Genomic DNA, 144,179 nt, shown 5'->3' on the forward strand with positions numbered 1-144,179 from the left:
GTGAATATGTATGGAAGATAATTGGAGGGCTTTTTAAGGAGAAAGATTGTTGTCCCCACAGGATTTTTATATTCATACGAACATAAGTAATTATATAACACTATAATATAGCATTCATGACACTTGTAATTAATCCATGATGATAAATTACACAAAAAAAAATTAAATAAATAAATAAGCAAGGTTAAAAGAGCCAATCGCCTCATTTTTAATATTTGACAAAACAAAACAAAACAGCTGGAATAAACATACTGTAGATATTGTCACTAAAAGCGAATTAAATGTAGTTATTTGGTGTATTTTCATCGTCAAATTAAGGTAGATTCAGGTACATTTTAAATTTACAGTGTTATTTTGCTTGATTATGGCCATTATTATTATCACTAACTTGATTATTTATTAGTTTTTATACAAATTATCAATCAAAATTATACACAAGTAGACCGTTGTATGTTTTAATCCTACCTTTCCAAGCTTAGTTTTAATTTCCAAGACGGCTTTGCCGCTCACATTAAGTCGCATACCTTGACGTATGCGCCATAATCGTTTCTGCCTAACAAGTTATCCCCCTAAATTCCTCTTGGTGGCGCTACTGATTCCGCACAGCTTGTTTCAAAGCTTTTGTTCCACTCTGCAGCACTGACCCTCGAATCCTGCAGGGGGCGCTGCCCTCTAACAAACGCCTGGCAGCAACAGGGTGCCTTCATTGTGCAGAATCTGCCTTTTTCCTCAACTTTTCTCAACGCTCAGGCTGCTACTGTTATTAAAGACAAGGAGAAAGGAAGTAGCGGCAGGCTAGCTGGTTAGCCGAACTGTAACCACACCGTTTGCTATGATATAATAGACTTTTCGGTCCTGTTTTCTTCCTCACTGAGACGATATTGTGTTTTTATTCTGAAACGTCAAAAAGGAGGATGCGGATATGTCTTTTTCTCGGGCTGTTTCGTCCGTTCAAACCCCCGAAACTGACTGAACACTGAGCTTTGTCTGACTGGGAACCCACCGCTGCTGTTAGCCTGCTTGAATCAACTCTTGTTTCCTATCAGACGAGAAGAAAACAAAGAAACACAGCAGCGCCGTGTTTGTGAATTTAGACAAATACTCTGTTGAATCGCGGGGAATGCTGCTGTGAGGATTACACCAGGACAATGAGACAAACAGCAGGAAAAGGTACGTTAAATGAATGCTGTTAATCTTACTCGCGGCTCTGAAAGCAGTTTTTTCTTTTAAGTTTAAGCTCATCAAGTCGTTTAGAAATCTTTTTGAGTTCTGTTGTTAAATTATTTATCTAATAAAGAAGCTAAGTGCTTAAAGGAAGTTACTGTGTAGTCGCTTCTAACTATTGGTCCGTGTCTGTCATCATAAATTGAGGTTTTACAGCTTTTGTAACCCCCAAAAAGGACTGATTTTGGTGTGTAGTGTTAAGAACACGGCCTGGTATTTTACCGTGTGTCTAAAGGAGTTTGGAAAATGTAGCTCGACTTGTTCGAAAAGCATAATGTGATTTATCAGTCCAAATGACAGTGGGTTGTTTTGTTTGAGTGAGCAGGAGCCTTGTTGAAATCAATGGAGAGTCCATGGTTTTATAGCTGCCGCTGTCTCCCTGCAGTCCAGCCGGGGTTCTCCAGAAGAGAGGCTGCTGTAGCTTAACACAATCACCACTTCATGGTAACTGATGTTTTATGTGCTGCACGGGGCACAATTTATGGCTGAGTGCAGATGCGATTGCCTATGATTGGTAAAATTATACAAAACACCGGTGTGACGAGCTGTGTGAAGGTTTGTTGCTTTTGCTGAACTCTTGTATTTGTTGTCTAAATGCATTTTCTCACACATAACTGCTTTGTAACTTGTTATCGTTTCTAAATATATCCGACTTGATGAGTAATATTAGCAATGAGAGACAGACTGCTGAAACCTTTGCCACAGCGTCAAATGTGTCACCTCTTATGCTTAGCACTGAGGTGACATATTGGTGAGATTATTCACATGACATTTCTGAAACTTCATAGGCAGGCTTCCTTATGTCAGTCTGGCAACCATATGTTGATGCCCTGATCCTCAGACTTTACAGCGAGATATTTTAATTATAATACTTATACATTAGAGATGCACTTTTGAGGCTTATCCTGGGCAATGCTGATACCCTTTGAGATTTAACCTGCAAGATTTCACTAATGCTGATGTTTGATTCCAAGAAATATAACACATTTTGCTAAAGGTGGTCATTAGGAATCCAATTCGAAATTGGATTCCCAACAGTGATGGCAAGTTTATTACTATTTGTGTCCTTAGACTTTTATAAGTTTACAAAAAGTGCGCCAATATCTATTCTGATTGTTTATGTACTTATAGACAAATAAAGCTGGGAATTCTTAATTTTGATGCTTTAATTAATGGTTAAAATATTTAGACAATTATGTTTTTTTGCTCATCGATCAGAGCCGATCAAGAAAAAAAAAAGTCCAATCTTTGGCTGATTATTTGGTTTATCTGTTTTACTGATGGTCTAATAATGTCTTACTGAATTAAACCCATATTTGGTTATAGTGGGTAACAAATATGGGTGCTGGGTTTGGCATTTGCTCTGGGCGTCAAAATATAGTATCTAACGGATACAAGCATGAGCCAAACAGTTGTTGGCATAGTGTGTAGCACAGTGTTTTAAAATGCTAGATGTAAATTTCATGTCTCTAAGAAGTTACTTAGCTCAACAAAATGCACAAAAAAAGCTTAATTAGCATATTGGAGATTGAAAGAGAAAGACAGCTTAAGATTCTTAAATCCACCCAGATAATATGAAGAAAAAAATTATAAGAACACCACTAATGACAAAAATAATAATATGTCATACCAGATATAGTCAATATGTAATGCAAATTATAAATCTGGTGAGCAACAGAAATATACAATTTCCATATCTTCAGATCGTTGATGATGTTTGATGTACTAATAATAGTTGTAAGACCTCTAATTAATCAAATTTACTATTATTGAATTAGCGCTTCCCACATAGTATGAGCTTCTTTCGTCTATTTCACAGATTACACAAATGCTGTTGTTAGGATCAGAATCCATCAATACCTCTCAGTATGTTTATACCCCATTCCTCCTTAAAGTGCTTGAAAACGCTCAAGCGGCCTACAGAATGGCTCCCTGCCATCAATTGAAAGAAAGGGGCCATATGGCCCCCCGTTAATGGTTTCTACCCTGCTACAGATCTGACAGTGGTGGAGGATAAGACGGGGGGGATGGGAAGGAATACCAGCTAACCTTCAGTTTGGAGTTTAGCACATCTTGGTGGTTGTGTGAAACTGTGGAGAAGCAGATAAGTGGCACAAAGGAACTGGGTTCGTTATCTCTCATTAGTTTTGATGAGATCATGCTTGCCTATTATTAGACCTGAATCAGTATTATGTTGCTTAATAGTATTATCTTTCAAAATTAGTTTTATCCATTCTGTGTTTTTCAAATTACAGTGCGTTTGTTTTACCCTAACACATGTATGTTTTATTTACTCTAATAATCCAGGTTTCCTGTTAACCCTGTGGCTTTGAAGCTTGTTTTCCTCCTCAGCTTGAATCACATTAAAAACGGTTGTTTCCTTTTTGGTAATGCAACACTAATCAAAACTACTTGAGTCTGGTTAGATGTGCATTTTGGTTTTGCGTGATGACCTAAGAGGTGTGGGGAGCAAATTAGTACTACTGGAAAACTTGTCTCACGGTTAACTCTTACAAATTTTACTTTTACAGCTTGTGAATATGTAATGCTTAACCAAAATGTTGTCTGACCTCCTCATTAGACTTAATCTAAAACAAATTTGTAACCCGCTCTCCTGAGTCTGCTTTCAGGTTATTCGTGAGTTTTTGTGTCGAGTCTGAGGCAGAACGAGTGCAGAGGAACAGACTGAACTGAGCTGAACTGTGGCTGCAAGGAGATTTCTAATGAGTCCCTTTGCAGCATGCGTTGTCCCTGTGTGCAGCTGGTGCACCTGGTAATGAAGGCTACCTGAGATATGACGTCCACATCTGCAGTCCCATGACTTTAAAGGCGATCCTCACTAGATTGCTTCATTTAGCAGAATCATGAGTGCACTTTTTAACAGTTATCCATCTCTGAACTTGCGATTTCTAGTTTTACACTTATTTTCAGATTCTGAAGATCTTTAGAGAATATTTACTTCACTGCGTCAGGAATAATCTAGCAATTGAGTCTGAAGTAAGTGAAATTGATCTGAAACTTTGACACAGTTCAGTTTGATTGATCTTTAAGGCATTGGTCAATGTAGCTTTGGGAGAAAGAAGCATTAGGCATATGTTTTGTCTGAATAAACCTGCTTTATTTGAACTTTGGTTAGTTTTTTTGGTCTGATGTGGACCAAAAACGCGAACTCTGGTTTGCCTACAAACCTAGGTTTTGGCTTGATTGAGGTCAACTCAGGTGCGGCTCAAATGCATTTGTGAATGCCAAGCGAACTGGAGGCCACTCCAAAAGCAGGAAATGGGCTACAGCACAGGGCATTCTCAGTAATTACAACCAAACCAGACGCACGTGTTTAGCACCAGCAGGAGAAATGACTCGTGGTTGTTTCTGACAAAAGAGAAGTCCTACATCCGCTAAAATCTGATCCCACTCCATTTTTCTGTCCAAGTTGCGCTCATGTCTTCGTCAGAGGTTGGCATGTCATTTCTTACAGAAGTTCTTGATGCAACCCCACCACAGGTGAGGGAGTAAACAGGTTAATCAGTGTGAACCAAATGAACCAAGTGTTTGGTTCATGAGCAAACCATTAACTGGTATTACAACAAATTTTGGTCTCCAATCAAACCGAAGCTATCGACCTGTCAAGTGTGAATACAGTCAGTTAAAGTTACCACACACATGAGAATGAAAAGGTTATTGCTAAGGGCTTGGCAAGATATGTTAGACTTGTTGAGGCTTGCATTTCTATTTGTGTGCGCATGTATTAGGAAAATGCTTTTGTCATTCCACTGCTGTGAAATCTTAGGACTAGTTGGGTTAGTCTTTCAACTTTTTTCCCACCTTTTTCTTGCCGTAACTGTAACAGATTGTTTTTAAAATTAGACAATTCCCTACAGTGTTGCCCTGTGTCCTGATACTGAAGGGAAAGAACAAGGCCAGAAAGAAGAAGTGGGACAGCAGGATGCATATGGATGTGTTCATAAAGTGTGTCAGAGCTTAGTTTAGCTCCATCACCATAATGCTCCAGGGATTGCATTTCTTTGCCAAGAGATTTCAGGAAGAACGACTACAAGTTCTGCAGTGACTCTTGACCCAGCTTTGCTGCAAGGACGTAACGTGTTGTAGAAACTGAGCCAGGTGGGGAGAAAGTAAAGAAAAAGGGTTTTCAGGTCTTCATAAGTAGCGATGAAGAAAATGGAGTCTGAAAAAACAGTCCTGTTATTATTCCCTTTCTGTGGTCTACGCTGTCCCACCGTCCATCTATCGATTATGGATTCTAGTGGAGGAACTCTAAATAAACGACACGACTAATCTCAGTGAGCAAATCGAAAAGCTACAAAAAGGAGGGAAGTGAGATTGTTTTTGTTCTACAAACTTATGATTAACTCTCTCCTTGAATGCTCTTTCAGTGTGGTTAGGGGAATTTATGGCCTTTATAAATAGAGCCAGTCTTAATGAAAGAGGGAAAGACAGACTGACTGGTAAACGATGGTTTACTTGCAGTTAAATCGTTTGTTGTTCCTTGAACCTCACTCGGCTATCATCGCCGTGCCCAAACAAATCAAGTTGATAGGGAGCAAAGCATGATTATAATGATGACTATGTTAAAACTCCTTGTTTAAAGTCAGCTTAGAGACTGTTGTGAGTCAGAAGTTTCACAAAAATACCCAGTTTAAAACTCTTCCATAGCGACGTGAATAGTGGTCTACCAGCGTCATGGAAGACGCATTAGTCTAGTTTATAGCAGCTTGTCCGCAGGGATTTTATGTGGTTTTAAGATTTTATTTCAGCATGTTTTATCTTTATTTCTTGTTGGGATTTTTTTGGCTGGAGACCCTTAACCTTTTTTTTTTTTTTTTTTTTTTTTTTTTTTTTAACTCAGCCTTCACTTTTTCACTGTTCATCTAACCGTGAACTTAAACTCAGAGTCTGCAACGTGTCAGCTAGAAATATGGAGCAACCACATAATGGCACTGGATAAACACAGTACTCACAAAATCAGATCCACATTAGGTTCTGGTATTGTTGCATGACTTTTAAGTCTGTTTTTCACTGGATTACGATCAAGTTCAGATATTAATCCATGCTAACATATGTGTGGATAAAGACCGACTACTGCTAACTCCCTCTTTTGTCCTCTGTAGCCATTGATCATGTCCCTTGACTCTGGATCATGGGCAAACTGGGAGAGGGCACGCCCTGAGGCTCTGTTTGCTGTTGCTCAGCGCCATAGTGCAAAATGTAATTATGAGGCCCAGGCCACAGCTAATGAGCGCCAGTTACATCTGCTTTTCTTTGTGTGTCTATTGAGCGATTCTCATTTATATCAGTTTCTTTTTGCTTACCTGTGTGTTCCTGCTTGTCCTGCACGATGGCTTTAGTGCTGATAATAATAAAAATAAAAACTACCATAATTGCTTGATTGAACACAGGCCTCATTGGTTTGTCATAAACCCCGCATTTGCAGTATGAAACTGATGAAAGGTCTGAAGTCACTGTTATGAAGTTTGATCATGAGAGTGGCTGCAAAACGTTATAACTGTTTATTTTCTTTTAAAACACTAACTCACACCAAATGTAACTGTGCAGATAATATAAAATCTCCACATGTTCAGGAGGATAGTTACTGCAAATGACATGCAATCAGCCAAGCTTCTTAGGTAGAAAACTGCTACCAAATGCATCATCTTACTTTTTTGTACTGTGCAGATGTACAGAATCTCTGGATGATTTGATGTTTGATTAGCCCTGTTCAGAAACTTTTTTTTTTTTAACTTCAGTTAGTGAACTTAGCCATTGTGCTGATGTCAACACTCTTCTCTGTGGATGTTGTTACTGAAGGAAGTAGTAGGCCTGTTCTAAATTGTCCCAGTAATTATTGTGATAAACGATAATTTTGTTGTTTTGGTATCGTTTTCAAATAATGTATTGATAATGGCATCGTAATGCAAGTTTGCTCTGTCAACAGAAACCTTAAATAAAATGAATATGATGTATCTGTAAACAAAATATTAATAATCAGAATGGAAATTATCAAGCTTGTTTTGATTTATCATCCGTTTAATTAATTAATTACTTATTGCTATTGACTTAGGAAGAAGATCATGCTTAGAATGACGTTAGCGAAAGCTCAAAAGGTTTAAGGTTTCTAGAAAGGGAAGCTAGTTTCCTCAGAGGCGTCCCGGGGTTCAATCAGGAAGCCACAGCATGCAGTTACACCTCAGCAAATACAAAAAGCTGACACTATTTTAGAGTCCATCTCCATCTGTCGTTGAACAAGCTGGATTAAGAAATATTGGCTGTGTTTTTTTTAAGGAAAAAAAGCTCTACATTCTCTAGGGAATAGACAGAAAAACTGCTGTTTACTATCTCTGTTAACCATCCTAATCATTTGTTAAAGACAGGTTAAAACTCTAAAATCTTTTGTTTTTTTTAATATTAGTGAAACCCTGTTTTACTGCAGTGCTTTATCACTCTCTTTTGCAAACATATAAATGGTTTCACTGGTCCCAATATAAAAATTACAAGAGAAAGTTTGGTTAACTGAAAAGGAATGACATCAGACTTATATAGTGCTTTATTGGGACAGTCAAACACAGTGTACATGAAATCAGTCGTCTTCGTTCACACACACACACTGATGTTTCCAAGCTACTGCCCAGGGACAGATTAAGACTTGTTTGTGTTTTTAAGAAATAAATGATTTGACACAAAGCAAATTGAGCTTTTTTGATTTGAATATTAAATTGGATACTATTTATTTTCAGTGAATTTTGAAAAGAATCTGAATGTGGTGGGTTGTGGTGCAGTTCTATATTTTTAGATGTGCAAAAAGTATTTAAAATGTTGGAGAGCTGCAGCTCTGTATTTATTTTTTTGTTTTAATTAACATTTACTAACACATTACATGGAGATTTCTGCTGTATTTGTTGCTATTTAGTGATTCAGAGAGAGAACCTTTTATCTATTTACAAAGAAAACCCAACAACTTACTCTAAACTTTTAGACATAAACGAGAAAAATTTTGTTTTATATTTATTTTGTATTTATTTTGTTTTGCAAAATCAAAATCGCCTTAACACGTGGAATTAAGAGGCCACAAACTCTCTCAAATGCAGCATTACGATTGTAGTTAATTGTTATCTGAACTGCAATGTATATCATGTGAATAAGTTTAAAAAAATTGAATTTATGCCAAACTGGTCTCTCAAACTGGAAATGAGTGGAGCTGTTTAGTAAAGTTCACTGAGGTGATAATCTGTGTGAATTATATTTTCTTTGGAAGTATAAAATATGTAAAATGTTTTTACTTAACTGCACCAGAAATCCCCTCAGAGTTTTAATACATAAATTCAACTTTCTGGCATCTTTTTTGGAGGGTTTTGCTCAACTTTGAAGCAGATGGAGATCAAGGCTGTTCCTTACTCGTTTTAAAATGACGTGAGGGGCAGAAAAATGTAAACTTAGCCATGCTAGACTCTGCAGATGACAAACCATTCCCATTCGACGTGCCAAGGCAGGAGGAAGCCAGTGTATTACTTGAGGCAAAAAGGACTCACCAGCCCAAATTTCTCAACTCGCAAACACATTAAATGGTATAAAACGGTGATCTATGCTGTATTGAATATGTGGACATTGTTATAGCTTTTAAAACAGCATGTGGATCAAATTGAGGAAACATTATTTGTCACATTAACCATGTTATGGTGTTTTAAGTAACCCTTTCATGTAGATTTATCACACCTACCAGCTCGTGCGGGATGCATTTTGAATCAATTTGGTTGCTTATTTCCAGCACAAAGGTTTTTATCGGTTCCTCGTTGTGCTGACTGCAGCTGCATTTGACCACTGGATGCCTGAAAGGCTGTGAACAGTGACAGGAGAAGTGAAAGAGAAGGAGAAAAGTACCAGAAGAGGTCAGACAAGAGAGGCACAGAGGGGGAAGTCGATGGAAAGAAAGACACAAGCCCAATGTTGAAGGAGGAAGAAATGGAGCAGGAGCAGTAGACCTTGGCTACATGCTCGCTATTGGCTGAGCTCCCCTCTGTTCTGTTTGTTTTTGCTCTATTTTTACCATGTAGTCCGAGTCTGGTAACTGATGAATGGCTCCATATGCTGGATGGATTACATTCAACAATGATCGCTCAGCGTGACTGGGCCAGGTAGTTCAATGGGACGGAGACGTGATATGACCCATATGAAAAGAGGAGACGGTGATGGATTAGGAGATGGTTGGGGCTTTTGGAAAGCTGCTGTAAAGTTTATGTCGTTGGGGTTTGCTTTAATAACTGCATATTTCGCAAAATGCGATGTTTGATTCTTATTGCTCAATATAATGTTCAGCTTAACAAAAATCTTAATGCACGAGTCAGTATCGCACCAAGTCACTGCAAGGTTTTCTATACATTTGTTACTACAAACTCTTAAGACTTCTTTAGTAAGGTGGGTTTGGTCTTTTCATTTGCGATTTAAAGTAAAATCTTTAAATCTCTATGTTGTTTATGTCATTCTGCTACCAGTATTGAATGCTTCCAAAAATGCAAATTGTTGGGCTAAAGGAAAAGCTACACCCACCTGTCTGGACCTTTTCTTTGCAACAAAGAATAGTCTGCTGCCTACATACGAATGGGACAGATTATGTCTTGAATAACTATGTGCTCGATGTGATGCAATGACTCTTCTGGTCTTACAATAGAGTCATGTGTTTGTGAAATGTTTTTAGTCTTGGGCAGCCCACATGAGCATGTACAATAATTCTCTCTGTCTTCCGCCTTCTCATCGCTTCCTTCTCTCCTCTCTTCCTGATTTCTTTTTTCTCTTTTTTTTTTTTTTTTTTGTGCCTTGGCCTGCAGCTGCTCCGCGTCTCCAGATGACGCACTGTATGTTTCAGTGTTTGTGTCAGATGTGGTTTATTAAGCCAAATCAAGAGAGGAAGTACTTCCTGAAAAAGGAATCTAGATTGGGTTACTGCTTTTTGCCCTCCTTTCAAACGCACCTGGACCGAACAAACGCTCGTCTCATTAGGGCAGCATCTTTTATAAGACATGAACAAATTACATTTGCTCAATGCAGGTTTGATGTTAAAGTCTCACCAATACAAAATTTAACTGAACAAATTCCAGCTGATGGAAAAGGTTTTCTATGAATGTCAAAGCTGTCATAAAAACAAGAATAATCTCAATTCTGCCATAGCTTTTAAGACACAAAGTTGCAACCAGATGCTGCTGAGCTAATGTGCTTAGTCAACTGATCTTCAGCAGATCTGATCACCTTTTTGGAAGCAGGGTTTCAGGATGTGGCTGGAGCATACCGGTGTGTGTGATAAAACAATGACGGGGGGGGGAAGACATCATCAGTGACTTTAAAAGAGCAATTGTTGCTGCTAATCAATCTATTAAGGGTTTTCTGGCTGTTTCTAATAGTTTGAACTGCATCATTCTTAAGAGAGATTCTCCACAAAGATAAAATACCTAAGAATTCAAGCTTTTACTCTATGGACCTTAGCTAGGATGTTAAATAATAATAATTAAAAAAAAAAACACAGGACATCTGGAACAATGCATGGGTGACAAATTGGACCAAAAATTAGACCAAAAAAAAAAAAAAATGAAATGCACCAAGATGCTTGGCAAAAACCAAAGACATTGGCACCTCAAAGCAACGGCAGAGCATGGTGGAAGAGGTGTTATAATTTTGGCTTGTTATGCAGACACCTGGCAGCAATTGAACTGACCACAAACCAAAACCCCTCTGAATACCAAAGAATTGTAAAGTCAAATGTGAGACCATCTGTCTGACAGCTGAAACTTGGTTGAAATTTGATCATGGGCTGGATAACCCCCAAATAGCCCTTAGGTCCTGGACAGACTGCCTGATTTCTAAAATCCTATGGGACTTGAACACGCCTTAATGTCAGCATTAGATATGAAAGTATCTCCTGCCATCAGCGTGCATAATAAAATATTCCAGACTGCATGGCTTGTTGCTGCAGCAGTTATTGCTGAGCTTATTATTGGAGTCTGGTGAGGTTGGTAATTCCTCCTGAAAGATGTGAAAGTTGTCAAAAACAACAGGTTCAATCAGCTCAAGGGATTGAAATCAATCAGTTTCGGTTTACTTCTTCCTTTTTTTCTTGATAAATAGTTTTCGTTTATTTTAATCAGATAGCTGGATCGTGGTCATTAGGAACTTTTTGTCATGTTGTTTTTTGTTTTTTTTTTGTACCTGACTTTTTTGGGACATTTTTGGTACTACTGAACATGTATTGACTTATACTCATCTTTAGATTTATATCCACTATGAAAGCCATAATTATCTATAACCAACTCCTGGTTTACTGTAGAAAATTATACAAACATATAATGTTGGTTATTAATGACCATAAACAGAGTGTCAATCATATTTCAAATTAAATCATAATAAATAGAAATTAACTGGTTCAAGTGCTATGAAAATATTATTATGGTGTGAATTATTATTGTACTTTTTTATTCCTGTCTTTTACTGTCATGCTTAAGTAAAATAAGAATAATAAACTATGGATAAGTACGATCTATAGAATGGTTTGTTGGGGAGTACGGCATGGAAATATGCTGCCATGAAATGGCAAAGGAAGCACAACACTAGCCAATTTTTTGTGAGATTCTCTTACTTGAAGACTTAATGTTACATTATTCCACAATATTCATCAGTTGTTCAGGCAAGCATTGTTTATTACAATCTGAGATCTATGTAAACCTGCATGATCTAAGAAAATATGTGGATAAATTACTTGCAGCATATCGCAATATCCCACTGGTCTAAGTTTGGCCATCCAACTCAAGTCTATAGTGCAAGGAGCTTTTATGTTGGAGCATGTGTCTTTCCTTTGAACTGTTTTTGTCCAGTGCTGACCTAAACAAGTCTATTACTACAGCATGGCTGCGATGTCTGGTCCGGAAATCTCTCCGGAATCTCCTGTCACCACTAACCCGTATGGTATCCCAGGATGAGCCAATTTTGGAAGCAGAGGCTTCTGGTTTGCATTAAGTCAGACATGCCTCAGCCTCACTGCTCTGGTGTGTCCCACATGAACCCGCTTGCTTTGAATCTCAAATTTCAAGCTCATCACGCTGATTGAGGACGTCCATGCATCGTTTTCTTCATGCAGTATTTTCTGAATAAAATAACTTTGGGACTTCTGTCAATGTAGGGCGTACGTTCAAACCCTGGATTATATGTTGCCGGTTCTTTGCCTGCTTTTGCATCTCTGCTTTTCTCAGTGAAGCTTGAGCCTGCAGTATGACTGACTGAGCCGCAAAATAATGAAGAAGCATTACATTTAAATCTAAAACAGGACTTTGGGGGGGTATGGTAAGCTGCTTGCTGCATAGCAATGTGTCTTCTTGTCTCTCCTCTGCTCTGTAAAAAAGTTGGCATCTGGACTGCGTTAAAGCAACAGTCTCAAATGTTAATGGGGGGCTGAAAGAGGAAGAGTTGGGGGAGATCCTGTGATACGACAGGAGGTGGTGGGGTGGAGAAAGAAGCACTCCTGAGGAAGGAGTTAAGTACACAGCAGTAAGGCTGAGAAAAGGGAGGTTATAGTGTGAGGACGTAGCCACACTGTAAGATGAACAAGAAGTGAGAGTTAATAAACCAGGGGGGCCAGAAAAGTCTGCTGCAGCCAGCAGATTGAAACGAGGTCATCTCAGTGCTGTTTGGTTTGCCTAACTTGTGCGAGCTTATGGGGTCATGCATACTTTCGTGGGGTGGCAGAGGAACAGCAGCCCTCTTTAGTTTTGTCGATACACAACTCTGACACATGATATTGGGAGTGGTAGGTCGATGCAGAGCGGTCAAATCCCCATGTTGTAATTGATTAGCGTAGTCCACCACAGTGATGGTAATTTATTGGGTCGCACAGCTGGGCTGCTTGTGTTTGGCTGTATTTCTGAAAGCTAAGCAGCCGACTGTCAGCTACTTTTGTTCATCTTTCATACCTTGGCAGAAATGTAAGGCGTTTAGTATAGTAATGCATTTCCACGTTGCTTTGTTCCTTTTTATTAGCAGATTACTTGTTGCTGGGGGGATTGCTTTGACCATGAGCATGAATAGGCTAATGTCCACAAGTCAAAGGGAATCCCTGTGGCTTCTCTCGCCTTTATGCTTTCCTTTAGACGGAGACGGCAGATGCTGCTCAGCTCTGGTTTTATTGTTCGCGGCTGGTCAGGCTGGGAATTGACTTGAAGATGCTGGTGGGGGGAGGTGAGCTTTTACAGCCTCGTCTCACGTTGCCTCTCCCTATGGGTTAGTTGGTGTCTGTTGGGTGTTAATTGTATCAATTTTATAATTGCATATTTTAAAAGACCGGTGATCTGGGGGGAGGTTTCTAAACTATTCAGTCTTTTTTTTTTTTTTTTAGAGCTGCTCCTACTAGTGAAGCTCAGCCCTGAGGCTGATTTACCACCACACAGCAGCCTCACTCCATCTGGGCACGAATGCGTCTTTTAGAGAACATAAGCCAAAAAAGAAACACAGAGAGAACATACCCCGGTAGACTAAATCTGTTTTTTTTTTTTTTGTTTTTGTGTGGTCTGTCATTCAGCCAAGATTCAGACAATGTTGGCTCCTTTGGAAAAAAGCCAGCCCTCCTCATCTTCATTACGTCAGGCATAGAGAGTTGTTGTAGTGACAGATACTTCAGAGGCTCCAGCCCTGCTTTTCCCCTGGGAGAGAGAAGGAGGATGCATCAGGATGCACTAATGGGAAATTGAAAGATTAAAAATAAAAGAAGAAATTTGAAATTAAAGAAGGATATGCTGAAATTGAGTAGGAATTGATTTCAACATCTTCTTTTAACTGCAGATATTTCCTTTAGAAACACACCAATCAGACTTTTGCTCTATATTTCTAATTTCTGGTTTGGTTTGTGGTCTGACCTGGTCGGCAGACTGCAACACATAAAGGAAAACAAAAGTTTCAAGTTCTTTGACAGAACGAGTAGCTATGCATGTCAGATTAACACATTTTGCTGGACAATAAATTGTCCCAGTAATTATGGCAATAAACAATTATGTTGTTTTTAAATTATTTTCAAGTGATATATTGGTAATTACTCTCTCAAGGACCAATAAAGTTTAATTTTGTAAAGAACACTTAGCACCTAAATATTTTTATTATCCAAAACCAAACACAACCTCATTTTAATTTATTATGTGCTTAATTGCTTATAATGACAGACTTGGTAGTAGTTTTAAGTCCAGCAGAGAATAAAAGGTGACATTTATCTCCATTAATGCATCAAATAATTTCTTCCTTAACTTTCTCTGATTGTGTTAACCGAAGAGGTCCATGCCTTTGGCTGATGAGTTTATAGTCTGCAAATGGAAGAGCAGTGCTTCGTTTTGACGCATTTACTAAATTGGGAGAAGCTGAATTTCACCGGCCTGTTTATCACTGATAGATGCCGATTCAGTGAAAAGTGGCTGGTGGGTTGTTGTATCCATACACTCAGCAGATTTGTCAGAATTTTCATTCTCTTTATAGTAACTCCAAAATTATTTAGAGTTACACAACCTGCACACATAGAATAAAGATAGTTTAAGATTAAGAGACTAAAGGGTCTCCAAACAAACAATCCAGGTGGTCACAAGAGAAGCCAGAGCTGCATCTAAAGCACAGCTGGCCACACGTACCTCGGTTAAGGTCTGTGCTTGTGGTTCTACTAAAAGAAAGAGAGCGAACAAAAAATGGCGTCCAGGTCGGAAACAACTGCCGACCAAAAAGAACAGACATGCTCATCTCTTGTCCCCCCCCCCACCCACCCCGCCCCCTCAAAAAAAAAAAACATATTGATGATCCACTAGACTTTTAGAAAAAATATTCTGTCCACTGATTGTGAAAAATTGAGTTTTGCAAAGTGACTCTGCTTCAGGAACCAGATGACTTCAGGCATTGTGCTCTCTAAGGGAACGTGTCTGACCGGTTCTTGACATTGATCTAAAGCTAATTCAGGTTATTCAGCAGGACAGCGAAAAGTCCACTTCTCAGTTGCCTAAAGTTTTTCCAATTCAAATAAGATACTGGTTCCTGCTGAGAGACGCTCCAGTGTGGGTGAATTAATTCAATTCTGCAAAGAAGAGTGGGCCAGAATTCCTCCACAGCAGAACTCTGCAAGGGGCTAAAGTCATTGTCATTTATCAGTAGGTTTTCTGGGCATGTTCCACTGTATGGAGACCCCACGGAAGAGCAAAACTCACTTGGACGGATGATGCATTCCCATCTGGCCTGGGGATTCCCCAGAATGAGCTGGAGGACGTCACTGGGAAGAAAGATGAAAACTGATTTCTTTTTATTTACACAGTACAAAAGATAATTGTAAGGGGTACTTTATTTTCACAAAAATGTAAATGTTTAGCTTTAGCTTTAGAAAATCATGTGATGAATTTGCATGTTCTGTTTGAATTGTGATGATGCTAACATCAGGGAGTAAATAGATGGTGAAAGTTGGATATGCTGATTCACTGATCTATCAGTGATACTCCTTTGATGCCGTAATGGAGTCTGTGGAGTCACAACATTTTTTCCCCACATAAGACTGACTGTACCATTCTTCTGTTGGGATATTTGGTCCCTGACGTTGATTCGAACTGCGAGTTGTTGCGACGGGATGTGTGGGAACGAGAGTTAACAGTATCACCAATTTGAAGTCCTTTGACCTTGAGTGTCTGTCATTGGGTCACAGACTTCCTGCCTGGTATTTGAGTCAGCAGCTGGTATCTCCACAGTAACGGGCTGCTCCCTTATTTTAACAGCCTGTATGAGTATGAGCTTGTGTGTGTGTGTGTGTGTGTGTGTGTGTGTGTGCGTGTGTGTGTGTGTGTGTGTGTGTGTGTGTGTGCGTGTGTGTGTGTGTCAGCCTTGGGAGGTTCATTAGTAGGTAAATTTACTGCCTCCAGCACAGAGTGAGAGCATAACACTCAAACCTCTCATACATCTGTATGAAGCAACCTAAATCAACTGTCCAAAAAAGGCAAAGTGCTCCTTTTGCCTCTCCGTTGCTCGTCCCTCTGCACTCATGGCGCTGTTCTGCCTTCTCATGTATGAAGTATTTGGTGTTTGCTTGAAAAGGGGTGAGTAATGCTGGGCTGGTTTAGCTCACTTTTGCCACATATGTCATTTTTCCACTTGAATACTTGAATTTTGTATACAGATTTTTTTTTTCAGGAGTAGTTCATTATAATTGGTATGAGAGTTGAAGCCATTGCTGTTGGCACAAAATTGTTGGTTGCAAAAATAACACGGAATAAACTTAAATTAGCCAAAACACACTTTTTCCCCCCTTTTTTTTTGTACAGTGTTTTGTTTGGCGACATGAGATCTGAAAAACATATGAGATTGTTATTTGCTGTTTCATGTTTTGCAATATAAAAGCGCATATTGGTAATGTTTATTGAAATCACAGACAGCAGATAGTGAGCATATAATCAGCTCATGTTATTGCAGTCCGATAAATTCTTTGCAATATTAATTTTCCACACTAATAGTGCAAAGAAAACATATTTTAGAGATATTAATGCAGCCCTAGACCCTTACATAATAATTCATACATTTGGCTTTACTGGATTGCATTTGGAGGTGTCAGAGTAAAGAGGGCTTGATGCAAATGTGTGCCATACTATTTTATACTTTTATTTTTTGTAAGAAAGTAAAAACTATGAATAATTTTCTTGCTACTTTACTGTTTTGGAGTAGTTTGTGTGTTGGTCCAACAAACATAAGTTTTGTGGTTGCAACACAACAAAATGTGGAAAACTGAGTGCATTTATAAAATGCTGCATGCACATAAAAATGTCAAAAGCAATCTTATTAATTTCTCTTTTTTTTCCCTCCCGCTTCTTTTACCCCAAATGTTTGGACGGTAATAAATAAGCTGAGTAACATTCCTGCGTTCAGTGGAAGTAATTTACTCCAAGACAATTTCCTTGCCTGGATTATAAGGGGTTAGTTAGGCTGGGATGGGGTTGGCGGGTTCAGCGAGGATAAAGGCCAGGGCCTGCTTTTTAATAAGAAATGTCAGGCGTAAGGAGCTTGTTGGCTGCTGACTCCCCTTCTGTAAGCAGGTAGAGAGCCGCTGTCCTCTGCTGTCTCCCTGTCAGCCCCCGGTAAGCAGCTAAAGTGCCAGGCTAAGCCTGCGTAAAGCAGACAACCCCGAGTCTTATCTGTGGAATGCTGGGCACTGCCACAGAGGATCTCCTCTGCAGGGAGGAAGCTCTGTTATCTCAAAGCCCCCCGTCTCCTCTTACTGTCCCCCGACGCCCCTCCTGTAAATGTTTGCCTTTCTCTCTCCATCTATCCCCCCGCCCTATTTTGTATATGCCCTCTTAAAAGTAGTAGAGTGAGCAGTTCAGGCATTAAAGTGACAAATTCGCCCCCATGATGGGGGATAATGAAGATGCCGTCTTATGTGGTCTCTGCAGTTCTGCATGCCTTGGCATTTTATAATGTTTCACGCTTTTGGGACTGTGGTCAGCTCGCCTGGCAAGGCCGTAAACTCATCAGTCTCAAGTTGCACTATTTTTCCTTTTTTCCCCCCCTACAGCGATTGAAAACGTTCCAGAGTAATGTTTGGGTTTGGTTTGTTTCTGAGACCTTGCTTTCTTTTTACAACGTGCTACCAGAAGAATCCAAAGTAATGTGTGTTTGTCTTGGATTTAAAACACCTCATTGTTCCTAAGGATAAATGACGGCCATTTTTACATTTACTACATTAGTAGAAGTGGCGAGTTGTGTAACTGCACAGTGTGGCAAGGCTCTGTGAGATCTAACATGGTTGTTGTTCCCATGACTGACAGGAAGACACAAAATATTATCTTTGCCACCACTACGAAACCAGATATTCAAATGAGAGATCCTCCTTGCCTACATAAATATAACAATGCCGTACAATATATCACTCACTGCAAATTGTAATCAAACAGGTTTTTTCAGCTGTTTTAATTCAGAATTTGATTTCGTAACACACGCAGCTCTGAGAGGGCCGCTGCTCACGCAGAGCGCTTTTCCCTGCTGTATTTTCTGTTTGTCAGTCTGAGAAAATGAACACAGTGAAGTGATAAACTGCAGTCTCAGAGCTTTTAGGAGCTGATACAGGATCAGTTTACCTAAGCAGTGCACTCTACCCAGCCTACAGCGATTTCAGCCAGGTTCTTGTTTCCCTGAGGGGGACTCACAGTTTACATATCATGCATTGCTGGTTCAAGGACAAGCTACACAAACTGTTATTGGGACAAACCTTACCCAGCTGCTGTCTGTGAGTCACTCGGTGGTAGATCACTGCTTCTGACTGAACATGGAGCCTCAAACTAGGACATCCAAAGTGGTTTTGCTCTAATTTAGTCCATAAATCTTGCAGCGTTGTGCTCCTAGACTTGACTTAAAGTGAATCATTGATCATAACGATGGACATCTGCTCTGTGCTGATGACTGTAACGCTGTCATCGAGCCGCTCGGGCACAGTAACCACGGCAACTGACACATCAGTAATGTGAGCGTGGTTTGAAGTTGTACGAACATGAATGCTTGAGTGACGCAGCATTCAACTTGTGTAATCTCTGTTCTATGAAGGCTGCAGAGAGATATGATGATAGGAGGTTTCTGATGATGGCCTGGGTTTTTAAAATATTTCACTGATCAATTAAAGACAGTTGTGCTCTAAATTCAAACACAATTTACAGCATAGATGACAATTTGAAGGTGTTGTTTTGTAAAATCTACTCTTTTGAGTTTTCTATCATGTTCTAACATTATTCCCTCTTTAAAACCATACCTTGCTTTAATTCTTTCAAACATGTTTGGCGCTGGCTATTTGCACAAATCTCCTCCTTGGAGTTGCCCTGCCACGCGCCTTCCCCTATCAGCTCCAACAGACTAGCGGCAGCAGCATTTAGCAAACACCTGGTGGTACTGTGCGTCTGCTGAGCTCACTATACGAACAACTTCTCAATCGAAAGCTGCTAGGAATGGTTGTAAGCAGCACAATGAGTAACATTGTTGCTGAAAGTGGAGTGCTGGAGAGTGTAGGAGCTTCTTAAAGAGACAAGTGGCCCAATTCCAAGACATTAAATTGCAGACTACCAATCTTTAAAAAGCCCACTGTGCCGATACCGTTTTGTTTTTTTTTTATCTGAAATGTTCCTAAATAAGCAAGAAAGTCACTGAGTTGGTAGTAGTGTGATAACTACTGTTAACTGTAAATGTGTAGACATGACCTGGTTGGTGGGTCTGTCAATCAAACCAAACGAGCACAGGGATTGATTTTTAATAAGGTAGATAAAATCAATTGATAAGATCGGCTTCACATGTAAGTATGAAGCTGTAAAATACACCCCTGCCCCTTTAAAAAAAAGTAACAGCAGATATCAGAAGGTAACAGAAAGGTTGATTACATTCATAAACATTGCTGTTTTTTTTTTTCCTGCCTACTTTTCAACCTCAGTCTGTTTTTTGAGATGTCAGGTTTCTCTTCCAAATGCCTCCAGAGACCACAATTCCTTATACAAGATGCTAAACACAATTCAAAATGTTACTTCAAAATCAGTTTCTTTGTTCTAAACTAGCAAACACAGCTTCAATCTGCCCTGCTTCCATTTAAAGGGGAGTTCCTGCTCTTATGCTGCACCTTGTGCCACCACACTTATGTCATTTTGTTTTTTGGGCTAAGATTTTTTTTTTTTCTTGCAGAAAGAGACGTATAATAATTCTGAAAATTGCTTTATCATCAACGTATCTACTTGTGGTTGCTGTTTGTTTTTGTTTCTTAGAATGAAACTAGACTGGCTTTACTTATTCATACGTTTACCAGTTTCCTCTGAACATCTTTTCCAGTTACTGATTCTAATGTGCGCATGACTGAATAATTTGCTGTAGATTCTTGGTACAATTTTTCTTTATTGAACTTTTGATTATTTCATAAAAAAAATAAAATGATTTTACGTTTGAAACAGCATCAGATTTGTAAGAACACACATCTTTGGCTGGCGAAAAAAATGTAAGTAATTTTGTTATCTTTGATTGGAGATACGAGTTTTGTTGTGCAGAGCGACTGAGCCCTCTTTGTCTTGTCAACAAGTTCGACAGCCATACTTTCACAGGAGTGATGGTGTGCTGTCATTACAACATTTGTGGTTTAACCTAAGTGGTGTTGTCGTCATCCCGGAGCGGATGGGTTGAATTTCTGTGCACGGTCTGCAGCTGCAACCTCTGGTTGGGTTTCAGGAGCAGAACCATCTAGATCTGATCTGAACACAATACGGCCTAAACGCTCAGGCGTACTGCCTGCCTGCTCAGTGAAAGTAGAAATCTGTTTTCAATTTGTTAATGCTGACCCAATGACTGAATACAAATAACCTGAAAAGAGGCAACGTTTACTTTCTATGAAGATTGACGGTTTACCTAAATCGTTTTTCCGAAATCGTTAGAGATTGAATTGAAGGTGGCATTTACTATATTTTATTTTTAATACCTCATCTCAGAGCTTCCGTCATTTCTAAACTCTTAAATGTATATTTAATTTTTTCTGGTTAACACAGAGAACTCTGATGCCACGTCATGTCTGCTGAGAGGGAAATCTTATGACTCAAATACCACAGATGTGTTTTCCAGGCAGGCTAAGGTTTATTTTTTGAAAGTTTGTTATTCTGCTCAGAATAGGAATGAAACGCATAGTGTGAAAATTAGATAATAAGCGGTTGGATTATTGTGATGATTTCATGAAATAATTTACAACCATAAAAACAAACACTGCTCTAAAAACAACTTATCTATTGAATAAAAAGAGTGTTTTTTTTTGTTAGTTTTATTTGTTTAATAAATGAAGCAAATCCCATGGATTTGTTTAATGAACTGGTTTAAAGTAACAATCATTCTGGCTGTCCTTGTGGTTTGGAAATGTTGTCATTTAGTTTCCCATTATTTTCACAGGATGAGTAATTCTTAACACCTTTCTTTGCACAGTAATGACAAACAATATGACGATTACCCACCCACGGATCGGAGACGAAATTACGCACAACCAAACGTTTGGATAAATGATCCCATAAAAAAAAAAACACACATGATCTTGAGTGTGTGATTTTAAATGTAATTAAACTTTTCCTGTCAGGTCAGTTAAATTAGCAAAATATTTATATTCGGTAAATGTTTGATTTTTTTTGTTGTTGTTTGTTTTCTTCAAATCCTGGAGTTTTCATGAAACGTTTAGCGCTTGGTTTTCAGCTTCTGACAGATTTCTGCCCTGTTCCTCCTTACAGAACTGGTCTGACTGAGTCAGCTTTCCTGGCCACCTTGTCCAAATAAACATTTTCAGCTCTGCCCACAGATTGTCTATGGAACTGAGATCAGGGCTTTGTAATGGTAACTCTGTTGTCTTTTATCCACTTTGTAACCAAACTAGCAGCATGAGTTGGATTGTTGCTGATCCACATTGCCCTTTTTTCTCCCATTGTGATGATGCTCATTGGACAAACCCTTTGAATCAGAAATAAATTTGGCACATTCTGCAGATTTTTTTATGTAACCCCTTCAGATTATCTTTTGCAATTTTAAAAATACCTAAAAATGCAAATAAGCATGTAATTCAGTTCATTTTCTAAATAATAAAATACAAATGTCTTTGCCTAAAATGCAATAACATAGCGTTCCTTTAGCTTACTCTTGGTGCAAAGGACTCTTCTGAAGCTAAAAAAAAAATACTTCTAATATCAACATGTGAATAGCTTTAATTTGATTAAATTATTTGAGGTGGTTTCCTCAATGCAGTGTAGGGGTACTGTGTTGATTAGTTTTAGGATTGACTGATTAATAATTGAACAGGAAAAGTTGCGTAACAGAAGACTACAACTGTTCAATTGCAGAAATTTTGTGCTAAATGTTTTTTTAAAGGGGGTAGAACAATTTTACAGACAAAGTAACCATGTTCTACGGCGGTCTGTGTTTTCATCTTAAATGAAAAATGTATATATTCTTTGTACAGTTTTGGTTTAATTACTGCTCTGACGGTATTCTTTCAGCAAATGGCATTTTTTAGAATCTGTACACTCTAAAAAAGCAGTGAACAATTATTTTATTAAATTATTTGATGTTTATTTCAGCAATCGGTTCATCACGATTAACTCAAATTAATCATTTCAGCCTTAATATAGTCTTTGCAATATTCAAAATTAGTATTTTAGTGAGCCGTTTTCCTCCTTGTGCAGCCCAATGTTGAAGAAATGACTTTTGCACCTTCAGGCATTTGGAAATAGTATCCAAGGATGACGCCAGTGAAAATAAAAAGCTTATGTCTCTTTTTGTTTTTTACCTTGTATGTAAATAACTCCTTTCAAAGTATTAATTCAACCCATTTATCGTGCCAAGTTCTTCCTCTTAGTGTTAAGTTTCAAACAAGCCAAGAACTGTGTTGTCTCAAAGAGCTTCTGCTTCTCAAATGTTGCTCTATAGTTGGTGTGGATTTGTAATCGGTCCTCCTGTCATCTGTAGGTGCTGTGTGGTGAGACAGAGGCGGTGGACTTGCGGCATGCTGAGGCCACTCCCCCTGGCTCAGGATGAGTGTCAGAGATGGCGCTGCCACCATGGCAACAAACGCAGGTGGAGGTGGAGGAGGGGGAGTGGGCTGTAACGATCCAGACGACCGCATGTACCTGCTCCAGATCTACCCACGGCTCGCTTCCCAGGCGTCCACCTGCTGCAACCTCAGGTGGGTTCCCCGAGATTTGGTGGAGGTGTAACATTTGCATTTACTATACAAGAGTGACAATCCAATGAAACATAATAAAATTTAATTGGAAAACGGTTTTTGTGGCGTGTTTTTGTTGGCCTTCAGAGTGCAGAAGAATGCAACGACAGCCTCTGTAATCTCGGACGCTGCTGCGACGCTGGGGCTGGACCCCGGCGGTCTGTATGTGTTGGCAGAGGTGAAGGAAAGCGGCGGGGAGGAGTGGATCCTGGAGGCTGGAGACTTGCCCGTACAGAGGGTTCTGCTTTGGCCCCGAAAAGCTCAGGAGCAACACCCGCAGAGCGCTGGCTTTTACTTCTTGCTGCAGGTGAAACTAGCAACTCTGTCTTCAAGCTGTCAAATTCAGTCTAGCAAGAGAAGTGCTGCCACTGTTTGTTGCATGGTGCTTCCTTCTGCTTTCTTCCACTTTGTGGTGATAAGTCATCGAACTTAAGCAATAGATTACGCATTGATAATAGGAAATATGACAAACCAGAGTGCTACTTGGCCCCAGGCGTAGGTGTATTTTTACGAATTGTTTTTGTATCAAGTGAGAAAAAGCAGAAATCTGGCAATAAAATGTGTTTTTCTGCATTGTATCCAGGAGAGGAACTGCGATGGCTCCATCCATTACGTTCACCTCCCACCTTCGTCCAAGGAACAGGAAGTACAGCAGCTCGCTGCGAGGGGCTTCCTCCCCCCTCCCCAGGATGACTTTGCAGACCTCTGCAACCTCCCCGTCCTCAGTGAGGACAGCATATTGAACAATCTGCGCACACGCTTCTACAAGAAAAAGATCTACACCTATGCAGGCAGCATCCTCATCGCCATCAACCCGTTCAAGTTCCTGCCCATCTACAACCCCAAATATGTCAAGATGTACGAGAACCACCAGCTGGGCAAACTGGAACCTCATATTTTCGCCATTGCCGACGTGGCCTACTACGCTATGCTCAGGAAGAGGGTGAACCAGTGCATCGTCATCTCTGGGGAGAGCGGCTCTGGCAAGACCCAAAGCACCAACTTCCTAATCCACTGTCTGACCGCGCTCAGCCAGAAGGGCTACGCCAGCGGGGTGGAGAGGACCATCTTGGGAGCCGGACCCGTCCTGGAGGTAGGAAGGAAAAACGCGTTGCAGCAGAACAAGTCAAAGTATAGGGACATGATCGAGATGGAGGAAAGAATCCATGCAGTCGACTGGATTAATGTAACTCTTTTTACTCATAGGCCTGTCAGGATAGCTAATTTTGTTGGACAATAAATTGCCCCAGTTATTATTTTTGTTGTTTTGAGGCTATTTTCGATTAAGGTATTGTTCTTTAATTTAGTAAAGAACAATTAACACAGGAAGTAAAAATAAAACACAAGAACCAAAACAATAAATGAAATGAAAATAAACACCACACACAACAGACACCATAAATAAATTGGATTATGTTTCTGTAAACAAAATTCCCCTTCAAAACATATTAATCATTGGAATGGAAATCATCAAGACCATTTTAATTTATCATGCAATTAATTGACTAATTGCTTACTGCAACAGGCTTGATGAATCATAATCAGGTTCTTCATTTATAAATACAGGTGAATAATTGTGAAATATTGGGGAAATAAAAAAAAAAGTTTCTTTTTCCCTTCGACTTAAATAGTAAAATGTTTCATATCTTTGAAGTTTAGTTGCATAGCACATTTCATCAACAAGGCAGTTCAAAGTGGTTTAGATCATAAAAACACCATTATGTCACCAACTGTGAAACAAGATAAACATCACATTTTGTCAGTCTAAATCATCAATACACATATTGATTAAAGGCAACTTTCAATCTACAAAACCTGTCAAATCTGGCCACATTTACTACCCCCAATGAGGAACAGCATCCCCACAGCATCATGCTGCCACCACTGTGTCTTGAGTCAGGATGTGCTGTGTTGTCTTTCCAAAACACATGTGCAATTTTGTTTAGGCCTTATCTGACCAGACCTCCTCCTCCACATTTTCAGTGTGGCAGGAATCTGTAAACAGGATTTCTTTTTGCCTTCTTCTGACTCATTTTATACTGGCCAGATTTGTGCAGCCTACCAGTCTGTAGACTGATTATACCACCTGATCTGTTGATCTCTGTAGCTCCTCCAGAGTCGCCATGGGCCTCTTGGCACCTTCCATGTTTAGGTAGACTAGAGAGAAGAGCAATGATGTATTGGATTATGACATAAGATCCCATAAGTACAATAACATTTGTAGTTCTTGTGCAACAAATTATGAAAATGATCAAGAGGTCCAAATACCTCTGCAGTGCATTGTATGTGTTTGCTATAAGTCATGTTACTTCTTGTCAGGATGAAAACGTTTTGCCGTTTTGATGAAGTTATGTCCAGTAATTGGAGATCCTCCCTCAAAATTGATCGTCATGCTGTGTGCAACTAACTATATTTGGAGATGATTGATGAAAGTTATAAATAATGAAAGTGTAAAAGCTTAGACAAAGAGGCTGTAGTCTAAACTGAAAGAAGAAATGGAAAGAAAGAAGGAAGTGGCTTCATTAACCCCTTCATGTCTCCTTGAGCTGCTGGAAACGCTTGAAGCTCTTTATGTTTGTCTCACTTTGAGGCAACACTAAAATCTTTATCATATTTTCCATGCCAGCTCTAAACTTAGCTTAGAGGCAGTGACGTTTAATTGTTTTCGTCAGGTGACTGCTTCTCTTCCTGCTTCTTTTCCAGCAGAGTTTACGAGCTTATGCTGACTCGCTCAGTCTAATCGCTGACAGACACGAGTGAACACAAACGGAAACTTTAAACTTTTAAAGACGTTTATGTGTTATGCAAGAAAAACATAGAAAAGGCTAAAGGTTCTTTGAATCAAAGGTTCTTAAAATCAACCCGGTTGTAGTTGTAGCACAGAGTCGACTGTGATGGATTGTTTGTTTGAAACAGAAAAGTTAAGACTTTATGACCTCTGAGGGATTTTTCCTGACTCTATTTTTCCCAGAATGTAACCAAGCCACCTTGTTTTGGCCTCTTACCTCCTATCCATATTCCTGAATTTAAATATCTGACAATACCAGAGCCCTTTTATTAAAATATTTTAAATGGTGTTCATATTTTTATGCCTTGCAGAGTCGGTGGTTATTGTGTGTTGTTTCACAAGTTTCAGGTTCGCCCTCTACTTTTTGTGTTTAGGTTTTTATGACGCGTATGATTACAGAACAAGCAACAGAATGAAAACCTTTAAACATTCAAGTCTTGGTCGCATGCAGAGCTCCTCTGTGATCTGTGCCACAGACTGACATCATGATGACTGCAGCATAGAAGATGAATCAGACCCTCCCTCTAAATTTGGATCACTTCTCATATTGTGGTCATTGGTTCTGCAAAGCAGAGTGCAGAATTTTTTTTTTCCCCATCTACCAACAAATAAATGCTGGCAGAGAGAGTTCAGTTGCATGATTTAGTATTGATCGTGTGTGAGTATATGAAGAAGGTGCTATGTGATTTCCTTTAGCCTTCCAGTGAGTGGCCTTCTCCTCCTCCTCATCCTCATTATTGTCTTGGAAAAGGTGAAAATCCAGGTTTTCTTCTCCCTTCTTCATCATGACTACGTCCCTGTGGATATTTGCATTAAACTCATGTCAAGTCTTGCAGTTTTCAATTTGCTGTCCTGAAGGTTGTCCACGCATCCTTAAAAAGTTGCAAATTCATGATGTGAAATGAAGGCCTTAAAATGTCTTAAATTCATTAGAAAATTTAGAATGTGTTAATCACAGGTCTTAAATTTTGCTGTAGCAGTACAATTTAATCTCCTATATTCTATGTCCTATAGTTTATTTTTCTCGTGGGACTTTTCTGTCAGGCAAAAGTTTGAGTTGCACAGCGACATCCTCATTATGTTCTGTGAGTTGAGGCAATTGAGGCTACCGCTAACTAGCTGCTAATAAACTCTTGCTAACTAGCTAGCTTTTTTTGCATCTAGCTTTTTATGTAAATGTAAATTTATCATGAGTTGGCTGGGCAACGTTTGTCTCTGCCACTGGCTCACTTCTGTTGCCCATCTGTAAGATACTGTGAGTAAAAAAAAGCTTGGCTATAAAATTATATATCGTATGCTATTTTCTTTTGTACAACTCTGTCGTAGAGGTCCTAAATTTCCCCCAAAAAGTCTTACATTTTTGTTGGTGAAACCTGCAGAAACCGTGTCCTGAACATCTCTAAATTAAGAACGTGCTGAGCAGGCGGACGTCTCACTCGGTAGGAAGCAGACGGTTTGGCAAAGATAAATCCATGAGTATGTCTAACCTCCCACAGACAGTCCAGAGATCCTGGATGCTATGTGTGGAGGATGATTTAGATTTACTGGATCTGTTGAATATCTGATCTACATCCATATTTGAGCCTTTTGTGACTTTCAGACAGGAAGCAGCCAGTTTTGACCGCGCTGGTGTATAGATGATGATGCCGAGGAGGAGAAAGCAGAAGCCAGGCAAGGAGAAGCATCTGAGCAATGGCTGCTTCTTTGATTGCTTCACACTGAGTAGAGAGCGGTGTGACGGCCTGGTGGGGGGATTTTGAGGCGAGTCACGATGAAACCCCACTAATAAAGATATTAGTGCTCAAACAGGCAGACATTTTGGACTTTTTGTGTTGAAATCATTTTAAAGTAATCTGTTAAACTGTTAATAAACAAGGAAAGTGTAGCCATGGCAGGGGAAGTACAACAAGGACGGCCATGACAATAATTACGCCAATAGAAAGTGAATTTATTTTAACTTGTGTCCATGACGACTGCACTCTACGGGGGGGATCAGTCCAAAATCTGGTGTCTTTGGGTGAATTTTGCATGAATATTGTAAATTCTGACATGAATACCGATTAGCTCAGCCTGTCTGAACCTTTAGTATCTGGTTATACATTTTCTTAGATGTACACATGCAGTGGCTTTTAAATACTCTGTGTTAACTTGAGTTCATTTAGGAGTCTTTTTTGGGTCTAAGAAAGATAAGCTGTTAGTTTGTACGCTGTCTCTTGTATTAAAATAGGTCGACCATGTGAAAGACCTTCATGCTACCGTCTTTCATGAACAAATTTAGATGATGACTCTTAGCTTTTACTTTGTCCATGCAAATATTTGTGCTTCAGTGTTTCCCAAAAAGCTGAACCATTTTGGGAAAGTAAAAAATAAATTCAGGGTTTTTTTTTTTTTTTTTACTAATCTCTTGGAGCTGAAGATATATTAAATCACTGCTGTGGCAAAAACTTGCTTGGTAGATATTTTTTATGTGGTATTCATTCAAAGCACTGCATGCTAATAATAGACTTCTTTAGTTTAATAGGTTTTCTCTCTCAATTATACCCACAGTCAATCAACTAAGAAGCGAAAGTGGTAGCAACATTATGATGATGGAAAATACTAGTATTGTAGTATATGGTATTAAAATCTTGCTGCTCTTACCACCAACAATAATCAGATGCTCTTCCTGCTCCTGCCTTAGACAACAGTAATTTTTGTAACTTTATTCTCTCATTATTTTTGACCCTGTTGCATTCTCAAAACTGACGGTTTAATTCCCTCGCATGCAGCTATCAGTAATCTCTAGGCTTATCTGCTGCAATGTTTTATTCTTTTAGGCTGCTCTACGTTTGCTAACAGGATGAAAATATTTTGTATTTGCGATACTATCTGAGATATTTTTGTAGCTTCAATTTTTTTTTTTTCAACAAATAAAGACCCAAAATGATACAAAAATTGCATTTGGCCTAAAAGCTGAAATCCCTTTACTTGGGTTTAGTTTGATTGGCTCTGTAGCTTTGAGGGAATTAATACCTCAGTGCTGATCTGGAAGCAAATCTGCTCCACATACTTCTCAGTTTTATTTCACAATAATGTGACCAAAAATAGATCCTTAGTCAGAAAAGCCTGATGTGGAATGCAGCTCGCTCGACGTACAAGATATTGTGGAAAAGCAAAAACCAATGTTTTGTAAATGTGAGTTTATAGAAACTCAATATACTTGGGAAACTGCACAAAAGTTTACCACAAGCATCCAAGCAGTAAACTCCCACCAAGAATCTGGAGCAATCTGGAGCAGATAGAAGCCGTTGCTTTGTTGCCATCCATCACCTGTCAGGTTTTTGTCATCTCTTGCACACGCTGCAGCTTTCAGATGCATGTAAATGAGCGCAGCTTCAGTCCCCTGATGTGCTTCAGTCTCTTGTTCCGGATGTCTGATTCAGGGATGAGAGGGGGAGGCAGTGGAGTGGTGGTGGTGTTTTTTTTTTGTTTTTCCCCCTCCATCAGCAGAGTCGTGTCCCTTTGGCAGACTGGTTGCCACTCTGCTGCTCTATTTTTCTGTGTGTGTGTGCGCGCATGTGTGTGTGCGTGTGTGTCAGCCTGGGCCAAAGCTGCGGTTTCAGGGCCAGACATAGAGATGGGCTCAAATTTAGCTGGCCTGGGTACGAGAGGAAGTTGAAACTGAACTGCATCTGGAAACAGTCTTGCAGTTATAATGGGTATTGTGCAGCTTTGCATTTCCTGCGGCCCTAATCATGCTATCACACATTTCTTTTATCTCAGAAGGGTTAGCACTTTTATGGAGACTGTTTCAATATTTTCATCTTTTACCAAGCAAGGGGGACCTTTTGATTTCAAAAGTGGGTCACATGGACTAAGAAATTTGGGCATTTCTGCAGACAAAACGCAATATGAATGTATTAGAAGAGCAGAACCTGGACACATTAACACGATTCATTAGATGATTGGTGGGAAATCTAGGGAACATTCCTGTACGTTCTTATCAGTAACGGGTAGCTATTTATGTGCCAGCTTTTCAATAAATAAATTAAAACAATAGTGTTAGCTAAATGTTTACTGTCATCTAAATAATGACAGCCCAGCAAAAAAAACTGAAATGAATGATTACAAAAGAAGTCAAGGTTTGCTGTTGCAAAAGGTTTTCATTTGGTGCCTTTTTGTGCCGGGAGTCGATCAGATTACTTTAATCAAAACATTGCGAGTCCGCCTGCCGGTCTGTTAGTGTTTCTCCAGCTATACTGGAGGTCTTAAAGCCTGAGCAGCATTTTGACTAGATGAGATCACCAGTTGTAGAGCTGGATTCTGACTCCGCACTGAAGTTCTGGCAAGTTGCATGTCCTGAACCTCGGACGTGTTGGAAAAGTGGCCATCCAACTTTCTTTTTACCGCTCTATAAATCATTCAGGTTTGTCTTTAATTGAACATAGAGAATAGATTGTTTTTAACACCTTCTGTGGGCAGAAACGATGAAACGACTTCTGCCTGGTAACAGCCCAAAAGATCTCCGAGGTTTTCCCATAAACTGGTTCAGCTGGTTGAGCCGCTGTTACGTAATTACCTCTCGTATTATTTTACCCGTCTTAGAAGCTTTCTTATTCTCATCGTCAGCTAGAGCTGCCTCTGTTTGAGCATGCTAGCACATATGTGGGATGATGTCAGAAATGTGTCAGAGTAAAGGGGGTTTGGGTGTTTTTTTTTCTTTTTTTTTTTTTTCCAAAGTCATATCTGACAGCTGTGATTAGAAAAAGGTGAGGAGTGAGGGGAAATCTCAAACACCCTAAAAAGATCTGTGTCACCTAAGCTGCTTGTTCTGTGAGGAGATATCCATCATCTATAATGCTTATCCTTGCAGGGTCATTGGGGAGTTAGTGCTTATCTCTAGCGGTCATCACAGGAGTCTCTCACTGGACAAACAACCATGCATGCACAAACTAGTAGATGGTGACGATTTAGAGAGAATGCGCTTTTTATTTGTTTATTTAAACCATTTTATGTTGTGTTTAACACAATAAACTGAACCATAACAGTTTTTAGGGGAGGAAAAACAAATCTAAATCTATAAGGGCAGGTCAGACTTTACTGAATATCAACCATTAAAGGCAGATTGATGCATCTCTAATTTAATTTTTACAATTTACCCTACATGGCTTATATCTGTCTGAGATATTTTTTTTCTCACAAAAACAATTTCTGTTGTTTTTTTGTAGTTCTGATTTTCTGGTGTGATTTGTAACTCTTTTGCATTCTTGTTTCATTGGTTGTAGCTTTTGTGGAGCACTTTGTGTTGCTTTCGACTGTATCCGTTTCTATTAATAGGAACAGATTGATAAGTAGTCCTTCGAATGGATTTACAGTAACATTTGAAATGAGATTAAACTCTTATTGAGAATGAAACTAAATCATTTTAGCAATTCAGGTTTTTAAAGAGGAAGAAGCAGGCAAAGTAAAGCCAACATTACAGGTAATTAGTAAAACAGCTGAAGCGTGAATCATATTTCTGCTTTCTCTCAGGGGACCGCTCAGCGAGGGCCCCTACATTAGCCCTGTAACTTAAGTTTGTTGTCCCAGTAAAGCAAACATTCCTGTTCAAAGTCCCCGGCCGGCCTGCTCCATGCCGCTCCGTCTCACGGCTTCAGACAGGAAGTTCCTATCATCCGGAACCCTTCGACAGGAAGCGGCTACGACACAGGAAGCAAAGGCAGTGGTTCCCTCTGCTGTTAGCTCAGAGCCTTGAAGGGTGTGGACACACCAGAGCACCGTATTGTTGTTCAGGAAGTGCGGAGGAGAAGCCGGCCATTCTGCCTGCTGATCTATTGTTTATCTCTCCTGCATGAGTGGTTATTGAGAGGGGGTGGCATTGTGTACGAGTCTGGGAAAGGCTGGCATTACTGCGTTTAAGTCGCCTTGCCGTGCCCGTGATTCTTCGTCTAAACGCCCAAACAGACACTTATACGCAAACACCTTCCTGTAATCACACCATATAGGAACTCACTGAAGGCTAGAATATGCTTTTCTTTACAGGCTCTGTGCAGCGTACATGCTGCATCTGTCTGCAGGCCGTTTCAACAGCTATTCGTGGTGCTGTGGCCACACCACAAGCTGCAGTTTGATGTGGGACTCATCAGGGCATGGGTGGAGCAGCTTTATATGGTTCCAATCTGGCAAAACTCTGGACCGCAAGTTGGCATTCGACGCTCTGGCCCAGCTATTAAAGCTCTGCACCTTTAACGTGTCTGTGCATTAACTTGTCACTTTAAACCTTTATACTCCTGAGTGAATGATCACCTATAGGGCTGTTCAGGTGAAATAGAGATGTACTGGGAAAATGGCCAGAGATCAATTTCAGCCTTTTAAAGTTACTCTAATCCGGCAGTAGAGTGAGTTCTAGATTTACTCAGGCATTTACATGTTTACATTTTTATCTGGTCAAAAGTGAAAGGAAAAATAATCATTTTCAATTAATGCATGAAAACAAGGAGTCCTATATTTTTAAGTCTGTAAATGCATCATCCAAAAGCTATAAATGCTATCCCGACTTAAATAAAATCAAATAAACATTCATGCTTTGATGCATAATAGTACGTAGAGATTCAGTAAAAAAACAAAAACAAATGTTAATATAATTTTAATTTTAATTTTTGGAATACGATACAAGCAGAACAGTAATTTCCTGTTAAACGTTCAGACCTGAGCTAAATTACAAGCATGAGATTGTTCATCTATTAAGAACTGGAATAATATATTTTTCAAAATTATGTAAGTTAGAAGATAAAAATCGAATTAAACCTTTTGACTTGTGCTCATTTACACAATTAAAAATATAGCGAAAGCAGCACGTTCGAGGCTGAAAGTCCAGCGTTGTTTAAGATGTTGCCAAGCGTGCATCAAAAATTACTTAAATATTTTTTTGCGGGCTAAATGAGGAAGAGAAGCTGTCTGTTCCTGTTTCCCCCATGTTTGGATTATGATCTCTCTGTGACGGATGCATAGACGCCTCATAACTTGATTTGCTCCGTTTGCTGCAGCTTTTCCGGAGGACATATTTTAGCTCGTTTTCCCATCTGTGCGTGTTTCACTCATTTTAAATATGCAGCCAAAAATACTGTGCCCTTCTTGCAAATGTTTGTGGGTTTCTGTTGTTAATGTTTAAATAACTTCTCTCTGTAGTTGAAAAATGATGACTGTTGAGAAAAAAAAAAGGTTTATTTTCTTGAATCCTTTCTTGATCATTTGTTTTTCACTTACTACTAAGAATATGTTGAATTTCTAATGTCAGCCATTGCATCTTGAAGCAATTACATTCTTCTTTCTTCAGCCACCATTACCACTATTTTATTTTCATCATGCTGGCATTCAACACAGCCCATGGGAGCCGTTGGGTGTTAGTAAAACAATTTCCCTACCTAAAAACTCAATGTCCCTTGAAGAGAAACAAATGTGGGATCATAGGAAAAAAAGTCAGTTTTCAGACAGCTCCTAAAGTGAAGAGATTAGATTGTGAAGAATAGGTGTTTAAGTCTAAAATGATCAGCATCGTAATGCTTTATAATATTGGTTTTAGAGACTACTTTTTAAAAAATATAATTGTGAAAAACCCCAAACTGCCACAGATCTGCAGCTATTTTGTCTCGTGTCTAATCTGCAGCTAAAGGGTTTTTTTCTTTTTGCCACAAACTTCAAAAGGGAGGTTTGTTTGTTTATCTTTTTCCAACATACAAAAACACTCATTTGGTAGCGCTTAATCAGCTACCATACAATGCCAATACTAAAGCCACTGACTTTGCCTCTGCATAGCTGGTTTTGCTAGTTCAGCTGAGAGAAACTTCGAGGGTTCAGGCGTAAGCGGAGTCATAAACTGATGACCTGATGAGAAGCCGTGCGGAGGAGGAACTGTGTAGCGACGCGGTCGAGTTCAGTCTCTGCCAGCAACATGTGATCTCACCAAAGACTCATTCAGTCCGACAGCAAACACTGATTATTTTGTCACAGGGTATTGTGAGAGGTTAGCCCCGGTTACCAGAGTTTACATACTTGACCTCCCGACTTCCCCGTACGTCTGGTTTAACACGAAATTCACAGAACTTTTTCAAAATTGTGTCTCAAATCGCAACATTTTTTTGTTGCTTGGAGATCCTACAGTTAAAACCTCCCCGATGAAATGTTTGAATCGACTTTTGTTGTGCCCGTGCTGTAGTGAGGCGTCTGTGTCAGAGCCCGCTTGGCGTCTCCCTGTGGAAACATTTCGCTGAAGCCCTTTGGCTCGTTTTGAGGTTTGCTCCTCAAAGTTTCAGAGCTATCCAAAAGAGGTCTAGCAGCAGCACATTTTTTACTGATAATTGTTTTCTTGCGTTTTGGTTGGAATTATCCATAAATTGGTTTCATATGACATCAATCCAAATCCTTGAAAGTTGTCCTCCCTCCATGACCTTTTAAATCTGTCACAGATCTTATGACTGAATTAGTTTTTGCTTCATATTTTGGCGCATTCAAAGCTCGCTCTGTTTGTGTTGCTTGTTGGGGCAAACAACTTGATCTGTGCTGTTTGTGAGGCACGCCTCCTGCTGTGTTTGTTGAGAACAGTGTGTGTGTGTGTGTGTGTGTGTGTGTGTGTGTGTGTGTGTGTGTGTGTGTGTGTGTGTGTGCGCGCGCGCGCGCAAGTTTCTGTGCTAAATAGGGATGTGAGACTTCGTATTGGTGGGTCTGTCGGTACGAGTGGAAACGTACCAGGAACAGTGCTACCAGAAAAGCCAGCACACAGCACAGATAAATCAGTTGAAGCGGTGGCGTGCAGGGAGATTTGAGTCAACCGTGGCCGACAGCGCGCACACACTGCACAGTGCTGTGGCCCCGCGTGTCCCCTTCCCTCCTTCTCTCGTTCTCTCTTTCTTTATTTCCCTCCTTTTTCTTCTTAACCTCCTTGTGTGCAAACCCCCTGTTTCGTAAGGCCGTGTCTATTTTCCACAGTCACAGCTTGGCAAGCTCTCGGTCTCCTTCCTCATACCTACTGAGGGCTCCAGCCAATTGAGTTTAAAGATCGGATCACGCTCATGGGCATGTTTGAATACGAACGAGGCTGCGAGATGCTTGTAATTCCCTCCGTGGTGCAGCAGTGCGGGCCGTGCAGAGATTTCCCAGGGTTTTTGTGCTCCTGGTGTGCGGGGGGGGAGAGGGAGGGGATCCGGGGAGAAAACTGGGCACAGTGAGCAGCATTGAGCGCTGAGCTCAATTGTGCCACAGGATCAATACTCTGAGCACAGGAATTGAAGCATGAATAAGGGTTAGGGGTTAGTCTCCTGCAAAATTACTCAGAGTACTTGAACTGTTTCACCTTTTTTTTTTTTTTTTTTTTTTAAACTACATTGCAACCACAAACTAATGTATTTTATGTGCCAGACCAGAACTCGGCAACCTTTACAATCCAAAGAGAAATTTTGCCCCTCAGTCCCAGATGAATGAAATTAGTTTGAAGACACAAAAACATTAAGAAGAAATCCAATAAAGGAAATTTGTTTTCATTTTTCTATGGAAGAATTGTCATTTTAAATTAAAACAAAACTTCAAACTAAAGCTACTAAAAAAAAAAATATTCCTTTTATGTTGGGGCTGCACAATAGTAGGAAAACAATAATTGTGTTGAATATGGCAAAGACATTATTGTTTGTAATTATCCAGCATCTTCTCATGACTCTCCTCTTCACCACCATCATCTGAGCTTTAGCAGCTCAGGCTGACATCAGGTGTCATCATGAAAGCCAGTAAAAGTTCACGCCACTGAGCAAAGTTTTAATTAATGACCCTATAAACACTTTGACCTAGAATTGTATCCAAGCAATCCTTTGCGAGTCAGTTGTTGCATATTTTCAAAATGTAATTCGATATTTTTGTTCTCTTTTTTTGATATTTAAAATGGCTGCACAGTTTCTTAATGAGTCATGATTCAAAGTTGTCATGAACAGGAGTTGGAGAACCCCGTTAACTAATTGTGAAGCTGAGGGACAAAAGGTTTTCAAAATCTTCAGGCATTTGTGTGTATTTATGCCTTTTTAACTCTTCATATCTCCGCATAAAATCTGGCGCAACCTTCAGAAGGCATCTCGTTCGTAAATGGAGTTCAGCAGTGTGTAACTTTCGAGTTTTTCAGTTTAAGACATCTTGATGCTTTTGCAGGGCTTTGAGTTTGCAAATTAGTCTTAAAAAGCTCTGGTTTGACTCGAGGGAATCGGTGTCACGCTCCAGCCCACCTCTTTCATCACGCATGAACAAGAAACCATTACCTGACACGTCCCTCAAGGGTGAAAGTATTACAGAATAGAGTGACATCTCGCTTGAATGATTTCTCTGCACCCAAAGAAAAAAAATAAATAAAAAAAGTTTTGCACTAATTTAAAACAAGGAGGGATAAAAAAGAAGTGCAGTCAAGAAATCAACATATGTCCCCAATACTCTGATCTGCACCTGAGCGTTTATATCAAATTCACCCTGCATGTTGCATTGGAAAACACAATGTGGCTCCTATTTAGCATTCACTGAGTCAACTTCCCCTGCGGTGGCTTTTAGTTTTGTGTGTGTGTGTGTGTAACCATGTGAACATGCGCATCATGAAGAAAAAAGTACTGCTGCTCTGTCACCATACCAATGCGGCGTTCTGGGCCCCTCGGTGAAGCCTGGTAGCTTCTAGCTGGACTGGAAATCACTCCACCCCCCTAGATGGAAACAGTCTTTTCTGTTGCTTACAGTCTGCACATGCTGCGCCGGCCCCCACTCATTTATCATCGCTGACCTTCTGCGCTCTCCTACCTGCAGAGATGCACACAGATAAGGCCGAGTGAAAGGGGAAAACAGAAAGAGATGGATGAGTAACGTGCGAGAGGAGGGCAGATTAATCGACTCGCTCTGCTCTGCAGCCTCAGCCAGAACAGAGCGCGTTGGGCCGTCGGGTCGCGGGCCTCTTTGTTGTCAGGGAGGTGTTGTTGTTGTTGATGAAGTAAGTTTGCTGGCAGAGTTGCGTGCTTAAGTGGAAGTACACTCCACTTTAGATTCGGTTGCAGAACTTCCATATATGGTCTGAAAGTCAATACGGTTCAGAGATGAAGATCACTGATGAGCTGCAAGAGGCTTGAAACCTGCCGTGGGGACTAATGGAAAAGACGCAAAGTGGATCATTAACAGCAGCTCTCTCAGCTCAGTGAAAATGTCAGGTGTTTGTGCTGTAAAAATATCAAACCCTGATGGATTTTTTCCCCCATATAATAAAGTGTCCTGCACAGTCAAAAGAAAACTCATCAGATTTGTTGAGCGAATAAAAATGAATGAATTTTAGCTCTCGTTCTTGTTTGGTTAGGAGTGTTAGTGTCCTTCCGCTCTGCCTCGCCAAGGTGTTTAATCTTTCAGATTGCGACGATATCTACTGTCCACAGCTCCCTTCGACTGAGGCCACAGATTTTCTGCTTCTGAATAGGCCGTTTTAAAATTTAAAATTTACCTGCACAAGGTTTGTTTTGTTGTTGTTGTTGTTGATTGTGATGTATGTCGGTAACCCCTTTCATCTTTATAGTCAACAGCTAAAGGTTTTGAGTCAAACCTGACTGGTGTTTACACCTCCACATACTTTGATCCAACTTGAATAAAGCCTCTCTTCCATCTGAGAGAAGTGACCACCGATCATGGTGCTGCCACCACCGTGTTTCAGTGTATTTATCTGTCGTCTTTCATCGTCTGATAAATACACATTTTCTCACTGGGTTTAGGGAGACATTAACCAGACATAAATTTTCTCTTTGAAATTAAAATTCTTTTGTCTTATAACCTCACTTCTTAGTCCAGAGACATGGAGAATATAGGAGATGGATGTTATTTGTTTTTAAAGCTCTTAATATATTGCTTTGCCTTATTTATCAGAGTTACTAAGCTTCTCTCACTGTTCCACGTCAGACTGCTCACTTTTTTACTGTATTCAGGGAGGCTTTTAATATTTAAAAATATGACGACATTCTGCTTTTATCTACCTGTTTCTCACGTCCCTATTTTATGTTTTCTTTTGTATATTGATTTTCTGAAGTGCTTTGACCAGCAATATAGCGGACGTGTAAAGGACTACATAAATAAATGATTGCAAACAATTCCTGTGGCTCAATACGTGCTGCTCTTTGTTGCCTCTCTGAGAGCTTCATGAGAAACATCCATTTTTCGTTAACGTCTCTGTTGCTCTATGCTTTATGTTCCTTCTTCAACCTCTCTGCAAACTTCGGCTTTATCCAAGGGTGCAAATGTCAGTAAATGGAGGTGTGATAATGTTGGTTTGATAGTTTTACTCAATTATTTTTGACTTTCTGTCTTCTCTTCCCCAGGCCTTTGGGAACGCTAAGACAGCCCACAACAACAACTCCAGCCGCTTCGGTAAATTCATCCAGGTTAATTATCTGGAGAGCGGAGTAGTCCGAGGGTAAGTAATCGACATTTGTAAAATAGCTCCTCTGTGTTTTGCTTCCTGTTGCTCCCTCCCCTCACCCCCACCCCACATCTGGATCTTAAGCCAAACGTCTTCCTCTTTGCTTTTTTTTTTTTTTTTTTTTTTTAAATGGGCGGTCATGTGGTGCTCAGTGTGCATGTGGGATGAAACTTGGAGCCATTAGTGTGCTCTTCCTTTTTCTCTGCAGTCACATTCTGGTTAGAAGCTGCTTCAAAGTCTAGTCAGCGGGTGACTTCCTTATTCCCTCGTCAGGGCCGGGGAGAGCAGCCGCTAGAAACCAGCAGAGAGGTCAGAGTGGGATTTTCAGACTCGCATCAGCGCTGACAGCTGCTCAGAGCTAAAACAAGTGGGCATCCCCAGCCTCGGTTATCCCCCTGTGGCACCTGGTGCTCTTTTAGATTGTTTGCCCAAACAAATGTCTGCAGAATCTATTTTAATAGGCTGAGGCTTTTCTTAGCTTCAGACTGAATCTTCTGAGACGATGGTTAACAGCTGCTGTCTGAGCTTGTGTGGGTCTGTTAACTTTTCACAATAAAGAGACAGAACGCTATATTAGAACGAGCCACAGGGCGTCACAGCAGCTCTGCTCACTAAACTTTACGCAGCCTTGCCTGCCTGTGCGTCCAGCTCCGCTGTGGCAGCCACTCCACTAGTTAACAGAGAAGCTTTATAAAGGGAGGCTGCCGCTCTAGTTTCCTCTACCTACTTATAAGAAATCAGAGGATTTCACGGTGTCGTGCATTTTACACTCTACTGTTGCGATTCAAAAAGGAGCTTCTTGCCACGGGGTGTTTCGTGGCGACTATGTGTCAGTTTGAGCTCGTCTTTGGGACGTCTTGTACCAGCTTTGACTTTGCAAAAACCTTTGTTCTTCTTGAACTTTGTGACACTATGCAAAACCAAACCTCATTGTGTTTTGGGGGAGGAATTTACGTGATAAAGATCGGTGTCTGTGCTTGATTTTAGGTCACATTAAACAGGGAAACCAAATAACGTATCTGCTAGCTGTGCCTTGAGCAAGTTTCTGTGGTTATTTGTGTCATGGAAGCAGCTGCAAAGAGGAGAGCATATAGTGCTGGTAGAGAAAAACAGAGCAGTAACCATTGATACAGATGTTTTCTGTCCCTTCTCACGCCGACACCCCCAACATCTGTTGCAGCCAGTTGAAAAAGTCGCCTAATTAGTAGCAAGAATCCACTTTTTCTGCGAAAAGCACAGAGGTTTGTTAGAGAACGTTAATGAACAAACAGGATGGTAAATGCCTAGACAAGTCAGCGATAAAGTAGTCATTCTAACTCTGGAGGAGCTGCAGAGATCTACGCCTCAGGTGGGAGAGTCTTCCAGGCCTACATTCAAAACGATAAAAAATAAAAAAAAGACTACCAAACATGTAATTTCCACCTTGAATTACGGTGGTAGAAGCATCATGCTGTGGGACCTGAGTATAATGGCGCACAACAATATTTATTTCTGAAACATTTCGAAGACCTTTCCTACTACTTCACAATCGCGCACTGCTTTGTGTTAAAATCCAAAGTTTGTGTTGAAACGTAAAAAAAAAAAAAAAATGTCGAAACGTTTAAGCAGAAAGAAACCAGTCAGAGACCCGAATCCACCAAATCAACTCCAGGTGTTGGTGGTTAAAATGTTTCAGCTGCTTGCCATTTAAAAACAAGGTCATAGTCGTTTTCCTATTGTGCAACATAGGATGGCATTGTCGCACTAAGATACAAAACATTTCCAGCGGCATGAAGGTGAACACGAAAACGACCGACAGGTTCAGGTTTTTCCTCGTTCTGCATGTAGCCGATGTGTTTTTGGTTCCTCGTAATTTATTTGACATATACGATCTTGTATTTTACATCAGCATTTTTAATGCACCTGAACACTCTGACAGTGTCAGAAAGTACCAAGGAGTAATTCAAATGTTGTGTTATATTTATTTATTTGTTTTTTTTTTTTTTTTTTTAGTTGTTGCAGGTTTTAATGAGTTCGACTTGTCAGGTTTTGCTCTAATCGGCTTCAGAGGTATTTGTGAGTGCAGCCTAATCTGAATTCCTGTCGAGGAATGCTTTCTCAAAAAATGTCTAACATTTTATCTTTCTTCTAGATCTTGAACGTAGAACTTTTTTTTTCTCAACAGCTTGAGAATTACATTATTATTCCATTTGTGGCTTTGAAGCCAGGAAACGTCCAACACAGCACATCCCAACACAGCAGTAATTGAAAACTAGCAGTTAACAATGTTCAATGTGAAAACTTTGTCGTGTCGTCTGCATTTTTGGTGGATGGACACCACCGAGTTTCTCACAGCGGAGCTCTATTCTTGGTGCGTCATGAGGACTGGCGTCAGTGTTGTTTTTTTCTTGGATATAGAGAAAACAAGTTAGACATATAAAATCTGATTTAGAAGACTTTATGGCCTCGGGTTGGTCTGTTTGGTAAATACCACTGCTTTTAAATCTACAGGCCTCCTGACGGCATCTGTATGGCATTTTAATGTTTTGCTGGATGCTAGTTTATAGTTTGTAACGAGTTCCGACGTGTGCGTGTGTGTGTGACTGTGTCTTTCTTTGCTCACTGATTGTTCCAACCGTCTGTCCTCGTGTCCACTCGTGCTCCTCCCCTCACTTATTCTTACAAGCTGACTTTGACTCACACGCCTAGCTGAAATATCCAAATTGTTTAGTTACCTTTCCTCGTGTTTTCTATTCCCTCTTTCAGGGCTGTGGTTGAGAAGTACCTCCTGGAAAAGTCTCGCCTGGTCTCCAGAGAAAAGAACGAGAGGTATGGATCGACCCGGGGGCGGTTCTCACCCTCCACCCTCAGAGCGCTTCATCAGGCCGTCTGGTGGATAAACATGAGAAGTTTTTCCGCTCGGCAGACCCTGATGGTTAAAAATGAAGTTCACGTGGAGTCGTCAGATATTCATCTGCAGAAACACTTACACTCCCACTCGCACTTATCCTCGCTGGATGTGATTTCAGCACACTTATCGGCACACCTGGGAAAGATGTGTAAAAACCCTCGAAGTGAATCCTTCTTTTATTGCAGTAGCACAACTAAACCGGAGTCCTGAATGCTCTCTGTAAGCTTTAGCACCTCTGCGTTTAGGTAAAACCTCCTCCTGCCTGTAGGACGGGACCATTTCCTTTAAAGATTGAGAGAGATCTTTGGTCATTCCCCTTTTTGCACAATTTCCCAAAGCTGTGGTCTGGACCTCACTAACAGGAAGTGTAGACTTTTTACATCATCTTGAGAAATCAAACAAAATGATAAAGAGAAAGCAAATTTATGCAATACATGAATCCGTCTGACTTTATTTATATTGTACGTTTAACACAAACTGCAACCCAAACACAACAGAGACCAATGTAACACTTTTAAACACAATTAAGCTTTTTTTTTTTTATTGAACTATTGGAGCAAAGCTAGAGAGAAGAAAATACTAGTAAATAGTAATGTGGAAACACAGGAGAATAAAACAGAACGCACACATTTGTCACGTTAGGAAAAAAAAGAAAACTTTGAATCTAAAAAGAATAAGGTGCTCCAATTTGCAGCTATGAATCAATTACTCAACATTAGGAACAGGATGACATTTGTTTGGAGAGGAAAGACTTCTTAAATCAGACACAGGCAATTTAATGACAGGCAGTGCTGGTAGTGCTGTCATTATAAATTTATACGTTGATTTACTAATTATTCTGTGAGTCGGAAACTGTAAAGGCTGGAAGTAAGCACTGCTCTAGTTTTATCTATTTATGGTTTTGGATCGAAACAATAACCAGTTTTCAGTCCATCGGTGTATGAAACCAGATTTAGATTTAAACAAGTTTATGATGCTGAAGCAAACCCACAGAATGACAGATCCTTCACCGTGCTTCACAGTGACTATGAGCTGACTCATCTTCTCTTGAACGCCAAACCCACCTGAAGCATAAGTCGCTGTATTATCTCCGTCTTGACTCATCTTTTATTTGACATCTTGTCAACGTGTCAGTGGAGGTTCCAGGCCAAATTTACCAGGAAACGTACATTTCCTGGTAAATTTCCTGGTAAATTTACCTTTAAATTTACCTTTAAATAGTGGTTTAACGGATGAAAGCTGTGATCCTGTCCCAACATGACAGAAGCTAAAAGTGAAACATAAAAATATTTTTTAAAAAAACATCTCGGTTACATTTATTTTACAGAAATTGAACGTTTAGCCATGGCTATTATATTAACAAAAACAAATACTTCCAAATTAGTTTTTCTTTCTACCCTCTGGATAAATGTGGTAAAATTAAAAGTTATGTTTTTCAAATATTTTCAATGGAGGATAACACTACTGCAATTTAAAAAAAATTGAATGCAAGTGTTCTTGCTAGGTAGGCTGTATATCCACAGTAGATTATTAAATTTCACTCTTTGAAGGCAGCATGAACAGACAATAATAACATTATTTCATATTTCTAAAACAAATTATGTGGTTTTGTCAAATTTGTAGCTACTTAAATGTTGTGTTTCCTGTCTCTGTACAAAGACAAAACCATTGGGTGTTGACAGGATGGCATGTTGCTCTGCATACCATCTGATCCGCTGTTACTCACACCAGACTCTGTTGCTATTTGTGTGACTAATAAGCAGCTTCATTCTTCATTCATTGGTTGTTATTGGGAAACAGACGGATTGTTATTGGCTTCAGACACCTCAGACTTTTCAGGACCACTCCTGTGCTGTCTTGGAACAATATCTATAGGTTTCACATACCTATTGTTACGCCTCAAGAAGGTGCTTTGTGTCTGATTTGCCACGTCGCAACTTTGTTTTGGTATTTTCATTTTGGACTTAATTGACTTTACGCGCAAACTCAAAAGGGCTACTTCACCATTTTCTTTTTTTACTCTAGACAGTTTTAAACTTAAACCTTTTGTTTTTAAACTGTGTGGTAGAAGTAGGACTAAAAATAATATTTTTTGTTCCACAATGGCAAAGATATGCATTTAGTTTAGGCTACTCCAGTTCTTAATAACAAATGTATTGATTTTGAAAAGTGGCTGAATTGTTTTTGTCCAGATGGGGGGAAAAAGGCATGAAATGCCTCTAAATCATTTTGGAAACCAATTCTGGTATTGTTTATTAAGCCTACAGATAATAAGACACAATTGCCAAGGGAACGAGTAGCAAAAATGGACTAAAACGTAATAGCTCACACAATAGACTTCATAAAATTCACACATAATATATATATTATTATAATATAATAATATATAAATAAAAGTGCAGTGTGATTTGTGACTGTGGACAGTGTGAAGTAATTATGTTGCCTCAGATAGATAGAATGTTATAAAAACTACAGAAAAATAAATCTGGAAATTTGTTTCAGGTATTTTGAGAAAAACAAAAAAAAAAGTACCCTGAAATGAAGAAGGAAAATTGACAGAGTTTGACTGAATTGCATCTGTACCGAAAGCAAGACCACGCAAGCATTTGTCATTTCCTGTGACTTTCAGTCCGTTCCCAACTACAAAGTTTTGAATTTACACTGTAAGCCCAAGTTTCTCAGCTGTGTTTTGGGAATGCCTCATAGAAAACAGCAGCAGCTTCTTTTGAGTGGGCAGAGCATTACTCATTCATACGTTTCCTGTCTAGATTTCTTCCAGCTAGTTTTGGAAAACCTATCCGCCGCCCTCTGACAGGTCGCTCTACGTAACCCTCCGCCTACTCACAGTCTGCTCACAGTTCAGCTAATCTCCTGTCCTGTAGTTGCTGTCGACTGAATATCCTGCCTGTCTAGTCGGGGAGAGGGAGTCGGCTCTATGTTGTTGTTTTTTCGCGATAAGCATGGAAACTCATTAATCCGGCAGGCTTGTACAACAAAGCTCATGTCACCTGTTTACCTTTCAGCTGATTGCACAAGTGGAAAACTGATATGAACATCTCCGAGATGCAGATATCGCCTTCCATACATTGTTCGTTTTTTTACGACGCGTTTTTAATCTCTGCGTGTGACCGCAAACATCAGACTTCCGACCGATCAGATAGTGGCGACATAATTGAAAATCTCAAGAATTTATTAGTTCGCCATAATGTTTGGCAGCCAGATTTGTGTGTGGCTGTAACAACTTTCTAAATATAGCGCCCGGTGAAACAGCTGCCATGTTTTGTTTTTCCCAGGAACTACCACGTGTTTTACTACCTGCTGCTTGGTGCTTCAGAGGAGGAGAGAACAGAGTTTAAACTGCTGCCGCCTGAAGAGTACTTCTACCTCAAGCAGGTACAGAGCACTCTAAACTTCATTTAGTCTCCCTTCTGTTCCGTCCCACTTCTGTTCAATAAACTCCACCTTCAATGTTTTAATTAGCCACAAGCTGGAAAAATGAGTATTTTAGTCTCTGAAATGGACTTTGAAAGGATCTGCCGCTCATGAAAGCTGCCAGGCGTCTGAATAAGCTGTTGTGCACACTCTGAGCTCGCTCCACACATGTGCTTTGCATGTTAATGAGGCCGCCTTTGTTGCGTCTTTCTTTTCACAGCCCTCTGTTCTCTGATCCCTTTCCCCTCCAGGTTGGCCATTTTATGTCGTGTGATTTCACTTTTGTTTGTTCCTCCCTAACCAACTGGTTTCCATCTGATTCTTCTTTGCAGGAGAATTTTAAGATCGAAGATGAGGAAGATTTGCGTCATGACTTTGAGAGGCTGCAGCAGGCGATGCAGATGGTTGGCTTCCTTCCAGCCACAAAGAAACAGTGAGTTAAGCAGTGATCAGTTTGGGGCTCCTAAAGCCCAGAAAAGCAGGGGATTGGAGTTGAGCAATTTTTAGCTCTGGAGAAGAGTGGAAAAGGAAATAAAACTTGGAAAAATATTTTCATTTCCAGACTTTATTCAGTCTTTTTATTTTAAAGCTCCATCAGTCTGTCCATCCTCTATACATCCATCCATCCATCCAGTTTTTTTATCCATCTATCTATCAATCCATTTGTTTGATCATCAGACCATCCTTGTGTCTGTCCGACCGTCTCATTCATCCATGCATACATCAATACATCCATATTTAAATCCTAGCCACTGAATAAAAATCAGAGTTAACTATTGTATTTATGTTCTTAAATTGCCTAGAAGGACTGAAAGCTTTGAGAATTTGAGTCTTTAATGTGGAAAAATGCTTAAACATGTTCTGGAAATGTAATTTATATCGTATGAACGCGCTCTGTTTAAATGTGTTTAAAGACATGCTATAAATGTGTTGTGCAGCAACACAATTCTTCTCTGACCTAAAGCATTTCTTTGATTCACTGAGTCACATGACCAGAGAAATAAAACGTTGTCATCAGCTCTGAACGGATGGCCTAACTGAGCCGTTTAACGGGGGACGGTGTGTCGTTCGCAGTGCCTCGTTTCTCTGACCTCAGTCAGACGTGTAGAGTGCAGCGCAGTCGTAACATCTAGTCGTTTTCAGTCTATGTCATCATTTGTTATTGTGTTGCAGGATCTTTTCTGTGCTGTCTGCTATCCTGTATCTTGGCAACGTGACGTACAGAAGGAAGTCGTCGGGTCGGGACGAAGGGTTGGATGTAGGCCCGCCTGAAGTCCTGGCTACCCTCTCTGACCTGCTGAAGGTGATCTGCTGATTTTCATGCATCATTTTGCCACTGGTGGTTTCCAGTGGAGTCACGCCATCAGACTGTGTGCTTATCCTCAAATAAGTGACAGAAAGATCCCTGATAAGTTGGTTGAAAACAAAGTAAATAGAAGTACAATCTGGACTGACGGCACAAACTCAGTAAAAAAGCATGATTATTTTTTACTGAGCGAAAGAATTTAACAAAAAATAAGCCAAGACTAATAAGCACAGTTTGCATTGAACTCTTTGGGTTTATTGGATTAGATTCTTGGTTAATTGTTTTATATTTCGATGTTTTGACAAATTATACACAAGGTATATCCTTGGTTGCATTTTCACATATTGTGATAAAATGTTAGCCAAGTGGAGCCAAGTGGAACGTGAAAAAAAATTAGTTGTACCACACTTAACTTCTTGTTCTGTTATCCAAAATATAGAAATAAGGAGCTTTTACATTAGTTTATATTTACATAATATTTTATCTTTGATTTGCCACACCGCAACTCTTTCTCCTGCTCAACTTCTCGGCTAGATATTATGTGTGTTTTGGAAAAAGCTTGAATGTAGATTTCTTCATTTTCATGACCAGCGTTCCGGGTTGCACCTTTAATCTTCGTGTTTGTTCGCTTCAGGTCAAAGAGGAACTGCTGGTCGAGGCGCTGACGAAGAGGAAAACGGTGACCGTCAACGACAAGCTGATCCTCCCCTACAGCCACTCTGAGGTAAACTCCAACCACAAAAACATTTCTTCAAGCTCTCTTCATCTTCCTCTTTGCTGCTCAGACACCTGATGCAAACTTCTCCTTTTCCCCTGGAAAACCTGAAGTCTGATAAAGTTGCATCACGTGAAGTCCTTTGTTTCTACCTCCAGGCGATCACAGCCAGAGACTCCATGGCCAAGTCTCTGTATGGCGCCTTGTTTGACTGGATCGTGCTGCGCATCAACCACGCACTGCTCAACAAGAAAGACATGGAGGAATCTGTTCCCGTAAGAAAGCAGCACCACACAATGACCAAAACCAGTTAAACATCCAGCTACATGTGAACGAATGACGCTTCGACGTTGTCTTGCAGTGCTTGTCCATTGGTGTTCTGGACATTTTTGGCTTTGAGGACTTTGAAACCAACAGCTTTGAGCAGTTTTGCATCAACTATGCAAACGAGCAGCTGCAGTATTACTTTAACAATCACATTTTTAATCTGGAGCAGGTGAGTAGTTTTGCCTTTTTGATTCAAATCCTAACTTCATAGTTGATAAACTGACCCATCAGATCTTCTAATTAAGGTTAGTCTAGCTAATTTACTGCATCAAATCACAGTGGAGTAGGTATTAAGAGACGTAGAGGTTTTTATTCCAGCAATGAATTAAATTTATTTCAGCAAAAACACAATAAAAAAAAAAAAAAAAAAACCTGTGCTAAAATGTTTTTATGTTTTTATTTGGTGTTTTGTGGAATCGAATCATTTGACATGAGCTTGTTGACCAAAAATGGTCTTTTCTGCCGCGCTCAGGAGGAGTACCAGTCAGAGGGAATCACCTGGCACAACATTGACTACACAGACAATGTGGGCTGCATCCACCTCATCAGCAAGAAACCCACAGGCCTGTTGTACCTTCTGGATGAGGAGAGCAAGTAAGGGCAGCTGCACTCATGCATGTCAGAGGAACAAAAATTAAAAACTTAATTTCTTCTGATCTTAATTTTTCTCAACCTTCGGTCTTTTCTCTGCACCCCCAGCTTTCCACATGCAACAGATAAGACCCTGTTGGCCAAATTCAAGCAGCAGCACCATGGAAACAAGTACTTCATACCCACCCCAGTCATGGAGCCCGCCTTCGTCATTCAGCACTTTGCAGGGAAAGTCAAATATCACATCAAGGTATGACGGCGGCTCCCTCATTCAAATTCAGGTACAAGTGTTTCTGCCTCTAACGGTCTCGTTGTCTGTAACCTCATCAGGATTTCCGGGAGAAGAACACGGACCACATGCGTCCAGACATCGTGGCGCTGTTGCGCAGCAGCGACAGAGCCTTCGTGCGGCAGCTCATCGGCATGGACCCGGTGGCCATGTTCCGGTGGGGCATCCTGAGAGCCACCATAAGGGGCCTCGCCGCTTTCAACGAGGCGGGTCGCTCCTGGGCCTCAAAAACAGCAGGTAGACCTGCTAACAAGCAGTTATTTGAAGGGACAGGGTTCACGGTTCTGTGGATCAGTTATTGAAAGCTTGATGGGACAGTTTCCAGCCAACATATGAGAAAAATACCGGAACGTACCGGTTTTTTTTTATGACAAAATGTAGAAAATATGCATCAAAGGTAAATTAAGATCCCCAACTCAGTCTGTGTGTCGTATGAATATTTACTATCAATTGCAACAACATTGAAATATTCAGGTAATCTGCAAAATTACATTTTAAAAATACAATTTTTGACCAGAAGTAAATTATGACAATCCTCCAGTTATTTCCACTTATTGACTAAAATTACACACAGCTGTGTCACAAAATGTAAAATCACCCATTCACCCAACAGCTGCCAAAACGCCCAGGTCTGAACCACGCTCTCCCTGGAAGCAGAACGCAAAATGCTTAGCGGAGCTCGCAAAGGGGCAGAACCCAATCGAACGGGTTCGAGACCCGGTCTGTTGACTTCCCCGCTCTCACAGCCTGCTTTCCTGTCAGATCACTGTCAAATACAGGCCACTAGAGCAAAAAAAAAAACCTTTGAAAAGAAAAAATCCTAAAATGACTCCACAGGACATACAGCAGGGTGTCTGAAAGTCCATGTCTGTACAATCAGAGATGGAACAAGTTTAACTTTTGCACTAAGAGGGCAAAAAGGAAACTTTTTCGTTCCAAAAAAATGCCAAAGCCTTACTGAAGTTTTCCAAAGGGAGCACAAACAAAGACCAGGACTAATGTGGACAGATTAGTCTAATATATAATTATTTGGACAACAGAACAGAGGACAAGTTTGACTTAAAGCGAATGCAGCATTCCAGAAAACGGACCTCGTTCGAGCTGAGAAGCATGGAGGGGGAAGTGTCATGGTTTGGGAATGCTGCTGTGCTGCAGCAGGACCTAGTTAGCTCACCACTGACAAATCATCAGAAAAATTTGAAAAAAAAATTTTAACTGGAAAGGAATCGTACCCTATTTACTGACTATAACACAAAATGTGCCAGAGATCCACCAAAGTCCGGTTAAGAAAACAAAGACTGAAAGTCCGCTAAAAGAAGCGTCTCTCTGAACTTTTACCTCATGCATAAAGCAACGTTTTGGTCTAAATCGTAGTGTAATGAGTAAAACAAGGAACATTTTTGTGAAGTTCAGTCCAATATTTCTGTTCTCCAGAGATTAAAACATGAGATTAGGAACATTATGAACCTGTTAAAATAAGCTAAAACATTCGCCTGAGCTCTACAAATTCACTGCAATGTGGCATCTTTATATTGCATGCTGTGCATAATAACTTCACAGAATCTCATTTTAAAACTGTCCCTTCAAAAACGTCAGCCTTTTCCTGATGCGGATTGATGGAAAGGTAACGTCATGCAGATGCGTTTGAACCGCAGCGTCGGCACACAGCAAATGTTCTACTCTGTAATTAGCCTTAAGGTCGGCATGAAAAATAAAGATGGTCACAAACTTCTGAGATTTTCTCTGCAATTCTGAATCCCTCTGCTTATTTTCAATCTTTTATAAGTCGTCCGCTGACGTATTTAAAAAGAGCGCAACAGACTTCATAGACCGGTCAAAGCGAAAAGCGGAAAATCGTGACGCACGTTTTGATTATTTACAAGCTTCTTATCTGATTTTTTTTTTTTTTTTTTTTTAGGTGTTATCCGTCCAGCGTCCAGAACTCCTTTAGGAGAGCTGCAGCGCTCCAACACCCCGATAGAACGAATGTACAAGTAAGTCATTTGCATCCAGTGTTGAAAAGCTTTTCTTTCTGGAGTGGATCTGTCTGCTGCGAGAACTGGTGTTGCACCCTTTGAGGTTGATACCTTTTTGTTTCACGTAAAATCAGCAAAATATTCTCTTCTCGTGCCATTTGGAAATGTTACACCTGTTGTTTTATGGGCCTCCACTTTAATCCTGTTGTGCTGAGTGAGATGAGGACGGATATTTGGAAAACGTCTTTAAATCTTCCTTCCCCCTCATCTCAGTCACCCTTATTCTCCCCACCTCTTGGTGACCCCAGTGTGTGCGGTTCTCTCCTCTTCCTCTTCCCTCCACAGACGAGCTTCTATGCTCGATTTCTACTTTGATCACTCAGAGGAGCGCCCTCTAGAGGCCTTTGAAGACATCTTTGCTAGCTATGAGAATAAGAAGTAAGTGAATTTGGTGGAAAGCAGAGAAGAATGAGGACAAGAGGCCAAGCAGGACGAAGGAATTAGTTGTTGCTTTTTCGGTTTGTTCTGCTTTCTGAGTTTGCTCTCATTAAATCACGTCAGGTCTAATTTGATGTAATGTTGCTTTTAGAGAAATAGCAGGGTTTTTTCTTATATTTCAGCATCTGCATTTTTGACGTGCCAGACTCGGCAGTATAAGGAAGTTCAGTTCAGCTGTATAGCACTTTAAGCAGAATTAAAAAAAGTTCCCCTTTCACTTACATTTCCAGTCTTCCCTCAGCGTAATCCTCTTCCTTTTTATGTACTTTGCAGAGCCCCTCCTCAGATCTATCATTTGGACGTTTATTACTGTAGCTGCAGAGCACAGAACAATGTTTGTGCAGGCTTCCGTTGAGTAGCCACTCGGATTAGCTGTGATGCCTTAAAAGCTCACAGTTCTTCAAGTACGCGCAGAGAGGCCGGTTCCAAATATGCAAACACAACCATGAGAGCTTTCTCAGAAGCTAATCAAACCACGAACGCTAGTTTTTGTATTGTTGGGCTCATGTGCTGCAGATTTATTTCATTATGGGAGAATTAAACATGAAGGACTGTTTCCTTCCCTGCCTGACCTCTGTGTTCATGGCCAGAATAAGGAAAGCACTGCATGGACTCTCTTTGGGACACAGGAAAAGTCTCCACATTAACCCCACCAGCCGCAGTTAAGGGACCACACACACAACCACTACTTTACCAGTAACAAGCCAGTAACAACCACAGCATGGAAACAGCCAGCTGGCAAGCAACGCCGATCCTCAGCTCAGCTCTGCATGTTAACCACTGCAGTGGCAGGGATACGCAGATGTGTGACAAGCCTTAAAATAAATTTATATTCTACTGCACTAGTATAATCCAACATTTAATTTTAGTACGTTTATCCACTAGAGGGGGAAATGCCACATTATGAAAACTGCTTTAATAAAATCCCCATCGGTGATTTTATTGACTTTGTTCAACCGTCTTTTAACAAATAGGACCAAGTCTTCTCTAATATTTCCCTCTCTCTCAAAGAAATTAGCCTTTGCATCATATTGTATTTATTCTGCAGGGAAAACAAAAAAAATCATGGAAGCAACTACAAATTAGGAATGCTATTAATCATTATTTTAGCTATCAATTAATCTATCGATTATTCTGACGATTAATCGGATAAAAAAATTTTGACACATCTGTGGATTTTTCCTTTATGCCGTTTTTTACACAATATTAGAAACATGGGAATAGATCAGACCTCTCAGCTTAACTTAACACGGTGCAGGGCTGATCTTTTGGTTTTTTTGTGATTAACCAATTAATCCAAATAATTTGATGGCAAAAGATGTTTTCTAAATTTTTTTCTTTACAAAATCTGAACCAGGTGAAGCTAAAACTGCCATTTGAGGAGGTTTGGGTAGAAAATATTTACATTCAAAAGGTTTTTTTTTTTCATCTTCAGTGCTAAATGTATAGATTTTTTTTTTTTTATTTTGTCTTAATTACTTATCTGACTATGTTCTTCGTTCAGAAAATGGCCCTTTTCTGTCAGTTTGTGTTCTCCACTTACCAATTCTTTGATTACTAAATTAGCTGATAATTATTTAATCAATTGATTCACCGCAATTAATCCGATTACTTGTTTCAGCCCTGCTACAGCCTTGAAGTATAAAGTATAAACAACGCCTCAGTTATATTTATTTTTAAAAGAACTGTTAGTGGCATCAACAGTGACAGTTTTATTTGAACACAATTTCTATTTGGATACCGGATTTAATTTGTGTTTATTAAATAAATGTGCTCAAAGTAGAAGTTGGATTTTTACTTATTTCATCTTGAGATAATGCAACTGTGACCAGATCACCTAATTTTAAGATTTTTCACACATCTTTAGCAAGGGTGCGAAAAAAAATGACTGTGTACATATGTGTGTGTGTGTGTGTGTCTTTGTGAAAAATCCTCTAAATACATCTGTTTCTGTTTCTGCTTGTGTGCGGGTCTTTCTCTGTTCTCGTAGAGGATGTGACAGCATGGTTGGGTGGTCTCATGTGCCTTGTGGTTTCATGATCGACAGGAGAACTTATTTTGCTTCACAGATGAGCAGCGTGTGAAACCTGTGTGTTTCTCATGCCGTCCGACCCCCAGCCGTTCTGCACCATGTGTTTGTTTTTTTTTTTTTGTCTTGGGTAACCGTTTTCGGTATGTTTCTTTTGGAGGTGACCTAACAGTGGTGTTTTTTTTCCAACTGTCCTTTCCTTTTATTTTGTCTCTTCCTGTCTTTTCGTACTATTCCCGCTCTCCCTTCTCCTCCGTCTCTGCCTTTTTTCTTGTGCGTGTGTGTGTGTGTGTGTGCGTGTGTGTGTGTGTGTGTGTGTCTGTGGTGCGGATCTCAGAGAAATGCATTCAGAGATCATCAGCTCCATAAAGAACTTGCAGCTGGACGGGGAGGACCCTCGCAAGCTGTTGCAATCCTGGGGTCGCCTCCGCTTCCCGCGCCACGTCCTCCAGTGAGTCTGCAGACAGAGCCGTCATCATCGGCTCTGCTCCAGATCGCCCCGGTCCTGATCCGCTCAGACTGAACATTGCTCTTAACATTCATTTGCAGCAGAACGTTGAGGTTTCATGAAACTCACCGCTGCTTCTTCATCGTGCATCTTGTGATTAGCTCTGTTTGAGTCTGAGAGTCTGAGGAGCTGCTTTTGTTGAGGCCTGAAGATGCAGGGAATACTTTCTCTGCAGCATGAAGCTCCACAAAAGCTTTTCAGCATGGTAGAAATCGCTGCAGTGTGATGCATCCCTACAGGGAGGAACATAACGGCGCAGTGCCTGGCACATATTTATGCCCCAATTCACAACACAAAGTAGTTCATAATAAAGTGGAAAGAGAAGAAAACATGATTTATGATTTTGATAAAAAAAAAAAAAAAAACTCTGACAATTGTGGGTCACAAATGTGACGTGCCAAAACTCGATGGAAGCCGTCTGTTTGTAGCTCTGGATGTATCATTAGGGTTGTTGTCCTGCCACAGATACACAGCCTTAACTTCGCAGGGTGTGAAAAACACTGCAAATTTCTATCATGCTGCAACCAGGGGAGCATGTCCGTCATTGTGTGGGCTGATTAGAATCACATTCCATCTTTTGCAGCAAGCTTCGTCTTCCTCTTCAACATTTGTTCTCTCTCAGTGTCAGGCGTGTTCGTCATTCATCCCATCTAGGTGCGAGCCTTGATTCCATCACTCACTGACTGCATGAAGAAGTCGCCCGGCCGTACTAACCTTCCGCCTGAGCGTTCCATCTTCAAACCTTCGTGGTTCATCTCTGAACTCACTCTGCGTCTTTTTCTCTGTTCGTAGGAAAAACAAGAGTGTCAGGCAGAAGCAGGCCATCCCAAAGGTAAATACTTCTCGCTTGAAAGCTGTTTGATCCAATACGTCTACAATCGGGACGCCAATCAGTCCGGTTTGTCACTGTGCAGAGTTTGCTGGATTCGCAGTCTCTGAAGTTCATTGTGAGTCTGACGCTACACGATCGTACCACAAAGTCTCTGCTCCACCTGCACAAGAAGAAGAAGCCGCCCAGCATCAGCGCTCAGTTCCAGGTAATCAAAGCGTCAGCTATACACATCCATGTTTCCCTGAAACTGCATCAAACCTCTTGTTTTGTTGTTGTTGTTGTTTTCTTCAGAACTCTCTGACAAAACTCTTAGAAACTCTGAACAAAGCCGAGCCTTTCTTCATTCGCTGCATCCGCTCCAACGCGGAGAAGGTGAGTCTCTCAAACAGGTGACGAGTCGTTCCCGAACCGTGGATCTTTCGCCAACCACACTTATGATTTAACCATTTGTTCGCGTGAGCAGAAGGAGATGCATCTGGACGAGGCGTTGGTGCTGCAGCAGCTGCATTACACAGGGATGCTAGAAACCGTCCGCATCAGGAGGTCCGGATACCCGGCCAAGTACACCTTCCAGGTAATGCAGATCCGCTCCTCGTCGTCAGGGATGCAGTTCAGTTTAAAGCCAGGAGTAAAGGAAAACATAAAGATTATAATTTATAATGCTTGTAGAAATGTTCAGGGCACCTAATTCTGCACGATAAAACAATATGTACTGGAATATTGAGTATTATGATGTAATCTTCAGCTACATAATTGATCTCATTCCCGTGTTTGTCCTTTGGTTTATTTAGGAGTTTTCAGAGCAGTTCAGAGTTCTGCTGCTGAAGAACTCCTCCGCCTCCAAAGAAGACATTGCAGAGCTGCTGGAGAAGAAAATGGGCTTCAAGCCAACAACATACCAGATCGGCAAGACCAAGGTACCAGCATGCTCATCTACAGGGCATATCTTAAGAAAAACGTGTTTGATTGGTTGAAATGGCGTCTTTCATGAAAGCATATACGAGCCGTTTATGACCTCACATCACAATAAGCACTTTGTTCTCCTGCTGCTAGACGGAACGGCTCACCTTTAGGGAACATGAGCAACAAACATTGAATCACCCCTGCCAAGTTGAACACTTTTAAACATATACAGTATTAATGATTTCATATTATGCAGTGTTCTCACACTGTATCACACCCAGAAGATTCCCTCAAAGTCCTCAAATTAGCTCAGGGTTAGACTTTTGAGAAATAATAACTTTAAAATTCATCAACCTCCACAAAGTGTTGTTGGAAATGAGGACATGTCTGGTTACGTTCCTCCAAATTATATTACATCCAAACACCGTCTGTTTTTGTGCAAATTAATTTCATCTTTAAGGAAGGCAGGTGATATAAGAGCACTTCTGCAATGAAATCTGTTATGTTTTTGATGAAAGCAAAACAATAACATGTCCATTTTATTTCTTGTTCCCAAAATTTTGTCTTGAAGGTGCTGTTCTTATTAAACTCCTCCCTCTAACTTTCGTGTGTTCTTGCTGCAGGTCTTCTTGAAGGAGCTGGAGCGACAGCAGCTGCAGGACATGCGGCACAGAGAAGTGATGCGGAAGATCATCTTCCTCCAGCGCTGGTTCAGAGCTCACCTGCAGAGGAACGAGTTCCTAGACATGAAAAGAGCAGCCATCTTGATCCAGGTAAACCGGATGCTTTGTCCAGGTTTTTCCGCTCTCGCTTTATAGTTAGCTCACCATTCTCGTTGAATAACCAACCTGAGGGTTCTGTCTGCTAGGCTTCGTGGCGCAGGTACTGCAGAAAGGAGCAACGGCGACAGGCAGCTACTGTGATCCAAGCCGTGTGGCGAGGACACAGACAGAGATCCGAGTACCACCGACAGAAACACGGAGCAACAAAAATACAAGCTCTGGTCAGAGGACACTCGGCGCGCAGGAGGTAAAAACTCAGCAAGTCCCAACATAACAACAGGAATTCTATAAATATTAACAACGGTGGATTTTTTTAAATTTATTTATTATTAGCTTTTATATTTTTAAATGTGTGAAAAGAACAAATAACTCTGGAATGCTTCTTCTGGAAATATCACATTTTTACGTGAATAAATGTGTGGTGATTCTGCTTTTAACAGCTGACCAAATATTTCTGTTCATTTCAGGTGTCAGTCTATTCGTGAAGAGAAAAGAAAGAAAGAAGAAGAGGAGGAGGAGGCCAGGAAAAGAGAAGAGGAGGAGAGGAGGAGGAGAGAAGAGGAGGAAGAGGCCAGGAGAAAAGAGGAAGAGAGACTGAGAATAGAAGTGAAGAGACGAGCAGAGGAGGAAGCGGCAAGAAAAGCCCAGGAAGCCCAGAAAAAACTGGAGGAAAAGGAGGTGAGAGAGCCTCAGACGAGGGAGGATCCAGACATTGAGCTGGTTACGGAGGAGATGCTGGATGAAAACGTCCCCGAGGAGGAGCAGGGGAAGGATGAAGAGATGGAGGAAGAGGAGGAGGACTTGGAGCCTTGTGGTACGGAAGCTGAGGCTGGACCCCAGCTAGATGGAGAGCAAGAACCTGGTCTGGCTCCAAACGCACCTACAGGCATTTCCTCCCAGCAGGAGGACAAAAAGTCCAGTGCTGCCGCCACAACATCTCCGCATGCTGAACTGAAGCGGCCGCAGCCTGGCCCCAGCAACAAGGTCCCTTCATCCAGGAGCCTGGAGAAGCGGGAGCAGAGGAGACGAAGAGGCCTGGAGCACAGCCAGAGAGAGTCCGAACGGGCCGCCTCCTCCTCATCCTCATCTTCAGCCACCAGCCGAGACCAGACGTCCCCGACGAAGAGCCGGAACCAGGAGACGTCCAAGCTGAAGGAGCGTTCGGACAGCAAGGAGCTGGACCAGTACACCTTCGTGGCCTGGAAGGTGAAGGAGGAGAAAGGAGGGAAGAAGGAGGGGAAAACTTCTGCCCCCTCCGCCGGCCCCGTCCGTCCATCCACGTTACCGCTGCATCCCCCCGACTTCACACAGGACAAAAACGGTTTGGGGGAAGGCGTCGGGGCGGTGAACCTGCAGCGGCGCTCTGGAGCCATAAAGGAGAAACCGGAGAAATGGAAAGGAAGGAGGAGCAACGGGGAGAGCTATGAGGGCACCGGGCCGCCTCCGCCTCACAGCAAAGAGGAGGCTACAAAGAAACCATCGCTGTACGTCTGACACTACACTGATCACTCCTCTCTTACTGTTTTAAACCGTATGTGTCAAACTTAAGGCCAAATTCGGCCCGCCATAATTACTTCTGTGGCCCTCTAGTCATCAAAGGGCCACAAAAATGGAGCTTCAAGATAATAGTTTTTTTTAAACGGGCAGTATTATCTAAAATATATATTTTTGAGCTTTACATCATGTTATAAGTTTATTCCCTCATTCAGAACATGCCTAGAGTGTTGCTTTGACACCGTCACGCATGTTTGAGAAATCCTTTACTCTCCATGGCAACCATTCAGCTGACAGACCCAGCAGCAGCAATTAGCAAACACCTGGTGGAACTGCTCGTCTGCTGAGCTCTTTATACGAGCTACGTCTCGGCGCAAAGCTGGTAAAAACGTTAAAAAGTTAATGTGATGACTCCCTGCATGTAGAGTGTTGGAAAGAGTAGTTTCTTAAAGAGACAGAGGCCCAATTTCAAGGCATTAAATTACAAAGTCAAATTTCTTTTAACTAGTTTTTGATACAAACAGGATTTTTATAGAGATAGTGATATAAAATGATAGTGTGCCTAAAACACATAATACTGCCCCATTAAATATTATTTTATTAGTAAAATTAAATTTGTATTTGTTTGTGTAAACTACTTTAATGCCAAATATAAGATGCTCATCGAGTGCAGAGAAAGCTACAATATCTTAATAATTTCTGCCACATGCAGCCCTTTGAGGACTTTCATGATTCATGATGTGACCCGAAATGAAAATGAGTTTGACATTTCTGTCTTAAACTGATAAACCTGAGCCGCTTTGTCTTTATCACCTGCCTGCAGGAGGGACGTGTCCCACTCGTCCATCGACAGCTTGTCTCCAAGCTCTGATGGAGCCTTGGCGGTTTCCGTCAGAGACCCCTGGAGCGTGGCCGCCAGAGAGGTAGAGAAACGCAGGATAAATCATAACAGATGTTTTTTTTGGAGTGTTATATTTTTATATCTTGAGCTTTATGTCACGCCACAAGATCAGAACAGAAGCTAGCTTTAATCTCTGTTTTGTTGAATACTGTAAAACCAACCTCATGTTTTTTTTTTTTTGTTGTTTTTTTACTGAAATGTCCAGAACTGATGGAAAATGCAACAACTAGAATTTGGAAGAATGATGAACTCAGTTGGTGTTTCCTTATATGATTTATTTTTAAATTCTTCACTGGGTTTGTGACTCTGCAGGGAAATCAAGACGGTCAAGGGGACAGCTCCAGGTCCAGCTCATTTAGAAAGAGACACCAGGATGGTTCTGGACAACCAGACTCGCTTCCATCTAACGCGACCACACCGGACAAGTAGGCGGAAACGTTTCTGAGTTTCACTGTGACATAAGAACAAAATAAACATACGTTTATCTTGTCGTTTTTGAGTTGTACGGTTCTGAATTCACTCTGATCATCCCCACTGTTTCTATCCCGAAAATCTTGATTGTGAAATTTTTTTTTTTCTTATTTCTGAGGTGATGGTTTCTTTTGATTTTTTTTTTTCCCCCGCCCGGCAGGTCTGGCGGCTTCTTCAGCAAGATTTTGAAGAAGAGAGCCAAAGAGGCTCATACTCCAGACAACGGAGAGCTGACGTTTGCTCAGAGTCTCAACGACAAGTCGATGCTCGGGGAAGGTAGAATCATTCAGATCTTTGGGTTTTCTTTCTGATCTTTTACAATTAAAATTTTTTTGACTTTTTAATATCCGTTCGGCCTCTTTTGGCCCATTTTGCCGGAGGAATTAACTGATTTGTAATTACACAGCTTGTATATAGTGTGTTGATATTCTCAGACCACACCTTCCCTCACTGCACGAATAGGATCAACTTTTATATTTTAATCCATTTGGATGCTTGGAAAATATGCATTAACGTGCTCATCTTTGGTTTGAAACAGCGCCCCCCTCTGGCCCCGTGGTGCGTCCCGTTGCTCAGCCGTTCAGTGACCGGACGGGTAAAAGTATAGGCCGAAACCCTACGATCAAGATCAGCCGCGCCACCCGAGTTTCAGTGCATTGGGACGCCTCACTGGACCGAGTCATCGCCAACGGCAACGAGCTGCGGAACCTCGACGAGTTTCTGGGTAACCAGGTGAGCGAAAAGCAGCGAAGCGTCGACTCTTTGTTCGATCTGTTGAATCGGGTTTATAAAGCAAGACGTAACTTGATTTTGCTGCTGCGTTAGGTGAATGATTTCCGCTCCAGAGGCAAGTCGCTGTCGCCCATAGAGTCCATCTTTGTCACCGCCACCATGCAGTTTAGAGAGCATATCAAATCTATGTATTCTCTCTCAGTGAGTAGACTTGAAACACGCTTCATGAAGCGCGCTAATTCGTGTTAAAACGCCTGCCTAAACTTCCTCTGAACCTTTACAGAATCCTACCATCGGCTACAAAGCGCTGATGACGGGCTTCAAGAACAAAGTGATCACCCTGGCCACAGACAAGCAGCAGGAAGATGTTCAGCTGGTGGTCAACTTGTTCCAGTCGGTCCTGGACGGTTTCATCAGAGGAGAGGTGAAGAAGGAGGAAGCCGAGCCCGTCAAGGTGAAACTCGGATTCAGGACGATAGAGTGGTCCGAATATGAAAACAAAACGATGTTCTCACAGCCTTCTGTCTTCCAGCCGACCAAAGCCAGAAAGAAAAGGAGGAAAAAAGATAAAATTGTAAGCCTGCAGTTTGCATTCTCCTTCTTTTCCCACCAAGTCTGTTCTAGTTCATTGTAAATTCTTTTTTTTTTTTTTAATTAGATGGAGTCCCTGCTGGACCACGGTTTCATCAACTATCAGGTCAGCATCGTTCAGTCGTGTGACCAGTGCAGCTCCTACATCTGGGGGATGGAGAAAGCCTACATGTGCAGCAGTGAGTACGAGCCCCAATAAAGACGGCCATGTTTCCTCTTTGATCCGTATCTGAGGATGTTGTTTTGACTTTTCTGACAGATTGTAAAATGGTGTGCCACAAGAAGTGCCTTAATAAGATAGCCATCAACTGCTCCAGCTTCTGTGCCAAAAAGGTATGCCTTGATTCGTTTCATCGTGAATTTTTAGCGCAAAATTAGGTTTACTGGGGTGCAAAGATTCTTCGTATTAAATGAACCCAAATATGATTTGCAACAGATTAAAAAACGAGCCGAAGAGAGAAAAGCAGAGGCTTTTATTTCTGTTGTCTGAATTAAGTTATGGAATGATTCAAGCATGGAGTTAAGAATGTGTAATGGGCCTTCAAAAACACTCAATTATTACTCCTTTTTCTTCTTTTTATGTTTCTGCTTAGTGATTTCCATAAGAAAGTTATATGTTGTGGTTTTTTTGGGGGGGGTTTTCTGTATATTACAATGACTACGAGGGCTAGTTTAGCAATAAATTCGTGCCGTTGTGTTACTGACTGCTGCTGCTGCGGCTCCTCAGAATGATGAAGAGGTGTCGGGATGTAACTTCGGGGTGCGAGTTTGTCACCTGGTGAGCGACAAGAACCCGGTGCCAACGGTGCTGGAGATGATGCTGGAGCACGTGGAGATGCACGGCCTCTACACCGAGGGCATCTACCGCAAATCAGGCGCTGCCAACCGCATGAGGGAGCTGCACCAGCGGCTAGAGATGGGTCAGTCCCCTTTTCACTTACAGGATGTGCAGCAGAGACCTAAAAGTCTTGACTTTTGTTTTGCTGTTCCGGTTCTCGTGTGTTTAGATGCTTACGTGGACATTCTTGAGGACTATCCCATCCACACGGTGACAGGCCTGGTGAAGCAGTGGTTAAGGGAGCTGCCAGACCCACTCATGACCTTCGCCCATTACAACGACTTCCTGCATGCTGTGGGTGAGTGGAGACCCGACGGGACTTCTCCCACTACAGGAAATGGCGGAGTTTTGGAAAAAGTTAATCTTTTCACGTTTTTTGCACATTACAGTCAGAAACCTCGACATGTTTCATTTGAATTTGATGCTACAGACTAACTCGAAATTACAGCATGGCTCTGAGGCGGGAGAAAAATTCTCAGAGTCTTCAAAGTAAAAAAATATATAATAAATGGGTATTTTTATTCAACCCCTAAATAAAATCCAGTGCAACTGGTTGCCTTGTGCATTACTCCATTAAATCCCTAGCTCTGTGTTAGAGGTCACTGCCCCGCTGGAGGGTGACCCCTGACCATTCTCAAGTGTTTTGCAGCATAAAACAGTTTTTCTTCCATCACTGCCTCACATTTAGCTCCGTCCGTCTTCCTGTTGACTCTGCTTCTGTACATCTCCGTCATCCACCGTTTGCTGACTCCGAAATTCCAAGCAGAAATTTCCTATTTAATTGCAGAAAAGGAGAAATGGTCAAAATATCAACAAAAAAAAAAAGATGCAGTGCTTTCAGAAGTTCATATTCTTTTAGAAACAGCGATACTAATGTTTTTTTTTAAACTCAGGAAGAGTTCAGAAATCAACATTTGGTGGAATCACCAGGAGGTTTCCAGTGAGGTTTAGTGCAGTGGGCTCTTCGGCAGTCTTTTTTCCAGAGCCGTATGTCACACATTTCAGAATTTTTGACTGAAGATTTTTAATTTTCTTCCTACTACACAAATATGTGCCTCTGTCACACAAAGGACTAGAAAATCTTCATAAACTGTTCTTTTGAACTAAACTCCTATCTGTTTTGTTTCTCTGTTAGAGCTGCCAGAGAAGCAGGAGCAGCTTCAAGCCATTTACAAAGTCCTGGAGGAACTTCCCACCGCAAACTTCAACACATTAGAGCGGCTCATCTTCCACCTTGTCAAGTAAACATTCTCCCCCAGCTGTACTTCCACACATCTAAAAACTGCACTAAAAGAAGCTGAACTGGCAGATAACGAGGTACATTTCTCTGATTGTGTTCCTGCAGGGTCTCAAAGGAGGAGGAGCACAACCGCATGTCCCCCAACTCGCTGGCTATAGTGTTTGCGCCGTGTATCCTGCGTTGCCCCAACACGGCCGACCCTCTGCTCAGCATGAAGGACGTTGCAAAGACGACGACGTGAGTCCGGCCCGCGAAACAGAAACCTTCGAAACCTACTTGCAGTTGTTGACATTTGATCCGAACTCACCCGGTGTCGCTCGTTCGCCTGCAGGTGCGTGGAGATGCTGATCATCGAGCAAATCAGGCGCTACAATGAGAAGATGGAGGAGATCGAGCAGCTGGAGTACGCCGAGGCTCTGGCCGTCAAGCAGCTGAATCTCAAGAGGAAGAACACAGTGAGTGGGATCAAATACGTCCGAGCCGTTTACTGTTGGTCTGATGTTTTAGATCAGCTCAAATGGACCATGAGAGGCGTCAGTCGCACTTCTTCTGTCGCGTGAATCCAGCATCGCGTCACGACATTTATTAGCTTACGTAGCGTAGGCAGAGTCCAACAAGCACCAAACTCTGCAACATTTGGTCAAAGTTTATATGCAATGTTTGTCCCTAGATGAGATGAGCTTTTAATTTTGTAAGAAAATAAACCACATTATGGGGAGTTTATTATAAAAGCATACATTCATGAAGCAGTACATGCAAGCACAATACAATAAAGGCAGTGCCAGTCATTGCCTGTCATCTTAGGAAGTGAAGCTCTGTCAGGTGCTCAGGTCTGATTTCACATCATCCTCTGTGGTTTGACGTTTGGAGTTGCTGCTCTTCATCGACATGAAAATATCTGCAGCAAATTGCCATGTTTTCTTTTTTGTTTGTTTGTTTTTTTTACTCTGCGTAACATTTTGTCAAACCTTTAACAAAAATCCAAGAAGCATGTACAAAGTTTCACCCATGTTGGAGATTATGTATTTATTTTTAATGTACTTACTGATCATTAACCTTATTCATAATTTCCCTCACGCAGTATACACCATCAACATCCATTACTTTGTCCCATTGCATGGCCTCTTGGGTTCACATTGGTAACACGGTTAATGTTCCTTGTCTCTCTTTAGACCAGCTGCCCTTTATCTCTCAGGTTGACAGCTCATTACAAAGGAGGGGTGGTATGTATCATCCAGACCTCAGGTGTAGTAGATCCTGTAGATGTAGTGTGCAGTAGTTTGCCATGTCCGAGCGCCTGTGCATGGCATGTTAGATCTGGGTGCTGAGTCATTTTTCTTTTTTTTGCTGGTTTCTCTTGTTATCTTGTATTAATGCAGTTTGTTTGTACTAACTGGGAATAGTTTGCATGTCGCTGTTGGTTCAGTATTTATTCTGCTTGTGATGTGAAGCGTTTGTTGATCCAAGGATGTGAAGGGATTCTGGGTTGTGATCGGTCTTTTATCAGAAAGTGATCTAACACTATTGTGACCTTCAGGGCTTTATGGTATTAATTCAGCATTTAAATATACCACAGAGCTCTGAAAGTCGTATTATTTAACTGGAACTAAACCTTATTTGGACTTTGATGTTTTCCTGAGGAGGGAACCTGTTGCCTCGTGTTGATGTTCCTTGAACATTTTTTTCCCTAGTTGTTATATTCTAGCCACAAACTTCACGTTGCTTTTATGTCCAGATACGACTAAATGAAATCAAGTGCAACCGACTGCAGAAGACTTGATATTCGGATGGAGTATTGCCTTCCAGCCAAACGATAATGAGTATTTTTGTGTTAAAATGGCCCAGTCAAAGTCTAAACTGAAATTTGACAAAGAACCTGCAGTCTAAAAGAGCTTATGGCGCAAGTATGTTCCTACTGCAGTAAGAGATCGCCTTATATAGTGCTGGTGTGCTTTTTTAGGTTTATATCTTCACGGATTTGGGAATTAAAACATTTCTCCTCCATTAAAAAAAAAAACTCACATGCCACCTTGCGTTTGTTTATTACACAAACTCCCAATAAAGATGGTTAGAGTTTGTGGTTGTAACCTGGCATAATGGGAACAACTTCAAGGGATATCAGCACTTTTGGCACTGGATATAATTTTTTTCCACGATTGCTCACAAACATGCCGTAAGTATTAATAAATGTAAATGCATGAAGGTCGCAGGCGACGTCCACTCTGCTCTTCTCCTGACCTGACTAACCGGTTTCCCCTTAAGGTTTGAATCTACTGTGGGGGGTTTTGGTTTTAACTTGTACTCTTAACATCTCTCTGTAGTCACTGCGGTTTAACATACGGATGGAGTCGGTGGGTCATCATCAGTGTTTGGTGCTGTGTGTTGTGCAGATCCGCGAGAAGGTCAGCTCTGATCTCACCGTGGTCCCCGAGAACGAGCCTCTGGACTCCGACATCGAGACGGAGAACAACCTGGTGGAACGCATCAAGTCCATCAAACAAGAGAAGTACGGAACGCTCCCTTGCCTTTTTTCTTCACGTTGATTTGATGTCTGTTTTTTTTTGTTTAACTTCTTCTTCGTTTACTCTCCAGAGAGGAACTGGCTTTCCGGCTGCCAGAGATGGAGCAGCCCGGTTCAGACCAGGAGAACCTGGACTCTGAAGCGTCTCTGAGCTCCGAGAGTCTTCTGGACGAGCAGCAGCAGCGCTCGTCCGCGCACGGCTCCGAGGCAGAAGGTCAGTAAGTAAGGTACAGTCCGGTGTTTCCCTCCTTCTGCCTGTTCCTCTCTCACACCTGTGGGTTTCTGACCGGACCCCGGGGCCGCTGGGTTGGGCCCTTCCTGTCTTTTGTGGTGCAGGTCTGGACCAGTGATGGTGATGGGGCGCTGATGTCTGCTCTGTAAACAAAGCAGGTCGGAGGAACAGCAACCGTGTTTGTGTGTTTGTGTGCATGTAAATTCACGTGTGGCACAGATCCATGCTCAAACTTCATGGACACATTTGGCACCAAATCCACTAAAATGCATGGAAATGTAACTTTCTGAACATACAGTCGTGTAAAAAATGAGAACACCTGTTAGTTATTCTGATGGTTGTTAAGAAGGGCTCCCATGTTGACGTCTAATCTCTTTGGTTGTCATCTCTGCAAAAGGAAGTGATTTAATTCAAGGGGAAAAAAAAACAAAAAAAAAAGATGCATGTTTTAATCGTGTTTTAATCTATTGACTTTGATTCACCTGTCCATAGAATGTCGTCCCAGCAGATCTGGTGTTTTTCTTTGTTCTTTTAGGTAAATGTTAGTAGCGATAGTCTGCTGCAGGTCCTGTGATGACATTTTATTTCTTTGGAGTGTTTTTTTTTGTTTTTTTTAGCATCTCTGCTCTCAGGCTGAACCGGCTTGGACGGCCAGCCAGCCTTGAATTTGTTTGCTGTTGTTTTGAACGTTCCCCACATGGAGGCTGTTTCCTGAACAGCAGAAAATCTGATTTTTACCTGTAACTTCATTTAACTCGACAGATGTTAGTCCTCTTTCTGCAGAAAGATGACTAACATCTGTCTAACTAATTTGTTGTATCTTACTAACTAATTTGTTGTATTTCTCAACAAAAATATGCTAATTTTTATAAAAAAATTAAAATATCTTCAAGGTTTATTGCATATTAATGTCATTGTAATTAATATTAAATGCACTCATGTCCAAATATGGTAAAACTCTTCAGGCTGTCTCCATATTTTTCACATGACTGTATTTCATTTTAAATAACATGGTTGCATGATCTTCCAATTTTCTTCATCTTCCTGACTGTTGTGGGAAATCTAAAAAAAAAAAAATCACAATTTTTCTCCTTGCTCTTGCGTCATTTTCTCGTCTTTCCTTCTCTTCCAGGACACAGTGGCGTCCAGCTGAGAAGACACAGGCCAGTTAAACCTGTTAAGCCTCCAGAGATCGTCCAGCGAACTAAACCCTCTGTTGGACGATCGTTTATGGGAAACCTGACCCCCGCCAGCTCCACCTCCTCTCTGTCCAGCTGCGCCTCCACGGCGTCCGAAACCTCCACCGCCTCCACCAGGCGGCCCCCGCAGCGCCGCAACCCCGTCATCCCAGACACCGTCAAGCTGCCCCCGGGCGTCCTCACCCAGCAGATGGCCACCGGTTCTTCTCAGACGTTCCCTCCTCCTGGAAATCGAGAGATTTTGTACCCCGTCAGGATACGGGAGTATCCCGGCCGTCGCAAAGACAGCACCCAGTCGTTGTACCTCGACAACCCAGAGAGTGGCATGCTCCTGCATTTCTCCTCCTGCCCTCCCTCTGCTTCCTCCTCTTCCTCCTCTATCGCCACGGCTACGCTCCAGCAAAAGGATACTAGAGCCCCCAAGAGTCACAGACGCTTTTCTGACCCAGACATACCCTACATGGACGACGAAGTCTGACCTACGGAGGAGAAGAATGTAACAGAGTGTGAATTTGCTGTAGACTCAACAGCAGAAACTCAGTATGGCGCTAAAAACGTGTCAAAAGTCTTGTGTTGTGCTGTTCATCAGTAGAAATAACTGGACAAATTGTTGCCAAGCACCTTTTCTATCATTTTTAATATGCTGTGGTTACTGGTGGAGAGGACAGTTTGACTACAGGCTGCATCTTCTGTAGCCTCATGTTGTTGTTGTTTTTTGTTTTGTTTTTTTTGGCTTGTAAAAGAAAATATTGCAGGTTCTAGTCAAGCTTTTCCATTCTTTCCTAATGCTGAGAATTGCTAGCTAGTGCCTTGATGATGTTAACCCATTTCTCACACCATAATTCCTGAACAGTGCTAACAGGAGAGGGGTGGGGATGTCCAGAACGACGAGGGGATTTTTGCCGCAATATTTTGTGTGTGACGTCTTGAAGTGGAACAAAACGAGTTCAGAAAAAGGACCTAATCACGCTTTCACCCATCTCACAAAATAACACCAGAGAGGAAATCACTGCTTTCAGTTTGCAAAGGGAAATGGGAGCAGCACAAGCCACTTTCTCCAATGGAAAAGAAAGAAAGAGGAGAACACAAGCCCGACCACGACGCCGTGTCACGACTTCCCCGAAGAGTCACACCCTTCACTCGGATGTGGACAGTCGCGACGACGAGCGCAGATTGAATTAAATACTAATGTTTCTCTTGACTGCTGAATGATGTTTGTTAGTCTGTCTGGTTTATGAGGAAGATTGTTCTGATGTGTACCTGAGGGTGTGTTTGGGACTGAATGTCAAGAACTGTACTGGTTATTAGTGTTAACATAAAGATACAGGACATCATACTTCTGTGTGCTTGACTCACATTATTGCACTTGGTAAACTGATACACACCTAAAACCAGATGTGTACATACGCTGTATATAAAAGACTCTCATTAAATCAGACTAAACCTTTCCAGTTATAGCTTAGTCAGATGTATCAATATTTTTATGACTTGAATGAAGGTTTGACCTTTACATTATGTTATAATGTTGTTCCCTCAAAACCATATCGGCAGTCTTTTTTTGATTTTCATGCATTTCCCAGAAATCCTTGAATCTCCCGTGTCAGCCACTAGGGGGTGCCTAAACGCTTGCTCTCACTAACTTTTCTCTACTTCAAAGTCCGACGTTGTAAACGCATAGTGAGAAGCATTGTGGCGACATGATGAAGGCGGGGTAGGAGCTTCTTAAAGAGACAGAGGCCAATTTCAAGGCGTCAAATTGCTTTTAACTCGTGTTTTATACATGTTACTTAATGGCACCTTGTGGCTGAAAAATAGATGATGCCACCAAGTTAGGAATAAACAACATAGACAATTGAAAATGTTGCATAAAGGCTTCCTTGTGGTGTACTGAACTGTTAAAAAAAACAGCCTGGAGAATTTAGGATTTCCTGCACAAAATTGTCACAAAATGCCATAATGTAGAAAATGTTCATTTTCATAGATATAATGTGGGATGTTCACATTATATCAATGAAACTTCCAGTACTCACATTGCAGTTGAAAACAGCTGTCAACCTATTCTAAAGCTGAAAATTGAGCATTTTCAAAAAGGTTTTTATAATTTGTTTTTTTTTATTAGAATTTTCAAATTGTTACATAAAATCTGGAATGTTTTATCTAGACAGAATATTTATTTTAAGATATCAGTAATCAGTTAATTCAAGACATGTGAAATAGAAAAACCGTCTAGATTTAATTTGGGGATAATTCTGACTTGTCATAATTACAGTTCTGGATATCTCTTTGTTTGTTTTGCCTAGTCATTATTTGCTTTCAAGGCATCTGCAATTTAATTAGCTCTACTCAAATCTATAAATTTTCCAATCCAAAAGTACATTTAAAATATATTGAATTATGGCGGCATTCAAGTCATAATTCATAATTAGAATTATGACTTTTCAGAACAAAAAATGAGATATTTTACTTTTTGATTAGTCATTATTTATGTGTTACCTGAAATTTATATGTTTCAGATAGTAATTTGTAGATATCTTGAATTAAAGCTTCCATAAAACTTGATGGTTGTATGACATAATTTATACTAGTTAGAAGGTAATTAGCGATATCTTATATAGGTATTTTTATAGTCAAAATATGTTAAGAGATTTCTTAAATTATTATGTCTGATCATCATATCGTGGTGTCACAAATCGGAAAATGAAGTGTGGTGAAGTCGATTTTATGATAAAACGTCCTGCCGTACATGGAGACGTGTTTTGTAGCGGCTGCGGCTGGTTACGTCATACAGCTGCGACACTGTGCGATTCCAACATGGCTTCTAGACTAGAGATCAATTTTATTAGATTATTGTCTCGCTGTGAAACTATGGCGTCGGAAAAACGAGGAGAGGCTGAATGGAGACTGGAGAAGGTAAACCAGAGCTGAGCTCAAAAAGTTTAATCTGAGCTACAGATTTACTGTTGTTGTTGTTAGCTCAACAGCTGCTAGCTGCTTTGCTAGCCACGTCGTCAGAAAGCAGGAACTGTGGTATACGCTTTCCATTTCATTTTTATGTTTTTAATCTAGTTTTTATGTTCTGCCTATTGAACCCTGTTTATCGTATTTTGGTCTATAAGTTTAGCATTCCATTATGTTCCCATGGAAACAGCAGAAAATAAAAGTAATAAGTCCGACAAGATTCTTAACCATACACTATCGGTTTCTGCAAACATGTTTATTCTTTTTTTGTTTGTTTGTTTTTCTGTAGTATGTTGCAGCCCTGGTGGACATGTTGGTGGCTCTCAGGAAAAGCCCAAGGTTACACCCCCCTTGATTTTAACTTTTTACCTCGATTTTTTCCCCCTACTGTTTATTAAATTGTGGACATTTAATAAACACACGTTCTGCTAAATGACAAAAATACTGAGAATGTTTTCTTTGTTGGAACTTGAACATTTGTACAGAAGTCACTGCGCTCACAGCTGATGTTCTAAAAACGTTCTGATGCTTCTGTGTTTGTGTCTTTTCGCAGCAAACCGACACAAGAGATCCTGACTGAATACACAAGAAAAGTCGATTTTCTAAAAGGACTTTTAGAGGCAGAGAAACTGGTAAGATTTGAGATCATTCAGCTTATTCATATAAACGACAGTTCACAATAATTCAACTCGTAATCCTCCACAGACATCTCCAACAGAGAAGGCCTTAGCCAATCAGTTCCTCGCTCCAGGTCGTACGCCGACAATAGCCAATGAGAGGATGCCGGCCACTAAAACCGTTCACATTCAGTCCAAGGCGCGATGTACAGGGGAGATGAGAGACGAACTGCTCGGCACGGTGAGATGAGACGCGTGTTATTCAACTATCAGGCAAATTAGACTAGATAATAAGCGTTTTAATGCTATAATAATATGTTTCATAATATATTTTTTTCTTTGAAGTGATTCTTCTTCTTTAAAAGCGTGTACCTCCTGATTTTACTTTAATGGAAAAGTGAACTTAAAAATCCTGCGACACGTTTAACTCATGTTTTTTATGTTGTTACTCTGCAGCGGACGTCTGGCAAAGGTAAGAAACCTTTTAAGTCTGAAGACGTTTAGTTTTCAGCATCTTTACTTTAAGCACTTTCTAACAATCTAATGTTTTCACCCACAGCAGACGGAGACTTGCGAAATAGAAGGTGAACTCAAACGCCACTGCTTCACCAAACAAAAGCTCCTACAGTTTGTTTTTTTCTTCCCCCACTGACTCGACTCAACGCTTTAAAAAAAATCTTGCAGAGTTCTTCCTCTGGATGAGCGGCAGTCTGCAGCCGAGCTGGACGCGGTCCTGCAGCACCACCACAACCTGCAGGAGAAGCTGGCGGAGGACATGCTCAACTTGGCCAGAAATCTCAAAAACAACACTCTGGCTGCTCAAAACATCATCAAGCAGGATAATCAGGTATCTACACAGGCACAAAGAGCGCTGCTTTCCTGAAACATATCAGGATTAATCGGCGTCTAACCATTTTTGCAAAGAATGACAAATTTATCTACAATGCCTCTAAAATGGATCCACGCCTTGTTTTTGACAAATCTTCCAAAAAAAAAAAAATTCAGTTTACTAACAAAGTGAAAATACATTTTTACAAACCAGTCAGTTGATTTGTTGTATAAAGTTCATGGTTTCATAAATATTTGCCTCCTCTCTTCAGGGAGGAGGACTGAAGAGAGAGGTCACCAATCCACCTGGAACCACCCAGAAGCAGTTAGAAGCTTCACTATAATAAGAGTTCAAGCTTACGTTTCTATCCGTTTTATTTTTATTAAAACTTTCCGAGAAAAGCTTGGCTTGACTCCAAATATTGTGTTCTTTGATTAACTGATTTGGCCAGATTTTTTTTAGCTAATTTTGGTCACAAGTAGGCAGAACATTTACAACCAGGGCTGCAAGTAATGATTATTTTAGTGATCGATTAAAAAAAAAAAAAAAAAATGGGACGTTCTATAGATTTTTTTAAAAATGTATTTAACCACTTAAACCAAAAGATGCAAATAATTCAATTCCTTCTTTTTTTTTTTTTTTTTTTTTTTTTAAATAAGAAAATAAACATTTTATTGCCTAAAATGCAACAACACACTTTTTTTTCGATTACTGAAATATTTTACGGTTGTATAAAACACGGCGTGCGCCAGCGGTTATCCATGTCGCCGCGTTTATCTGGATGTTGACGTCGGACTCTTCTCTGCTCTCCAGACTCTGAGTCAGTCCATGCGTCAAGCCGACCTGAACTTTGAGAAGCTGAAGACGGAGTCGGAGCGCTTGGAGCAGCACACCAAGAAGTCCGTCAACTGGCTGCTGTGGCTGATGCTCATCCTGGTCTCCTTCACCTTCATCAGCATGATCCTCTTCATCAGGATCTTTCCCAGGCTCAGATGATGACGGGCCAGGCCCAGCCCTGTACTCCTCCGTGGGCTTCCTGTGTCTGTGATGCAGAGGAATGAACCAAGCTGGTTCGACAGACAGACAGACATTTCCGAGCGCTTGAAGGTGGAGGAGCAGCCGACCGCTCTCATCTGAGCTGGTTCAACTCAGTTGAAGCTGTTGGACTCAAATGTTGCCTCATTTAGTTCAAGAGGTTCTTATTTATAGATATTTCAGCTCTGTTTAGTGTTTACTGCCTTCTAAACTCTTAATAACTGGTGGATGACGAGCTAATCAGACGTAATAATGGAATGAACTAAAAGCTTCTTTAAAGGACGTCGGCTTCCAGTCACACAAGTGTTGGACTCAGATCTGATAACTGACTGGACGATCCATTTATAAAAGACACTAATTGTTAAAGATGTCAAAATATCCTCTATTCTTTTTGCTGAATTGATTTACCTCCGTCGTCAGTCCAGAGCGTCGCTCGTGTTTTCGGTTTGAGTCTGGTTCAGTGATGACTTTTGATGCTGCAGCTGTTGATGAAGTAAGTTTTTTTGTTAGTAAAGATTTGCTGCGTCCACACACAGCTGTGACGAATCCCTTCTTTCGTTTGATGATTCGTTTCAATATGCAGGTCAGTCAAAACGTCAGCAAAAAGTTAATTTAATTCAGTTGTTCAGTTCTGAGCTTGATGCATGAAGTGATCCAAAATTCCCTCGTAGGCACCGACTTTGATTAGACTCGGCGGACCGACGCCTGCAGGTGACGACAAAACCCGGTCTCTGTTCGTCTCCCCTCGGAGACATTTCCCTCGCACGGGACGAGTATACTGCACAGACACATTGCACTCCTCCAAACCATCACAATAGTAATAAATGCATAAAAAACATCCCTATACATTAAGAACCCATCTGGACGCAGCACATGCGCCTCCATCCTCTTAATAAATGATTGAGGAACTAGTTATGTAGGTCGCTTTGTACTCTCAGCAAATCACCACAGGAACCTCACACTGGACCTTAAGCAACTTGGACTTTATTCTTCCCCGCCCCTCTTTCTGACAACAAACCAGTCCAGGCTCAAGAAACTTCTTGCTTGTGCAGACTTTTTCCTTCCATCCAACTTTCCATTGCAAAGCACAATGTGTAGGTCCAGGTTCTTTTGTTGTTTTCTTAAGCAAGGTGTGACTTTCTGGTGGACAACAATGAAGTCAGAAATCTTCCCCATAACTGTAAACACACTGACTTGACCACAGCAGAACATTTATGTTCTTTTCTTGCTAAATAAACTACAGCTTTTTTTTTTATTAGCTATGAACTATACTCATCTAAAGATAAATGCTGGAAATGCATCAACCTGTGGGCAGTTAATTTGCATATTATCAAAATTGAAATATTTGAAAAAGAAAATGAAAGTTTTGGCGATGGATTTCTAATTTGTACTTTTCTCTTTGATCCTGGATCTCTTGATGCAGTAACTAAATGTGGCCACTGGGTGTCAGTCTCGACGTTTTGAGTCTCGGCATTGCTCAACCTCAGTGACCCCGTTGGCCTGATCAGCCTTGACTTCTAAATTAACTCGATACTCATTTAGAAATGCTCTGCGGATTCAGGTACGGCTAAATAAAGAAAGTTGGCTGCAGGAAAAAAAAACAAAAAAACTTCTCAAAGATAACCCAGCTGTGTTGTTAAATTTAACAAATGTCTTTTTTTTTGTTTTGTTTTAATCAAACTACACAATCAAAGAATAAGGATTTGTTTTCTTTGCAAAACAAGAAGTTGCTACCATTACACCCAGCCTGGCTGCTATCTGAGTCCTGCGCTGCTGACCAGCTTGTTGGGGCTTGCAGACCTGCCTCGTCACTGCTCGCTGACTGGATCAGCCTGCTGTGTATTTTAGGAGTCCTGGGGGTATTTTGCCCGCTGGAAGCCAAAGTATGCAGGCAACCACGAGACCAAATGAGGCTGTGTCAAAGCAGAGGATCATCATCATCATCATCATCATCATCATCATCATCATCATCATCACTTGGTTTAATCACAGCTGTTTGTGCCTCCTTAATGCTCCGACTCTGTGATCTGCTCTCTGAGGCTGCAGCACCAACATGACTTCATTCCTGGTGTGGTTTCTAAGGTCCATTATGGTTTTATTATCCCATTAAGCTGAAGGGGACTTTTAGTTTCCAAAGTAGCCTCTAGAGTCTGAGATGTAGCGATAAACATGAGTTCTTTGTACTCAGAAAATACCACTGTGAGGCTCATTAGGGCTTCTTAACACAAGAAACCTGAATAAGTTCCTTCCTGCTGTCCTTAACGTTGTCTCGGCTCACCTGCATGAGATTCGTGTGCTGTAAACTTTAAGGACCGCTTCTAAAAAAGAACCCACGACAGCATGAGACGACGCTATGAACCGAGGTGTAAAATAAAGACAAAAAACCATAAAATGTGCGCTTTAGTTTATGGCTTATTGTGCCACCAAAGAAAAAAAAAAGAAAACATTGTTTCTGACTCAACGTTTACATGGTAAAAGTCCAACTAAAAATCTGAATTTTGTAACAGTAGTGAAGTATTTCTGTTTCTGTTCTCATCCCTGCATATGTTGTGTTATCTAAAGTTTCTGGCTGTTTGTTTTGTTTTTTTCTGAGTACTCTGAAACTCTTTCTTGAAGCTCAGGAAATGAAGGCTGCACCGGAACATGTCTTACTTTGCTACGTTAAAGTTGTGACTTCCTGGTCTTTCTGCCGACACAAAGTCAACTTTAATTTACCAGGATCTGTTTGCTGGAATAATCTCACCAGCAGGTTGTTGATATGAATGTGAACATTTCTTCCTCACAAACAACTATGATGTGTTGTTTTAAATGTCAGACCAATACAACGTATCACAAACATAACTTTTTGGTTTCCTACATTTTCCTACATATAAAAATCTGAAAAGTGTGGCTTGCAATTGTTTTCAACACCAGCGTAGCATATCTTTGCCCAGCCTTCTTCACTCAAGCTCAGTCTGATTGGACGGAAAGCGTTGGTGAGCGTTAGTCTTCAGGTTTAGCCGTGGACTCTCATTTGGATTTAGATTCGGACTTTGACTGGACCATCACAACGCATTATTATACGTTGATTTAAATCACTCCACTGTGTCTTCCACTACGTTTCCTTTCTAATTAAAGGATAACCTCTGCCTGAGTCTCCAGGTTTGAGTTGTTTTTCTTTAGCTTTCTGAAGAAGAGCATCCCCACAGCATCGTGCTGACACATATGGTGAATTTAGGATGATTTTCTTCACCGACAGTGAACTAGATATTTGATATTTTTTGTATTAGTAATAATGTGTTTTCACCAGTAATAGAGTGAATAAATTTGTTCTAAGCTTGATCACAACTCACAGAGTTCAGACTGTATTCCGGTCTCTTTCTGAAGAAATAAAATCAGTAACTTTGGGGTAAAAAGGTGCCTATCTGCTCATTTCTTGTTACCACACACAAGTCAAATGATCCCCCATTAGTTATTGTTTCGGCTGATGTTTGGGCTTGTGTGTTTAATGCTGTTTTTCATTAGTTTGATCCGTCCAAAAGGCAAAAATGCTCTGGAACAAAAGCCCAGGCATGAGTGAGCATCTGTCTGCTCTCAACACATTACTGTGGCGCTTAAGCATCCCGACGCTCCACCTTTTTAATTTGAAATTTGGCAGCAGCAGCAGCGGCGCCGGCACTGAGGATTTGGGTTGCCCACAGAGATGAAAGAGATTTTGTTTTCATTCTGACTTTTTTTTTTTCCATGTACTTTCGTCAGAGAGCATCAGAGGTGAAGGGCTCTTTCTCTTTTTAAGTCTCCGTCTTTCTGCCGAATGAGTTTCAGTGAAAGGAGAGCGTATTCACTTTCTAAGTTCATAATGAGAGCTGTGATATCACCTCTGGTTCTGTTGCAAATTGTGTCAATGTCATTGTCTCTTCGGTTTCCCCAAAACACATCAATTCCACTTTTATTTCATCCTGCTCCACTTTGACTGTCCTGACATTGAGTCTTAGTTTCATCAGTATTGATTTTGCAAACATAACAAAACAAATCACCACAAAAAGTTGGAGCTTTTCAGGTTTTTTAAAATAATGATTGTGATCGACGTGGCACCGTTGCTGATTTCAGTCTCCTGAGTCTGCAGCAGGTGTGTGTCAGTTTGACGTTGAGTTTCCTCAGCAGCCTCGCTGTGTTTCTGAGCATCTCTCCGTCTGTGTTGTGGCCGTGATGGGAGCTCCTCTACAGGCCTATATACACACACATATGCATCTGTGATCCCATTCAATCACCATGATCAGTAAAGTAAAGCTTCAGCTACTGACTGGCCCTCCGTCCTTCTCACAGATTCATGTCAGCATGTGGGTTAATGTGCTGAACCTTTCAAGCTTTTTATCAGGCAAGCGCGGGTTTGCCAAACCCTCCTGCTGGTTTCTGTTCGGTCTTTAGATGTACCGAGCTCAGGTAGTGAAGTCGCAGCTGGGAGGCTTTATTATTATTATTATTTTTTTTTTGTGGTTCTTTGCTGTTTCACCTTTCAGTACTTCAGAATCTCCCAGCAGGCAGGACTGACGGCTGCAGCTGAATTACTGGAAGCTTTGAGGCTTGATGCTGAGAAGAGATGCTGGTCGAACATGAGACGGCAGATTTAAGGATCAGAGTCAGGAAATATACCTGTTTTCCTGCTTGTGGTGTGGCTATCGTCTTCGTGGAAACTGCCTGCTTGGTTTTGCTCTACTGAAGCAAATTAATAAGTACAATTAATTGATTTGTTTAAAAAAAAAAACAGCTATTTGGACTCCTGAACATAAATTATTAGTTTTTCTAGTTATTCTGAGGTTTTGATGTGACATTTTATAATAGTAATTATAATAGCTGTTTGTTTATTAACTTCTGGATAAATTGTTGCCACTTATTTGCTAGAGTTTTTTTTTATTTTTATTTTAATTTTTTTGGGGGGGCGGGGGGTTATATAATCTTTTTAACTCCTCCAGTTTTTAAAGTCTTTTTGGCTGTGAACACAACAGTTTGACCGCAGTCACATGAAATAAGTCTAGATTTTGCTATAATTGTTTTGTTTTTTTAAAGAGTGTTCTTCTCTTTAGTACTCAGGCTGGAAAATAGGAAGAAACACAAATGTTGACCTGCAGGTGATGTGGATGCGGTGCATGTTTTTTTCCCAGCTCAGTCTAAATACAAGAACAAAATGTTATTTAATGCATCTTGGATCGAGGAGCACCTCAGTTTGCTTCACAGCTAGCCTCATCACAACAGCAGGTCCAGGACAAGTCCTGCTAACAACAGGATAACAGGCCAGGGCCGCGTACCAGCCTTCAAGGACTTCTCTCTCTAGTTTCTCTCTATGCCGTTTAGAAAATTACATGAACAAATTCTCAACTTGGAGTCAAATTCAATCACATTTAGTCCAACGTGGAGTTAAACAAAAAAAAAAAAGGCGTGAGTTATGATTTGTGAGAACATTTTTGTGGCCAAACGGTTGCTTGAGCGACATTCAGCACATTGTTTTGAACACAGAGGTGGTATTTCAAGGCCAGCCAGATGGTCGGTCACAGTCTGCAAATACAAGAAGTGCAACATTTTAGCAAAAATCTGAAGCTTTTACAAACATGTTGCTTTCTGAGTGCAGCCTTCAGGACAGAAAACAAATTATGACTTCTATTTTCAACCCAAATACAATTTATTTAATTGTTTTGTCCTATAAAAACATGTCATGTTTTTGTTTTTTTTTAATTGCGTGCTGGTCTCTCTTTTAGAATTTGTTCTTTTTTTTAATTGCACTTTGATCCATAGATTAGATTGCGTTGTTTTTGTTCATCATATTGATTTCCTTCCTGAAGTTGAGTGCCTTAAAATCTTCAGTTTTACATCCAACACTAATAAGTTTTCAGTGATACGCACAGCAGATTGACTCAAAGCTCGACTTAAATAAATTCATTGTTATTGTAATTTATCCTGAAGAGTAGAAGGAGACTCGTCCAGGTTACTGTCGCAATAAACGTGACAGTAAACTGGAAGTGATAGTCTGTGTTGAGAAGATGGAGTGTTTGTGAAAATGAATGAATTTCCAATGAAATCTGAAAAACAGACGTTCGCCTTTGTTACTATTGCATTAGGAAATTGTCATGGCACCATGAAAGCTTGCAATCTGCCAAGGAGACCGTCCTGTGGTAAACTCGGTTGGTATACATGTAATACTGTATGTATAACACTGCAGCTGCTGTATTTCGTAGGCGTGAATCTGGTGTCTTCTTCTTCTCTCTTCAGTTTTAGCTGTTCGCCTCAGCATGCAGCTCTTCTCTTCGTCTCCTGTTTGTTTCCATTAATCAATGCGGCACATTAGGAGCGGGATTGTTTTAGCTGAACTGAGATGCCTTGTCCTTTTAATGTACTAGAGTGTGTGTGTGTGTGTGTGTGTGTGTGTGTGGGGGTGTGTGTGTGTGTGTGTGCGCGTGTGTGTGTGTGTTTTTTTCTCCTTTTCGTCAGCAAATCAGCTGAGACGGCGACCGCTGACTGACTGGCTCCCAATGTTAGCTGGAAGTCTGACTTGGGGTTGAAAGTATGTCTGGATGCATGTTTCACATGCCTGAGACAGCAAATAAGGCCTGACGTCGCACCTGTGATAGAGAATGGAAAAACACCTGCAGGGCTATTGATAATAGTTGAGAGTCAAGCAGAGCAAACTGAACTTATCAGCAGGACATCTTAAAACACAGGAAATCCATGCAACAGAGGAGAGAAGGAGATGTAAGAAGAGAAAGGGTGTAAAAGTGGACTAAAAAATATGCATCTCCTTCAGATTGATTCTGCTTTTGTTTTTTTCACATTTAAATCACTCAGATTATTAAATAAATGTCAACATTAGACGACGATAATCTGAGTGAACACACAAAAGCATACAATTTTGTTTTTTTGACAGATAAAGCTCTACCTAAAACAACCTGGGGTTATACAAAAATACAAGTCGGACTTGATGCAATCCGCTGCGTTTCCTTAGACATAAATGTTTTAATTTAATAGGAATAATAATCCCTGTTCGATAACGAGGATTAATTGGAATGCATGTGTGTTGAACTGAAATTAGTTTTTTTGTAAAAAGCTCTCTAGAGAACAAAATCCTGATCACCGGTTTGTGACTTTAACTTCAAAAATATTTGAGTTTTGCAGCGCGGATGAGGCGATGTCATCCAAGAACACCGACAAAATGCAGGTTTTGAAGAGACCTAATTAACCCTCAAGAAGTAATTTAGATTGAGATGCTGCATTTCAAATGTTTGAACTGATTTTATTTAAGATCTGAAATGTTTGAGTTTGGCATTGGAGCACAAAGAGAAGGGATTAATAAGGAGGCCAAAATTTCTCAACACTACTGCAGGCTAGCAGGTAGTGCTTGTAATTTACTTCAGCTTCTTGTGAAATGTTGTTATTTCTGAGACAGATCTTTGGAAATACTTCAGGTGAAATATTTGTCCAAACTGTGACCCTTTACGGGCTCAGTCATATAACTTTAAATCAGTGTTTCTCAACCTTTTTTGTGCCAGCCCTTATCCAGGTCCCTCCCCCCCACCAAAGAATTTGCAGGCTACTTTGCACTGACCATTCTTTTATCATTAATATTACTATCACTATTGTAGATGTTTTGATTTTTATGCTTGTTTCTGTATTTATCATCAAAAATTATTTCCCAGAGAACAAAAAAGTAATGGGAATAGAAATTATTTTCACAGGTGTTTACAAAAAATGCAATGAACATTCAAGTTAAATTCAGTAGCCCTAACAGCAGCCAATCAGAGTGGAAAAAATATTTTTATTTTGTGCCATTTTCTAGCTGTTAAATCTTGCACAAAATTATCAGATAAAAGATGAACAACATGCCAGTTTAAACTTTGAACTATTTGCAAAACCACTGAGCTCTGCAGCATTAAAACATGGATAGAACTGTAACTACATTAATCATAGCTCTTCCTCTCTTCAGTGTTTCTGTCGGTTTCTGGTGATGCAGCTCTGTGCTGCCTTCAGGAGAATGGGACATCAGAGTATCATCCATAAAACTTCACCCACATGGCATTTATTGTGCAAACCAGAGCTTTCAATGGAAAAACAAAAGTTCCAGGTCCTTTTAATGCCATACAAATATGAGACAGAAACATTGATTATATCTTTATATAGACCTGTCTATTGATTTATAGATTAATAGTTTTACTGGACAGAAATTACAAAGAACAAATCTGGTTCTTAATCAAGTCCTAATGAGTCAAATTGAAAGTGTCATAGAGTCATCAGCCTCATGACATTAACACTGACAAGGAAAATAATATTGAAGAAATAAATATATCAAAACTAATTAAAAACATAAATAAGTGATAAGTTATTTACTGTTATGGTCTGTAAGTTATATTTATTCTCAGTTGGTCTTAACAAACCCATGGTACTTCATCAATATTATTTTACCTTTTATCTGGAAATAGTGTCTGTTTATTCTTGCCATACAGTCCTCTGTATTAATTATTGCTCGAAAGGTCTTGCCATACCAGTTTATTCCTCTATATTTACTTTAGTTTTTTCTTAGTTTATTCTTGCATTTTGTTCTTCATTCATTTCCATTTAATTTCATCTGATTAGTATTATCCTCTCTTGGATATTGCTATGTCCACTTTAGTTTCTTTCCTGTTGCTAGATTTATTTGATCGTTTATTGACAATCATTAATCTTCACTCATCACCTGCTGCGCCGCCTGATCGTCATGTTTCACATCATGTGTTGATTTTTCACTGCTCAGCGTCGGATTCTTTGTTTTTATGCCATAATTCACATCTAGTTCGTCACTCCGTTTTATGTCCCGCTTCTCCTGTTTCAGAGTTTTGCGCAATGTGCGCGTTTTTTTTTTAAGCCCCTAAGGTGCAGGGCGGTCGGGAAGCGTATCGATAGGGAAAAGGCAGACTGACATAAACCTTTTAAAACAACGGAAACAATTTCTGCATTCTGATTATTGAAATTTAAAAGTGCTGTGTTGTTCTATCACACCCGTTTCATACCAGACCTTACAGCACCGGTGTTAACGCTAAAAATGAACGCTCTCTGTCGTGGTATCACCAATGGAGGGATTTCTTTATTTCATTATGGGTTCATTTTTCAGAGGGACACACAGTGAGGGTATCGTGATTTTAGCTACCAGTAGCAGGAGAACGGAGCTGCGCCAAGAAGCTAACAGAAGCTAACAAACACTGAAGAGAAGAAGAGCTGCTATTGATACAGTTGCAGCCAAGCATGATTTAATGTTACACAATGCAGTTTTACCAAGTTGCTCAAAGTCTAAACTGGAATTGTTGTGCATATAAGGTGTAAAGTTTACCTTCGACCAAAGGCATTCCCTTTTTGTAAAAATGTCCGCCAGCGACCCCTGCTGTCCTCTGAACGCCCCCTGGGGGGCGGTACCGCCCACGTTGAGAACCGCTACTTTAAATTATCATTTGTGTGACTGGAGGTGTGGAAACTTTAACCACGCCTCCCTCCCTCTCTGGCGTTGACATCTGCGCATCACGCAAGTGAAAACAAGCGTTGCATCAACTTGTAAAAGCCACCAGGAATGTGTTTGGAAAAAGTCCTAAATTTCAGGAATAGCTGACATCCCAAAATGCCTTTAAAGCAAACAACCAACCGCTGCTGTTTAAAATTAAACTCACCAAACAAGTCGGTGTTTAAAGATGCAGCGACGTGTCACTCCGATAACAGTCGCCACCTGACTAATCTTTACCAGCATCCTGGTGAGGTTGGTTATTTTTGCACACTCCGAGTATTTATGCTCTAATTTTGTCTATTTTCCTCCTCCAGTGTTTTTAAACTGGGGCTTATTTAAAGAGAGCCGACACACTGTGCCCTCAAATTTGGCCGCTGTCAGGCGCAATCGCCACACACAAACTTGACGCAGTACCAGAGCGTCAAGTTTAAACCCCATCACACAGTTTGCGAACCTCTTGCTGAACTTTTACACCCATCCGACTTCCCCTGATCCCCGACTTCCTCATCCGTCTCCATGTGAGAACGTAAACAAACACTGTTTTTATTATTGCCACCTCCTCCACACCAAGTTCCCCTTCCCATTCTCAGCTTCTAGGGAGCGGGCCTCCCGGAGGTCAGAGGGCAGCGCTGCGGTCAGTCAGGTCTGAGCTGCAGGATGTTGAAGTGCTTTGCCCCGGGGGGCTGCGGCTAGAAATAGGATGCGAAAAGAGCGGACGCTTGCAGCCTTGCTCCCGCAACTCGGTAACGGTGTTACGTCAATCCGCGTTTCTCCATCCACACGTAAACGCGGGCACACACCTCTGACCGAAATGCCAAACAAGCGACAAACAGCTCGTACTTAGCCCTCGTTCCGCTGCGCCGACAGCAAGAGCAAAAGGGTACACTGCGGAGGAAACTAGTCAAGTGCTTTGGCAGTTTGTTTGGCCGCCTTGTTACTTGTAATTTTGTTCGAGGAGGAGGAAATAGCTGTACCGACCTGAGGCCAAGTTACCGTCAAGAGTAGCAGTTATTCCTCCGCTCCCCTGTAATTGATGCTGCCACGAAAATCGCAATCCGCCTTTGATCCTCTGGGAAGAAACAGTTCTCGCCTTGGATGTGGCGTTTGCAGCGTCCAGGATGGGTGGTGTGCAGCCCGGTCTGGTTCCTCTGTAAACACCAATACAATGCCGCTGCATTTATCCCATAACCCTGGCTCGCTCTCAGGAAGTCATTAAGTGTTTTCCCCTTTCTCCTATTTGGCTCCAGTCGATCCGTGTGTGGTGACAAGACAAGGGGGTTTGCCTTGCGAATGCACCTGAAAGAAGAGCAACACTATGTTTGCTATAAACCATAAAAAGGATACAGCTCTGCTGTAAATATTGTATTTTAAACACATGTATTGGTGCCGACTACCGAAAAACCCGCAAATCTTACTACGCATTTTTGGAGTAATTCGTAGTGTAAATATCTTAGTACACTTGAAATAATACAAAACTAACTTTTAGATAATTTTTTAGCAGGAAAAGATGAGCTTGTTTTAAGTCAATAATTTCTTAAATTGATGAAAAATTACTAGTTCCACTGGTAGATTATTTCAGTGGAACTACTTTTTCATCAATATTAAGAAATTACTGACTTAAAACAATCTCCTATTTCTTGTAAGTTATTTTTTTTTTGTCTTATTTCAAGTGTACTAAGACATTGCACTAGAAACTAAACCCAAAATGACTTGGTAAGAGTTTGTGTTTTTCAGCGTTTTTGTCCTGCTGAACTCAATAATCAGTTGTGAAACATCACAACACTTCTGCTGCTGTTCAAAACTAAAACATCATTTCTAAACACTGAATTTACCTTCTTTTCAGTTTTGCTTTATTTTTTTCTCTGTGTTTTCAAATCTGTAATCAATGGGTGACTAATAATTGCTTGACCTTTGACCTGCTAAATCATGCTTCTACAGAAACTCTAACAAAACCTCCACCTTGTGTTCCCTCTGAGCGAGGTGTTCAAACCCCACCGACATGCATATGGGAGGGTTTAGTGGGCAATAAATGGGCTGAATAATGGGCTCCACATGTGACTGTCTAATGTCCACAGTGGGTTTGCTACATTAACTTTGCTCTGATACCTTACGCTCTTCCTGAGCTCCCCTGGGGAGTCACAGCAGGTCCACCTCTTCTATTCCCAAACGTCTTGTTCCTGCTTTTCCCCCATGAGAATTCCCAGGTCGATTCACTTCATCAGGTAGCTTTTCCCGCTCTCTAGGGTGGGTCAAAGCCTGCCGCCTCAAGCTCTTGCACCTTCTTTTTCCCAGGTGCAAAGGATGGCCGGATATTCCTAAATTTGAGAAGGAAACTTTTACTAGTAGCTTTCCAGAGACATTCACAAAAACTCAAACTCTGGGGAAAAATAACTTCAAAGCAATAAAACTGAACTGATAGAATATACCGGATGACCCCACTGCTCTTCATGTTTGTGTAAGATACTATCTACTGGCTGTTGCTCCACAAAGTCACCTTTCAGATCTCTTCCTCCAATGGGAGACAGTGAAGCACTGCAGCATTTCATCTCAACATACCATGTGCCACTACGCGGTCCAGCTCAAAGTTAAAAGTTTCAGTGTATTACCGTCTTCTTAGTCACGTGTATGTAAAATTGTGCATGCGTGACTGGACGTGTACAATTGCACATGGGAACAGAAGCAACAAAACAACAGCGTTCGTCCAATCTGGACTTGAGAGGAAACAGAAGAGCCATCTACTGATATTGTCCAGTCCACTTCGTCTTCCTGAAGTCCTTTCCACGACCCGAGACCTGTGGCTTTGACCTTGTACTTAAGGAGCGTCTCCTCCTGCATGTATTGCTTTCTGTTGTCGCTCTTACAATATGTGGCTAAAGCTGTCAGCGACACATCCTCTTAGGAAGCATATTCAGATGGAGTGGCCTTCCTTCCCCGCTTCTTATCTGGGATAAAACAGGTCATGGTACCCTGCGCTCTCACTTCTGGGGCCTCGAGGAGCACGTCAGTGTGAGAATAGGGAATATTTGATTTCACACGTGAAGTGAAAATGAGGAGGACAAAAGTACAGAAGGTTGTGTGGAAGGTCATGGTTGAGACAGAACAGGGAGGAGAGGATGCGTGCATAACCACGTAAACGGAGGCAAGTTGTGTGTTCGACGTCACAGAAAATGCATGATGAAGGAAAGAGCATGAGTGAAGGCAGACTTCTATATTTCTGGACATTACATAAGAGATAAAACTGCCCCATTCAGGATGTGAAGCCTTTGCTTTAGAAAACAAAATGGCTACCACGTCCTGAACATCTTGTCTTCACGGTGTGTGAAGAATCAACCTCCTCAGACTGACATACAGGAAAACAATTGAAGGTTAGATTGTTGTATGTGCTAACAATGATCCAGTTCAAGGCCAACGCAGTTATGTTTCTCACAAAGAGCAGTTTGACGACATGGGAAGACAGATGGAGGAAGAAAAACTATTAGACTCTATAAAAGACCAGGGACACAGTGGTGGAAGTTCGTCCTGCAGCCGGACAACAAACCAAAACATGAAATCAGGTCAACAAAGGATTGGATTAAAGAATATATATTAAAAGTGGCCAAGTCAAAGTCCAGACCACAATCCAATTAACAGCCTGGGGCAAGATCTTTATCCAGTCAGATTGAATTATTTTGAGAAGCAGATGAAGCTTTTTTTTTCTTTTCTTTTTTTTACAAAAGAATGTGCAAAATTTTCTTTCTCTAGATGCACTTTTTTTTTCTGTTTTTTAATTATGTTTATTAGTCTTTTAGTTGAAACATGGGTCTCCACATTTCTGGCTAAGTGGATTGACTCACCAAAGTTTTTGAGTTTAATTTTATTTATTTATGTTTTTGAAACTTAAATATCAGTTTCCTTCTCCTTTCCAAATATGCACAATATTGTGTTGATTTATCACAAAAAATCCCAATGAAATACATTGAAGTTTCTAATTTTAACTCAGAAAACAGTGGGGTCGGGGGGGGATCAAAGGCACTTACAAGGCACTCTGTTTTGAACTTTGAACCTAAAACAAGAAAACTGAAAACACTTTTTCATACTCAAAGACCAACAAAGGGACAAAGGACAAATATTAAAATGGGTGCACACAGTATCATACACATGACGACATGTTGGTTGAGTGGTTTGGCGTCAGATGTGGAGTCAGAAAGGACAGACGCTTTTGCTTTTCCCGAACCATGAACAGGAGGGTCTGAAGTGCAGAAGCAGAGAGCACAAAGGAGCAAATCAACAACACAGGGAATGAGCTGAAGAGGATAATCCTAGCATGTTTTGTATCTCTAAACCCGTGACCCTCTCCTTGGTGGACCCAGCCAATCACACGCACACACACAGAGACCAAACGTTACCTCCTGCCTTCCCCTGACAGCTAATTACTGAGGTTTCCACTTGGACAAAGGAAAGATGCTCTTTCCCCAGAAACGTCTTAATCCTTCTGTTTACTAGCTGCAGCTCAGGCGGCTGCAGAAAGAGTTGGTGGAAATTATTTTAACCCTCATCTGTGTGAGTGTAAGGCATGCAGTCTTACAAACATTTTAGATTAAATGCATGAAGAGAATGTTAATGCACGTATCTGCTGCTTTTTAATTTAAAGTGTACAGTTAAGGTGCATATAGACTCTGCTGCCAGTTCCTAACAAATTCACCATTAGGGGTTCAGCTTAAGAACACAAACACATCAAATTTGACAAAATATAAAATAGCCACATTTGCTTTCCGCAGAGCCTAGCGTTGAATTACCTCTGGCGTCCAGTTCATGTTGTCTGAATCAATAATATAATATTAATCACAAAAGAGACTGACCAGTTTGTTACCACAAAGGGAACAACTGAGCTTCTTTGTTTTATAAAAATCAAAGTCTGGATAAGGACTCAGTTGTTCCAACCACAACAGTCTCTGGACCTTATTTTATACAAAAATCTGGGAAAATGTGAGTAATGGAAGAATCTCTGCCAGGGATGAAAATAACTGATCAGTGAATTTATTTGCAAACCACCCAATGTCATGAAGGGAAAGGCAGATTATCTCATAAATATTCAATCATTTGATGATGATAATGTCAAGACAATGTAACTTTGTTGTGAATTTTGTTGAACTATATCACGTCGATTTTAGTTCATGGAAAAAGTTTTGTACCATTGATCCTTTGTGTATCTATTGGAACTATTTTATTCTGTTATGTTTATAAAGTCCAATGTACTTTTTTTTTTTTGAAATAGCTGCAAGTCCTGCAGTGAGAGTCTCTGCTAGTTTTACACATTCAGAGACTGAAAGTTTTGAGCATTCTTCTTTTACAAAAACAGTCAGCGTGAATGGAGAGATTTTCATATTTTCAATTCTATTTAAATCTGACCCTTGACTGGGTCTTTTGAACACTACATGATTTAATCTGAACCAGACGTCTGCAGCCTTTACAGTCCAAAGAGTCATTTTAAACCTCAGTTCTCTCTAGATCAAAACTTGTTTTTATCTGCAAATGTTACCTTTTGAAAAATGATAATTTTCAAAACATATTTACTACAGGAAATTTGTTATCATTTTTTATAGTATCTCAATTATGTTTCTCTTTTTAGGTTTCAAAATAAACAAAAACCTAAAATCTTTGCATAAAGACGAGGAACACATTTTCCTTTATGGAAAGTTGATGAAAATGTATGTAAGGAAAAAAAAAAAAGCATGAAGCTTCCAACATAATGATGATAAAATATCTGAAAAGATAGTCCTGGTACTTTTAGTGTCATTCTGTTTCAAAAACGTAATACAAATTTTTTTTAAAACTACTAAAACTAATATTTCTTTTCCTGCTTACGTTTATAAACATTAGTTGTTTTTCTTTTCTTTTTTATCTAAAATTAGTTCTAAAAGTACCAGAATATATCAGAGACAGTGAAACTCCATTTTATTTAAAAAAAAAACAAACAGTTATGTCCCAGTTCAAAATGTCTTCCACTGCTAAGAGAGGAGAATCTTGTAGCCTGTTTATATACTGTTTCTGTCAGTAGGATAGGTATTTCTTGGGTATACATGTTTTCTTTCATGGTGTTGTTCTTTTTTCTTTTTTAGTAGTACAATATGTAATGCATTCTGTCTTGTGAATTGTGAGGTGTTGTATTTTTTGTGCTTATTTATCTTAGACCAATGAAATTATGTTATTGTGCTATTTCTTGTGTATTTATGCTGCAATGAATTGTAATGTTTATTAATGTTCACTGTCTAAATTAAATTCAATTCAATTCAATTCAATTCAATTCAATTCAATTAATTGTTCTTAGACATTGATGTGTCTTTTCTTTTCAGGGTTTCCCTTTTGTGTATCTGTTTGCTGTCTTTTGTAGGCATAATTTAAAACATTTTGGGAGAAAAAAAGTTTAAAAGGTGCAAATACTTTTGCAAATAACTCCAGCAATGTCGCTGCAAATTCTAAGGAACTTGGACTGCCAAAATTTATCAAAGAAAGAAAATCCTCTCCATTTACAAAAATGTGGAACTGTAAAAAGAAAAACAGGAATTGATGGGAAATCAGCCTTATTTTTAGGATGAATTAAATACATAAAAAAAAACAAGGCAAAAAAACAAAAAAAAAAACAAACCTGCAACACTGGATTAGTAAAAGACTCTGATGCTTCCTAAATTACTTCCCACTCTCTATTATTCACATCGCTCCAAATCCAATCAAAAGCCTCAGCCCTGGCTTCATTTACTGATGGGCACTGCTGCTTAACAATGTCCGTGTGGAGAATAGTGTCTTTGTGAATGTTAGAGGTGATCTCTTTGGAAAAACTACAGGAATTTCAAACACCCTAAAGATTTTAAATTCCCCATTTGCAAGCTTAAGAATTCCTATAGCCACACAATGCTGATAAAATCACATTTTGTTCATTTGACAGGGTGCAAAGCTCCCCTCGGTTGCCTCTTTGGTGGAATTTAATCCTATTTACCCTCAACATTGTATCCCTTTGTCCCTGTTTGACATTTGGAATGAGTGAATTGGTTGTTATTTTTGGTGCCACCTACTGAATTTAAGCTGTAGTACAACTGAGCAGGAGTAGGACTGTAGTGGTGCACAAGTGCTGCATGCATGCACTCATACAGCGACTCTCTAGGTAGGTTAGTGGGATAGAAAGCTCTTCATCCGACCTCCTCTACACCCACAGAAAAGGGAAAGAGATCGGAGTGATATTCAGCACCTGAGAGGAAGTGGGACAAGTGTGAAGAGGGAGGTGCGCGCCTCCAGTTGGCGTCAGACAGTGTGACTGCCACAAAGAGATCTGTTTTGACTAGATTCCCAAACCCTTAGTCCTTCAGACTTGTGACATTTAATCTTAGGAACTCATTTACTCTGTTCACTGGGCAACAACATTCCTCAGATTAACAACAGGCCTGCCCCTGCGCCGCAGCCCCGCAGAGCCACATGCACCTATCCAGCCGGACAAACTGCACCCCTGTGTGATAAATAATCTATTTATTTTTCCATTCTGAAGCAACAGAACAGGTGGCAGAACCGCAGAGGTGGGAAGAAAATTCCCAGGGATTGTTTACGGTTAAAATCCGTCAATTTTATGGGACGTGCTTTATTAGGGGGATATTTGTTATGCAAAGATGGCAGAACTTTGTGTGTCTTCCTGACTGAAGATAAATATTTTTGCAGTGAAGAAATAATGTACATTACATAGACTCCAGTGTGACTCTAAAACAGATGGTTTCACTGAATCTGATATAAAATCAATTTGTTGTATCAGAAAACAGTTGCTTCTGATTAAATGTTTGTTTCAGAAAAATTTGCATTTTCCCATCTGAGGATTTGGTGTTGTTATGTGTTGCAAATTTCCCAGGACTCAGCTTTATTATGAATATCACTGTTGACAATAACTATCCTCTAAGAAAAACCCGATTAGTCTAGGAAGCTAAAGGTATTCCAAATAAAGTAATCTCACTGCAACTGCATTCTTTTGGTAATATCATCACTATGCTTAGAGCTTTCCTGTCTAAAATCTGAGCAGTAGCTAACCAGATTTTTATTCTACTTCACTGGAATGTTTATTTTGATCAACTAAAAATGTAACATTTAAACTCCTTTATATTTTATGCCAAATGGAATTTCCTTAAAGTGTCACTGACACCATAAAACCAGTTACATAAATTAAAAAAGAACTGCTGTACACAGAAGCTTTGGATAAGCTAAAAACGCAAGCAACAAAATGAAGTCTGAAAACTGTACGTTGATTGTTACTGCTCAAAATTGCAGAATATTTTGATGTCAACCACAGCAAAATTGCAGAAATGTAGTTTTCTGTACATTTCTGCAGAAAACTACAAATTTCCGCAGAATGCGGCTTGTGCATTTTCTGCTGCAACAACCTGCAAGAACCTACAAAACATGTATAGAAAAACTGTTGAAGATAAGTGAAAACTTTTGGTCAATGCAAAAGTCCCAGCTAAGCAGTATTAGAAATTAGTGCAGAACACTGCTTACAAAGCTAAACTGTAAGGTTGCAGCAGTTTATAAGCTACAGTGAGCTAAAAAACTCAAGGTAGCTGAAATGTTAATGATAGCTCCATTCAATATGCGATATGTAAGATCTAAAATTAGCTAAATCGTTAAACTACCTAACATACTAATAGCATGTTGACCTAACATACCCCATGCACTATGAAAAACTCACATAAAATTAGCTAAAATGGTTATGCAGGGAGGCATTAATTTTGTCAATAACATGCAGGCAAAGCTTTCAGATAAGTTAAAAATATAGGTAACTTGATCTAAATCTGACTAAATGAGGGGTCTCTGCATCCATCTGGGGCCTAATCGAATTTTTGTGGCAACACTACAATTCAAGAATTGTTTGGTCAGGCATCTGATGTAGGTGGACACTGTTTTAAAAGGCTCACAGGGTGTACTGACAAACTTCAATCTTCAAAAAGAAGTCTAGAAATTATTACTCGTTTTACTCTCGTTTTAAGTTCAATAAAAACCTGAGTGTTTTGTTAAAGTAATGCATGTTAATGTACCGTTAATCAAGGTTTTTCTTAAATGATTAATTTTGAATATTCAATGCAGGTGAAAGATATATTGTATATTTATATTTGAATAAATTTAATCAACTTCAATTGAACTGGAACCAAATAGGATTCCATGTATGCTGGAAATGGACCCGCTAATCTTAAAAAGTGTCAATTGGAGCTATACAGATAAACTGACATGTAAAGCATTGGTTTAAAACAGGACAAATGAGAAGTAATTGTTTTAAAATAGAATATAATAGATATATAATTTATTATTCCACAGTGAAGAAATTCAGGTGTCACACTAGTTAAAGGTAAAGTCACATGAAGGTAAAAAAACCGCATAAAAATAAAGAAAAGAGAGAAGAGACTGTTCACTACTGTTCACTAAAGGTACATTTACCAAAAACATTATTTCTTCTCTATTTACTTCTTCTCTAAAAATGGTTTTGAGACATTTCATTGCTATTAAGATAGACCTTCCAATCCTAAAATTGTGTGTTTGTTTGTATTAACATGTAACTACGCTCTAGTTTGTAGACGGTGTTATTCCGGTGACAGGGGTGATCTTGTTGTGTTGTTTCCTGCCCACCTGGCGGACAGACAGTCGGTCCGGATCCAGGCTGTGCTGGAGGAGGAGGCGGAGGAAGAGAAGGCGGACTTGTCTCTCCGTGTTTTCCCGCAGACCGCGGCCCAGCTGAGGTGACTGGCAGGACTTGTTTACTGGTGGAGAGGCTCGCAGAAAGAGAGACGGAAACGGGGAACCTGAGGGAGAGCGAGCTCCAAACGCAACGGGAATCCAAGTTTTTCCACTTGCCCCCGTATTTTTGAGTCTTTTTACTCGGATTTACCTCCTATTTTGTGGACTCTCTGACACGGGATACTCATTTAGTGTGTTTGTGCGCTTTTTAAAATTATCTCCAACTCTACCGCCGACGCCGAAACCTCGTTTGTTTTGGATTAGCCAGCTAACGTTAGCTACCCCCCCTCCATCGTTGAGAGGGGAAAAAAAAAACATCGGAGCGGCGTGGTGGAGACTTTTCTCACTTCACAGGGCTAAACAAGGACATTTTTCTGTCTTGTTTTTCTCCACCTCAGTCGTCAAGGTTTCTGATTAAAAAGGTGACTCGTCTGCTCCGTTTCCCCCCAGTTTGGTGTTTTTTTATGGGTGTTATTCGTTTGCGGCGCGGTGGTCAGCGGGGGTGAAGGAGTTCAGAGGAAGGTCGTAGTGTTGGGGAGAGAGAGAGAGTGAGAGAGAGAGAGAGAAGGGGAAAACTGCACGTTTTTTCTGCTGGGAGTTTCCTGGGATGTACCTCCATTGGTCTTAAAACTGGAGAAGACGAGAAGGAAGAAGCTGCAGCAGTGATCCTGAAGACTTTTAATTTCAGCTGGAAAATACTCCCTGTTACCTCAGTGGAAGATACACACGGCAGTGGACCTAATTAGGGCACCTCCAAACTAAGGGATCATTTAAAAATTTCCTGTATTTATTGGAGCATCAACATCAAACAGATGAACGGGGACTGTCGCCTTCACTTATGGAAAATGATTTTCACTCGCACATGTCTTACCAGAACCCAAGATCACATAATTTAGTTGTCTCTTTACGCATATATACCAGGGCGCACATCAAAAACTTGCCTGAGGAGGAAAAATAACTTGATATTTGCTCTAATATAAACATTCCCCCCCTCCTCCGAGGATTGGAGTTTCATAAACACCATCAGAGGGAGAGAGAGCACAACTTCAATCAAAATGAGGTGGTTGACGCTGAAACTGCGAGTACAATTGGTGTTTTTCATCCTCTGTACCTGTGTTATATGCCAGTGTGGGCTAATAAACGGTGAAAGTAAGTATAATTATTATTATTATTACTAATATAATTCAAAGCTATGTCGCAGGTGTCATTGTGAATTGTTTTTTTTTTTGTAAACACACAAATGTTTAAAACCTTGCTTTGTTTTTCAGAGAAACCTAACGGTGTGAATATTCAGAGACAAATTTAACATAACCCCTTTTAGTACCACTGAATAAATTATTTTGTTTTTCTTTTCTTGTCACGAGACCCTCGCCTACGGTTTCGCGCATGCCCAGACTCTTCGCACGTCTCTAATTGTTGCAGCTCGTTCATTTCAACTGCTGCGGCTGCGTAATAATAATTGATAATCTCCCGTTATGCTGTGGAGGATTGTTATGCGAACACCCCCTCACCCCCAGCCGCCCGGGTTTGTTTTCGGCGGCCTGAGCTCGTAGCTCCGACCCCAGGGTCGGATTAGTCGCTGCTGCTGGACCAGGGTGGTCTGCGGCAGCGAGCCCAAACTGGGAACGGCAGGATTGATTAGTAGCCCCGTGAGCAGCAGCTAGGCCTCTCATGGCGACGACGCTAGACATCGTTGGATAGGGCAGGACATTGTGCCATACACTCAAAACGACACTCCTTTATATTTGTTTGATATAGGACCTATTATTCTTTACTCTGAATTGAAACTAAATATGCTTAAAATGTGTATAAACTTCCCAAATTATTTATACCTCTGGCAGATTTTAGTTTTGAAATATTTTCATTCAGCTAATGATTGCTGCTGGTGATAGAACAGTGTAACAATGTCTGTTTATATGCCGTTTTATTACAAATTCTGTATTGAAAATTGTATTTATACCTTCCTCTATTTTCAGTGGAAAAAGCCAACTTTACATGTTCCCACTGGCATTTTGATTGGCTGTCCTTGGTGATAACTTCCAAGTTTTTGAGTTCGGAAAGCCTCCTTGTCATCACCCTAATCTTTAGCTCAACTATAGCAGATTCTGTCAGATTCAAGCGGGGACTCTGTCTAAATCGCTCCATAATGCCAATATTACTTCCAGTTAGAAGAATCACATTGGTAAAATGAAACTGAACTTTCATCCTTTTCAGTTTTGATATCACACATCTGTCATTCTCTGTTGCAGAAATAGACTGCAACAGGATAAACTTCAGAAAATAATGGTCAATTTGACAAGATGTTTAGTCACACAACAAAACATTTTTAAAGTTTGAAGCACTTGTGTTGTGCACATAAATCAGAACACAGGAACAGAGTTTAATTTCTATTTGCAAAATAATAAACTAATCATTAATTCACTTGCAGTGAAAAGAAAATTCATTGTTTTGCATCAGGAGTGTGCGATAATAAGTCTTATACATTTTGACCAGCTGGTTGTGTTTTCTGTCCCTGATTTCTGCAGGTTTTGTAGATTTGTAGTAACCGAGATGATGAAGCTCGTGGGAGTGATGATGAAAGTCAAGGGTGATAAAAATGATATTTTGGTAATGTCATCATCAACCTTTGAGCATTCCTGTCTAAAATTTTATCTGTGGCTGAAAGGATTTTTATTCTAGGTCGCCGAAATGTTCATTTTGATCAACTAAAAATGAAACTGCATTTAAAGGGCCTTTGCATTTTATGCCAAATGAGCTTTCCATAGAGCCACACACATGCGGCTTTGCTGCAGCTTGAATGTAAACAAATTATCCACAGACACTAAGAAGTCTCTTCATAGGTGGTGGATTAACCCTCGCTGCTCTTTACCTCCACATCATGGTGCAGTAAAGGCTTCTTCCTCTCTGGAGGACGTCTCTGCTGCGTGTTGTTGTTTTTTTATTAATGAGCCGAGGTTTTACAGAAATGATCTAACAGAGCACAAATTAAACAGCCCTGTTAAGCGTCAGCGACTGAGTGAGATAATAGTCCCATTTCAGATTGCTTAATGACCTTGTTTTAGAAAATTCAGGGTGAAAATTTTCAGCTGCTCAGATCTAACACAGGAATCAGAAATATGAGTTATTGCCACATGAGGAAACTAATTTTTTTTTTTTTCCCTTCACTTTTGTGACATAATGTATAATCACATGAAAGTGATCTCCTTCGGGTTTTTGTGTGTGTAAATTTAAAGTTAAGTTGTTCAGACTGAATTTTTGAGTGTTTGGAGATTAATAAATATTTTCATTGTTTGTCAGGGGTTTAACCTTTGCCCTACATTATTTCTCCTTGGGAGATTTGCTTTTAGTGTTGTCGGACGATGTGTTGCACAAGTCTGCAAAGTGTCTCAGAACATGAGCTCATAGCAGAGCAGTGAGCAGGCAAATCACCTTAAAGAAGCTGCTCATTATGAACCAGTTGCCTCTCCTTGTCCTTAGTGTTGCAGCGGCAGGACTTGGTTGTGTTCCAGTAGAGTGGCTCTCAGTGGTTTGAGAGGAAGTGATCTGACTACTATTCACAGGTCATGTCTGCAGACAGAATGGAGGCCAGTGAAGGGGGTGTCTCAGACACACAGCTCTTTCCTTTTTGCTGTTTTTCTTTTTTCTTCCTCCCTCCTGCTTGGCGTCTCTCAGAGAGTGGGGTATATCTCATTGGCTGTTCATGAGTACTCTGGGAAGTGCCCATATTTGGATCTCAAGATGTTTGCAGCAAACGTGGGGGTGGGGACAACAAGCAAAATACCTAAAATATTTCATTCTGAATCCACATGCAGGGCAGCGGTCATGATGTGCCGACTGCACTTCCAGAAGGCCTCATAAGAAACACTCCTTGTCACGGCTTCTTGATGAGCGTGCACAGCTATCGAAGTCATACTTATCAGTGAGATGTTTTCTGAAGCAACTGCTGAATTGTCTATTAGTCCAACTTCTGAAAAACAAGTTGTGCAACTGGAAGTCTCCCCCCCCCCCCTGCCCTCTTTTTGCTCCTTAAAGGCCTGTGAGCTCAGGTATTTCAGGAGTGCATATGCATAGGTACATGCTTTCCATACATTCTTGTCCATTATTCCTACACTGTGAATAAAATGTCTAGAGCAGCTTGTTTTATTCAAGAGAAGTGGCGCAAATCAAAAGACCCGGACTCTAAGAGCTGCCCTCCGTTTGTGTTTGTCTGTAGCCTGTTTGGATTCACAGGCACTCTTCACTGAAGTGCACATTAGCATTTTCCGACAATGCTGTGCATGTTGTGGAATGCCTTTGAAGTGGCCCACCATGTAGGTGTGTGTGTGTGTGTGTGTTGCTTCGCACCCTGGCCTCTGTGTGCTTTCTGCAGGATCTCATCTCTCAGCTTCTGACTGGCGCATTTCTGCACAGTGCAAGTTTTGTGTGTATCCAGATGAGGGGGCCATGCATGAGAACAATGTGTATAAGGCATTTGAGTTCAAGAGTGGGCACCCCAAGTGGGCCCTATGGAACCCACCATAGATCCAGTTCATCAGACAGAGAAATAGTTTTAGAAGAGGACGACGGTGGTAACTGAGGTGAAGAATGTCACGATGCGAAGCAAAGCTGCTTGTACTCTGCTAAACCCATTGATTTATTTAAGAGCATCTCAAAAAGAATGGGTGATAACTCTCTGAAAGCCACGAACCAGATAGATCTTAGGACAAAGATGTGATATTTACAGTCTGCCTATGAATTAAGTGTTTTTTATGGGACAAAGTGAAATTCTGTCATAAGCTGCAGCCAGGTGAATGAATTGACCTAGAATTATATCTACAATAATATTTGTAGATCTGTCTCGATAACCAATTTTGCTTGACGATAAATTGTCCCAGTGGTTATTGCGATAAAAAATAATATTGTTGTTTTGAGACTATTTTCAAGAATTATGTTGATAATAGTATAATCATGCAAATTTGCCCTCTCAAAGACCAATAAACTTTGATTTAGCAAAGAAGACTGAAATATATTTTATACATCCAAAATAAAACACAACAACCAAACACACACACACAACCAAAACCGTAAATAAAATGGATTATGAGTTTTCTGTAAATTGCCCTTCAAAATGATTGACCATCAGAATGGAAATGATCAAGCTCGTTTTAATTGATCATTTAATTAATTGATTAATTGCTTATTGCGACAACCTTAAATATTCATATTCATCTCTGGTAATAAGAAGAATAAAATAAATTGTAGAGATCCACCAGATAGCCAGCCACAGATTGTAATTTGTGAAGCTTCTCTTGATTGACTCCATTTGGTAAAAATTCTTGGTGAAATACTGTAAAATCAGATGATTTCCCATTTCAGTGACTCTCAACCTTTTGAATACATTTGAAATAATAGCATAAAAGAGGTCAGGTATGACAATTAAAAACACTTTAATTGGACTATGTGCTGCTTTTACACATTTAGATTTATTACTTTGTGTTTCTTCACTATAAAAACAGGATTAATATAGTCACAAGAAGTGCGAACCTGTAGCTGCTGAAACCTTTAGCCCATGAACTACTGGCCAATTAGAGACTATAAGACTCATAGAAAGTCCAAAAATAATTTTTCTCAGCAGGTATTTTTAGATAGGTTTTAGATAAGTGTGTCCAATTGATTTGAATATAAACCACATTGCAGACATACATCTCAGTATTTTTTTCCCTCTATCATTGAAATGAGAAACGATGGTTTACTCAAAGTATTACCTGATGATGATCCTGAGGCTTCATAAATGAGGCTCCATATTGGGATAGATGCCTCCTCCTTCGCCATATTGTTTGATAAGTCAAACGCTGAAGCTTCTTCACTTTGACACAAGATGTCAGAGAAATGCATTTCCACCAGCTTTATCTGCTGGATATACAGTCTGAGTTAAACATTACACATCATATCTTCTACTGTAAGACTGGGAAGGTTGTTCAACTGCAGTTAAATGAGCTACAAAAGCTTATCTTAGAACTTCTCCTGTTCACTTAATGACAAGCGAAATGTAAGAATTTTAAATAACATTCAAGCAGCTTCTGCAAAAGCACAAGCGGTCGGCGACGGTGATGTTTTTGGGTGTAAAGCGTGAAATGTAGCCATCGTTGTTCTCCGGCCTGGAACACAGTCCTGCGACGGACTGAAATAGATTTGCAGTGATGGTTATTTCTCTTTCCTGCGATGTCGTCTCCTTCGACTCTCATTCTTCGATAGAGGAGTGAGACTGTTTATCTAAAACTCTGCTCACTGCACAGAAATGTGCTGGAGTGAGGAGGGGGATGGATGGGGAGTGGGAGACACAAAGAAACACAGACTGTGCTGTTACGCCATGCTGCAACAATCTGATTTAACAGTTTGCGTCTGGCTTATTTAAACCAGGCATCAGTTTTGTTTTGTGCAGTTTTTATACGAGCACCTTTGCTCTTGATAATGTAGGTAAAAGTCATAGAGTAAAACAAATGTTTCATCTAGGAATGGGTCTGTGCATTTTAGTTTAACCTTTACTAAAAAAAAAACAGCCTCGTGAAAAAAACCCCAATTCCCCCCAATAAATCTGTAATAAGATCTAATTTATTTGATTTAAAGGAGAAAAATAAATTTCTACTTCTAAAATTATGACTTACTTTTTATATGTGTAACAGTTTTTGTGATTTATAGAGTAGAAGAAAACACACTTAGCATCTGCTAAACGTAGCATTTAAAATGTTCAGTTGCGGGACGGTGGATTTATAACATTTTAATTAAAATGTTAACTTTAAACAATTATATAAGCAATGCAGAAAAGTTTATATAGAATCATTTTGACCAGATTCTGCTTATTCTGGGAAGATGAACTAACTCACAGTGGGATATAATCTAATGAGTCCATGGTTTTCCTGATGAACTGCAGGATGTTTTCCAGCCTTTTGCACAGATTTTCATATTGAAACAGGAACAGAGAGACAGTATCGGTCGCTGCGACTGCGAATCAGTTTTGGTGTCGAGACTCACAGAGGTGACGCTCTGGTCTCCTACATGCAGGGTTTTATTTAGACGCCTTTCTGGTGTGGAAGAAACATTAGCTTCATTAGAAACATGGAACTCAGATGAACATGAATAAAAAGCAATTTCACCTTTGGCAGAAATGAAATCAGATCTGAAAGATCTCTACTCTTGGTTCTTGGTTCATTTTAAATGTAAAATGTTTCCAAAACAAGTTTTAATGTTCAGGATTGTCTAGTACTTAAAGTATGATGGGAAATGTTAAAGCTTAACTATTCACCAGCAACCAGCTGATTTTTAAATTAGTATCAAGAAAAGGAAGTAATTCGACCATGCGGGATGTGTGTGTGTGTGTTTTTTGTTTTGTTTTGTTTTTTTATATCAGGGCTTCTTGATTTTTATGTAGATATGTCCTAATAAGTACAACAGGGTTCCTACCCCATCTGTTTTCCAAATCTAGCAAGTATGGAAAAAAGAGAATATGGAAAAAATATTTAGATTTGCAAATCTAAATATTTGCCTAAAAGTCCTTTTTGTCGTCTTTCTTTCTTTTCCGGCTGTCTTTCTTTTTTTTTGAGTATTTTTTCCTTTTTTATTTATTTTTATTCCTTTTGTTCCAATTTTTTTTCAGTTTTTCCTACCTTCCTTGTCCCCTTTCATCCTTCCTTTGTTTCCTCCCTCATGTCTTCTTTGTTTCTGTTCTTTGACGTGTATCTAAATTTATGGTGAACTTCAGGGTTTTATTTTCTTAAATGTCTGTAAAGGTTAAAAACTGTTTCCCATTTCTACATGAGAAAAGCGAAAGAGCCCTGATCTTATGGTTCTTAAATAGTGTTTGTAGATCTTTTCCGAATTAATGAAGACGTTTGTCCCTCGTGGGACTCTTGAGTGCAGACTCTGGTGGTCGAAGCTTGTGAAAACTCTGCAGGAATTTGAGGCTGTCTCTTTGAGAAGTCAACATGTCCGTCTTTGTCTGAAACTGATCCATAACCCTTCCCTCTCGGGGTCGTCTTTCCGACTGCGCCCAGCCTTGTTCATGCAAGCACACGCGTATGTATGTAAGGTCTCATCTTAAAAGAAAGCCTGTTATTCACTAAAACACGTCAACGCTTGTTAATTTCAAGCAAATAATATTAGATTTACTAAATCATTTTTTACATAGCAAAGATGATCGACTGTCTTCATCTTGCTGCTTCCCCTGCTGAGTCAAATTCAGAGGATTTCCACATTTTTAACATACCGGCTCTTGCGCTGCGCTGTGCAAAGGACAGATGCCTTCTTTGTATCCGTATCATGTGTTGGAGTGTGAGAGGGCAGCGGGTGCATGTGTGGTGTACATTGGGCTCGAGAGGCCGTCCGGCTAAACCTGATGGGTTACATTTATTTTAGGGACAGTCATATGACTGAGAAGTGGCCATTTGACACAGTGCCCAGTGAGGCTCTCTGCAGTTAATTACCTGCACACAAACAGAGTCGTAATTCTTGTCGTCTGTCCTAAGGAGGCACGGATTCAGCTATGATAAAAACAAACAAATAAATAAATAATGCTTACAGTTATTAAACGACATGAAATCCACCTCCGGTTGAAAAATAAATACCTTCTCACTAATAGCCGCGTTTCTGCTGAACGGCTATTTTTAGAGGGACGTTATTACTTTTGATTCAAAAACAGAAAAAACGTAGTTTAATCCAATTCTGCTCATATAACGGAACATTGATTATTAAAGTTATGATAATGTTATGTGTGACGTTGGTTCGATTGATAGTCTTAAAGATTTCTTTGCAGAGTAACATGAAGTTCAAAAGCTGGTATTCTAACTATCAGACATGCAGTTTGCAACTCAAACTGTAGTTTTAAAAACATTTTTTATTCATAAGAGTGATAGAAGGATATCCACACCATGGCTCCATTTTTCCAGCCAGAAACATCTAAAAGAAAAAAAAAATCTTGATTTTAAACCCTTGAAAGTAATATAACTTTAATTGTTTTGATGCCATTATTTTCCATGTCTTATACTCCAGAGAAACAAAAAATATATAAAAATACTGACAGTAGTTAGTATTTTTATATATTTTTAGTTATACTAACTAACAATAGTTAGTATATTTTATATGCTAACTAATGGGGGTGGGGGATTGGGAGCAAAGGCTATTAAAATAAACAGCACACTTTTAATTATAAAAAAAAAAAATAGACCTGCTAGAGAAAACATGGAAATTACTTCTTAAATCTCAGTTGAAATGTACTCTGAAATAGGGTTAGTCTTTGAAATTTGATTGAAGTTGTAGTGAATTAGAGTTCCAAATGTATTTATTTACTTTCCTTACTAAATATTACATGTGTTTCCTAGAATGTGCTTCAGTGTTTGTTGTGGTTCACATTAACGCAGCTGTATGAGTTCAAGCTCAGACATTATGGGACATCTGCATTAGTGTTTGGGTAACCCTATGGATTTGTTAAGTTTGAAACAATATTCATCACCTTTTGGTAACATCAGTGACATTCTTATTATTATTTTTTTGTCTCCTTGCTGAATATTACTGACAACTGTAATTTGCATGTGTAAAAGACACCAAAACAGGCTGCAGCCTAGGCGCCCTCGTCCTCCTGAATTTGGATCTAGAGAAGCACAGGAGCATATAAGTGATCTTTTTGCCTGAAAGTCACACAGGTCTGTTTTTCTTTTCGGATTTATTTAATGAAGCGATATTTAGCTGAGGTTTCTTTGCTTGCTCCAGAAGCTTCCTTGCTCCCTGCGCCCCTCCTTGGTCCACGCCTCACAAGTGTTTTCTTGTTTTTCTGTCCCTTCTATGCTGGAGCTCCAACTCTTTGTGTATCCTTCTCCCTCCCTCCGTGTGCCGTTGCGTTCAAGGGTAAACGAGTTCACTGTCATCCGCTGCGATGTTTTCCTTTCACACAGCAGATGCGCACAGCCTGCAGACGCAGACTCGTCCTCCCCACACATACACGCACACACACACACCCACACACACACACACACACACACGCACACACACACACACACACACACGCACACACACACACACACACACACACACACGCACACACACACACACACACACACACACACACACACACACACGCACACACACACACACACACACACACACAGGTGCGCACCTGCTAATCTGGCCTTTATGGTGTGGGAAAACCTCCTTCGTTCAACATTTCCACTCCCTTCTCTCTCTCTCTTTCTCTCTCTCTCCTGCTTGTTTTTGTTTCATCCTGTCTTATTAGAGTCTAAGTGATGCTGAACATTTCCACCTGCACGTCCTGAACAACAGCCCGTGGTCACATGGCCTTCTCTGATTATGCTTGACAGGCCTCTCTGTTTTTGTCCTGATAGACCAGCCTGAGACGGATTACTATGGTGACAGGAGCTGTGCTGACAGTAGACTAACATCCCCTGTTTGACGACTCCTTGTTTCTACTGCCGAGATCGGCGTTTACTGTGAACAGATTCTAATTGTCTTTAAATTTCTTCTTTTTGCCCCATTAGAAAATTTGACTTTACAACCTTGATTCATGTTGGACCTTTACCAATCAGTCCTTTCACCCAGACTGCAGTCTGTTTGCTGTTGATTAGATTCAGATTTCAGTATGGGCCTAACTGTACTAGCAGAGCTCTGAGTTGTTGTTTTTACTGTCATCTGTTTTGATGCAATCAGTGAATCTCTCTCTGTCCTTCGTTAGTCTTCTCACCTCCAGCCAAGCAGCTCGCTTTCTGTTTTAAATCAAAACTCATTGGTGTCCAAACTTTGTGCAATGTGGCCCAAAATCATCAAGTTGATGCTACTTGGGAGTCGTGCTTCTTTTCCCCGTCAATTAGAGAAGCAAAACAATGTTGTTGCTGTCTTTTCATCTGCTTAAAAATAAAAAATAAATCAACATTTTACTGTAACAAAGTAGAAAACAGAAGATTTTTAGGTCAGGAAAAGGGTCTCAGACAAAAGGAAGGTGGCCCAGTTTACTATATAAAAATGAAATCACAAAAAAACATGTATAGTAAAATAAAAAAAATACTTTGTTTTGTAACAGATATTTTCAGTTGAAGAAGAAATAAATTTGAACATGTCATCCTATAGAAATTACAAAAAGTGTCTTTTTCAGCTTTTCTGGAGAGTCAAATATGAACCGGTCTTGAACTGCAGTCAGGGGCCACCCAAAATCATCCCAAGGGGCAAGCATTGCTGAGCATTTTATTACCATGGTGAAACATGGAAGTAGAAACATCGTGATGTGTGAGCGCTTTTTCTCTAAAGACAGAAGAGCTAGTCAGAGGCGTTTGGATGATCGATTGTTACCATTTAACATTCAAGTATGTGCACATATTTTTCCAGTAAGGACAATTGTTTCTTTTTTTTATATCTGCACCATGAAAGCCAGGACAGTTTGTCTGCATATACTCAAGTGCATTTGCTGGTTCAATCAATAACATCATTTAAGTTTTTTAACATTATGTCCTTTATAAGGCGCTTCCGCTCAAAGCTGCGTTACCTAAAGATGGTAGAAACAACAGGGCTTCCGGCCCTGATTTTGTGGCTGTAAAACTGATAATGTTTTATGAAAGCATTTGCCGGAAGTCGGTGTCTTTTGGTAAACAGCTGCTATATGTTCCAGTTCTGAAAATGATTAGCAGAGATCAAAGTCCCAGTGCTGGCATGGAAAAATAATTCGGACCGGAAGATTTGAAAAATTTAAGAGCTCAGTAGCGTGGTGGTCACGTGAGGTGTGTTAAAGATTAAAATGACGCTGAGCAATATTTTAAATAAACAGCATGGAAGGGTTGAACTTAATTTATTCCTCTGGTGATGGGATCTTTTGTTGCACACTTGTATGTTTTCCTAACTCATGTTAAATTCATAGCAATCGGTGTGATTTCACAAACATACAGTATTCAGCTTTGATAGATTTCAGCCATGCTGGGATGTGTAGTTGAGAAGAAAATGCTTTTGTCTTGTAATGGCACTCTTTAGTCCAGACAAATAAAGAATAATGCAGATGTTTTTTTCACAACCAGAACTCGTTGGAGCCTTTTGGCACCATCCTGAGTCTTGTTTTGTCATCAGTTCAGCTCCACATTTTCTCCAATTGATACCACCTTGTTGTGGTTTGGTTTCTGTATCAGGCTGTTGGGATTCTGCACCCTGCTCCTGACTGATACATCTGAACATGATATCTTTTTGATCCCTTTCATTCAAACCTCTTTACAAACTGTGGCTTCAGCTAAAGGTTGATCAGATACACCACATTGTAACTGAGGTTGGGTGTGGAACCAAAAGCGTCAATCAAAATGTGCTTACGTGAAGTATTAGTTTAAGGGCGGGGGCCCTTGAAATCCACTGTCAGGACCCCTGAAGGGCTCTCTATAGTTTTAGGAGTGAAAGAACAAATGTAATCTGTCTCTAATGTGTCTAATGAACAATTAGGTGGTACATTTGTTGACTGGGGAAAAAATAAAATAAAACCAGACAAATGGGTACAAATTAGAGTAAAGGGGCATGATGGTGAGACATTGTGAGAAAGGACGTGGACTTGACGCTCCTGCAGCTGTTTATGAGCCCACATCAAGTGTTCCCTAATTCTATTATAGTTAAATGGATCCCATATTGAATTATGCCTTGCTGTTAAATGGCAGCATAATAAATGAAAGTCATTTTACAATACCACTGTGGCCACAGACCTCCCACTCCAGGGACCTGACTGTCAGACGTTACACTGAGGAATTTTATTGGCCGGTCAACGTTTGCATGTAACATCATCCATCCAGACTTGTGGATATGTTATACGGTATTCCATTTTATTTCAAACGTGTTTGTCCGTGACTCATTGATTGATTGGAGTTCCATTGATCATCGCGCCACTTCCGCTTGTTGTCGATGTGGATGAAGTGAACGTGAACGATGCAGATTTCTTGGCCTGCCTGTGGGTTGGAGAATGAGTTGTTGAAGCTGGACCAGGCCCGGGCAGTGGAAAAGGTAAAGGGAGGGAGAGATGTGGAAAGAAGGAAGGAGAGAGGCAGAGTTGGTGTGTGTGTGTGGTTTTCCTACAGCAGCCAGTGAGAGCCGGTGGTCTCACGGTGCAGACAAACGGGCCATTAAACTGACCTGACCCTCGACTCTCCATCCCCTCGACTTCCGTCATGCTGTTTGCTCCCGTGCTTCTTTACTTTCTCCTGTGAAATTCTACCTGAGCCCCTTCCCACCTCGTCCCCCCCGACCATCCTCCTTCCTCTTTCCTCCTCGATTTTCCATCCCCAGACGTCTCTTAATAGTTTTAATCTTTTCCACTTACACACACGGAGTTCTTCTTGCAGAACGTACATGGAAAAATGTCAGCTTGAACGAAATAATTTCCACTTTACTCTGCGTCTGTTGGTTTTGGGTTCATTTGGCAGCCATATTTGGTAAAAATCTATAAGATTAGATATGCATGGGGCAATCGTCCTTACAAAGTGACACGGGGGAACCAAAAAAAAACTACATTGTGGAAAAGAAGTTAAGGATATCGAGTTACTCTCTTAGAGTACAGCTTGGCGAAGAAGAAGAAGGAAGAAGGGAACATGTACGGATGGACAGGAAGAAGCGGGCTGAGCAGAGCAGGCGCAGCTCATCCAGACTCGTGTGTAGCGCTGGTTTGTGGGTCAGAGCGTTGGTTGGAGCCGGTCCCTGCAGCTGCTGCTGTGTGGCGGCGAGTCAAGTGGGGTAATGGAGTCCCAGCCTCCTCGCTCTCAGGCCTCTACTCACCACACCGCGCTCCGCTCGCTAACGTGGAAAGATGAAAAGTAACATCACATGTCTTTGGGATTACTCACTCTGTGTCTGTGGTTGTGTCTGCTGTGCTGTTTAGCCTCAGAGCCGCCCGGCCTGCTGTTGATTACCTGCTGCTGTTTCCCAGCCACCACTCCCTGCACCCCACCTGCCCCCCAGCCTTGTTTTTAGCACCACCTGGTTTAGCTGTTGTCATAGGCGTGGCTTGAATTTTTCAGATTCTTCTTTCTACTTGGTGGGACTGATGTTTTTCCAGCTGTCCTTTAGGATATTTTGCTGCAGTCCTTTTGACTTTAATAGCTCATTAAAACAGAATTTAAGCCAACGAGGGGAGATAACTCAAACATGCATGGTAATAAAATGTGCACATTCAGTAAATATCTTTGCAGCTTTTGCTTAGATGTGTCTTTTTCAAAAGCCACATTTTTGCATCAGTTTTTGAAGAAGCTGAGTAGTGCAGAAAATCAGGATATGTTGAAACTACAGTAAGTGAGACAATGCTGCAAGTTGCTGGGTAAAACGGAAAATATGTCATTAAGGTCTTGATTCCAGGTTTGTTCCTCAACCAAACTTTGCCGCATGATTTAATTTGTGCTGCAAGATTAGGAACAAAGTGGGATGTTTTATTTACCTACCTATGGTTATATCAAGGGAATTAGGTTTTCCTGTTGTTGATTGCTCTGAGCTCTGTTTAAAAAAGTAAAGATTAATCTATACTTTTCCTTGTTACTAGCTTACTGTCTGATTTCGTGCTAGCAGCACATGTAGCGTTAGCCTTTAAGCTGTTGAATTTTTTTTCTTTTTCTAATGACGTTGAAGGTGAAAGTCAGTTGGCCCAAAATAACAGGAAATAATGTAAAGTTTTCAAGGAATATTCTATAATTAAATAACATTTTAGTATTTGACTATTGTTTTTATTCTTGGAAGTAAAGAAAACTAAACTCGAACATGAAGATGTGATTTGAAATGAAATCTTTAACCCAGCGTTCCTCCGTCATGGCCGTGTTTGCCGCAGTGTTGGCAAATCATGGTCTCCTAGTTTGTGCCTCACTCTCCGTTTATAGCCACACTCTTAAACCCACCCAGCGGTCCGCAACGCAACATTCAGCACTTTTACTCCAAAACACTGTTGTTGTTTTCTTTAAAGTCTTGTTTCTCACTTCCTTGCACACCTGTCGTTCCTCCTCTCGTACCCCCTCACCGGCACCTTAAGGCCTTGAGTCCAAGGTCGAGCTCGGCTTGTCGGAGCTAGAATACGGTGAGTCATTGTTTTTATAAACATGCAGCAGTGACACAAGACCTTTCCTTTTCCCCTCGCCTCTTTTTCATCGCCCTCTTGTCTGTACTTGTGTCTCCCCTCTCCTTACCGTCTGCCCCCCTCCTGTCCCTCCATTGCGGTGCCAGAAGGTGGGGAGAGGGAGGCGAGCCAAAGTCACCAGAGCGATCTGATTTGGGTTCCTCTTCTTGCTCAGCGAGCCACCTGACGGCTCAGGCGGGCTTTGCGTGCTGCTCCTTCCTAGCTGCTCCAATCTGCCACCAGCTGGCCCTTTGCCACAGCTGTAACTGGACCCGGTGTTGTATAAAAATAGGCTGGGTCATCTTGGTTTGCCATGCTCCTCAATGGGAGACTGAGGCAATGGAGGAACAGGTGCTCCGGCCCACACGCTCCTCCCCTCCACCGCTATCTGATGTCTTCAGTCGCCTCGGTGATTGTGTCTTTATGCTGTTTTATAAATAATGTGAAAAAGTTGTAGGCTTCTTTTCAGTCAGCTGGCTGTCATTGTGCAGCAACAGGTAGGGGAGGGGCAGTGTTACTTTGTGCTTTATACAGCTAGAGCAGTGGTGTCCAAACGTTTTGTCCTAGGGGCCAAAACCGGCAAATTTAAACTAGTGGGGTGCCACAAAATTCATTAAATTAAAAATGCCAAAATTTGCTTCCTCAAAATTTTTTGTCAAATCTTTTTTTGCGGTCGATTGCTTTTCTTTTTTGGCCAAATTTTCACCGTTTTTCACTTGATGCAAAATCATTTCAAGGGTCACAGTTTCCCTCCTGCGCCAATGTTTGGAGACCCCTGAGGTAGAGAAAACCCCTGGTTTGAAGGACAGAGGACACGGCAATGTAGGAACAGCATAATGGAACATTTTGAAACCAAAACTTCTCCAAGCGTCTCCATAATTTTCACCTACCATTCTGCTTTGAGCTTATTCATAACCAGAACACCCTTTCTGTGTCTCTTCCTGGCTCACGTCCTCGTCTCTCTTTGTTTTGGAGGTACATGCTGGCACTTGTTACTAAAAATGCCTCTCGTGCAGTTTCTCTGTGTTTTTTTTTTCTTTTCTTTTCCTTTTTTCTTCTCACTACAGAAACCAGAGATTGGCAGCGGGCGCACAGGCAGGCTGGCTTCACGTCTCAAGACTTTCCACATTCATATTAACAAATGCATTTTTCCACCAGAGCTCCACCTGGCACCGCAGCCGCACATCTTCCCTCTCAGCAACCGAACTGTTGACAAATCTATAATCAGCAGATCACCTCATCGGGGAGCGGGAGAGAGGAAACTTCTCACAGTCCATAGTTAGCCAGCACCTGGTCTCATGAAGGACAGGTTTGATTTCACGCTGAGCTAATGCGCAGCGGAGTCGAGCCGCTCTGCACGCCGTAAAGGGCTCCCTCTCTCTCATGCCCCTTCCCGAGCCGCTACCGTAATGCGCTTCATCTCTGCCAGCCAGCTATCATTAGTTGACGCATATTAAATTCTCAGCAGGAAATACAACTCTAAAAATAAGAGAAGAATCTGTCTGAAACTGTAGCTACACTGTAACTGAGGCTGCAGCTGTGAAGGCTCATTGAACAGAGGAGATGGGTCAGCTGATGAGGAGATCACCTCACTTGCACCAGCTGTACCTTTTATCTATTTTTTTTTTTTTTAAGTTATTTATGTGCTGAAAAAAGAAATTGGAGTTATGCTGAGAGCAAATGTTGAAATGATTTTTAGAATCAGTTGATAAATTTCCTCTTGGCGTCTTAATTTGTATGAATCTAGATTAGTTTTAGTTTATGGCTGAAACGAACCATTATTTTAGTTATCGATTAATCTGTTATTCTGACAGTAATAGATTAATCGTAGCAAAGAATCCATCTAAATCTAAAAAACAAAATAAAAATGCCTAACACCATCAAGCTCAACCTTTTCTGCTTGACTTAACATCGCTACAGTATAGGACGAATCTGTTGAAAATATTTTTTGGATGAACCGATTAGTAATTAGCGAAAGGTGACTTTTAGAAGTAGTAGGACATTTTATTTATGTATTTATATTTTTTTTTTTTATAGAATTTCAACTAAAACTGTGCCACTTGAGGAGTTCTGTGTAGAAAGTATTTACAAAGATTTTTCGTTTACCGGTAATCTTAAATGCAGAATGTAAATATTTTTGGCTGAATTACTGATCTAAGTGTGTTGATTTGGTAAATGTCCTTTTTTTCCACTCTGTTTGCTCCAATTAACAATTAATCAATTTAGTTGATGATCATTGCAATAATCGATCAATCAGCCCGGTTTTAGTTACTATCGGCTGAAGAGGGGGCAAGACCAGTGGACTTGTACTGTTTTAAAACAATTGCAAATCCCCCCCAAAATAATATATAATCTGCTTATAATTTATTTGAATAATTGTATATCTTAAAAATAACACTGAATAACTCCTTATTAGTTTTTTTTTTTTTTTTGCAATCACACTAGCACATGGTTTAAAGGCAGTGAAGCAGAAACTTAAGTCTTTAGAGAAGAAGCAAAATCAGAGGGTGAGAACATTTTGTTTCTTCATGTTCTGTTTGGATCGTGTTCACATCACCATGCCTTTCTGCAGAACGTGAGCCAGGAAATATTTGAACTTCAATACAATCTTGTTTTGTTTTGTTTTTTTTGTTTTACCTACAGATTCAAATCTGGCGTGTTGCTGAATAGAGTAGAAGTGCTGGCATGTCTGAAGGCATTGTTGCAGGCGGCGTCCTGAGCTGTGCTCCTGCACGTCGTAGAAAGATGAAACAAATTTCACTCTTGCGCATATCGTGTCACTGGGAAGTTATCATATTTGGAACCCTTTTCTTCTGTTTTTTTTATTATTTTTTTTCTGACACCCCTGTACTCCTCCTCTTCCTCATTCCTGGTGCCAAATTAAGTGTCAAACAGAGAGAGAGAGAGAGAGAAGGCAGGCTGATGGCCCACTTTTCAAAAGGTCTACAGTGGGGTGCAGTAAGTTCCAGCCTGGGCCCAGCTATCCACGCCACCCACCCGGGCTCATTAGTGGCTGATTGGGTTGTTATTGTAATTAGGAGATCCTGTACATCCCGTGAGAACACCGAGCTTTCTGCTTCCGGGTGGTCCGGAGCGACAGGGTGGGCCACAGGGATCTCATTCACTGTCCACTCTACAACTGCATGTGGTTTTTCCATTTTGGGGACATTTTAAATTAAAACAGATTATATTTACAGTGTATGCTGAAGCAGCAGGTGGCTGTCTCTTTTTTTTTCATGCTGTGTATTCTGCTGTGTTTGTCACTTCTCTTATTATGCTTCCTCCATAATAACAAAGGTTTCTTTTATGTTCTAACTAAGTTCATATGTATCTGATGCACATGGCAGAGAGCAGTTCTTCCTGTGTTTTTTCTCTCTCTCCACCCCTGCAGACTGTTGCATGTCTTGTCCCTGTGGTCCATAGCGACTCTCCATTCATGCATGTGATCACCAACCGCTCCGTAGGTTTGTTACGTCACACTGCGTTCCTGATTGGGCTTAGCGTACACTTTCTCCTCCTTCTCCTCTTTTTTTTAACTTCCCTCTTACGACCCCGTTCCCTCCTCGACCCACGTTTTCCCCTTGTCTTCTGCCGTTTGTCCTGTGTGCTTTAGCTGCCAGACTAGAGAGAGCAGAGAGGGAGGAGATTGTTCATTATTTTAAAGACAGAGGGGCTCCTGCCCCCTCCCCCTTATCTCGGCTCTTTCACATCTACCCTCTGATGACCAACCCCCCCCCCCCTTTTTTTTTTTTTTTTTTTGCTCCTGTCAGTCAAGAAGACTCCATTTTACATTTTCACTGAGCTCAGTCTGCTTCCCCTCACTAACGCCAACCTGTCCTCCACAAAAGACGTCATCCGTAAAAGGTTATGTTTGTGTCCGCTTGGTGCGTCTTGAGGGGGCCCCTCTCTCGCCATGGCCCCGCTGGCTGTTGCGTAACCCCTTTTTTGTTTTGTTGTCGTGTTTCACAATGGGCGTCCAGTTAGCGCCGGCAGCTGACAGTGAGTAGGAGGCCTGCGGCCCTGTTTGATGTGTCCAGCAGATAAGGCAGGCAGGGTAGAAAAAGGTGTAAGGTTGCTGTTATCACCGGTAATAACGGCAGCTGCCACGCAGAGGAAGTGTGTTTTTGTGTTTTGGTGCCTGATACGGTTAGTATCCAATAAAGGAAGAGGAAGGCGTGGCCGAGGCAAGCCGCTGGTGCTGATTAAGATGTTATGAGATGCTTATCGGGAGAAATGGATGATTTGGCTTTTCCCTGCTAGCTGCTGAGGGAGGATTTAAATAAATCTGTTGAACGTAACCCTGTTGTGTGCTTTCCAACTTTGTCAAATTGATGGCGACTGAAAGAAATGACAGTGATGCTCCGGATGGTTCATGCCAGCACTTGTAAATGATTTGATTGGGATTTACTAATCGGGGCTTTTTTTCTGGCAGATGCTGATTTCCTTTGAGGTCGGACCTGCAGGATTCACACACAGTCTCAAAAAGTCTTGACTTTTCTTAGATCATTTTCCAGAGTAGGATAAGTCAGAAAAAATGTGTTGAAAAAATGTTTCAGTTTACAGATTCGATTCACAAAAGATTCAGAATTTGTAAAAATGCAGTAAACTTCTGTTACTTATGTTTTATCCTTGATTCTTGCATTCAGTTTAGGTTTTTTGAGTAACTTTGTGGCCCGTAACCGATTGCACCTCAAATTGGTAACCTGGGTTTTATAATCACTCCAAACAAAGCTCTGACACATCACTTCTTGTACTTTTAGATGAAGATAATCCAGTCCAGATTGTGGCTGGTCTAATTATAGATTTTCGAGATCTAATTATTTTTTGAGAGACCAACAGAAGTAGGAGTTATACGTGTTGATGTGCTTAATGAATAGGGGTGGGGGGGGAAATCTTTCTGATAATTAATTCCAGCCAACCATAGGAAAACTTATTTTAATTAGTGATTGTTTTGTGGATCTTCTGCATCGAATGTTAACACTTATGATCTTTGAAATGTATTCAAGTTTGTCGAGCTGTTGCCAGCTGGGTACTTAAAAACGTTGCCTCTGATTAAATGTTATTTTAGGGCTGCGCAATAGGTTGCATTTCATCCAGTGTTTGCAATTTATTACAGTAGCAGTATTTTGTATTTCCCATGCCATACATTTTTAAACCTTTCTTACCACCAGCAGATGTAGCCCTGCTTGTGTCATCAGGCACAGTTAAAATGTAGTAAACTCTATTCTAACCTTTATGAAGTTTTGATTTTTTTTTTTTTCCTGTCTACGCAGAGCGCTGACTGACCCCACTTGCCAACACGTAGTTGTAGTAAAGATTGTTGGGATTACTGGCTTCTTGCCACCGCAGGAAGTAATTAAAGTCTTTCATTGACCCTTTTTTTCTGGTTCGAATTTTGTACCTGGATTGTTGTGCATGTCTGGCAAATCATTTACAGAATGAGGAAGAGAAAAGCTGACTTCAACCTGGAGCTGATCAATGGCAATAACAGCTCTGCTGGAACACGCACACTTTCTCAGTCTGGCATTTTATCAATTTCTTTGACTAATTTTTGACACTTGTCACGTGCCTCACCGAGAGCCTAGAAGCGACTTGCGTCCTCCGGATGTTCATCGACTGTAAAGTCGCACACCGACTTTGTTGGACTGATTTGTACGAATGACTTTGGTTGCGGGAGTCACTGTGAAGGATCATTTTCACACAGGGTGGCAAGAGAAAGCAAAAGCATTTTTAAAACGACTCGAAGCAGAACAATACCTGAATGTGTTTCTACTCCGTTTATGCCGTTATTCTCACCAAACAGAAATTGTATTCCTGCACTATATATTAATATGTTTCCAGTGAAATGAAAATCAAGACATGGTGAACAATTAAGTTAGATAAGGTGATCTAAGTTGATGAGGTAACTGCGATTTTGGGTGCTAACCAGGGTAGAGCTTGATACCTTCGTTCTTTTAGCTCTGAAAGACGCCACCGCTGTTTGAAACAGTTATTGCATTCTTGGAAAACAAATGTAAATCATCTTTCTGAAAATGTGGTGCGTTGGAGAGGTTAAGTTATTTAGTTCATTTCATGAACGTATAATATTTTTATTATTGTTTCTAATGGAACTTCACAGCAATTATGCCGTTGTGTGTGGAGAGAAAAGTTTGAACAACGGTAAATCCAAGGAACAATAACCGAAAGTGTTAATAGCCAAGATTTGTTAAAAGAAAACTCCATTTCATTGCAGTAGTATGATCTCGCCATGGAACGTTCAGCTTTAGTTTTCAAACTCTCTTACCACTCTCACTGTCTGTGGTGGTGAAATAAGCTGCGTTCCCTGTCCAGCCTTTTTTCCACAGCTTCAGTTGTTTTAAACTTCCTAATTATTGCTCTCACTGTAGATAGGGTGTGAGTTTAAGTTCAGCAGTAAGGGTCTGACAGTAGACAATAAGGTTTTAAACTCACGGTACGCTTCAATCAAGAGGTAAAGATAATTTCAAACAGGTTTTTACTTTTCTCGCCAGTAAAATTTTATTTTCACATTTCTAAAACTAGTTAAAATGTATTATTATGTGCAAGACATTAGAAGAACAAAATATTCAGATTATAATTGTGAAATAAAAGAATTTCACCCATTTTTACCAAAGCTGCCAATAGATGTGAAGGTTTGCTGTATGCCAGTAATATTGTTTGACCTGCATCCGATTTAGAAGACAGAAGAATTTTTTAATTTTGTATTTATGGTTTTGTAGTTTTTTATTAGATATTGACCATAAAGTAACTGCTGAAGAAACGGGAGAGTTTTGAAAGAAGAGAAAAAAGAATAGCAGGAAAACTAAATATTTGATATTTGATTTCTTCCTCATCTCATCCAAACTTTTCACTTTTCTTCCACACAATCTTGACAGATAAACATCAGCTTCTTTAGCTTTCAAGGAATTTTCCCCAACCAACACATTTTTCCTTGATTGCTCTAACATATCCCAGCAATGTGTGTGTTGTATTTTGCAAAATAAGTAACCTTGGTTTTTTTAATCTGTCTGTAAGTGACTGGCTGTTCTTTAAGTCTCCTCATATGTAATGCATTTGAGTGTCTGGCTCATGCATTTGATGTTCATGAGCGTGCGTGTGTGTCTGTGTGTGTGTGTGTGTGCGTGCGTGTGTGTGTGTGTGCGTGTTCCAGCGTACAGCGACTAGAGATTATGAATGAGCTGGGATAAGCACTTTGCTTCAAGGCTTCATTTCTGTTAACTCATTCATGTCTGCTTCATTCATATCAGAGAGGGCATTACAGTCACTAACTCTCTGCGGAAAGAAGACTATTGGTTGGTTAGGAGAGATGAAGATGGCCAATCAAATGGCTTCCCTTCTCTTAAAGCAAATCAGAACAAAGTGGCAACAAAATACTCCAGTTGTTGCATTTTAAATTTAGGTTGTAGTTGTTTGACAGGACCTGTATTTAAAGCCTAACCAGGTCTGTGATTTATGAGTTACGATAAAAAAAAGTGGTAGAAGCCCTGAATAAATTATAGATAAAAATGAGATCAATTCTGAGTTGGTTACGATTACATAAATTGTTACACGGTTGACATCTTCTTACTTTTTTTTTTTTTTTTGCTTTTCTCCCCATTCAGTTTGTCAGAGCAAGAATATCAGGAACAATGTAACCAACCTCCGGTCACTGGAGAACTGCACCATCATCGAGGGCCACCTGAAGATCCTGCTCATGTTTGGGGCCAAGTCCGCCGACTTCCAGGGCCTCAGCTTCCCAAAGCTGCGAGTGGTCACCGACTACGTCCTCCTGTTCAGGGTTTACGGCCTGGAGACCCTCAGCGACCTCTTCCCAAACCTGACGGTGATCCGTGGCAACAACCTGTTCTTCAACTACGCCCTGGTGATTTACGAAATGCTGCAGCTGAAGGAGGTGGGCCTGCACAGCCTCATGAATATCACCCGGGGCGCCGTGAGGATAGAGAAGAACCCAGACCTGTGCTACCTGGCCACCCTGGACTGGTCCATGATCCTGGACTCGGTGGAGGACAACTTCATCGTGGCCAATAAGAACGAGCGGGAGTGTGGAGACGTGTGTCCCGGCACGGCGCAGGGCCAGACCCTCTGCACCCAGACCACCATCAACGGCCACTTCAGGGGCAGATGCTGGTCGCAGACCTATTGTCAGACAAGTAAGTGCCAGTCTTCTTTTTTCCCCCTCCTTCATCTGCTCTGTCACCACTTCTGGTACGTCTCTTTTGAACCAGTCTAATAGAAAGGTCGCGAAAAATTGGATGAAACACTCAAACTTAGCAGGTCTGTTTCATGCCGATATCATGTTGTTTGTGGTGACATGTTTAGAAACAGTCACTGTAGAAAATATGCTCGGAAGTCGACTGGTGTTTTCATCCCCAACGATGCGTTTAATGACGTCCGTAATGTGGAAGGCAGGAGTTATGGACACGCCGTGCCTTCCTATTAGCATTCATTGACAGGCTCTGTGTGGGCTGAATGAGCTGTAATTAAAGGCTGGTAGGTAAAAAGAGTCAAATGCATTGTTGAGTTGGGGAATTACAGCAAAATGAAAGGCTAGAATGAGAGACGAGGCACGGGGAAAGAGGTGTCAAAACCTACGTGGATTTGTCAGCTGTATTCTGTTTGTGTGAAAATATATGTTTGGTCAGTGCTGGATCTCCTCTGGAAGTTTATTGTCTGACATTTGGCAAAGGATGAAGTTAAATGTCATCTTTTTCTTGGAGATTACAGCTTGGCTTTTATTTTTATTTTTAGGATGTCTGTTTCTCAGTCAAAGAGGTTAAAAATGACAAGATCGGCCACATTTACATACATATATATATGTGTGTGTGTGCGTGCGTGCGTGCGTGTGTGTGGATTCTGCATGCATTGTTTGCTCCCTGATATGTCAGTGCTTGATATCAGGGACACAGTACAGGAAATGAACTTCTCATGTAGAAGTAGGGAGAAGAAGGCCATTATAAGTCCAGTTTGCATAGAGGTTCTGTGCATTGAGGGCCGCTCAGTGCAACGCATTTCTTAAAAGTTTTCTAAATGATATTTTAAATAATAATCACTTAAAAGGCTACATGGTTTAATTAAAATACATCTTAAATATCAGAGTCAGCAACTCTTGAATATACTTTGAACCCAACGTAAAAACTACCCAACAAATCATTCCCAGCATGACCCAAATATAATAATACAGTTTGACACCTGGACCTATTCATAGCCTGGCATTAACAGAAAAAAAAAAAAAGATGGAAGTTGGCTGATAAGCAAGTGGCTGCACGCGGCGCGCCGTGTTTGCGAGCCTCCTTTGCTTGGGATAGGCCCGTTGGAGCAGATATGATGCAGCGCGCTGCATAATGCCGTAGTTACACCGTCAAGCCTAGAGCCGAGCGCCAGAGCAGGCGCCGTTTCTAGAACATGACGCAATGCTGCCTGCACTGCAGCGAGGGGAGTGTGTGTGAGTTATTCCTGATGTATGTATAAATATGGGCCTGTAGGGGAGAGACGGCTACACTTTCACATTAAAAACAATCAACAACAAAAAAAAAAAAAACAGATGTTTGTTTTACATATTAAAAATAGGAAATGTACATCTTATTTCCTGTTAATACATCACCAGGTAGGATTTCTTTATAGGTTTTGATTATTTTGTTGCAGCTTTGTAGCCGCGCTCAGTCAGTCGAATAAAGGAAGCTATAGGATGTTTAATTTAATTTACTATTTTTCTTCTTCTTTTTTTTTTTTTAGGTTCTGTCACAGTTTACAAACTCGCATGCACTCAGAAGTGGGTGCATGGGGAAGAAATATTAGACGCAGCATTAAAGTTTATATGCGAGTGGAAACTGTGGTGTTTTTGTGTTTTTACAAGGTTCCCCTTATGTTAGGTGAAAGCCAGAGGAGGCGGGGGCATGTACTCCTCTGATCCTACACTGCTCCTTCTATACAGGAAAGCCACTGTACAAACGTGTGTGAATGCACTCCTTTGTTTGTGTGCGCGTGTGTCTACGCGTGTGTTTATACAATAAGGCTGTAACTCATCAGCAATCTAGAGTATAGAGATTAATTATTAAGTCATAAAGCGATAGTAAAGCTCAGGCTCTAAACGAGTGTTGCAGCTAAAAATAATTAAACAAAGAATCAATTTGACATCTTCAGATACCCACAAGAAATTTGTCTTTAAACGCACCGCATAAAGAAATAAAGGTTAGTTTTAAGCTTTTCTGTTGTATGTTGCAGTTTTATGTTGAGCTTAAAAAGAAGTTCTTGTTGCGTGGCTTTTCATTTGGGGAAATTTCTAAATAAAACAGTAGGAGATTGCAAAACATGGAAGGATTATACAAAGACAAAAATACTGAATGGGAGCAAACAAAAAGTCCCTTTCTGCTGCTGTCGGAGTCACACAGGAGCCAGTGCGCAGCTTGCACAACTCATGCACACATAAACATACACATCATGTGGAGGACAAAAGCTTTTCAGGCTAAAGTTCACGTTGCCTTTGCCTACGTGCTTTATTGTGTGCTGTAGCGGTTTTCCAGCACACAAGGTGTCTGCTTCCAATCCTGAAGGCAAAATTGGCAGAGGGGAGATAACTAATGAACTGCTCGTGCCCCTCTCTGAGGCCGACGCAGTCGCTCACGGTGCTCTCAGATCGTTGCAGATCCAAACACGACTTCATGCGTCATCAGACAGCGCTCTGTGATCCTCTCGACCAGAGGTGAATTTAAATTGGACAGCGGCCAGCTGTAGTGAGCAGGCCCTCAGTGGAAGGTCCATGTGACTCTGTCAACATGCACTCTAAAGACGTTTAATGGGTCATACGGTCATGGTGAAAAGTAAGGACACCTCCTATTAATTCCAGATTGTAGTTTATATTTGAAAGGACAGAATAAGATAAATATCCAGGCCTTACTTGGTCTTTAAAATGAGTGACAACAACCTTAGAAAGTGAAGAAAAATGAAAAAGTAGTGATTTAAAAACTTTACTGTTCCAAATAACATGAACAGAACAACTAATATCCAGGGCTGGCTTTTGTAATTCTTTTCTTACAGTGGTCCATAAGTGTTAACAGCTCTATAGAAACAGAAATCGTGGATGTTTATTCTGATATTCAGCAGAGAAAACAGCCAGTTGTTATTCCTCGTTTACCGCTAAGAGTTCATTCATCATCAGAATTCATTTATTCATTCTGTTTGTCCATCCATCTATGCATCCATTTGTCCATCTGTCCATCTTTCAATTCATCAGTCCTTTCGTCTGTCCTCCCGTCAATCCATTCATCCATATGTCCGCTTGTCCTTCCTGCCATCTGTCCTACAGCAGCAAACCTGCAAATGAATTATTCAAAAAGGAGGGGAAGCCAGTTATTTTGAAGGAGCTCATTACGGTAAAGTGTTGTTGTGTGTTTTGACCTAATTTCTTTTGTAAAATGACTCACGAAACAAAGTGATGTCATAATGGGTTGTTGTGCCTTACAACTTAAAGAGGGTTCAGATGCCACAACAGCCCAGTGCTGGTTGGAGTTCACCTTTCAGCTTGTTGTCAAGCTTTTTCTTCATGTAAACCCTCTGCAAACGTACAAAACCCACAATACACACCAAAGGGAGTGTTTCCACTCCCACAGTTCTTAACAAGTCCCTAAAGCACCTCTTTTTTTAGTTCAGGCTTCACTTGTGTTGCCTATCTCCATCACCAAATAAACACAATTACATAACACCTGAAATCCTGTCGTAGCAGAGCACACTGGGCATGTGGGGAGTTGTGGGACCTTGAAGAGGTGAAATCATAGTGGGGTAGTGTGGAGGCCCAGATTTTCTAAAAAAAAAAAAAAAAAAAAAAAATCAATCAGTCAAAACAGCAGAAAAATCAAAAGCTATGAATACCAAAGCATGAAGAGAAGTGAATGTCAGCAAGTCTGCATTAGAAAAAAAAATTGAGCATTTCTTAAAAAGCGGTGCCTGCTTCTAAATGATCCCAATATTCCTCATGTGCAGTTTGTTCAGAAATGAAGGCCATTAAAGGCACCCAGCAGCACTGGTCGCTAACTTTGTGCTATTATTTGTCTAGGTCTATTGCCAGGGTTGTGTCCCAGCAACAATAACACAACAAATCTCTCCAACACAGCCCGCTAAAGAAACACGCTGAAGACGTGAAGGTGAAATCTTGAACTTGAGATTTCAAAAGTTTTGCTCCAAAAAAAAAAAAAAAAATTTTTCATGTAACCTCTTATGAAACGATAAAGGTTTATGTAGGGTATCGCGTGCAACGCGTTTCTCATGTTGCCTCAGCTGGGATCTCCGAGCTTCACTGGTGGAAACTTTCGTTGGTGACATTTCCATCAGTGTTTGATTTCTCATGCTATCAACCCCTGAACCCCTCGGTGAGGATAAGACGAGGAGGCCCGGAGGGGACGGCGAGGGTCGGGCTTAGCAAAAATAAACAGTGCAAAACAAACATGGCGGGGCATTTCAAGTGCGGATCCCAGGTACACACAGAAAAAGCACTCACTCACACAAGCCTTTTGCCAGTGTGGCGATCGGCCAAAGTTAGAGGCGACGGAGGAGTGAAAGAAAGAAAGAAAGGAGAGGATTGTTTTTAGGATGGTGGTGCTCAGTGAGGCATCCTGTTGCTCGTCGCCCACAAACAAACAAACACTCGCCTGGCCCCGCTTCTTAATTGGGCTTTAGAAGTGTTTCTGATTGGTCTTCCTCCACATTCACTCCTCTTCATGTCTTTCCCTAAACTTTCTCCCGGTTTAGTCTCCACAGTTGTTTCCACTGAGCACTAAATCGGTGTTTTAAAGAGGCTGTTAATCTGAAATAACCATTTAGTTAAGTGAACTTCAACAAATTGGCTTGCTAGGTGGTTCGTTTCTAAAAGGACTCCGAGTTACCCTATTGCTACGGACTGCTGAGTTCACACTGGTTAATACAAACAGTTCTTGTAAACTATATATTTGTTTTTATGAGTATCCTAAATAGCACAGCCCTGGTCCCTCCCTTACCTGCTGCTGTGCGGAGCTGCTCGTAGCCTTCTCCCTACTAAGAAACACTAATTCAGCTGTTCATTTCTTAGTTTTGCATTATTAACATGGCGACGCTGTGGCGTTTTCTCCCAGAACGCTTTCATACTCCAAGAATCTCAGAGGCCCACGCCTACAGTTAAGCAACACATAATTCACACCCTGGTAGATTTAGGCTCAAAGTAATATTTACATTTTACCAACACATTTCTTCTGACTGGAAGTAATATTAACCTGTTGAAGTGGCCTCGCTAGAGCGTTGACTTGACTCCGATAAAGAAAGTTGGGAACAAGCTAAAGATTAGGGTGATGGCAAGGAGGCTTTTCAACTAATCTAAATCATCCAAACTCCAGCAGGAACATGCAAAAAGATGATAGGCAGTTTCTAAGAAGGGTTTTATTGCTTTAATGTCGCAAAGATTTTTAAAAAAATTGATTATTGTGAAGAGCTGTAAATTGATGCTTTTTTAAGAAATTGTTTTATCATCTTGACAGATGCCTCAATTTCTATATCGAGAATTTTTATTTATTTATTTTTTTTAAATGGAAATTTTAAGTCTAAATTCTCCTGGGATGTGAATAATTGCCTATTAATTCATGTGGATTCAACTCCAGAATTAATACCAAAATAGTTAATCAAATCTGACCAACAAGGTAACAACCTTTGGAACGTTTTAATTTACCAAACATTGCCATAATTCAGCAAACAAACCTCCAAATAAAGAGTTTTTTTGTTTCTACAATACATTTACTTAAATCACAAATCTTAAAAGACAGACAATGGAACAATCTGAAACGTACAAACAAACAAACATTTAATAAAATTAAATGCTTAAAGTCTTAAATGTTTTTAAGTTAAAGTTTTGCTTGATTTTTAGGTCCACTGACTTTTTAAGAAACTGTAAGTTATTGACTTAGTAATGTGTCTTTTGTTGAAGACCCTTTTTAAAGTTTACCTAACCACCTGAAATGTATTCTAGAGTACATCTCTGGGGCCCTTTAAGCTTTAATGCATGTAATTTTACAGCTCAATTAGTTTCGCAAAACCACACTAATCAATAAAAGTAAGTTCCTTTTTAATAACATTAGGAATCAATTACAATTTTTGTTCTTTGCAGAGTTAAATGTTGTTCTTTTCCGAAAGATAAGACATCTTTAATTTGCGTTAGCTGGAAAACAATCAGATGCCAGGTCTGAATAGCTTCCAGTTTCCTTTTCCATCCCATGTATCCAGTAAAGTGAATTGCGGCGTATGCGAGACTCTCCCTCTCTCTCGTCGAGAACAAAGAGCTGCACACATTTTGTTCTCATCGTTCTCTCGTTTACTGCTGTAGACACAGGCGAGCCCCTCTTTGATGCCGTCAAATTCAAATAGCTGGAGCTTTCTCCTGATTCCTCGCCTTGCATCAGCACGCACGCACACATGCTCCCAATCACTGCCGTCTCAGTCGGCGCGAACGTCGTCAACGAGACTATGGGTGGAAGCGGGAGGCAAAAGCTGAATGAGAGAAAGGAGGAAGGGAAAAGACAAAGAGACAGCTTTAGGGGGAGAGGTATTAATCATACTCTCATGCTTTCTTTCTCCTGCAGCTTGCATCATGGTTTACAAACCCAAATTAACTTTGATGAACTGGCACTGGTTATGGCGCACACACGCACTCAGCCTGATTCAGAGGGGAGCAGGCGGAGCTAGCCGAGTGCCCCGGGGGATCTGGGAAACCGTCTCTCCTCTCTGCTACATTTCATCAATGGGCTTGCTCTCCCACATCCTGCTCTGCATACACCCATAGGAAGCGCACGTACCAGTTGATAGGCATTCACACACAGCAAGCACAGAGTTTATTCACATAAAACATTGCTCCATCTTCTTAGCAGGAGGCGCGCTACTCGTACAGTCGCCAGCTTTTCGAATTTTTAAGCATCCCTAGTTATTTATTTCTAATACCAAACCTTTCTACTGGAATACCAGAGAGATAATTGATCTTAATTTGTAAACATTTGACTCTTCTTGTGGAGATGCAGACAAAATATATTGGCACCCCTGGTAAAGATGAGTAAGAACCCTTCAAATAAACTAATCCTTTTTTATTCCATAATTGTAATATCACAGAAAAGAATGTTGAAAATCCAACCTGTCATTCAAATAAATGTGTTCATTGACATTAAGAAAAAGGAAATTTTAGGAAATTAATGGCTCCTTCAATGTAAATGTTCCTGAAGCAGTTTTTAAAGGTGTGATTCTTCAGATCTTCAAGAGTTTCCTGGAACTGTTAATTGGTAATCTATGACTTTTATGTTTCCCTGAACAAGGGCCCATATTGGTCTTGCCACTATGCACAGTGAGCAGGATGTTAAAGAAAGTTAAAATACATCTCCACTGTTGGAGAGGGGGGAATTCTAGATGCCAGGAAAAGTATTTTAAACACGTGGAGTTACTATTCTCTGTTAGAAGAGCTGAACAGGAACTGTGTGCGCTTGCTAAGGTGAAGCCAAATCTCTTTTGAAACTGCAATTTCCTGCTTTAGTAATTTAACTTTTTCATTCTCTTCTTGATCGATTAGTTTTTTGGTTACCTTATTGTTTATTATCTCATTATGTGACTGCTGCTCTATACTTTTTATGCACGGTGCTCTGGCGCTGCGGGTGTTTTGTAGTGTTGCATAAATAAAGCCGGCATGATAAATACCAGGAACGATACCATAATCTGGTGGCCCCTGTCAGAAAACTGAAAATGGGTCACCATCCAAACAAACGACCAAATGAACACAGAAATGACTCACTTGACACAAAATCAACCATCTGCCATAAACATCTCAGCTCCCGTATCTAAATCGTGTTGGGGTGAGATGGAGAGCGTTTGTAGAGGAAGAAAAATGATCAAATGTCTCTCTCACTGCTCTAACCTGTGAAATACTATTGACATCTAATTAAAAATATTTCTTAAAATAATTCAGAATGGGCCTACTCAAATTAAAGGTTATGTTTTTGCAATGTGTCTGTATGTGTGCAGTATAAAAAAGTTTTTCTCTCTGTGTAGCTTTGTTGGAAATCATGTTGGCAGGCACTTTATTTTCACATCCTGAGCTCTCTGTAAGGACTTCCTCATTACTTCCTGGCTTTGTCTAAACTACTTCCCACTGCTGAGCGCCATGACTGAGCCCTGGGGAGAGAGAATTTCATGGAGGCTTATTTTTATGAGAGGAATAAAATCGAAATGAAATAAAAGTTAGATGGAGATATCCCAAACTATTAAGCAGGGACACCGAGCTTCTAGGTTCATTACTAATTCAAACCGCCAAACTGCGAACCAGTATGTCAGAAAGGAGAATACAGCCAGCTTAGAGCAGAGGTGAGGACTGAGGGTTTAGCAGTGTGTTTGTGTATGAGGGAGGAAAATAACAAGACCTTCCCTTGGGTTGAGGGCAGGGGATTATTTTCAGGTGTTTGGGTGGATCAGATGACAGACTGCCTCTCAGTCTGACATTAACATGGATGCTAACGTTATCGCTGTTGATTTTATGTTTTTTGTTTTTTTTTGTGAAGATGGTCACTAATTCTGTGACTCCCATGACTGCAGTTTGCAGTCGACCTACATGTCGTCTCTCCTGAACAAACGCAAAGGGTATAAATACTTTCCTAAGACCGTTTCTAAAGCCTCAAACGCTTTTTTAAATCCAAAACATGGTAGGTAGCACATGCAAGGACATAAGGTGGACAAAGCTAATCAATCTCAAACATTTGAGATTCCAAGGACAGATCTTTAATTCTCACATTCAGAACGAGAATTAGTGCTACATAATTATTATTCTTTTTGCCTAAGAATATTAAATTTGTAATTTATTACTTCTTGTTTTACTGGGCTGTTCATGCAATAAAAAGTGGCTCACTTTCATTGCTTCCCTTTAAGATGGGAAAGACAAGAGTACATGCTATTTGATAACTGATTTTTTTTGTCAAAAGTGGTTTTGCCAAAAGATGAATTAGGCAAAACAGTCACGTTTGGGGAAAGATAACTTGGGCCAAAGGAATCAGGCATCTTGGGGTCATGAAATCTCCATAATAACCAGTACATGGTTATTATGTCAGCTGGTTGGTTGGGGATTATTACAGGTAAAAGAAAAAAAACTTTTTTGTCCAACCGTCAGACAGAAACATGTGGTCTTTGCCTAAAAAGTACAGAGACTTTAACTGGAACCATGTGCTCCAGGTGGGTTTGTGATGAAGCATGCCCACTTGTGAGTAAGGTGGCAAATCTGTGACGTTGAGGATCTTTTTTCTTCCTTTTCTCTGGCTAGACTGTGATGCATCTTGAATGCTTTAAAATGCCAAGACATTTTAGATAAAAAACTGGTCGCGTCTGCCAGAAAACCCAAAGTGGGTCAAGACTGTAGATGCTGTTGAAGACTTTTTGTATTGAATTTAAAATATATTTCAAGTCAACTGCGGAAATATCGCACTAAAAAAGTCGATCGTATCCTTAGATTCAGAGTTGATGCCCATGGCTAGAAGAACATCTGCATGGATGCATTATGTAAAGTGAATGTAATGCGTGTCATTAACTCAGTGTAAAGCTGCTGCTTCAGTGGCGATCTGTTCATGGTTATGCGAATGTAACCTCAAAAGCACGTGTTAGCGGCTTAATGTTGCTTGTCACCCCAGCTGCTGTTAAGTATTTAGAAAAAATGAAAGTTGTGATCCATAAAATCCTGGGAACTTTATGGGATTGTGGCGCTACGGCACATCAGCTGAAGGGTCTACATCTCCTCCTTTGGAAAGCATTGTTTCCTTCAGGTTTAGAAAGTGCTTGAGGTACTTCTTGACCCTTTTCAACTTAAAAAATTTGTTTCCCTCAAAAATAATTACAGAAACTAATTGTGTCCTCTGATTATGCTCGCCTGAAGTCATTCATTGTTTTATGACCTTGGACTTCTACCTGCTTCCAGTAGCCATGCATTTCCAAGTAGTTTCACCCACACCAGTTGACTTCTCTGAATAGTAGGTCCTTGACTTTGAAGAAACAACTTTTTTTCCTCCCCAGAAATATTTAACAAGTCTCCCTAAGGCCAAAAATATCTTTGGTATCTTCCATGGAATCGTGGCTTACCGAGAATATGTTGTGTTTCTGGGAAAATAGCATAATTTTCAGTAAGATGGATCTCTGATGGTGGTTGAGAAGGGAGTACCACAAAGCTCCAGCTGAAGGCAGCAAGGGCTCAGTATAGAGAACCATTTTACTTTCTAGGGTCATATTTGTGACACCTGACATCAGGTAAGCCACATGCTAGGAAACAATTTTAGGTGACTGTGAACCTGGGGTAGGAACAACATCCAGCTCAGGTTAGAGGCAAGACAGTAGAGGATAAGAGGAGATATGAAAGAGTTTAGGACATAAATACATAAATGCAGTCTCGTTAAATAACGGAAAAAGTTATCTCCATGACCCTTGTTGAGTCATGAGCTCTTTCCTTTGGGACTCCAGTGAGAAAAGTTATGTCACTTTTGAAATGCTTTATATCAAAGTAGCAAAGTCGAAGTCTGGACCTAAATCCAGTTGAGATGCTGTGGCATGACCTTAAATACATTGTTTACACTTGAAAACCTTCAGATGTGGCTGGAATAAAACACTAAGAGGGGATCTGAAGTAATGCGAACGACTCTTAAGTTATTGCAAACAAATGTTGCTAGTACCCAGGATCAAACCAGATTAAGTCCGGGAGGAATTGCTTTTTCACCAGGGCTGATGTTTTTCCTTAATAAATTAAATCATCAGTAATGGAAATCTGTCAGTGGGAAAATACTTTTTCACGGAAAGAAGTTCATAAATACACTGACTCATAAACGGACCATAAAGCTGTTGCCGCATGTAAACAGACTGGCATAGTTTCAGTTTGCAAAAAAAACAAACAAAAAAAAACGGTACTTTCCTCCAACCTGTTGCGTTTCTGTTGAGACTTGTACCGTTTCTATGGAGCTCTTTTTTTTTTTTTCTTGGCATGAATCTTTTAGATCTCTGGAAAGAGAAATCCGATAAGAAATGTTCACCTGGAAATAAAAAATAAAAAAAAGACAGAGGTAACCTGCAACATTCACATGAATAAACATGCATGAAGGTGCCAGCAGTGTGTGAGTTGATGTTACGCTCAGATAAAGAAGGATGTAAAGGTATGAGGTTCGGTTTATGTAGTGAAATAGAGTGAAATGTTAAAGGATGGAGTCTGTTTTCTCACTCTTCCATGGAGCAAAGCGATCCTGTAACGGTGTTTAACCTATAAAGTCACTCAGCACCCATTTGCACTGAAGATAGACAGGTAATGATATGTGTACATGTCATATAGAAATGTTGCTGCTGTTGCCTAAATGTTAAATCCCTGTTCCCAAAGTTAAAAGCTCAGCGAGAAAGTCATCTGAAGATGTTTTCTGCATTTCCAGTCAATGGTTTCACCAGTATAGTTAGGATTTCTGGTAATGCGATGAAAAGCCTAGAAAGCATTCAGTCATCACTGAAACAAAATAATGAAAAGGAGGAAAAATGGTTTTGACTGTCTCTCTTTTTCTCTCTGCTCCTGATGCTCCTCCTCATCTGAAAGGTCCTCCCTTTTTCCCTTTCTTCTCTTCTCCTCTCTGTTTTTTTCCTTTGTGCTCTCCCGCTCTCCTTCTCTTCCTCCCCCCTTTTTGCATGCTGTGGTATGCAGACATGCAGGAATTTCTGGGCCTCAAAATGATAGACCAAACTTGATGGTCCTGGCTCCGGTTACCAAAGATGGCCGCCGTGACAGTGTGTGCGCCTGTGATTGGAGCAGATCACAGTTGCGCTTCGTGTGATTGGTCATAAAATGTTTGTCCACGCTTCATGTTGTTGGCAGCAGCGTGAGTTTAGGATCATATGTCCGTGACAGGCCATGTTTTCTGTAGTTTCTAAATGTGGGTGCTGCTCACCTACTACTAATTAATGTCAAACCTTGAGGTTGTTTCGAAGTTTTTGGGTATATTTTAACCACTATATCTCAAATTAAAGAGAAACTGTTTTTGCACTTTGTGGAATATAATAACTCTACGAAAAACAGTTATAAAAATTTTAAAATATGCTTTAACTCAGACAAAGAGAACCTTAGCAAACTAACAAAGCTGATTTAAGCAGTGTATAAGTATAAGGAGAAAAAACTTCTCCTATAAGGTTAGGCTCAAAAGCTGTGAGTTAATACATGAAGTCATCAATTGTATCTATTAGCTTTACTTTGAAAGGTAGACACTTTTTTTTCCATGCCTAAAACATCCCAAAATAAATATCTCATTATATTCAAGCCATTTTTGTTATGAATGATTATTTACAACCGGAACATAAAGTGAAGAAAGTTCTTCTTTTGCAAGAGTTATTGGCTACAAATAGGCTGCAAAATAATTGCACTGATGAGAGGAATATTACAGTATGAAAAATATACTTTGCATTGACATCGGGTGCCGTATTAACATTTATGAAGGTTTCCCACCAATTGTTAGCATCAGCTCAGACCAGGTGGTTTCTTTTTACAAACACTGACATTCATAAAGTATGTGGAAAGTCGTTTATGTTGTGCATGGTAATAAATTGGAGTATGGTGCTTAAACAAGGATTAACTGTGGTGATTATCATCTCTGAGCTCATTGGTAATTATAGAAAGCATAATATGCTTTTAAGCCCTTTTAAGCTTTCCATTATTAGGTGGAATGAAGGTTGCTATTAAGCAAGTTGCTATTTGATGTAGCAGACCAAATATTTTGGTATTACGTATTGCTAGCAGTTTAGGGTAAAAGCCACTGTTAAAAACAACATTGATTTGTACCCATAAAATGTCCTTGAAATAGACTCTGATCTAGTGAGTTAATCTCCTACGATTGCATGTGTTTGGTTGTGTGTCACCAGGCAGAATGACGTCTAACCCTGTGCATGTTTGGTATGCCTTGGCTGTTGCCTTCATACCCACAGGGTCTGCTGCTCCAGGTCTTGTGATGGCATTGTTGCACCTAAAATAAGGTCTCGCTCTGTACTTCTGACGCTTTCAGTGCACCTGTTTTGTGTGTGTGTGTGTGTGTACAGGTTGAACACCCATAGGTCACCTGGCCTCGTGTGTGATGTTAACACAGTGGATAGTGGGGCTTTTACCCTGAGGACCTTGCCATCAGATGCTGTCAGTTTTCCTCTTTTAGATTATTCTGTGTGCACTGTGGCAGCAAGTGATGAGTCCAGATCTGAATTAAGGCTAATGAGACCAGCTGGAGTGACAGTATTTCTTGCGTGTGGACAGCAGGCATGCAAACCAGTGCAGTTCAATCAATCATGAGGGAGGGAAGGCGGACATTAGAGACTGCGCAAGACTTCCCACCATCTAACCCACAACGCAAACCATTATGGAGCTACTGTTTCCTCATCATGAGAATACGACAAGGAAAACTCTTCCTGGTGGATTTCTATCAACTCATAAGATTTACTTTGCTTAAATAATCTAGCTAAAAGGTGTTGAATGGGAACAAAACTCAAATGGTCAGTTGTTCCCTCATAAGTTCCTTCGGTGGTCAACCACATAAACTTTAAGCCTGCAGAAGTGCTGATTGATGTGCACTTCTTAATGAACAGCACTTTCTCCTTCAGTACAAGCAGAACACAGAAGCAGCAGGATGTCCCTCTGGCTAATTTCACTAATTGGTGTTGAGGATTAATATATTGATGGGGTTTGGAAGACGAATGAATATCTCTGTGTCTGTCTAATTTTAGTCAAGGAGTAGGATAGTTCATCATAGATACAATGTGCTTTGGTTTAGAGACAGTCGTGATCTGGTGTTAGGCTCTCATGGAACGATAAACTTAAGCAGTTTCACAAAAGTTTTGTATTGGACAAACAGTCAAAACAAATATGCAAAATTATGTCATAATCTAATATTTCTGTCACTGGTAAATATAATAAACGACTGAATAATTATCATAGATTGATCTGATTTAGTGGGTGTCCCAGCACACTAAGCCATAGAGACAGAGGAATTACCTTTTTAAGATCTGCTGAATGGTCGAAGACTTGTGCCAAAAATATTGAGCCAACGGCAGGCAAATTTAGTTAGCTATTAGCTACGTGACCATCGGCAGTTCTTCATATTTCCTGTGTGATGTTCTTCGCAGGTTGGCACACCACTGGGGTTGCAGCGAGTACCTTGTAACTTCCATCCATCTAGCTCAACTGATATCAAATTTATATCTTTTGGTTTTTAATATTTCTCGTAAGTTATATGTGGAGTCTTTGGTTGTGTAGTGGGCACCAGAAGGGCCCCGGTAATGCAGAAACGGTGCTAATTTGGCAAAATATGATTTATTTTGATATCTATTTGGGGGTTTTTTTGTGAACCTGACAGCTCATGTTAACATGACAGTTATTTAGTCATGTTAACCTCTGCATTCACAATATCCTTGTCGGCATCAGACAAAAATGCTGGTTGTGTAACTATCAATTGCTAATATGTCTTTAGAAATGTGAAGCAAATTGAATAGAGATGAAGGTTTTATTTATTTGACAAATATCACTAATATATAGAAACTCAGTGTAAACACACAGCAACGTGAACCGTCCCTGAAGGTGTGCGTGCCCTCTGCACATGTGATGGCTCTCTCCAGTTTGATGTGGAGCAGCAGAGGGATGGACGCAGACAACAGCTTGGACAACGAGCTCCGGTCTTTTTCTGCTCTGACAGAACGTCAGTCTGAAGGAGAAACTGTCTGGAACGCTCCATCCATATTGTGGACAGTATGTGTATACTGAGAGACAGACAGATGCTTGAGACTGTTTGTCTCATCTGCAGCAAGGAAAGAGACCAATTAGCAAATGACACTTCTATATATTGGAGAGGAAAAGAAGCTTGTTCGTCCATGTGTCAAGCATACTAAAGGGTTTACGTTTTTTTCGCAAAAAGATTGTTTTGTGACTGCCAAATGCAACAAACTGCATTAATCAGGCCAAAGTTTTGCTAAAACTTTGGCCTGCCAAAATGAATTTTAAACAATTTAGATTTTTCTTTAAAAAGCTATAATATAATAATATATAGCAGCATTCTGAAAAGTATTTTTCCTTGCTCTTATATCATCAACTATATATACTACAAGCAGAGGTGATGTCACACCATGTGTATGTGTATGTTAGGTTTTTGCTGACATTTTAAAGCAAAGACAATTTCATTTCAGACTTGACATCTCAAATGATCGTTTATAATCTTTAGCAAACTACTAAAACTGATCATGAGCACACACAAATGAAATCAAATAAACAAATGAAAACATTTAGTCTTCTTTCTGCTCCACCAGCATCTACTCAGAAAAGTGTTGCCGTCAGCATGACCAGCGATTAGTATGGTGCATTTAATGAAAGAAACAAATATGATTTTTGAGTTTCGGCGTTGATTCAGCTGAAGATCAGATTACTTGGTACTTCTGTCTAATACTCGTTGGAGTGAACAATGCTTAATTTTACAGATCAACTCTGTGCTGTTTGTGCTGCCAGATGCTATAGATTCTTATTTTGCTCGCAACTAATGTAATAACAATTAAGCACTCACAAAGAGTGACATTATTTACTCTTATTGTGTTTGTGTTTCTCAATTGGCAGGGTCTGTTTACTCCTTCATGTTAGCTGTCCTTCCATTCAACACCCCCAGACTCTCTTCCTTTTTTTTTTCTTTCTTTCTTAACCGTGATTCAATTTAGTCCTCATTTTACGTTTCACAATCTTATTATCTAGACACACACAGGACTGTTTACCTCTGTCTAGCCATTGTTCTGAGGTATAGAGGCACATCTGTTACAGAGTTTCGCTGTGTCACGTTCAGACGCCAGAGGCAGACACATGATCCATAACAGGAAGTCAGAGTAATTTGTTCATGCATGTTTTGTGATTCTGTAATGCAGTAAGTGAATGTAATTGATATGCTGGCAAGTTGAACGTACCTCAATCAGAACGTTTGCTCTTTTAGGCTCACTGTTAGTGTTTCGTGAAGTCACAACTTGTGTTGTGGAGATTCCAGTGAAGCCGCTAAGCCAAGCTACTGTCTGCCAGGGAATGGACAATCATGGTCCTATTTAAACTCTAGTTAGTGCCTCTGAGGATCAGGCTTGCCTCGTTGTTGACGCGTGCTTATTTTGCTCTCTGGAGAAGACTGTTGTACTACACAACTACCCACATGGCAGCAAAAGGTCTCTGCTTGTTTGTATTTAAGGTTGGGGTTAAATATTTTGAGGCCCTGGGCTCTTCGCTTGTGTTTCTTGCACGCTCCCTTCAAATCTGACTAAAAGTGCTGCAGCCATGTGTTCCTTCAGCTCTGATGCACACACCAGGACCCAGTATTTTCCTCCAGAAAGTTGCACTTTAGCAAGCTGTTACTGGTTAAGACATTACTGATGCAAGAGATGCTTCAATTAGAGTTTTGTAAACAATTTCTGATTTCAGTCTCTGACTTGCAGACACAACTTTTAGCTGATTTCTCTTTAAAAACATGTCATTGTAGAATAACTGCTTCCCATGTGTATGTATTTAAACCTGTCAAACTGCGACCGCATAAAGTCCTTATGCGTTAAAATTTTTTCCCATCCCGAAAATTGCAAATTTACTCATTTAATAATTTAGTATAATAGATGGACAGTAACCAGCAATGCCATAGACAGCCAGTTAGAAAGCAACTTTCTTCTGCCTCTGGAAAGTTTCAAAGGGTGGAGCCGATGCAGAGATCTTGTGTTGTGATGGAAATACAAACGAAAAACATGACAGAGTATCAGAAGGTTTTTGATGTTGATGTCATGTGAGGAGGGCCAGAGTGGGCGGGACTTAGATTGCTTGACGGACATTTAAGAGATATGATAAACAAGAAAAAAAAGTTACAACAAACAAATCTAAAGAACTGATAACTTAGATCATCCTTCTTCAATTGATATTTATTAAAATATGCATGTAGTAGTGGTGGTGAGGGCAGGAAACAGGAGAATCATAAGGCTCTTTGGTGCCTTCATTGCTTTCGGTTTTTGAAATCTCCGTGTCTGTGAGCTCTGATTTGCAGTTTGCCTTGATTGATGACTTTAATGTGTCTGAGGTCACCACTTCACAACCTGTCTACAAACAAAACATGTTATTCAGAGCGCTGGCACCATGATCAGTTTACTTCAGCCACGTCATGGTGAACTTTCTTGTGCTTTGGTTCTGACTGACTTAAGGTGGCATCATCCTTTTCGGATGAGTTTCGTCCTGTCTGAGTTCAGTCTGAACAGAGAAATTAGTCATCAAAAAATCAGCCTCAGTTCAGCTTTATCGCTCTTCCTGATCAGAACCGAGTCGACGCCATGACTTCTGAGTTGGGATGTATTTATTAGTCACGTTTATCGTTATTAATTTGAGTAATTGTGCTTTGTAAGAAGATTCACAGAGCTTACAAAGCACCAAGGAACACACAGGGCACAAGTCGTGCTTTCCATGGAAACAAATGTGCGTCCATCAGCTTTTATTCTCATTGCCCTGCTGTCTTTTGTCCTGGTTGCGTTGGTAGCTTAAAATCAGGAACCGTTGGGATCCAACTGAACTTTTCTCCAGAACTCGATCCGGCCGCAAAAACCAGTTCTTCTTTTAGTCGCCGGAACGCTTCTTTCTCTTTTAATGTATATGCACTCCTTATTTCTTAATCTTTTATCCTACACTCTGGTGTATCATGCAGACACACACAGACTCGCACACAGAGATGCAGTGACGGGAAATTGGTGGGTACTCATACGTGGGTGTACCATTCTCTTCCAACCGTCACCTACCGTGGAAATCCCTCGCTCTGGGTTTGTTTTCCAGTCAGGCCCCTAAAGGGACGCCATGTGCCTGAACCTGTCACTGAGCTGAATTTGGCTGAGAACCCAGGATCTTTTCTACCCTCTCCGCTTTGATCATGTTGTGCCAAACCTGCAGCTGTAACGGTGTGAATGTTTTCAGAGTGAGTCGGCATCCCTGACTTTGTTTTGCCTGCTGCTTCGGATGCAGGGAGAAGTTCAATGTGAGATCCGGAAGCCACTGACGGGAACTAAAGGAGCTTATTTATGCCCTGGCCAATTTGTGGGAATTTACTACTCAAATTGATTACAGATTTACAAAAAAAAGAAAGAAAAAGAAATCCAGTCTTAAACATAAGTTAAGAGAACCTGACAGCATGATGTTGCCTTCCAAAAGATGATATAATGTTTTTAATTTTTTTTTCTTTCAAATACATGTCGTTGGATTTATCCCAGAAGAACTGGTTAGTTTTTGGAAAATGCAGTCAGACCCAGCTGTACAACCACACAGTTTGCGGTAGAAATATCCGGTACAACTTATGCAAAATGCTGACATTTTGCACAAGACAAAATGTCAGCATGTCTGTTATGCTGATTTTGTCAGCATAACAGACAAAATCTGATGTTATTTCATCATAACAGCAGATTTTGTCTCTTGAAACAACAGCGTTGAAGACAAGAAGTCTCTCTAAGTCTTCTAAATTGTTGACTTGGGCCCAAACCATTTTAAGTTGTTTCCCGTGCAACAAAGAGTTTACTAGCTTAGAGTGTTTCAGATGAACACCTGTTTGCTCGGCCATTAGTGCAGGATTTGGGGCGTTGATTTGTCAGATATTTTTCATAAACTTCCTTTATAAACCAATGTTAACGGGTTTGTACGAGGAACAGTTTGGTAAAGTGATCATGCTAACGTTTCCTCTTTCTTCAGGTGAGGGCGTTTTAAAGTTTCACAAGGTTCTGGTCAATTGGGAAGATTTACCTTGAAGACAAAGACAATGTATTTTCTAGAGCTGCACAACTTATTGAAAGACAATCGTCTTTGTAATATTGTTGTGTGCGATGTTGCTATTGCAAGGTACGGCTTGGATGCAGCATTTGGTAGAATATTACTGCGTATTTAAAGTGTCAGTCCTTCAGGCTCCTCATATTCATTATGTTTTGACCAGTTAGTTTAACTTTCGTGGAATATCGTTAGCAGCTAAAACTCGTAGAGAGTGGTTAGATCATTAAAAAGTTTCCAAAAAACAAAAGTGTCTAAAAATATCTAAATTTTCAGCAAAAATACAGTTAAATACACTGTAGAATTTTGGCTCCTTAGTTTTCCCAAATTATGGAATAACGTTTGGATTTACAGATTTAAATCCGTATCTAAACTAGAAGTTCGTCTGTCTATTTGTCCGTCCGTCCGTCCGTCCGTCCGTCCGGCTATCCAATCACTGGATCATTGTTTAAAGCCTCACTACTGTAGAGGCATCGGCCATAAATTCAATTTGAATACATTTTTAACAAGACCAACGTGAAGGAGCCTGATTTGAGGACACAAAGGTTGCTGCTAATTTTTCCATTGGTGTTCACAAAAAGAAAGTGTGAGGTAGCACATTAGAGGAGCCGTTCTCCTGGCAGAGGGAGATTCACGTCGTTAACTCACAATTTAAGCTTTTTTTCCCCCCTAAGTACAGCCAATGAGCTGAAAGCTAAATTAAATTAGATTATGCTTTTGCCACAGAAAAAAAAAGTAATTTTGGCGCCTTTTGCATATTTCTGAGGCACACTGGGGAACTGATGGGTCTACGATGTGAATGTTTAGCAACTACTGTAAAATAAATTTTGCATCATAGACAAACACAAACGTGCTGTGAGTTTTAACGTCTGAGCTGGAAATTTGAATCAACTGGGAAAAATTGTAATTTCTGCATCATTCAGTGGAAATCAAAGGAAGAACAAAACAGGGAAGGCTTTTCATGTGCTCAAGCTCGATTTTTTTATTTATTTTTTTTCTTCCTCCTTAGGGCCTTTCCAGCGAAATGGCAGCTCCTCCCTGTTACTCGCCGTCTCACACTTTGCAGTGCTGCAGACAGAAAACACACAGCGGAAGGAAAAGGAGCGAGAAGCTTCTGTGCAGAGAGATTCCTGCTAAATTATTACAGTTACTCATTTCAGACCCCCACATGCCATTCTGCGTGTTTAAAATCAACATGTTTACGTTCAACAGGGATGGAGCGAGAGAGGGTGCGAGCAGCATTAATTGGTGTTAATTTGGTGGGGGGAGGGGGGGAGGGGTTCCTTGCGATGGAGGCGAGAGATCAGAGTTGCTGAGAATAATCTGCTTCATGTGTGAAACCAAGGCAGACAGAGGAGAGGAAATGAGCCTCACTGGAGCGTTTTTCTTGAGAACAAGTGATCTAAATGTTTATTTCATGCAATTAACCGCAGAATTTGATGGGGGTTTTTTTTGGGGGGGGGCTAACCTGGACATTCAGGCTAGTTGTTTTCCTCGTGGTGACCATGTGCCTGCACCGTCTGCTCCCGATTCATCCTTTGTGCGTCGCCCCTTGCACCAACGGTTCCTCTCTGCTTCTCCCTTTCAGCGCCTTTTTTTTGCATTTCTTCACCCCTCGCGCCCGCGGCGCCCCCCATCCTCGTTCCGTGCACTGCTCACTTCTTCCCTTCCTGTGTATCACTGCGTTCGATTGACTGTCACGTGCCGCCTCAGCCCTCAGCCCGCTTCCTCCCTTCCCGTCATGACTGCAGGGCACATATGTGACCGTCGGTTTTACATGGAGACATAAAATCTCCTGCAAAAGTCCACCTCATCTCATCCCTGCGCGCGTACAGCTGGCACACACATCCACACACTGGCATAATCTCTTATTCTGCGCTCGGCGGCTAATGGTGAGCGCTTACGGCAAATCTCTTTAGTCTGCTGGTTATTGGAACTAAGATTTTAATTAGGGGAGGTTTTAGAGCGGCGCGCGCTGCATTAGCATTACAACAGGGGCGTGTTTGAGGGCTGCATTCGTATGCGGATGCTGAGCCATCATCTTAACCGTCTGACATGCCAGTTGTTGTAAATGCAGAACAATAGTCCCTGTCTCCATATGTGTACGGTGATGTTTCTGTCCCTCCGTACTTTATTCTTGTATTTTTCTTCCTGTACTTTTTTTGTTTTGGTGGGGGGTGTACCGGTTGTTTCCAGAAATAACTCCAGTTCCAAAAATGAGGCTGTGGGATGATTGATGGATTCATGCCGCTGCCTGTCAAATGGGCTCGGATTATAATTTGATTTGAAATGAAGTCCTTTTGCAAAGACGCGTGCCTGTCTGACGCTGCGTTATCCATTTCATCCCAATCAAACTGGTTTTTAGAGAGCAAATATTTTGTCCGCAGAGCTTATTTTTTAAGTGAAATCTGAACATTTTTGCTCTGTTTAAGCCTGTGGACCTTTAAGCTCTCGTGTTTTCCACAAATGTCTCGCATTTCAACTGATGGAAAATAGAAGCTGGTAAGTGAACCAACAAACCGACGAGCGCTCCAAATATGAAGTAATCACTCCGTTTTTCATAAATTTCCCGCTACCATTTGACTGATATTCAGAACTTAACATATTTAGCTGATGACTGACACTCATCACATCAAGATGAAACTATGTATTTTGTGAAAATCTGAAAATGTTACTGGAAGGTAACCTATTGTACTCAGAAATAATTGTTCCCAGGTTTATAAATCTACTTTAGAAGAAGCTTTGTGGACAAAAAATCAAAATGACCACAAAGATTTCTGTTAGCTTACTCTGACCTCTTCTTCTCTGACCTTCTGATTGCTTCCCTTTCTTCTGCATCGTCGCTCTTTGACCATGTGTGTCTACACTCCAGTATGTGTGTGTGTGTGTGTGTGTGTCTGCCTGTGTACTGTAGCCGTGCTCTGTGCGGCGCTTTGAATATGAAATAGGACAGCTAGCATCTGCACTGCAGCCGTCTCCGCCCAGGCCGCACGCCCCGCGCCCCACGGCACGGCTGGCCGCTCTGCAGAGACACAGCAGAGGAACAGCCGCCTCGTGTCTTTATGAGCTCTTGTCCTATTATTCTGTCGTTTTCTTGTTTCCTCTGCTTTCGGTTTTTTTCTCGGTGTCTGGAAAGGAGACCGCCGTAGAGCCGCAGAGATGTCAGACACACTACATCCTGACAATATGATGCTAGCAAAACACTTTTTCTTCATTAAAATTGATTTGCAATAAATGTGAGATATTTTCCTGCTGGGTTGTTAAATAAGCCGTGTGATTCATCTGTTGCCGACTGAACAATAATAGATTTGTAAAACATGGCGCTACAGAGCCATTCTGTGAATTTGAACATTATTGAAAGTTAACTTATTTCAGTTAATTAATTTTCACAAGGTGAAAGCACATTATATAGTTTAATGGCACAGATGGATGTTTTTAAGGCTTTATGTTTATTAATTACGAACATCTTCCTCTTACAGCTAAAACACAATATTTAAAATCAGAATATAAGATCATATGAACGAAAAAAAAAAAAGTTCAATGCAGAAATGTGGGCTTCAGATATATTGTGATTTATGAGTGAATATATGCTGTGGAAAAGCAGCATGTTATTCTTTGTTCTTTGTGTTATAAACAAAGTTTGTTTTCAAACTCGGTTAATTATTGTGACAAATATTCATGGTTTCACTCTTGACCGTGGAGCTTGTTTTGTTCCCAAAGCTGCATTGTGCTTCAAACATTGACGGGTACGGTCACAAATTTTTTATTTATTTATTTATTTATTTAAATTAAAGCAGAACAGTGTGTTCACATTTAATTGTAATAATAATATTAATGTCCACGCAAGATTTTGAGATTTAAAAGTTGGCTTAAAACCTTCGTAATCCACGTTCTTCTTTTTACCACGCTGTCTAAAACTGTTCATTTGATATTAACTTAGGTTAATTGAAATAAATAAATTCCTAGTCTAGTCATTTACTCCCATATTCCCATATTTTTCCAAAAATCATTTTTTTCCTTTTCCCATTTTTCTTCTCAGCACTTGTTTTTGACCACATTTTTTTTAGACACACTATTGCATAACTCATTTCCTGTCATATATCTGTTGGATCATTTAGTGGCTCAGTTGGCTAGCTGGTCAAGCTCTGCAGTGCGTCTTTTTATAGATTAATCAAAATAGCGCTGCATTAACAGTCAGTCTGGTATCCCTGTGAGTGAACTTAAAGCCCCTGACATGTAAGACAGACAGGAAGGACAGAGAGGAGGATAGATGGAGTGAGGAGGGAGGGAATATATGACCATCATTCTCTGGTAAGCATTTCCTCTGTGTAGCACAAGCACATAAAAAGCTGCGTTTGCTCTTTTTCGCCTGGTGTTTGTGTGGTGAACATGAAGAGATATGTTAAAAAAAATATATAATAATAATAAGAATGGAGCATTTGAAAAGAAACAAAAAACGTTGAAGATGCCTCAATGGTGATTAGGCTTATTGATTTTAATCGGATGATGATCACTTTGATGTCATCAACATGTTCGACCTCAAAAAAAATCTATTTTCAGCGAGCTGTTCAAAATCTTAGAAGCACAACAGGTTTAAGAAGTTACTTAAAATAATTTCTTTTAGCCTCTGTTTTCGCGCAGTGATCACTTATGGCGTGACATTTCTATATTTCAGCTGCTGAGGACGAGTTGAAACTCGCTGAAATCACCAGGGCAAATTTGGAGTTCGTAAATCTGCAAAGTCCTGTGCATTTCTGTTTGAACGGCTGGTTTATTGAAGCACAAGAACAATGCATCAATTAGTATTTTAAGTACTCTGTCGTACTGTTTGTGTCTACTTATGTTTAGTTATTATTTTCTGGACCAGAGACCCATTTCTGCTCTCTCCCCTAATAAGGATCATTTCTCTAGAGCCACAAAACCGAAACAACGCTTTGAGACGACTTAGTTTTAAACAAATGAATGAAGTCGAACAACTTTGTGGCGTTGTAAGTTTTTAAACAAAACAAGAACAGTGGTTCCACTAGAAGAATGAAATCCTTTCTCTTGTGGGGATGAATCATAATTATACGCCTCCTGAATAAATAAACAAACTGAGCAACAAGTAGAAATAGACGATTTTGCAGGACTAGTTTGCATTTTGACAGAGAGCTCTGTACATTGACTTGAACTGAACAGTGAGGATTCATCAGCAGTATAAATCTCAGTCCCATCAGTCAGATGTAAGACTGGACGCCTACTGTCTCTCATTAAGTCCTGATGAAGCTGTTTGATGTCTTCATGGCTTGATAAATCCTGGCCACCTGGACCTGATGACAGCCTCCACATGATGCTGAGTTTTCCGACCTATCCAAGGCGTCCTCTTCCGTTTGTGTGAGTGTGTGATTGATGGTTTGTGTGCCATGTGCAGAAGAATCATGAAGATGTGATGCAGGGGCCTCACTCCGCAGATGGATGTTCACCTGCTGCTTCCCGCCATCATTCCTTTCCTGTCAATAAACTGTCCAATCAGCGAAGTGTGTCGGACCTGGCTGTCTGCGTGCGTGCGTGTGTGTGTGTGTGTGTGTGTGCGTGTGTGTGTGTGTGTGTGTGTGTGTGTGTGCGTTTGTGGTCCCCCACATACTATGTTGTGGGGACCAGGCTCCGGTCCCCACAAGGGGAAACCCTGTTTTTGGGTCAGGGGTCAGAGTTAGGGCTAAGGTATGAATTGAGTTTTGGTTAGGGTTGGGGTTAGGTACGTGATGGTTAGGGTTAGGAAAAGGGTAAAGGTAAGGTTTAGGCTGTAGAAATGAATGGAAGTCAATGGAAAGTCCCCACAAAGATAGCAACACAAACGTGTGTGTGTGTGTTTCCAAAGCAGGAAAACAAATCTGCAAGGACTTCAGCAGAGTCCGTTTCGGCTCGTTTGTGTGTGCATGTGAGCTGGTGGTTGTGTGACAAAATTAAAGATGAGACAGAGAGTGGGAGAGGGGCGGGGTGTTTGGTGAGAAACACTGATGTGGATTGGAGGGGCTTTCGGGAAAAAGGTGATGCTGTGCGAAGGGTTTAAGGTGAAGCATTAGAGGAGGTGCAGTGGGGAACATCCCAGCCTAGAGCAAGTCCAGCCGGATGAAGAGGAAGAGTGTTTCTGTGTGATGAAATCCAAGACACAAATGATGACCTGGGAATCTAAAAAATGCTTGGTGGAGAACATTCAGCTAATCACTGCAGACGGTCCATGTCTGGACTCATTTCCATGGTAACAGGATGGGCCAGCAGGCCTGGCCAGCACAGAAGAAGACAGACGGGGAAATCGATGAGCAGAAATACAAAGCAGGGTGCAGGGCTAACTTTATTAAGCTAGATCCGTTCTTTCGTTTGGCTAATTTCTTCATGTGTTCAGATGTGTGTCATATCTGACGTAATAAAGTGACTTGCATTGCATTTTGTTTTATTTTGCGTCCTCTTATTTTAGGTTGTGAAAACTAAAAACATAGCTGATCAGACTGTGGTGGAGTTAGAGATTTTTTACAGTATCTATATGAAAAATATTTTATGCGTCACTCAGAAACTTGTCCCCTTTCTATGTTTTAATGACGCTGATGTAAAGTCGGTATTTTGATGATTAAGGTTGCGTACAGTTATAAACTATTAAACTATTTATTCGCCCGACACTCATAACTCCTTCGCCGTGTTCGCTTGTCCCATCAGTGCCACCAGAAGAAACTCAACTCTTGTTTCTCGCACTCAGCTAAATGGGAGTTTAAATGACAGGTACTGAACAACAAAGGCTCCCGTGGTTTCTAAACCTGCGGTATCGTGAAACCACAAACTGTCACTAACTTTCCTCTTTAGACTGTTTACACGTCTAACCCTCGACAGGCTGCAGAGACGGACAGAATGTCGCTGTTTATGTTGGAAAGCTGCAGGAGATGTTGATGCAGGTGTGCAGATACATAGATGGGTGTGATTACTTACACTGTTAGGAGCGGAGGGGCAAACATGTGTCCTCCGCTTGATCTTTTTCATCTGTTTGATCTGTGAAGTGTGAAAGAGTCGAGTTCTGTTCAGTTTTGACCCAGTTCAAGTGTCGGTTCCGATTAGAGTCCAGGCTGTGTTCAGGCAGGAGGACAGACGAACCTTAAAACGACATTAAACCTCGCGTCGGGGCGCTCTGCCCTTTCCCTTTGTACAACTCGAACCGTTTGTGACAGGTTTATGTCTTTTGAATGCGTCCAAAGCTTGACCGTTTGTTTTGCCGCCTCAGCCGAGATTCGGTGCATGTCCGTGTCTTTTGCATGCGATCACCAGCTGGCTGCATGCGGCGTGGTCAGTGAAGCCATTTAAACTGGATAAACGTCCTGTCCAAACATTTGCCTGTGGGGATTCGGTGTGACTCATACACTCCTCATAAAGAGGGATCGCAGAGTGCCGTTGTTGTCAGCGTGTTGATGACAGATGTATAGTAGGATATAAATGAAGCTGGTTAAGTAGGAAACACTCGCCTCTCAGTTTATCAGCAGTGAGGCAGCGCTGCTTCCATGTAAACGCTCTCCACTTCCTGAGAACTTATTTCCATACCGTGGCTTTTTTTTTTTATTTATTATTACACCATAACCTCAGTTTTGAAGATTATTTTGTTATTAGGCACGTAGTTATTTTCTGTCTCTTCATACATGATTTTGTAAATAATGACAATTTAATGCAACATTGGCACTTTTAATGGGTTTCAATGCAACTTTTGCATTAAAAGTGTCATTATTTACCGAATGACCCTTTATGACAATATTCATAGGCATTCATAAAGGCTCGTTCATGTTTATGACAGTGTCATGTCGGTCTTATTCACACCCATTTATTAACAAATATTGTCTTTCAGACGGTATCCTATATAAATAAATACAATACATTTCATCAATAGAGACACCAAGAGCTCTTCTAATGTTTTAAAACTAAACAAAATGATTACGAAGGCCACATTACCGACTGTTCGGTCTGCGTATTTACTTCGTGTCAGTCGTCCTCGAGGATTGTGACGTACACGCTGGTATATTATGCAGCTCTTGTCCATTAGCCTGGCTGGACAGAGCTCTGACTCCATTTGAGTGGCAGTGGCGAGAAAAAGACGGATCGCGTTTTATAAAGGAGCTGATGTTACTTTCACTTTAAAATGTATGAGATCTGCATGTTCCTGTGACGCCCTTCCTTCAAGTCTTACCTGATCTGCTGAATTTCTCTGCATCTTCCGCTGTTTTCTATCTTGCTATCTTTTCCCTGAGCGTGTGTGTTGATTCATGTTTGCTTCCATAAAGGTGTTTCTGATGCCACCGCCCTCCGCCTCCCGGCGATCCGTGCGTTTCTGTTTACACTCCTCCTTCTCCTCCTCCTCTGTATCTCTCCTCAACCATCTCAGGGAAAATTACTTACAATGGATCAGTCCGAGCATTTATAGCAAAGCTTTGGAAGCTTACGACTCCCACTGTGGCCAAATATAGTAAATGTGAATCCAGCTGTGTGTGTGTGTGTGTGTGTGTGTGTGTGTGTGTGTGTGTGTGTGTGTGTGTGTTTAAAAAAAAAAGAAAGAAATTGAGTCGAGGGGACTGGTGGGGCTGATGGGGAGGGACAAACATGCATGTGCACGTTTTCTCCTGAGTAAACAGCTCTGGAGTAAAAACAAATTAAAAATCATGTTTGTTGTTCCCGGCATTTTTGCCTTTAGACAACACTGCCAATTAAAGGGGAGTTTTTTTTTTGTTTTTTTTTCCTGCGTTAAGAGCAGAAAGCACTGCCGTTTGTGACGCCGTTTGATTGGCTGCTCGGCTTCTCCCACGTTCCTTCTCCGGGTTAGAGAGCAGCCAGGGTTCTTTACTGCCACGGTCAAATGAAAGGTAAACACAGCACACCTTTGATCGGGCTTTGCGTTTAAGCTCCTTCCTGGAACAGACTGCGTGTGTTTGTGTGTGTGTGTGTGTGTGGGGAGAAAAGGTGAGCAACTTATGAAATGACACACTGAGGTTTAACGTGAGGCATGTGCTTTGCTTAAGGAACGAAGTCTATCCAGGATGCTACAGCTGCCACCTCCTCTTGTTGGTGAAGTGCAACTGAAATTCCTCCTGCATCCATCCATCCGTTCACTCACTCACTCACTCACTCATCCGTTCATCCATCCCCTCCCTCCCTCCTTAATCCTGCCTGGATGAAAACAAAACATGGCGTTATATGAATGAAAGTGGGAGGGGCTGAGTGGCCTAGAAAGGCAGGCAGATAGAGCAGCAGATAGTGGTGCAGGGCCGGGTGAGGCGGCGGTGAGGCAGAGGAGGAGGGGATGAATGAACGAGTGAGCCGACTGGAGCGTGTTTGGCACAGCGGCTGGCTTGTGTAGCCTGATGCAAGCGTGAGCAGAATTGGGAATAATCTTGCAGCAGTAGTGGTGTTATTAGGCCTGGGTTGGCAAGATAACCTTAAAGCAGAAACACCACCAGCTTCACAATGAGATTACCGCTATGGGATCTGCTTGTTTAAAAATGCAGCTTTTTTTTTTTTTTCTACAAAACTCAAACAATAGCTGATAAAAAGCTCGAAACATTAAAAAGAAAAACATGTACTAGCACCGTAAACCCTGCTGTTAACAATCATAAAGTAATGATCAAATTGTGCTAATAAATGGTTTACATCTCTCATAGCGTTAAGCAGAGTATTAACACCACCATTTAAAAATGAATAAATGATAATATGTGATCCAATGATTTTTATTTATAAAAGACAGAAACAAGTATTACCTTCTGGCGGGTGAAATAATGTCGTAATTGCACTGCTTGGATCTGGTAGGATCATAGTTCAGCTATCTCTGACTTTTCATGGCAGTCATAATAAATTTATTATACTAAAATGATTTAAATAATCTTTGTTGATTTAGCAGCTGCACTAATGCCTGCTTTGTTTAGCTTAATATATAAAGAGTAAAAATAATAAATGGAAAAACATGTATGATATTTGTTAAACGTTTCTCTACGTATACATGTTGTTGCCTATAAATCGTGGTGTTTTACTCAACGTTACCACCCTGTGTGTGAATCTGATTTTGGCCTCTATCTCTATGCCACCAACATGAGTTATTACCCTGACCTGTACATCACCTTATTCTGATCCCATCCTCTAAAACTTAATCTAGCTCCTGAAAGCTGGTGTCTGCTCAGAAACAACCTGCCCACATATTTAGGGGCTTTCACTTCCCAAAGGGTGCTAATAGGAAGAGTGTTATTACGCTTTGTAGCACTTTATCTTACCGGTGGTAAAAGTCTTAAAATCATCATGTTGCTAGCTGTTATATTTTCCTATCTGTAAGGTAAAAAAATATTTTACATCATATTTGAATTTCAATCAGGCTTTTATACAGCAACAACTATTTATTTCAGTTCACTTTATTCGGTTTATTTATATAACATCAACAGCAATCACTTTTTATAATAAACAAACCAGACTCTGTGTAGATTTTATTGATGTTAAAATGTAGATATAGACATAGAGCAGCTCATATATCATAGCTTCTCTTTCTTTCGCGCCGCTCCTGCTGTTGCTCCTCTAAAGCAGCGGTTTCGGATTCATCTTTCCGGACATGTTTGGCTCCTTCGCTGCGTCTACCGCCCCTCGGCCTCTGCCCCAGCAGGGCCAGGGTTAAACCTGGGCGGCTCTCCACCCCAACATGGAAGAGGCCACAGAACAGTTGCCTCCCCCAGCCAGCAAACACATTGGCTGAAGCCGAGGGTGGATCTGGATCTGGGGCTGGAGCGGATCTCCGGCGCGGATCCTGGATCTGGAGCCGGACCAGGGACGCCCCTCCCCGCTCCGTTACGCGACGACGCCGTGGTCGCAGCGCGTACGCATACAAACAGCCAACAGATAAGAGAGAGCGGGCTAGGGCTGTGCATTTCTCTCTGTCGGAGACGGCGGTGTGCCGTGGGTTCACAGCTCGTAGTAAAGGAAATGCAGAGGAGTGAAGAACTACCCCAAAGGCTGAACATGGTGTGGTTTTCCCTCTACTCATTGCTGCTCTTCTTTACCCTTATTATCCCACCAACTCCCTGCCCCCCTGCCTGCAGCAACCCTTTTTGCTTCTTTACTCAGGCAGTACAATGGGCAGCCTTCCAAGCAGAAAGAGGGGGTCCTAACCATGTCTTTGGTAACAAATGGATGAGGCTAAGTTCTCACAAACTGTGGCTGCTGCTGCAATTTTCAGCTCTTCGTCGGTGGTGTTATAATTTTTGACTAAATTATAAACGGATTTTATTTAACAGATTAAGATGACTTTTTATTGCTGTTTGACCCGGATCTGTTTTCTGAGACACTCTGGTTCTGTTCTTGATATCAAAACTAGCAGCAGGAGAATTAATCAAGTGATTGTATGACAAATTAAAATGAGTTCAATAATATCTAATGATTATTTTTTTGAAGGGCAGTTTGGTATACAGAGACTTCATAATCCATTTTATTTAATTTATGGTTTCTGTGGAGATTTTTTCCCCGTTTCATTTATTGTTTTTGGTTGTTTTTATTTTGGGTATTTAAAATATCAGTGCTAAGCGTTACAAAATTAAAGTTTATTGGTCTTTGACAGTAAAACCTTGAACATGGCCTATGTTGTGATACAAACGGGATTAATTCTGTCATTATGGTGATGGATATAACAGTGCTAAATTAAAAATACAAATTTGCACAGCCAGGTGAATATTTTCCCTGAATATATTAACTTCAATAAAAGCTGAGTATTGCTGGGAAAATCCTCGAAGACATGGGGATAAGCATGGGGCAACCCCGTCACAACTACAATGGATTGATTTAGATCAGTCCATGTACTCATGTTAAAATGGTCCAGTCTTAAGTCCAGACCTAAATCAACTTGAAAATCTTGACAACTGAGAATTGAATGTTGCTCATTCACTCGTGTTACAATCTGAAGGATCTTCAGTTTCTTTTTTTCTTTTTTTGCAAAGAAAAACAAAATATCTACTCTAAAATACCAGCAACTATAACTAATGTTGACAGGTGGGTGTGCAAGGAAAGGACAGATGAGGTCTGAGTACAAATTCACACCACAA

At 40.6% G+C, this 144,179-nt stretch overlaps 3 protein-coding genes across 11 annotated transcripts in view; all 3 read left to right on the forward strand.

Annotated features, from left to right (window-relative positions):
• Positions 1-713: 713 nt before the first annotated feature.
• On the forward strand, positions 714-66,847 carry myo9bl (myosin IXb-like). Of its 8 annotated transcripts, none has more exons than XR_015762680.1 (45): positions 714-1,170; positions 22,723-22,939; positions 23,066-23,285; positions 23,562-24,071; positions 38,114-38,208; positions 40,960-41,022; positions 44,398-44,497; positions 44,869-44,969; positions 45,710-45,839; positions 46,477-46,566; positions 46,716-46,832; positions 46,919-47,053; positions 47,357-47,478; positions 47,584-47,725; positions 47,806-48,001; positions 49,683-49,758; positions 50,086-50,178; positions 52,605-52,718; positions 53,568-53,607; positions 53,690-53,812; positions 53,899-53,979; positions 54,071-54,181; positions 54,399-54,524; positions 55,134-55,283; positions 55,379-55,539; positions 55,760-56,776; positions 57,610-57,709; positions 58,000-58,112; positions 58,319-58,434; positions 58,697-58,890; positions 58,984-59,091; positions 59,174-59,344; positions 59,423-59,464; positions 59,549-59,660; positions 59,741-59,814; positions 60,209-60,401; positions 60,489-60,617; positions 61,455-61,560; positions 61,665-61,796; positions 61,891-62,014; positions 62,732-62,782; positions 63,950-64,065; positions 64,152-64,307; positions 64,417-64,470; positions 65,445-65,460. XR_015762680.1 is itself a non-coding variant. In XM_088004998.1 (45 exons), exons 2-44 carry the CDS (start codon positions 22,788-22,790, stop codon positions 64,428-64,430), a joined length of 6,303 nt encoding a protein of 2,100 aa, XP_087861124.1. In that variant the 5' UTR covers positions 715-1,170; positions 22,723-22,787; the 3' UTR covers positions 64,431-64,470; positions 65,445-65,581. The 8 variants fall into 8 exon arrangements, 7 of the variants coding, with proteins under 7 accessions (XP_087861124.1, XP_087861125.1, XP_087861119.1 ...); XM_088004998.1 differs by having other exon boundaries at positions 715-1,170; positions 64,152-64,294; positions 65,445-65,581; XM_088004999.1 differs by lacking the exon at positions 64,417-64,470 and having other exon boundaries at positions 715-1,170; positions 65,445-65,577.
• Positions 66,848-68,264: 1,417 nt separating this feature from the next.
• On the forward strand, positions 68,265-71,481 carry use1 (unconventional SNARE in the ER 1 homolog (S. cerevisiae)). 2 transcript variants are annotated; one of them, XM_014999212.2, is made up of 8 exons: positions 68,265-68,421; positions 68,759-68,808; positions 69,023-69,101; positions 69,175-69,327; positions 69,543-69,558; positions 69,649-69,670; positions 69,771-69,933; positions 70,729-71,481. In XM_014999212.2, the coding sequence occupies exons 1-8, from the start codon at positions 68,323-68,325 to the stop codon at positions 70,909-70,911; spliced, it is 765 nt and encodes a 254-aa protein (XP_014854698.1). In that variant the 5' UTR covers positions 68,265-68,322; the 3' UTR covers positions 70,912-71,481. The 2 variants fall into 2 exon arrangements, with proteins under 2 accessions (XP_014854698.1, XP_014854697.1); XM_014999211.2 differs by having other exon boundaries at positions 68,268-68,421; positions 69,646-69,670.
• An 18,697-nt stretch (positions 71,482-90,178) lies between these two features.
• Positions 90,179-144,179, forward strand: part of insrb (insulin receptor b) — an 81,400-nt gene continuing 27,399 nt past the window's right edge. Inside the window, exons 1-2 of the mRNA XM_014999213.2 lie at positions 90,179-91,330; positions 112,892-113,440. Of these exons, the coding sequence (XP_014854699.1) occupies positions 91,237-91,330; positions 112,892-113,440 (643 nt within the window). The 5' untranslated portion in view covers positions 90,179-91,236. The remainder of the gene's footprint in view (positions 91,331-112,891; positions 113,441-144,179) is intronic.

The sequence above is a fragment of the Poecilia mexicana genome, unplaced genomic scaffold (assembly GCF_051168715.1).
Source record: "Poecilia mexicana isolate PSO_F unplaced genomic scaffold, ASM5116871v1 scaffold_4, whole genome shotgun sequence".
Classification (NCBI taxonomy): Eukaryota; Metazoa; Chordata; class Actinopteri; order Cyprinodontiformes; family Poeciliidae; genus Poecilia; species Poecilia mexicana.

Bases quoted from the DNA above. Each gene is read 5' to 3' on its own strand.
- use1 (XM_014999211.2), top strand. From the start codon at position 68,323: ATGGCTTCTAGACTAGAGATCAATTTTATTAGATTATTGTCTCGCTGT. The intron at 68,809-69,022 runs GTTACACCCCCC...GTCTTTTCGCAG, and splicing joins GCTCTCAGGAAAAGCCCAAG to CAAACCGACACAAGAGATCC. The intron at 69,102-69,174 runs GTAAGATTTGAG...AATCCTCCACAG, and splicing joins TTTTAGAGGCAGAGAAACTG to ACATCTCCAACAGAGAAGGC.
- myo9bl (XM_088004993.1), top strand. From the start codon at position 22,788: ATGAGTGTCAGAGATGGCGCTGCCACCATGGCAACAAACGCAGGTGGA. The intron at 47,726-47,805 runs GTATGACGGCGG...TAACCTCATCAG, and splicing joins AAGTCAAATATCACATCAAG to GATTTCCGGGAGAAGAACAC. The intron at 55,540-55,759 runs GTAAAAACTCAG...TGTTCATTTCAG, and splicing joins GGACACTCGGCGCGCAGGAG to GTGTCAGTCTATTCGTGAAG.